Source organism: Dendropsophus ebraccatus, chromosome 7 (genome assembly GCF_027789765.1).
Source record: "Dendropsophus ebraccatus isolate aDenEbr1 chromosome 7, aDenEbr1.pat, whole genome shotgun sequence".
Taxonomy (NCBI): domain Eukaryota; kingdom Metazoa; phylum Chordata; class Amphibia; order Anura; family Hylidae; genus Dendropsophus; species Dendropsophus ebraccatus.
In genome coordinates this window covers 70,103,999-70,238,543 of record NC_091460.1, presented here as the reverse complement: position 1 = coordinate 70,238,543, position 134,545 = coordinate 70,103,999, and the positions used below count along the sequence as shown (strand labels likewise).

General features: G+C 43.5%; 3 protein-coding genes across 6 annotated transcripts; 1 reads left to right on the top strand and 2 right to left on the bottom strand.

Annotated features, from left to right (window-relative positions):
• Positions 1–34,357: 34,357 nt before the first annotated feature.
• On the bottom strand, positions 34,358–56,594 carry LOC138797503 (caspase-3-like). Of its 2 annotated transcripts, XM_069977750.1 has the most exons (8): positions 56,173–56,594; positions 46,477–46,622; positions 45,058–45,153; positions 44,411–44,541; positions 43,169–43,297; positions 42,081–42,256; positions 39,781–39,901; positions 34,358–36,670 (listed from the first exon to the last, which is right to left on the bottom strand). In XM_069977750.1, exons 3-8 carry the CDS (start codon positions 45,129–45,131, stop codon positions 36,444–36,446), a joined length of 858 nt encoding a protein of 285 aa, XP_069833851.1. In that variant the 5' UTR covers positions 45,132–45,153; positions 46,477–46,622; positions 56,173–56,594; the 3' UTR covers positions 34,358–36,443. The 2 variants fall into 2 exon arrangements, with proteins under 2 accessions (XP_069833851.1, XP_069833850.1); XM_069977749.1 differs by lacking the exon at positions 46,477–46,622 and having other exon boundaries at positions 56,173–56,593.
• On the top strand, positions 56,269–95,913 carry PRIMPOL (primase and DNA directed polymerase). Of its 3 annotated transcripts, none has more exons than XM_069977747.1 (13): positions 56,269–56,825; positions 57,182–57,366; positions 59,453–59,547; positions 71,925–72,063; positions 73,190–73,337; positions 74,570–74,806; positions 75,257–75,419; positions 79,854–79,948; positions 81,233–81,322; positions 81,395–81,503; positions 81,753–81,835; positions 82,739–82,785; positions 84,930–85,051. In XM_069977747.1, exons 2-13 carry the CDS (start codon positions 57,187–57,189, stop codon positions 84,981–84,983), a joined length of 1,440 nt encoding a protein of 479 aa, XP_069833848.1. In that variant the 5' UTR covers positions 56,269–56,825; positions 57,182–57,186; the 3' UTR covers positions 84,984–85,051. The 3 variants fall into 3 exon arrangements, with proteins under 3 accessions (XP_069833848.1, XP_069833847.1, XP_069833846.1); XM_069977746.1 differs by lacking the exon at positions 84,930–85,051 and adding an exon at positions 95,397–95,913 and having other exon boundaries at positions 56,271–56,982; XM_069977745.1 differs by lacking the exon at positions 84,930–85,051 and adding an exon at positions 95,397–95,913 and having other exon boundaries at positions 56,272–56,825.
• Positions 95,914–106,244: 10,331 nt separating this feature from the next.
• On the bottom strand, positions 106,245–120,173 carry LOC138796852 (caspase-3-like). Its single transcript, XM_069976562.1, has 6 exons — positions 119,950–120,173; positions 118,733–118,853; positions 115,293–115,421; positions 113,724–113,899; positions 110,398–110,518; positions 106,245–106,795 (listed from the first exon to the last, which is right to left on the bottom strand). The coding sequence occupies exons 2-6, from the start codon at positions 118,824–118,826 to the stop codon at positions 106,590–106,592; spliced, it is 726 nt and encodes a 241-aa protein (XP_069832663.1). The 5' UTR covers positions 118,827–118,853; positions 119,950–120,173; the 3' UTR covers positions 106,245–106,589.
• Positions 120,174–134,545: the final 14,372 nt, after the last annotated feature.

Genomic DNA, 134,545 nt, shown 5'->3' with positions numbered 1-134,545 from the left:
GAAGATGGAAAGAGGCTTTCCGAACCGCGTCTAGCACAGTTTGGTGGACAACTACTCCCATCATACACTCCACAAGCTAATTCTTACTGGGATCCTGCTACGTCTCTGCTGGGAGTTCTCATACGTCTGAGAGTGGCCAATCACCTGTACACGGCGGACATCACGTGTTGTGGCCACGGCTTGGGACTTGGAAGTTCACACGCTGATTACCATCCAGCATCGGCTGAACAGTTTGCCTGCTCCATTCTCAGGAATTATACTTGTGACTAGCAATCACCTATCCGGCCGGATAGTATAACGAACAGTGAGTAATACCATCGACCAGTAAGCAATTACAATAATACATTTGGGACACTTATGCTATTTTGGACACTTGATTTTTAGCAGACTTTTGTTACTATTGCCATGTATTTTATTGTATTTTATTTTTAATCATATAAATTGTCTGAAATCACAATTCAGCTTTTATTTTACCAGAGCTTATTAGCATTTGAAAGCTGAGCTGTGATTGGTTGTTAGGGACAACAAATAACATAGGTATTATTAAGTGAACTTAAGAAAAGTGTCCACGTGGACTTGGCGAGTGTCCCAAAGACTTGGCGAGTTCGCTCAACACTACTCATAGGCAAGCACTTCCTGTGCCCTATTAAACATCTGGCCTGAAGGTGAAAATGATATATTCATTACTAGCAGTACTAGTGCTGGCCAGCAGAGGTCAGCCCAGCTCTCCTGCACAATTATGGTGGATGCGGTGGCTCCTCTGTGACAGTATTTATTTGGTAAAATTTTGGCATTATGGGGGATTTATCATCTGTGGCATTTCTCACGCTAGTTCTGTTTTATTTACGCAGTTTTTTCCTGTCAAGTTGCACGTTAAATGTCATGAAGTGTCATGGAGCTTCATAACTAAGGTGCAAATCTTCATGCTAGGTGTAGTGTAGTCTTTTGCAGGAGGGGGGGGGGTATGGTGTTAAATGTGACTATTCTCTACCAATCTACCAATCCTGTGGTGAGAATTACTTCAGACAACATGCAGACTGCTCTAATCATTAATTTAATGTGGAAATTTGTTTGTTTTAAGGAGTTAAAAAACATGAAAAACGCGATTCAGACAATGGGGGAGAATTATCAAACTGGTGTAAAGTAGAAATGTCTTAGTTGCCCCTAGCAACCAATCAGATTCCACTTTTCATTTTCCAAAGAATCTGTAAGGAATGAAAAGTGGAATCTGATTGGTTGCTAGGGGCAACTGAGACAATTCTACTTTACACCAGTTTGATAAATCTCCCCCAATGTTTCTACATGTAGAGAAATGTATGTGGCCAAAACCACTCTCCCCCACGCTCCCCAAGATGGGGCGTCTTCAGGTTCAGTGCCTAGGGCAGCAGGAGCTGTTAATACGGCCCTGGTGATATAGTGGAGTACTAGAAAATGTACCCGGCGCTGCCCGGTTATAAAGTGTCAGTGTGTTAATTAGATTTGTTCTAAGGTGCCCAGGAGGCCAATCTAAAGGTATTGTTTCATCAGTGGAATAAGTGTATACCTGTAGTGCATAGTTGGAGGGGTTCTGTATACCTACAGTGTATACTTTTTAGGGGTCCCGCATACCTGTAGTTCATAGTTGGGTGGGGGGGCTGTATAACTATAGTGCATAGTTGGGGGAGTCCTGTATACCTGTAGTGTGTAGTTGGGGGGGCTGTATACCTGTAGTGTATAGTTGAGGGAGGTCCTGTATACCAGTAGTGTATAGTTGGGGGGGCTGTATACCTGTACTGTATAGTTTAGGAAGTCCTGTATACCTGCAGTGTATAGTTGGTGAAGGTCCTGTATACCTGTACTGTATAGTTCGCGGGTCCTGTATACCTGTAGTAAATAGTTGGTGCTGTATACCTGTAATGTATAGTTGGCGGAGGTTTTGTATACCTGTAGTTTATAGTTTGAGAGTCCTGGATACCTGTAGTGTATAGTTGGTGGAGGTCTTGTATACCTGTAGTATATAGTTCGGGGGTCCTGTATACCTGTAGTGTATAGTTTGAGGGTCCTGTATACCTGTAGTATGTAGTTGGTGGAGGTCCTGTATACCTGTAGTGTAAAGTTTAGGGGTCCTGTTTACCTGTAGTACAGAGTTGGTAAAGTTGCTGGATACTTGTAGTATAGAGTTGGTGGAGGTCCTGTATACCTGTAGTGTAAAGTTTGGGGTCCTATATACCTGTAGTATATAGTTGGTGGAGTTCCAGTATACCTGTAGTGTATAGTTTTGGGGTCCTGTATACCTGTAGTGTATAGTTTGGGGTCCTGTATACCTGTAGTATAGAGTTGGTGGGGGGTGCTGTATACCTGTATTATAGAGTTGGTGAAGGTCCTGTATACCTGTAGTGTATAGTTTGGAGTTTCTGTAAACCCATAGTGTAAAGTTTGGGGGTCCTGTATACCTATAGTATAGAGTTGGTGAAGGTGCTGTATACCTGTAGTATAAAGTTGGTGGAGGTCCTGTATACCTGTAGTGTATAGTTTTGGGGTCCTGTATACCTGTAGTGTATAGTTTGGGGTCCTGTATACTTGTAGTATATAGTTGGTGGAGGTCCTGTATACCTGAAGTATATAGTTGGTGGAGGTCCTGTATACCTGTAGTGTATAGTTTTGGGGTCCTGTATAACTGTAGTGTAAAGTTTGGGGTCCTGTATACCTGTAGTATATAGTTGGTGAAGGTCCCGTGCACCTGTAGTGTATAGTTTTGGGGTCCTGTATACCTGTAGTGTCCTGTACACCTGCAGGGTCGTATTTACCATTAGGCACCCATGGTCTGGTGCCTAGGGTAGCACCTTGCAGAGGGGCAGTACCCTCCTGTTCAGAAAATCTGGTGTCTTTTCGAGGGAGGGTATAGCAGTATTGGTAAGGTCTGGTATAGCGGTGTTATCCAGTCACAGTATGGTGATATTGGTCAGGTCTGGTATGGCAGTGTTATTCAGTCACAGTGTGTCGGTATTGGTCAGGTCTGGTATAGTGGTGTTATCCAGTCACAGTATGGCGGGATAGGTCAGGTCTGGTACAGCGGTGTTATGCAGTCACAGTATGGCATGTGTTATTCAGTCACAGTCTGTCGGTATTGGTCAGGTCTGGTATAGTGGTGTTATCCAGTCACAGTATGGCGGTATTGGTCAGGTCTGGTATAGTGGTGTTAATCAGTCACAGTATGGCGGTATTGGTCAGGTCTGGTGTGGCGGTGTTATCCAGTCACAGTATAGCGGTATTGGTCAGGTCTGGTGTGGAGGTGTTATCCAGTTACAGTAAGGTGGTATTGGGCAGGTGTGGTATGGCAGTGTTATCCAGTCACAGTATGGCGGTATTGGTCAGGTCTGGTATAGCGGTGTTATCCAGTCACAGTATGGCGGTATTGGTCAGGTCTGGTGTGGCAGTGTTATCCAGTCACAGTATGGCGGTATTGGTCAGGTCTGGTATGACAGTGTTATCCAGTTACAGTATGGCGGTATTGGTCAGGTCTGGTATGGCAGTGTTATCCAGTCACAGTAAGGCGGTATTGGTCAGGTCTGGTGTGGCGGTGTTAAATGTGACGTCTGGAGCTATTACCTACCTATCCTGATGCTAATTGGTGAGTGAGGATGGGGCATCTTCAGGTTTAGTGCTTAGGGCAGCAGCAGCTGGTAATACTGCCCTGTATAGAAGGAGTAGGAGGTCCTGTATACATGTACTGTATAGATGGAGTAGGGGGTCCTGTATACATGTACTGTATATATGGAGTAGGGGGTCCTGTTTACCTGTACTGTATAGCTGGAGTAGGGGGTCCTGTATACCTGTAGTGCCCTGTATACATGTACTGTATAAATGGAGTAGGGGGTACTGTATACATGTACTGTATAGATGGCGTAGGGGGTCTACCAGTTATTTCTGTGGATCTGTTGTGAGGCAGCTGGCCCTAGCAACCATTCACATTCCAGCTCCCTGTGAAAGTAGTAATCCTATTGGTTGCTAAGGCTCCCAACTGCCAACTGCTGGGCAGCTAATTATATCACCTGTGTTTCCAGTGAGGAGATTTTCCCATTCATTTCTATGGGGCGACGCTCTTCCCCCTCCCCCTCCTCTCCTGTACATCTGGCGGGGACGGGACCTTCGCAATAACCTTCCCGGACACCCTATGTATCTGTGTGCCAAATTTGGGGTCAAACGTTTCAGGTGCTTGGAAGTCTATTTGGGACAGACAGACAGACTTTCATTTTTATGATATAAACTAGAAAATGTACCTGGCGCTGCCTGGGTATAAAGTGTCAGTGTGTTAATTAGATTTGTTCTAAGGTGCCCAGGAGGCCAAGCTAAAGGTATTGTTTCATCTGAGTTAATCAGTGGAATTAGTGTATACCTGTAGTGCATAGTTGGAGGGGTTCTGTATAACCACAATGTATAGTTTTTAGGGGTCTTGCATATCTGTAGTGCATAGTTGGGGGGGGGCTATATACCTATAGTGTACAGTTGGGGGGGTCCTGTATACCTGTAGTGTGTAGTTGGGGGGGCTGTATACCTGTAGTGTATAGTTGAGCGAGGTCCTGTATACCTGCAGTGTACAGTTGGTGAAGGTCCTGTATACCTGTACTGTATAGTTCGGGGGTCCTGTATACCTGTAGTATATAGTTGGTGCTGTATACCTGTAATGTATAGTTGGTGGAGGTCTTGTATACCTGTAGTTTATAGTTTGAGGATCCTGTATACCTGTAGTGTATAATTGGTGGAGGTCTTGTATACCTGTAGTATATAGTTCGGGGGTCCTGTATACCTGTAGTGTATAGTTTAAGGGTCCTGTATACCTGTAGTATAGAGTTGGTGGAGGTCCTGTATACCTGTAGTGTATAGTTTGGGGTCCTATATACCTGTAGTATATAGTTGGTGGAGTTCCAGTATACCTGTAGTATATAGCTTTGGGGTCCTGTATACCTGTAGTATACAGTTGGTGTAGGTCCTGTATACCTGTAGTGTATAGTTTTGAGGTCCTGTATACCTGTATGTTATAGTTTGGGGTCCTATATACCTGTAGTATATAGTTGGTGGAGTTCCTGTATACCTGTAGGGTATAGTTTTGGGGTCCTGTATACCTGTAGTGTATAGTTTGGGGTCCTGTATACCTGTAGTGTATAGTTTGGGGTCCTATATACCTGAAGTATATAGTTGGTGGAGATTCTGAATACCTGTAGTGTAAAGTTTTAGGGTCCTGTATACCTGTAGTATATAGTTGGTGGAAGTCCCGTGCACCTGTAGTGTATAGTTTTGGGGTCCTGTATACCTGTAGTGTCCTGTATACCTGCAGGGTCGTATTTACCATTAGGCACCCATGGTCTGGTGCGTAGGGTAGCACCTTGCAGAGGGGCAGTACCCTCCCGTTTAGACTTGCCAGAAAATCTGGTGTCTTTTCGAGGGGGGTATGGCGGTATTGGTCAGGTCTGGTATAGTGGTGTTATCCAGTCACAGTATGTCGGTATTGGTCAGGTCTGGTATGGCAGTGTTATTCAGTCACAGTGAGTCGGTATTGGTCATGTCTGGTATGGCGGTGTTATCCAGTCACAGTATGGCGGTATTGGTCAGGTCTGGTGTGGCGGTGTTATCCAGCATAGTATGGCGGTATTGGTCAGGTCTGGTGTGGCGGTGTTACCCAGTCACAGTTTGGCGGTATTGGTCAGGTGTGGTATGGCAGTGTTATCCAGTCACAGTGTGGCGGTATAGGTCAGGTCTGGTATGACAGTGTTATCCAGCATAGTTTGGCGGTATTGGTCAGGTCTGGTGTGGCAGTGTTACCCAGTCACAGTTTGGTATACCTGTAGGGCCCTGTATATACATGTACTGTATAGATGGAGTAGGGGGTCCTTTATATACATGTACTGTATAGTTGGAGTAGGGGGTCTACCAGTTATTACTGTGGATGTTGTAAGGCAGCTGCCCTAGCAACCATTGCTCCCTGTGAAAATGAGAGCAGTAATCCTATTGGTTGCTAAGGCTCCAACTGCCGTTTCCTCTGGGCAAAGCTGCAGCTAATTATATCACCTGTGTTTGCAGTGTGGAGATTTTCCCATTCATCTCTATGGGGCGCTCTTTCCCCTCCCCTCCTGTACATCTGGCGGGGACTGGACCTTCGCTTAAACCTTCCCGGGCACGCAATGCATCTGTAGGCCAAATTTGGGGTCAAATGGTTCAGGCGTTTGGAAGTCTATTTGGGACAGACAGACAGACAGACTTTAATTTTTATGATATAGATATTAGGTGAGGTATAGTGTATGAGACAAGGTGTGATGTATGAGGTGAGGTATAGTGTATGAGTTATCTATATCATAAAAATCAAAGTCTGTCTGTCTGTCCTTCTGTCTGTCTGTCTGTCCTCTATAGACTTCCAAACGCCTGAAGCGTTTGACCCCAAATTTGGCACACAGATACACTGGGTGCCCGGGAAGGTTTTTGCGAAGGTCCCGTCCCCGCCAGATGTACAGGAGAGGAGGGGGAGGGGGAAGAGCGCCCCATAGAGATGAATGGGAAAATCTCCTCACTGCAAACACAGGTGATATAATTAGCTGCAGCAGACACGGCAGCTGGAGCCTTAGCAACCAATAGGATTACTGCTCTCATTTTTTCAGGGAGCAATGGTTGCTAGGGAAGCTGCCTCACAACATCCACAGTAATAACTGGTAGACCCCCTACTCCATCTATACAGGACATATATATACAGGGCCCCCTACTCCATCTATACAGCACATGTATATACAGGACCCCCTACTCCATCTATACAGTACATGTATATACAGGCCCCCCTACTCCATCTATACAGTACATGTATATACAGGACCCCCTACTCCATCTATACAGTACATGTATATACAGGACCCCCTACTCCATCTATACAGTACATGTATATACAGGACCCCCTACTCCATTTATACAGTACATGTATATACAGGGCCCCCTACTCCATCTATACAGTACATGTATATACAGGGCCCCCTACTCCATCTGTACAGTACATGTATATACAGGGCCCCCTACTCCATCTGTACAGTACATGTATATACAGGAGCCCCTACTCCATCTATACAGTACATGTATATACAGGAGCCCCTTCTCCATCTATTCAGTACATGTATATACAGGAGCCCCTACTCCATCTATACAGTACATGTATATACAGGGCACTACAGGTATACCAAACTGTGCTGGATAACACCGTCATACCAGACCTGACCAATACCACCATACTGTGACTGGATAACACCATCATACCAGACCTGCCCAATACCGCCATACTGTGACTGGATAACACTGCCACACCAGACCTGACCAATACCGGCAAACTGTGACTGGGTAACATAGCCACACCAGACCTGACCAATACCGCCATACTGTGACTGGATAACACCATCATATCAGACCTGACCAATACTGCCATACTGTGACTGGATAACACTGCCATAACAGACCTGACCAATACCACCATACCGTGACTGGATACCACCATACCGTGACTGGATCACACCGCCACACCAGACCTGACCAATACCGCCATACCGTGACTGGATAACACCGCCACACCAGACCTTACCAATACCGCCGTACTGTGACTGGATAACACCGCCACACCAGACCTGACCAATACCGACACACTGTGACTGAATGACACTGCCATATGGGTAAATACAACCCTGCATGTATACAGGACACTACAGGTATACAGAACCCCAAAACTATACACTACAGGTATACAGGACCTCCACCAACTATATACTTCAGGTATACAGGACCTCCCTCAACTATACACTACAGGTATACAGCCCCCCCAACTACACACTACAGGTATACAGGACCCCCCCACCTATACACTATAGGTATACAGCCCCCCAACTATGCACTACAGATATGCGAGACCCCTAAAAACTATACATTGTGGGTATACAGAACCCCTCCAACTATGCACTACAGGTATACACTTATTCCACTGATTAACTCAGATGAAACAATACCTTTAGCTTGGCCTCCTTGGCACCTTAGAACAAATCTAATTAACACACTGACACTTTATACCCGGGCAGCGCCGGGTACATTTTCTAGTCTATATAATAAAAATGAAAGTCTGTCTGTCCTCTATAGACTTCCAAACGCCTGAACCGTTTGACCCCAAATTTGGCACACAGATACATTGGGTGCCCGGGAAGGTTATTGCGAAGGTCCAGTCCCCGCAAGATGTACAGGAGGGGAGGGGGAGGGGGAAGAGCGGCGCCCCATAGAGATGAATGGGAAAATCTCCTCACTGCAAACACAGGTGATATAATTAGCTGCAGCAGACACGGCAGTTGGAGCCTTAGCAACCAATAGGATTGTTGCTTTCATTTTCACAGGGAGCAATGGTTGCTAGGGAAGCTGCCTCACAACATCCACAGTAATAACTGGTAGACCCCCTACTCCATCTATACAGTACATGTATACAGGACCCCCTACTCCATCTATACAGTACATGTATATACAGGACCCCCTACTCCATCTTTACAGTACATGTATACAGGACCCCCTACCCCATCTATACAGTACATGTATACAGGACCCCCTAATCCATCTATACAGTACAGGTATACAGGACCCCCTACTCAATCTATACAGTACATGTATACAGGACCCCCTACTCCATCTATACAGGACATGTATATACAGGGCCCCCTACTCCATCTATACAGTACATGTATATACAGGGCACTACAGGTATACAGGACCCCCTACTCCATCTATACAGGACATGTATATACAGGGCCCCCTACTCCATCTATACAGTACATGTATACAGGAACCCCTACTCCATCTATACAGTACATGTATATACAGAGCCCCCTACTCCATCTATACAGTACATGTATACAGGACCCCATACTCCATCTATACAGTACATGTATATACAGGGCACTACAGTTATACCAAACTGTGACTGGGTAACACTGCCACACCAGACCTGACAAATACCACCATACTGTGTCTGGATAACACCGCCATACCAGACCTGACCAATACCGCCACACTGTGTCTGGATAACACCGCCATACCAGACCTGACCAATACCACCACACTGTGATTGGATAACACTACCATACCAGACCTGACCAATACCACCACACTGTGACTGGATAACACCGCCATACAAGACCTGACCAATACCACCATACTGTGACTGGATAACACTGCCATACCTGACCAATACCATCATACTGTGACTGGATAACACCGCTATACCAGACCTGGCCAATACCACCATACCATGACTGGAAAACACCGCCATACCAGACCTGACCAATGCTGCCATACTGTGACTGGATAACACTGCCATACCACACCTGACCAATACCGCCATACTGTGACTAGATAACACCACTATACCAGACCTGACCAATACCACCACATTGTGACTGGAGAACACCGCCACACCAGATCTGACCAATACCACCATACTGTGACTGGATAACACCGCCATACCAGACATGACCAATACCGACACACTGTGACTAAATAACACTGCCATACCAGACCTGCCCAATACCACCATACTGTGACTGGATAACACCGCTATACCAGACCTATTGTAACAATCTTGCCATCGCCCGTGACGGCGCCACCTTCGCCTGACATATCAGTGCTGCTTCCCCGGGCTGCGACGGTAGTGGGCATAGGGAAACGCTGGTCCATTTATCCACATGCTGTGCAGCGTGTGAACGCTGTCAGGATACTGAGGTGCAGGGTCAGTCAAATCCGCTGACAGTCTTCCAGATCTCCTTGATCTGTTCTCCCTTAGAAGCTCTATATAAGGCTTCAGCTGCTAATGGGAGTTGCCTGTGAATTGGTTTGAAAGCCTCACTAGCATTAATCTACCTGCTGATACCTGTTGTTCTACTGACCTCTGCCTGTACCTTGGATTTCCCTTTGTCTCTGTGATTTGGTTTTTGACGTGCTTCTCCTGGACTCTCTGACCTTGGCTTGGTATCTGACTTTGTCTCTGTTTTGTGATTTTGTTCCAGACGTGTTCTCCTGGTTTGACCTGGCTAGTCTGACTTTGTTAGTTCTGTCCTTTTCCCTATCCCTCACAATATCTTAGGAAGGGACTGCCGCCCAGTTGGGGGCCACTGTTTAGGGTGGTCGTCAAGTAGGCAGGGACAGCTGGGGGGGTTTGTTCCAGGGCTGCACTCACCCTCTACCCCTCTGGACATTACAGCTATGGCTGGATATCTTACACATCCATCACACTGAGGTCTGAGCCCCTATTGGCTGTCTGTAGAGCTAATTTTCCACTCGCCCTAATGCTCAACCAATGGGGATTCAGGAATCAGGGCAGCAGGTGAGATCAGTGTAGTGCATGACTGAATAAGACAGGATATATAAGTTAGGCTAGGTTCACACTGCGTTTTTGCAATCCGTTTTTTTCATCTGTTTTTTGAAAAAAACGGATGCATTTGTGTGCATCCGTTTTGATCTGTTTTTCCATTGACTTTTATTGTAAAAAAACGGATCCGTTTTTTTTTGACGGACTCAAAAACGTAGCTGACGTTTTGATCCTTTTTTTTTACAATGGAAGTCAAAAAACGGATTGCAAAAACAGATTGCAAAAACCCAGTGTTAACCTAGCCTAATAGTGGTTTAGCGCCATGACAGATTCTTTACTGTGTTGTGTGAATATACCCTAAGCCATCTACAGACAGTGATAGATCATCTATTACAGACATGTAAAACTCAGTGCCATTATTTTTGCCCCACTATGTAATTCACAGTTTGAATTACATCTGGCCCGCCGACATTGCATTAGATTATAATATGGGTGGCCGTTTGGACCGCCACCAGGGCCGGATTAAGGTTGGTGGAGGCCCCGGGCAACAATTTTGTCGCCCCCCCCCCCCCCCCCCCAAAAAAAAAACAAAAAAAACAAAAACTATTTAGTGAACTATACAGATGGCTGCTTACTGTTGGGGACTTAGCATGTACCCCTCCTCGCTCTTGGATGTATGGCTCAACATCCTCCTTTGTTGTGCATGTGGTGGTCGCTTGAGGAAGATGCCAGGCCTAGAGACAAGAGTGGGGAGGGGTGAGTGTCAAGGTGTGTTTTCACATTGTTATTGTGTTAATAATGCAATGTGAGAATCTGCTCTTATCCACTACAGCTAGCATATGCAGTTGTGAATCACGGGCAGAATCAGGACTTGGTCCCATCTACAGTTCCCAATCACATACACTAGCTGAAGCGGTAAAGAGCACCCACAAAGTACTAAAAGACTGTGGAAATCCATCCGTGCAGGCCCTGCTTAACGATTATGGAGCCGTGTAAAAGGATCTAGCAGATCAGCACTCATTTACATTATTGATTGGGCCATCATTGGCCCATCTAATAGGACCCTTACTCAGCCTGTGCATCCAGGGGGGGGGGATTTGGTTGGAAGAAGCAGTGTCTGAATTATGGCTGAGAGCAGTATTGCCCAACCTTTTTTTTTTTTTACCTCGGGGGCACCCCTACCAAATAAAGCTCTACAAAATACAAAAAAAACTCATACATTGACTCACAGATGACATCTTCCTAGATCAGAGGCGTTTACCTTCCTTTTCCTCTCCATCTGTCCTGGATCACCATGATGATTTCTTGCAGCTACAATTTATCTTTTCAGAACCTGCCAGACAAACATCTTAGGCTACAGAATTTATCAGCAACTTCCTTCCCCTTTTCCCCACCATAAGGTTCCAAACAGTAGTAATTCCGCTTTTTGGTGTCATGTCTAGTAAAGTCAGTAGGTATGTGGGCTGTCCCTTGTATGTAGGGTCCCCTGCTGTGTCGCCAAATAATAATAATAATAATAATAATAATAATAATAATAATAATAATATTGGTGCTGTGCCCCGTATAGTAATAATGTTCCCTGCTGTGCCCCCATATAGTAATGATGTCTCCTGCTGTGCCCTCCATATAGTAATATTAGCCACTGCTGTAACTCCATATATTAATAAAGCCCCCATTCTGTTCCTCATATAATAATGTCTCTTAATGTGCCCTTTATATAGTAATAATGCCTCCAGCTATGCCCCCATATAGCAATAATGCCTCCGGTTATGTCCCCATATAGTAATAATGCCCCCCTGCTGTGCCTTCATATAGTAATAATGCCTCCTGCTGTGCCCCCATATAGTAATAATGTACCCTGCTGTGCCCCTTATAGTAATAATGCCTCCTGCTGTGCCATCCATATAGTAATAATGTCTCCTGCTGTGCCCCCATATAGTAATAATGTCTCCTGCTGTGCTCCATATAGTAATAATGTCTCCTGCTGTGCCTCTATATAGTAATAATGTTCCCTGCTGTGCCCTCCATATAGTAATAATGCCGACTACTGTGCCCTCCATATAGTAATAATGTCCCCTGTTGTGCTTTCTATATAGTAAAAATGCCCCCTGCTGTGCCTTCCATATAGTAATAGGGTCCCCTGCTGTGCTCCCATATAGTAATAATGTCCACTGCTGTGCCTCCATATAGTAATAATGTCTCCTGCTGTGCCCCCATATAGTAATAATGTCTCCTGCTGTGCCCTCCAGATACTAATAATGTCTCCTGCTGTGTCCTCCATATAGTAATAATATCCCCTCCTGTGTCCTCCATATAGTAATAATGTCCCCTGCTGTGTCCTCCATATAGTAATAATGTCTCCTGCTTTGCCCCATATAGTAGTAAAGCCCCTTGTTGTGCCCCCAAATAGTAATACTGACTCCTGCTTTGCCCCCCGTATTGTAATAATGTCCCCTGCTGTGTCCTCCATATAGTAATAATGTCTCCTGCTTTGCCCCATATAGTAATAAAGTCCCTTGTTGTGCCCCCATATAGTAATACTGACTCCTGCTTTGCCCCCGTTTTGTAATAATGTCCCCTGCTGTGTCCTCCATATAGTAATAATGTCTCCTGCTTTGCCCCATATAGTAATAAAGTCCCTTGTTGTGCCCCCATATAGTAATACTGACTCCTGCTTTGCCCCCGTATTGTAATAATGTCCGCTGCTGTGTCCTCCATATAGTAATAATGTCTCCTGCTATGCCCCCATATAGTAAAAATAACTGTTGTAGTTAAAGGGGTAGTGCGGCGGTAAAGAATTATTCACAGAATTACACACATTACAAAGTTATACAACTTTGTAATGTATGTTATGTCTGTGAATGGCCCCCTTCCCCGTGTCCCACCATCCCCACCCGTGTACCCGGAAGTGTGGTGCGCTATACATACCCGTCACGTGCCGACTCGTCTCCGATCTTCAGTCAGTGAAGTCATCTTCAGACGGCTGGGCCGAATCCCTCCGACCGTCCTGAGTGCCGGCCGCCCTCTGCCGCGTCATCAGCTGCTCAGCCGCGATTGGCTGAGCATAACTTTAAGCACCTAGTATTGTAGCTAACCCCTTCACTGCCAGGATGCCCCTAGTTCTGTAGTTAACCCCTCTACTGCCAAAATAATCCTGCAAGGGTTAATTCTAGCAGAAGGCATGCCAACTACAATACTAGGGGGCATTCTGGCAGTGGAGGGGTTAACTACAATACTAGGGGCATCCTGGGGAGGTATCCCACTCCACTGTCAGGATGCCCCTAGTATTGTAGTTATCCAGCCCCCCACCCCCAACCCCCCAGGATGTCCCTAATATGGTAGTTATCCCCCCCCCAGGATGCCACAAGTATGGTAGTTATCCCCCTTCCCCCCCCCCCCCCCCCACACACACACCCAGGATGCCCCTAGTATGGTAGTTATCCCCTAACCAGGATGCCCCTAGTATGGTAGATGGTAGTTATCCCCTCCCCCCGGATGCCGCTAGTATGGTAATTATCCCCCCTCCCCAGGATGCCCCTAGTATGGTAGTTATCCCCCCATGCTACTAGTACGGTAGTTATTCCCCCCCAGGATGCCCCTAGTATGGTAGTTATCCCCCCCCCCCCCCCCCCGATGCCCTTAGTATGGTTGTTATCCCTTATCCCCCCCATGCCCCTAGTATGGTAGTTATCGCACCTCTTACCTGTCCTCAGTTCCAACGCTGCAATATCTCTTCATCTTTTAGCAGTCCCTGGCGGAGCGTGCAGATCTTCTTCTGCAGGCTGCGCGCAATGAAATGACGTCATCACAAGGCCCGCAGGAGAAGATGTGTGCCGCTCTGCCACACAGGAGAGCCCCAGAGATCAGAGCTCTCTCACCTGCTTCTCCTGGATGTGGCTGAACCCGTCCCCCTCCAGAAGACACCTGCTCTAAGGCTTCTGAAGGGGGACGTGTTCAGCCACATCCAGGAGAAGCAGGTGAGAGAGCTCTGATCTCTGGGGCTCTCCTGTGTGGCAGAGCGGCGCACATCTTCTCCTGCGGGCCGTGCGATTACGTAATTTCATCCGGCACAGCCTGCAGAAGATCTGCACACTCTGCCGGGGACACGGATGCAGGGCACTAATTTTCTCACCCGACCCCCACCAGCTGGTTGGGCTCCGCTGGGGGTTGCTGTAGATCACTACAGATCAACCAGCATGAACTTGGAACCCTGCTTCCGGGTTCAGGCTGGTGCCCTTTAATCTGGCCCTGCTGCCCATATTATAATGCTGCAGGCCACAGGAAGTTTTTAGCCTGCGGCCTAAAAGTATTTGAGCAGTGCCCCGACATCGGCAGCGTAGTGACGTCATCGCACGTGTCCTGTACCCGTCGCCTCCCACGGGCTCTGGGGCTGCAGAAAAAGCTATTGGGACAACCTGTCACCCCTGGACAGTCTCCCCAGAACCCACCCTCTTCCATGATACATATACAGTACATGTATATATAGGGCACTACAGGTATACAGGACCCCCTATTCCATCTATACAGTACATGTATACAGGGCCATATTACCAGCTGCTGCTGCCCTAAGCACTACACCTGAGGACGCCCCATCCTCACTCACCAATTAGCATCATGATAGATTGGTAGGTAATAGCTCCAGAGGTCACATTTAACACCGCCATATCAGACCTGACCTATGCCGCCATACCAGACCTGATCAATACCGCCATACCAGACCTGAACAATACCACCATACTGTGACTGGATAACACTGCCATACCAGGCCTGACCAATACCACCATACTGTGACTGGATAACACCACAATACCAGACCTGACCAATACCACCACACTGTGACTGGATAACATTGTCATACCAGACCTGACCAGTACCACCATACTGTGACTGGATAACACCGCCATACCAGACCTGACCAATACCGCCACACTGTGACTGGATAACACTGCCATACCAGACCTGACCAATACCACCACACTGTGACTGGATAACACTGCCATACCAGACCTGACCAATACCACTATACTGTGACTGGATAACACGCCATACCAGACCTGACCAATACCACCATACTATGACTGGATAACACCGCTATACCAGACCTGACCTATACGGCCACACTGTGACTGGATAACACTGCCAGACCTGACCAATACCGACACACTGTGACTGGATAACACCACCATACCAGATCTGACCAATACCACCACACTGTGACTGAATAACACCGCCATACCAGACCTGACTCCATCTATACAGTACATGTATATACAGGGCCCTACAGGTATACCAAACTGTGACTGGGTAACACTGCCACACCAGACCTGACCAATACCGCCAAACTATGCTGGATAACACTGTCATACCAGACCTGACCCATACCGCCACACTGTGACTGGATAACACTGCCATACCACACCTGACCAATACCGCCAAACTGTGACTGGGTAACACCGCCACACCAGACCTGACCAATACCGCCATACTATGCTGGATAACACCGCCACACCAGACCTGACCAATACCGCCATACTGTGAATGGATAACACTGCCATACTAGACCTGACCAATACTGCCATACTGTGACTGGATAACACCGCCATACCACACCTGACCAATACCACCATCCCGTGACTGGATAACAGTGCCACACCAGACCTGACCAATACTACCATACCCCCTTCGAAAAGACTAGATTTTCTGGCAAGTCTGAACAGGAGGTGGAAGACTAGAAAAAAAAAAAGTTGTTTACTTCCCTCTGCTCCCTGGTACTGCGCCCATGCAAGGTGCTTCTCTAGGCAGACCACGAGTGCCTAATGGTAAATACGACACTGCAGGTATACAGGACACTACAGGTATACAGGACCCCAAAACTATACACTACAGGTGCACGGGACCTCCACCAACTATATACGACAGGTATACAGGACCCCAAACTATACACTACAGGTATACAGGACCTCTACCAACTCTATACTACAGGTATACAGGACCTCCACCGACTATATACTACAGGTATACAGGACCCCAAACTATACACTAAGGTATACAGAACCTCCACCAACTATACACTACAGGTATACAGCACCCCCACCAACTTTATACTACAGGTATACAGGACCCAAAACTATACACTACAGGTATACAGGAACTTCACCAACTATATACGACAGGTATACAGGACCCCAAACTATACACTACAGGTATACAGCACCTCCACCAACTCTATTCTACAGGTATACAGGACCCTCAAACTATACACTACAGGTATACAGGACCCCCAAACTATATTCTACAGAACACTACAGGTATACAGGACCCCAAAACTATACACTACAGGTATACAGGACCTCCACCAACTATACACTACAGGTTTACAGGACCCCAAAAGTATACACTACAGGTATACAGGACCTCCATCAACTATATACTACAGGTATACAGGACCCCAAACTATACACTACAAGTATACAGGAACCCAAAACTATACACTACAGGTATACAGGAACTCCACCAACTATATACTACAGGTATACAGGAACTCCACCAACTCTATACTACAGGTATACAGGACCCCCACCAACTCTATACTACAGGTTAAAAGGACCCCAAACTATGCACTACAGGTATACAACCCCCCCCCCAATTACACACTACAGGTATACAGGACCCCCTCAACTATACACTACAGATATACAGCCCCCCACCCCCCACCTGTAAACTACAGGTATACAGGATGAATGTTTGAAGTTTTTAGTTTATTTTTAATGTGTATAAGCTACAATTTACATAAACAGTGCAGAATTGTCGGGTATATAGGGGCATATAGGACTACTGGCGATTTCCCCTTAAACAAAAGAAAAACAAGGACATAGATTGGCCTCCTGGGCACCTTAGAATAAATCTAAACACACTGAAACTTTATACCCGGGCAGCGCCGGGTACATTTTCTAGTAGGAAATAATCATCAACTCCTCTCAACTGATTTCCCTCAGGGGAATAATCTCATCCCTGATTGGCTGAACACACACTGGAAGGACCTAATACTGTGCAGGGATTGGCCAGATCGCCTGAGGCACCTAGCTCAGGGTTTGGACAGTAACTGTCACCTCATAAACAACTGCCAGTTGGTCAGTTAACCCCTTCCTCACAGCTATGCGTACAATTTACCTGAAACAGTGACATCTAGTGGAAATAAATAAATAGTCCAGGCAGAAGTATAAAAATACAGTTACAAATAGGGAATATGTTTTCAGAGTGTAGAGGCCATTCCCGCTCTTGGACACTGCACATATAATATAATTTCTGTAGGCTATGGTTAAAACAAATTACTGTGTAGTATGTGGAAGTATTATATTCAGAGGGTGCAGTGTGAAGTAGTATTATATTCATAAGTTTTCTTAGTTTACAAGATGATTTGCTGCAAAATGAGGAGCTGAAGATGTCTAACTATGAAACTCTGCAGAGATGAGATCTAGATGGAAGTAGCCATGCTGATCTAGCTGCAAAGGGGGGAAAAAGGAAGAACTCTAGAGAAGATGTCACCTGTGAGTCACTGATATCATTTTAAAGAAGTGTTAAGCCAGACCAGCACCTCCTCAGCCCTATGAAGTTTAAAGAAGCTACTGCCATCTTTCTCCATGTCTTTTGCTGAAATTATACCATTTAAACCAGTGCTTCTCAAACTGTGAGGCGGGCCTCAGCAGTGAGGCGCCCCCTAGTTGTTGGTGAGGCCCAGCTGGGGAGCCAGTTTTCACAAAAGTAAATATGATCTGCACCGTCCTTTTGCTGTTTGCAAAAATATCCATTTTAGCAACATTATTTATATATTTTGTCCGAATTTATTAGTATGCAGAGCTTGGGAGACGGGTAAAAGGTAGCACTAGCATTATTTTAAGCTTTTAAATGGACTTTTACCACAGATGGTGAGGCCCAGGTGCCCTCTTGGTCAGTCTGGTGAGGCCCCGGCATTGCCTTGGTTTGTTGGGTGAGGCTCAAATAGAAAAAGTTTGAGAAGCACTGATTTAAATAACAAAACAGGATTGTGAGGGTGTATTTTCTTCCTAATCTCAGATCTAGTGCAAAGACATGCAGCTGCATGTACAGCTCTTGGCAGGATAACCTAGCTACGCCTCTATCTTAAATACCGTATTATATGTATGTCTATATAAGAACATTTGTCTGGTGCATTGTTGTATGGACAAGTGTTAACAGCCCAGACATCCGAGGAGCTTTCCTCAATTCTATACTCAGAATTTTTCACATGTACAATGTATATTGGGAGTACTGGGACTTGTAGTACCTCATTGTTTCATTGTGTATGTATTCATTACTAGGTTATGCTGGGTCTTCAAGCACACTATTTCAGTGTGTATTTAACCTTTTCGAGAGTTCCCCAACTGCACCCACTGCATTCACTAACATTATCTTGACATAAAATTCCAGTTGTCATCACAGTGTAAGGAGCATGTTAGATTAATACCTCCTCCATGTTATCATTGTGTGGAAGCAGTAGTCTGAGAATGACAGCAATAGTTGCAGTTGCCACGACTACTGCCTGGGCTGATTCTAGGTCTTCTGCTGTCTGTGGCGAAAACTGAAATAGCCCCCCCCCCCCCCCAAGTTTTTCGAAAATCATAAGGAAGGAAGGCATGTGTGTAGAAAATCTGCTGCATATAACAATAGGTGCAAACACACAATCCAGTTCAACCATAAATCAACGCGTTCAAGCACTACCTTCCATCCTTAGTGAGGACAAGACATAAAGGGGGAGATTTATCAAAGGGTGTAAAATTTAAACTGGTGCAAACTGCCCACAGCAACCAATCACAGCTCAGCTTTCCTTTCAGCACTGCCTAAATCTGAGCTGTGATTGGTTGCTGTGGTTAGTTTGCACCAGTCTAAATTTTACACCCTTTGATAAATCTCCCCCAAAGAGTTTCAACGTTTCTAATTCCACAAGTGTGTATTGTAGGGTATTAGGTAGCAGGACAGATGTCTTATGGGGTAGACAGGCACTCTGCCGCGGCACACATGCAGGAGTCAGTCCACACCAAGGTTTGGTTTAACTGACCGCAGACACTTTTATTTCTCAGGTTGTAGCAAAACAGAAAATAAGACAGCAAAATATGGTGACGCCACTTCTGTGATGGTCGTCTGTACACTACTCGGCCAGTGATGGTACTGTCGTGAAGCCAGTGCTAGTCAAGCACACAGGTGTGATGTTGGTACCTGCTTTAGTGTGGCCGGTCTATAGTGTTTCCCAAATGGTCGGTAGCCTGCAGTGGGTCCCTTGGGCTCTTGTCACGGTAGTACGGAGTGGCAATTGACCCACCCAGACTATCGGTACCACTACCCACAGAAAAGGGGAAAAAAAACAAGGTGTGCGGCTAGTGTGTATAGGTGCTGATGTGGAGGAATGGATGACTGAGTCCCAGTGATATAAAAAAAATAACAGCTTTACTGTGCAGTCTCTTAGTAGTACAAAAAACTTTTGCAGCAATAGATAATCTTTACACAGACTTTAGTGCTTGAACTTGTTTTTGCTTGAGTAGATGCTTGAAGGAGTAGAGTAGAATAGAGGTGGTTGTAGCAGTGCTTGAAGAGTTGAGAGTAGAGTAGAGTAGCGTAGAGGAGAAGAGTTGGTCAAGGGAGTCCTAACCCAATTTAGCAATGTAACTTTTGGTCTGACAACCTTGTGCCCTACAATGTCGAGTGACTCATCCTCCTAGTGTGATACAAGCCCCAGTCATGGTTTCCTGGGTGAAGCTAAGCTCCCGGGGTTGTCCCAGTTACCTGCACTGCGAGATAGGATGTGGAGACCTTGTTGGTAGCTTTGTCCTATCCAGGCTAGTTCTTCTTTTGTATCAGGATACTGCCCTGCACTTTTTAGACTGGTTCTCGGCGTGGGCTAGGATGTTCCTAGACTCTTCTCCCTTTGTAGTGTTTAGCACTGCATAGTAGAAGGAATACTGAAAGATCTGGTTGTCACCAGCTGCTCTTGTCCCAGACGAGGGTCCTGGCAGAAGCCAGTCGCTAGCTTGGTTTGCTCTGTGTGTCCTTCCCCAACGAGCATCTTTGTAAGACTGAAGCTACTCCTCCTCCCACCAAGTAACTACTTCCTACAGGGCTAAGTAATCTACCCTGTGAATGGTGGAAAGGAGTTTGTGCAAAAGAAAAAGGAAAATAGATAGGCTAGAAGCAGAAAGACCCTCCTATAGGTCAAAAAAGCACATGGTACTGTTTTATGGTACACATAAAACAGAAACCCATTACCTTCCTCAGCTGTGCAATACATAGTAATACATAATACTGAAATCTAGTGGTGAAACCTTATAGTGCACTTCATCACAAGCTTTTTTGAGAGGTGCTTGGAGAGACACAAAACACCCATGGTGGGACACAACACCAGACCTATTGCACACATTCTGATAAAACTCGGGGAAATATAGACTCCATCTACAACCTCTCCACATTGTCTGTTACAGTATACAATTCTTTAATCTATTGCTTCTACAAATTAAAAAAAAAAAGCACCTGAAATATAGAATAGTAGATGTGTTTTGACTATTCATGCTGATCTTACTTATGGTCATACTACCATTACACCTGGTGCTCCATTTAAAATGGCAGTGATCACTTTTTCTGTCTGAAGCATAACAATACCTGCAAAGTGTTTGCAGTCCTGATTGCCTTGCATTCTGCATCTGTGTCCAGCTATTGTTTGCAGGTCATGTGGCCAATGAAGTCAGTGGTGTGTAGCAGTATAATTTATGGCCACCACATGCCCCGGGCCACCTGAGCAGTAAACTCATTCGGCCTTTGCCCATTGAACAGGGCTCAATGCTGAGCAGACACCTGCTTACACTGTCTTCAGTAAACCCTGCTCCTCTTTTTACCCATGGTGGTATTTTTTGGCAATAGTGGCCACTATGAATATGCCCTTATACATGTGTTAACGGCCATCCTTACTGTGCAATCCTACTTCTTTCTTTGTGTCCTTTATAAAATATGTGTACTGTAAATGAATATTGTACTGCACAGACGAATTCAGAAGCTCAATATTATTTTGATATCTAAGGTTTTCATGGTTTTCAAGGTGTGGCCCTGAAAGTGTAGATTAGGTGTGAATCTGGCAGCTGGTGTACAGACTAGGTGTTAATATAACAGCACACATGTACACTGGGTGTTGATCTAACAGTATTTATTGTTTTTTTTCCCGTGAAATTGATGTGTTTTCCTTTATAAAGTAGGTCAGGAAAAAGTATAGACAAAATAGGGGTTGCTGTAGCAAAGAAGCTGTTACTTTTTCCAAAAGCTTTAACCTTTTATTTACATCTGCAGTCATAAAAAAGTCTATTGACATAATGTTATTATGACTAAGTACAGAATGAAAGGATTAGACCCAGTTTTTTGTTTTTTGTTAGCAGTGACTCCTGTCAGATCAGTCTATCTACATGTGAGCATCCAAATTAGGTTTTCAGGCTTGTTTAAAAAATATACAATATTGCAAAGTGCAACCTTATGGAGGAAATTTATTAAGGTCTGTACCTACCAAAAATATTGTGACTATTCCCCTATAATGCTACTGAGAGAAGCCATCTCAGGAGGATCTGGATACCGTGGTGTCCTGCTTGAAGGGCTATTCTGGATAGATACGATTAAGATCTGTATAGATCGAAACGCGTCAGCTACTGCCAAGCTACCTTCAGTTTTTATTGTTTTATACGGATGTCACAATAAAGAATTTGATATGGACTTTCCTGGTGCTGGAATTCTCCTTTTTGCTATTCTGGATAGATAAGATTTATAACCTTTAGGCTATGTTCACACAATGTGAATTTTCAAATTATCACAGCCATTGTTGCAAATTGCAACAGCGGCCGTGATTAATTGAAAATTTACATTGCACTGAAGTCAATGGAATCCTGGCCAGAGTGTATACACATAGTATACACTCCGTCCAGGATTCCAAGCGGCCGCAGCAAAAAACCTCCCCCAAAGTTACATAGTAGTGCAGGTTGTGTCAGTGTTTAAACTTTCTACACTGCAAAATAGCTACAAACATCTTAAAAGTTTACAGTGAAGCAACTAAAAGATGTTTAATTAAATTATAAAAGAAAACTTATTTCAAAACTAGGACAGTAAAAACAAATATTACATTTTACTAGAAAGCTGGACAGCTCAATTTCATAGCAATTTTAGGAACTCAAAGTCTAAGTTTTTTTTTTTTCTCCTGCTGCTGCTGCCGCATGGGGAAGGGTGGGGGGTGGGAAATGTGGAAGGGTTTATGTATGTCGACTATTTGATTTTGTTATTAGTGTTGCATGTTAAGTGATTGTGAACTATAATTATGAAGGTTTACACTTATTTCATGTATATATGTATTAAATTAAATAAAAAAAAATTTAAAAGTTAAAAAAAAAAGTAAGTGAGAAAAAGAAGAAAAAAAACACATGCCAGCTTTTTTAATTTCCTAATAATGTTCCAACTTAGTTAAATTGCAACATAACTAAATATGATTCCCAGTCAACCACATTATATCGTGCACAATCCAGAAATACCACAACTGCAGTGAGACGCGGGACCAGTGTTTCTTAAAAACCAAAAAAGCAACAGCAGTCTTTTCCTGTACACATCACACTACAAAACGATTTCCTCCTTAAGACCTGGGTAGCATGCTGTTTCCTGTGGAGTAAACAGCACATTCTGTTCTTTTTAGGCTTCACAAGCATGAAGCTTTTCTGACAGTTTTATAAAGAGCAGAAACAACACTGGAAAAAAAATCTAGTATTCATTTCTCATATACTCAGATGGAGCACTACTAAAGCTGAATGTATAGTAAAATAGTACAACATTTTCAACACTAAGGGGGACATTAATTAAGACCGGCGTACTATGGAACTTTCCGCCACATGATATTGTCATGGCTGATTTATTAAAGGGGAACTCCAGGTACAGGTTAAAAAAAATGAAACTTCTGCAGAAGCATAAAGCATTACTTACCTATCTATTCCAGTTTCGAAACTACCAAAAATCCATTTGTTTTGGGAGGTTTTGTTCTGTTTTGTGTTTCTGCACTTCCTGGTTTATCAGTTGTACACAGTACTACAGGTTCCAGAATGCAATGCTTTCTCTCAGCTGTTCATCACAGTTCCTGCCTATTCCCCGCCCAAAGCTGTTGCAGAACATCTAGGCTGTGTTCACACATTGCAGTTTCATTGTGTTACTGAATTATTTGCAGTACTTTATCATTTCATTGTTGTCCCACCCACACAGCACGCTGTACTCTCTACCTGAAACACCACACAGCACACTGTATTCTCTACCTGTAACACCACACAGCACACTGTATTCTCTACCTGTAACACCACACAGCATGCTGTATTCCCTACCTGTAACACCACACAGCACACTGTATCCTCTACCTGTAACACCACACAGCACACTGTACTCTCTACCTGTAACACCACACAGCACGCTGTACTCTCTACCTGTAACACCACACAGCACGCTGTACTCTCTACCTGTAACACCACACAGCACACTGTATTCTCTACCTGTAACACCACACAGCATGCTGTATCCTCTACCTGTAACACCACACAGCACACTGTATCCTCTACCTGTAACACCACACAGCACACTGTATTCTCTACCTGTAACACCACACAGCACGCTGTACTCTCTACCTGTAACACCACACAGCACGCTGTATCCTCTACCTGTAACACCACACAGCACGCTATATTCTCTACCTGTAACACCACACAGCATGCTGTATTCTCTACCTGTAACACCACACAGCACGCTGTATTCTCTACCTGTAACACCACACAGCATGCTGTATTCTCTACCTGTAACACCACACAGCATGCTGTATTCTCTAACACCACACAGCATGCTGTATTCTCTACCTGTAACACCACACAACGCTGTACCCTCTACCTGTAACACCACACAGCACACTGTATTATCTACCTGTAACACCACACAGCGCACTGTATTCTCTACCTGTAACACCACACAGCGCACTGTATTCTCTACCTGTAACACCACACAGTGCTGTATTCTCTACCTGTAACACCACACAGCATGCTGTGTTCTCTACCTGTAACACCACACAGCACACTGTATCCTCTACCTGTAACACCACATAGCACGCTGTATTCTCTAACTGTAACACCACACAGCACTCTGTATTCTCTACCTGTAACACCACACAGCACACTGTATTCTCTACCTATAACACCACACGGCATGCTGTATTCTCTACCTGTAACACCACACAGCACACTGTATTCTCTACCTGTAACACCACACAGCATGCTGTATTCTCTACCTGTAACACCACACAGCACACTGTATCCTCTACCTGTAACACCACACAGCATGCTGTATTCTCTACCTGTAACACCACACAGCACACTGTATTCTCTACCTGTAACACCACACAGCACGCTGTATTCTCTACCTGTAACACCACACAGCATGCTGTATTCTCTACCTGTAACACCACACAGCACGCTGTATCCTCTACCTGTAACACCACACAGCATGCTGTATTCTCTACCTGTAACACCACACAGCACACTGTATTCTCTAACTGTAACACCACACAGCACACTGTATTCTCTACCTGTAACACCACACAGCATGCTGTATTCTCTACCTGTAACACCACTCAGCACTGTATTCTCTACCTGTAACACCACACAGCACGCTGTATTCTCTACCTGTAACACCACACAGCATGCTGTATTCTCTACCTGTAACACCACACAGCACACTGTATCCTCTACCTGTAACACCACACAGCACACTGTATTCTCTACCTGTAACACCGCACAGCATGCTGTATTCTCTACCTGTAACACCACACAGCATGCTGTATTCTCTACCTGTAACACCACACAGCGCGCTGTATTCTCTACCTGTAACACCACACAGCACACTGTATTCTCTAACTGTAACACCACACAGCACGCTGTATTCTCTACCTGTAATGCTGATATTGGAATAAAGTAAAGAACTTTTTGATTTTTTTTTCTTTTCATTTCCACGCACATATTATGATCAAGCATCTTTTATCTTTGAGCTCCACAATAAGGTTCTGATCCTCTCTGCCGTTTAGCATCATTTACTTGTGTTACTGCATCATTTTTGTGAACACGCTGCAGTACTGCAATGACACTCCAACATGTGTGAACACAGCCCTAATTTCACTGCACACTTCTGCACAATTAGAGAAATCAGTGCAACACCTGCTTCTGGCTGCTCAGAGATGGTGAATCACTCAGGGCATTGGGATATCCAGCCAAGCCTCCTGGGAGATCACACCCTGCCCCTGTCTGCATCATCAGCCTGATCTCAGCAAACACACAAAATGTGAGACAGAGGCATGGAATATTTGTCTCCTAAGGGGGATAGCAGAAGGAGCAGGAGACAATGTGGATTGGCACAGGGGCCATTTTTTTTCCATTTCCTGGATTTCTATCAGCTACCAGTGTGGCAGAACCGTACAGACACGGTAATACATTATATAGACACATCTATAACTTTTAATGTACTTTTAATAGAAAACAAGTTTTTTTTATCCGGAGTTCTTCTTTAAATAAGCTCAAGAGAGGCTTGGATGCTTTTGTCCATGAATATAATATAACAAGTTATGGGCACTAGATTACATGTGATGAAACATTGATCCAGGAATTTATTCTGATTGCCATTTTGAAGTCAGGAAGGACTTATTGACTATGTTACTATGTACTCTTTTGCCGATCTTACATTAGGCCCTGCCCCCAATTACCCCGCCAGATTCACTAAGAGGTGCACTCATGTTAGAATGATACTTGGCACAGGTGCATTGGCCTGACAGGTGCAGAGGCTTGTTACATTATACCAGTGGTTCCCAACCAGAATGCAGCAGCACACTGAGGTGCCATGAGAACCCATCAGAGGTGCTACGGCATTCCAGGGGCTATGATGGCCCCTGTGGTTTAGTACAGCCACAGGAGTCCTTGTGCGTCCTCTGATCTCTTTTAGGCTGCAGGCAGCATTATGCCTGCTGCCACTAGAGGCTGGTGGGGTATCCTCCTCCAGGACATGCACATTAGTGATTCATCATGCACATACATCACAGAGGTGGAGATACTCCCAGCTTCTACATCAGAATACTGGGGGAAACCACCTACAGGGTGTAGGAGCACCTACCCAATGAGGAAAACTACCTGCTGGAGCAATCTAACAAATGGAGGGGACCCAACCTACTCCAACCGAACTCTCTCTATACACCAACCAATATTGCTGTGCATGACACCAAACATTGGAACTGTTTGGGGTCATATAGGTGGTAAAAAAGGAAGAAAGTTGCTGGTAAAGGGTGGATGTTTGTCTGGCAGGTTCTGCAGATAAAAATTGTGACTGAAAGAAGCTTTCATGGTGGTCTGGGCAGATAGGGAAGTGATCAAAGACGTCACCTGATATGACAGCAACGTAATCTACATAGCTAATATATAGGTATTGTGCATTGCATCTTCTTAACCATTTTATGTACTTTGTAGAACATTATTCGGTAGGGGTGCCCTGGTGTAAAACATTTTCTTTTTCAGGGGGTGCCCCAAGGTTTAAAAGGTTGGGAAGAAACTGTGGTCAAGTAATGATGCTCCAGCAATCTGGGAATTTAGGCAGTTGTGGGAGTTATAATAAATTGATGTAGCATGCATACACATGTACCATATTATTGTGCATTTCAGGGTACATAATCTGCAAGGGGCTGGTCTTGTATTGTACTTTTTCTACTTTTGTACTGTTTTTTTTTTTTTTTTTTTCTAATAAGAAGACACGGTACACAACTTTGTAATGTATGTTATGTATGTGAATCGCCCCCTTCCCCGTGTTTCCCCCCACCCACACCAGACCCGGAAGTGTAGTGTACCATACATACCTGACGCACGTCGTCCCCGTCCCCGATCTTCTGTCAACGGCGTAATCTTCGGGAGGCCGGCCGAATCGCTGCAACCGTCCCTGTTGCCGGCCCCCCTCTGCCGCGTCATCGGCTGCTCAGCCGGGATTGGCTGAGCATAACAGAAGATCGGGGACGAGGACGACGCGCGTCAGGTATGTATGGTACACTACACTTCCGGGCCCAAGTGCGGGGGTGGGGGAACACGGGGAAGGGGGCGATTCACATACATAACATACATTACAAAGTTGTATAACTTTGTAATGTGTGTTATTTTGTGAATAACTTCTTAGCGCCGCACTACCCCTTTAAACTCTCATTCATATTTTTCATGCATTATAGGTAAGGGTTTTCCGCCATCCCTATTGCTTCTATGTAACCAGCATGTATCACCGTCATTGCATGAGGTGTGAGTCATGAATTACTTGGTAACACTAATGTATAGTTATAATTTCAGACACTGCCCTTTAGCCACATATATAATTCTAATTCTTTCTGTTTCATTTCACCCGTATTCTCCTCAGCAGCAGTAATGTGATTCATTTCTTTTACTTTCACTTTCCTCCACAGTATTAAAAACCACAAGAGTAAATGTGAATGTGATTAAGGGAAATGTGTGAGATCCCGCATCTGAAGTATATAAAAAAAAAGTTTCCTTGGTCCTATTGATGTAAGGTGTATATAAATCAATTTCAACCTCATTTAAGGATAAGAATATTTGTTATACCAGTATACGTAGGTCAGTTATATTGTACTGTTATTCACAGGACTGGATTTTGTATAGAAAATGTATAATGTCTCTATAGATAATGTTTATGGTAACAACAAGAGATTAGAGAATAGTGAAATATTTGATAATTCGATTTAAATAGCTCCCAATATTCGTATAGTCGAACAAATATCGAATCCCATTATAGTCTATGGGAAAAAAAAAATAGTTGGGACCTGGAAATCAATATTCGACCACTAGGAGGTCACCAAGTGCACAATGACACTTCAGGAAATGATGCCAACACCTCTGGATGCATATAGGACAGCAGGGGAAGCACGTCTGGGTGCATCTAACACTAGTGATGAGCCAACATCCAATTTTCCCAAGTGTACGCGAAGATTCACAAACAAATTATGTACGTAAAGTAGAAGCGTACGTTTCGGTCTAGCAGTACGCACTTGCATCAGGTCAGGTGCAGTGTAAAATACGGAATAATGAAAATTAACGATAACCACAAATCAGTAGTAGCAAGATAACAGGTATTATCCCACACTCACAGTATACAGCCGTATACAGGATAAATAATTGTTTTCACAACAATATAATTAAAGGGCTGGTTAATGCCTTTAGAGGCACTCACAGTATACAGCCGTATACACTATCAGTAGATGTCTGAACACACTGCCTGTATCACAACAGCTTCAAAATATATGGGGGGAGATTTATCAAACATGGTGTAAAGTGAAACTGGCTCAGTTGCCCCTAGCAACCAATCAGATTCCACCTTTCATTTTCCAAAGAGTCTGTGAGGCATGAAAGGCGGGATCTGATTGGTTGCTAGGGGCAACTGAGCCAGTTTTACTTTACACCATGCTTGATAAATCTCCCCCATGGTTTTTAAACTTTTAGCCTTAACAAGGGCCTTTGAGGGTCCCTTCCTACCTAAGTTCACCTAAAAGCTTTCTCTCCCTGGTGAACAGTCTGTCCCTCTCTAGCTCCAACCAGCAAGTGACACAGATCTGAAATAACTATTCTTATATTCAGGAGGTGACGTAGTTTAGCCAGCCATTCACAGTTAGAGGTTTTTTAAGTCCTGCCTATTCCTAGTGCCTGTCCCTCCCCCCTGCATGTTCATTGGCTTGATAAAAGTTCCATGGGGGGTGGGAGGGCAAATCGAATTCTTACTGCTTTTTCGTTCGAATATTCGAACGCAATCGAATAGCAGGAATAGCGTACTATTCGATCGAATACTATTCACTCATCACTAGTAACAACAGCACTGAATGAACATTACCCTCACTCCTTGGCAGAGCTCACATTCTTATATAGTCATCTCTAATGGTCCGTTTACACAGAGCGATAATTCACTGAAACGATTTTGTTTTTATAACGGTTAGCGTTTAGACGAAGAGATAAATCATTAGAAAAATCGTTCCCTAAAGTCAGGAATGCGATAATTTTGTACTTTGGGCGATTAAGCATGCGTCGATGCCAAATATGTTTATTTTTTAATTTATAAAATGGGAAAAGGGGGGGGGTGATTCAGACTTTTATTAGGGGAGGGGATTTTTTTTATTAATAAAAAACATTTTATTTTATTTTTTTACACACTAACTAGAGGTCCCCCTAGTATTACTACTCTGATCTCTCATTGAGATCTATGCAGTATAGATATACTGCATAGATCAAAGAGATCTGTGATCTATTGGTCTCGGCTGCTCCTCTTTCATTTTACCAGAGCTGACAGAGCTGTGATTGGTTGCTGTGGGCAGTTTACACCAGTCTATATTTTACACCCTTTGATAAACCCTAACCCCCCCCCCCCCCCTAGTGTTTTATATTTTACTACTGACTCCCAGCTAATAGGTGTGCACAGTGTTTGTTATTGTTCTTATTTTTCATTAAAAAAAAAACACCCATGTAACAGCCATGTCAGTTCAGTAGTGTAGCTCTCCAATTTAGGCATTCACTGCATCATAATGACTTATCATAAAGGGAGTCCCATAAGGGGTGAAGTGTTCAGTCCGTAATATATATGCAGCACACGGGCCATATGTTACCAGTATTTGGAGAGAGATTATATACACATACAGTATTTTCCTGCATATAAGACTACTTTTTAACCCAGGAATATTTTCTCAAAAGTCAGGGGTCGTCTTATACGCTGGGTGTCGTCTTATAGGGCAGGTGCTGAAAAACTTTGTGACTGGACTGGAGAACATGTGGTCGCCGCGTAGGGTGGAAGGAGCTAAAAATAAAAAGTCAGCATCTCGCCATATCCAACAACCGTATGAAGTGCAGAGCAAGGTGCCCTTGTATCCTACCAGTATTACTGTACCTCCTTCTCTGGCTCTCAGATGTCACTGCTGTCTAATGTTTTTTATTAGGTGTACGTTGGAAGAGGGGTAGTCTTATACGGCGAGGATATCCCAAACTCTATATTTTAACTGGAAAAGTTGGCAGTCGTCTTATATGCCGGAAAAGACGGTGTGTGTGTGTGTAATATATATATATACACACACACACACACACTTTATTTAGCTACATACACAGTGCCTTTCAAGAGCATTTATGCTAGGCCTCATTTCTGCTCAGTATACCCTTGCAGTATAATTTTTCCCTTCACTGTAAAAATTTAAAGGGAACCTGTCGCCCTGGTACAGAACCCACCAGTAGAATCCCCAATACTTACCCCCTTCCTGCCACAAAGAAATTGCCACCCACTTGTCTGCACACGCAGTATGCAAATGAGAAGAGATGAGTCCGATGTCGATGGGAAATCCCTGGGGGCTCTATCGGGGGGTTGGGTGATTTGTGCCCCGGTTGCCAGGTTCCCTTTAGAGCTCCATTATTTCAAGAACATGTCCTGAGGCCCCATACACTTTGATGGATACATTCCAATCCAACATAACACGCTGACCCCATGGTGGATTTACTGAGTGGCGCACACCTCTCAGTAAATTGGAGGAATCTGAGGCTTTAGCAGATCACTAGCTCTGAGCTGGTTTACATTTTCACCATGATTTACACCTGCTATGTTTCTAATCTAAGACACTTTAGGGGATTAAAAACAATAAGAAATAAACTAAGTGTGGTCAGCTCACCTCTGTGATAAAATAGGTCACAGTACATTAAGGTGTGTGCATGAGCCAAGCAGTAGTCAACCACAAGCGTGTCCTCTCCCGATCAGTATGGGTCTGAGCACTGAGACCCAGACCAATCAAAACTTTTGACATAGCACTATATGTCAAAAGTCTTTACAAATGACAGGTACACTTTAACACTTTCCACCATTGGAGATATATATGGAATTTGGACCACCATCTGATGTCTGCACGTCTTTTGCATTTGATTTTTCTTGCCTTAAGTTATCATGTTGAGAAATCTTTATCAACTATCTTTAAATGAAATCTTGATTTAATTTGATTTGTATTCACATTTAATACACAGTAAACATAGCGAAATCCAAAAATAAAGATTTGCATTTAATATTTTAGGTATTGCAGCATGCCCAAAAACAATGGCAGAAGTTACCTTTACGAATTACAAAAAGTATTGCCTAATGTAAAAAACATGGTCAATACTGGCACCCAGAGGCCATGGTCTGTGTAGCAGCCTGTTTTTAAATAAATGCATTGTACTATATGCTCTTTCCAGAGCAGACCTTACAAAGTATAGGCATTAGGGGGCCAAGTAGAAATGGCAGCTAAGCGGTGTCCTAGGTGTCGGAGGGATGAAGGGGGGCTCTTGCATATGTTTTGGCGATGTCCTAAATTGACTAGATACTGGCAAGACGTTGCCTCTACCATTCAGAAAGTATTCACTATTCAGATAGAGCAATCCCCCTTAGTCTGCATCTTGGGCTATGTCGAAGACATTACCCTTACAGCCCCTGAGAAGTTGGCCGTGGCCCGTATACTTTATATGGCCAGGAAATTAATAGCCCAGTCCTGGCTGGATCAGACTCCCCCAACTTCTTCCTCATTTATAGCTAAGGTAAACTGGCTTATAGCCAATGAGAAATATGCTTATGAAAAAAAAGAGAGGCTCTGAGGAAATTTGATAAAATCTGGGCATGATGGCTTGACACGTCAGGACTGGCGCCCGCATCGCTTACTAGGGGCAGGACCCCCCCTTCGCCCTCGCCTCCGGATGGAGTGCCATCGGGCAGGTGAACTACTTCTGTTGATTGCTGGATAGCTGGGCATTAATTTAATTTGCATTCACAGTTATGGGACTCCATTCCGACCACCTTCTCTCATTGTGATGCTTCATCTTTATATTCCTCAAGACAGACTTTATGATGCATTGTATGGGACTTTGCCAGAAGATTATTTGCTTTTGTTTCTTTGAGTGTGTTGTTTCTTCCAGGGGTGGACTCTGTGTCTGTTTTCCACACCTGTTGCTGTTGTCTGTCTAAAAATGACAAAACCTTAATAAAATAAAATTCTTCTTGATTAAAAAAGAAAGGTAGCTGATGGACTCATTGGCGCTCAATTTTACAAACAGTTATGGTAAACATCTACCTTGAGGCTGGGTTCACATGCTGTAAAATAAACAAAAAAGACCTATAACATTGGGATAAAGGAGGAGCACAAAAGGGCATTTTTACCCAATAATGTATTCTATTAAAGGCTATGGAAAGACAGCCATTAGTGCACACACTGTATTACGGAGCACACAATTCCAACGTTCCCTATTTTACAGATCATTTTTTTCCTCTCTTTTCAATGTACAGTCTGAACCCAGAGTCAGACTATGAAGAGCTTTAACCACTTTGTACTCTGTTGGCAGCTTTTAGAACTTGGCTTTTATGTTATCCAGAAAGAACTCAAAATGTATCTGTCAGCTGCAATTCATGTTCCAAACTGCTGTGCTACAGTAACATTGAAATGAAATATGCTTTTATTCTTTGTCACAAAGTGTCAGAGGTATTCCTAAGCTCCTGAAGTACTGAGGGCTGTAAAGTCTCCTCCCCTCCCATCTCCTTCCCTCCTTAGGACTGTCAATATAGCAGGAATAGGGATGGAAGGGGGAGAAAGGAAGCCTTCCAGTTAACAGCACTTCAGGGGCAGATCAACTTTCCCATAGGTCCTGGGCTGTTCACCTAACTTGGGCCCACACCACACTAACTACGGCAGCACTCAAGTGGTGTTCACAGTATGGAATAATTAATGTCATAGTTATAGTTTACCTGTAATGTTTTATGAAAAAAAAAAAAAAAAAAAAAAGACCAGGCAGCACTGTGCTTAATCCCTGTACCCCCTGCCTTCCTTTCCACCCCAGACTGGTCACCCTGTACCTCGGACCCCCCACACACACACTCCAGACCGGTCACACTTTGGTCTGAGACTACATATTGGCCTGCCTACCGAGGCAATGTTAGCCAGACAGAACATTGGGCTGCCTAAGGAATCTTGGCCCACCTACGGGCAGAATACTGGCCTGCCTATAGACAGAATGTTGTTGTCAGACTGTCTACTGACGTAATGTTTACAAACCTAATGATGAAATGTTGGCTTGGAATGGAGGGCCCGATGGACTGTTGGCCCGCCCACAGACAGCTATTGGTCACTTCATCTGGGTGTGGTTTCAAATCCCCCAATTCAATCTGTTTTAATTTTGTGGAGACGCAGGGGGATAAAATTAAAGGACGTGGGGGGAAATGTTGAATTTGCAGAATAGGACAGCAGGGAACATACAGGGGGGGGGGGGGGGGTGCGGCACAGAGCAAGTCACATATTGAAAGGAGAACATAAAGATGAAGTTGGTGTACTGGAGGCTGATCGTGCAGCGAGGGAGCATCTGCTGAGTTGTGCACACTGGACGGCTTCTTGCCTTACCAGGATCGGCTGAGAGCCTGTATTCTGTTGTCAGCTGCTGATCTCTCAATCTACTGGGTCCTGTCTGAATGACAGCCCAATTCTAGGGACCACACTGCCCTGCTAAGCGATATATAGGGGGAGGGCACTACTACTTCCTGTAAAACAGCCCCTTACACACAGGTGCCTGCATGTCAGCAACAGCAGGGGGGTCAGGAAGTGCAGTGAATTTTGCCAATTCACAGAGGCAGAACAGCCCAGTGTGAAAGAAGACAGTGTGGTACACCGGGAATCTGCCATGAGTCAGAGTGCCAGTCTGGGCCTGCCTATATGGTAGGTGCACATCACTGAAGCATAATGTTTGGCAGAGTGCTCGAGTATGGAACAAACCTAACTTTAGATCCAGTTTCACCCAAGATAGTGGACACCGTGATATGAAAAAAACATTTTATGTGTCATGTTGCTAAAAATGTGAACATCCATAGACATACATTAAAACAAAGTTATACCAGCACATGAAATGTCAATAAGATTGTATTTATTCGTAAACTGATCACACAAGCTTCCATCACAAGAGTGAAATGTACATGCAGAAACTTTATATTTACTTTTTGTAAAATCTGGACCTGTATATATTTTAGAAATTGGCAAAGAAAGTCTAACAATCTATTTACATTGAAGTGCATCACTCATACAATTTTATAACTAAGCTTCCAATTTTACAAAGTGTCTATTGCAGTGTATTTTTTTTGTGTTGAAGTTAATCGCAGAGTAAACATCTCTGTAGGTGGGTGGATGATTACCTGCACAGTTTGCTCATATTTTTTTCTTGTTCTTTTTGCTAGTCTCTTCATCAGTACTTCAAAGGGGTTTTATGGGCACACAAAAGGTTTTACACTGGAGTGGGGTTGCTTTCAAAACAGTACTGCCCTGATTTCCTACAACTGCCACTCTCCTGTGCTCATGTTCAATTTACTTGCAGCCCCACCAGAGAGGCACTCAGTCTGTGTAATGTCCATACCTAGATAGCCAGCTCTTGGCTGAATATTTAGGGGGACATGTATGAAAAGGCGTAAATGCCTTTTTCAGGCGCAGATGGGGCAAATCGGTGTAAAAATATTTGCAAACAGTATTTTTGCAAATATTTTTTTTCACATCTGCGCCACCTTTATCAGTGGGGCACACAGGGGGCATTACGGGGTGGGGGTGGGGTGCAGCCTCTGTTTGACGCATTTATCATTTTTGCCATGGAAAAATGGTACTGAAACCTACACCAGCTCTGAGCTGGCGTAGGTTTCAACATTTTCGCACAGACAAGCTTCGTGCGATTGAGAGTTATGTAGAGGCAAAACGCCTCTACATACATCCCGAGCTCCGGAGCTGCGGGGACATTTATAAGCCCGGCATAAAAAAAAACACTGGACTATATTTAGAGATGTGTGGTGTGTCAGGAACCAGAATCTTACTAAATCTAATGGGATTTGTTAGGCATGGGGTTGTGAAGTACAAGGGTATGTTCACAAATAGTATTTTCTTCGGTATTTTTTCTACCAAAACCAGGAGTGGAACTGACAGGGCAAAATTATAATGGAAAGATTTGAACAGTTTCTGTCTTTTAAACTCACTCCTGGTTTTGGCTGAAAAAAGATTGACCAAAATACTGACTGATATACTATGTGTGAGCATAGCCTAAAGCTCCATAAAATATGCCCTGTGCTTATCTATGGCCACACCTTAGGGTGCCGTTACACAGAGATGTATCTGACAGATTTTTGAAACCAAAGCCAGGAATGGATTTGGAAAGAGGAAAAATCTCAGTCTTTTCCTTTATGACCTGTTCTCTGTTTATAGTCTGTTCCTGGGTTGGGGTTAGGGGATAAATCTCTCTGTGTAAAGGCACTTTTAGGAGTTACAATTTGTCACTGGAAACATTAACATAATTCAAGTACACACCTGTATATACACAGCAGAGTTTGGAGTGAGAAGCCCTTGTGTGTGGTAATGTAATAGTTATACATTCACACAGATCATAAGCGGAGGTATCAAGTACATTTCTGTTTCACACACAATGGTAAAACATGTATGTGCCACCTTGTATTTACAATGGTATCAATTCTTAAAATGAATATACCAGGGCTATAGCCAGAAGTTGTGCATCTGCTCCAACACAGCTCAAAGTATCAGAAATTCAAGTTTGACAGAGATCAAGTATTGTTTGATGCTACAAATAGCTAACTTTCCCTGATACTACAACAAAGCAATTATTTTTTTGGGGTACAAAACACAGGCAATATTCACTGCAGAATAAAAAACCACAAATATTTTAGTTGTATATAAAGTGAACAAACACTACAAAAGCCACATGCACCTGTAACAAAATGCATCATACACAATGTATACTACGTCAATGCAGTGTTTTTTTTTCCAATACATTCCCTTTTTAAATCAACTTAAAACCTGTTTGTGAATGGTTGCCCTCAGGCCTTATAGCATGATCCCACCCTACACATTTGGCTTGTAAACGTTTGCTCATGCTTCTCTGTATGGAATGAAGAGACATTATGTTCTGAGGTTACAGCATGCCAGTAACAGCAGAGTCTTCTTGCCTTATGGAAAGAACAGTGCCTTTGTAAGCATTGACACCACACATGGGATCTGTTTCTTTGCATGAAAATCTATTTGATTTGAGCAAGATTCAAATTCCAGTGCTACCATATGGTTAACACAAGTGAGGATCTGTACAAGTTCAAGGGTCTTGCCATGCAACTTCAGCATTTCACATAAAGACTGAATGAACCAGGAGCCATTCACTGTATTTCTCCAGGAATAATACCCTAGGAAGGAAGAAAGAAAAAATATGACAAGTGCTTAAAAATGAATTGTGCATCACTTAAGTACACATTGCGTTTTCAACCACCATTTAATGTAAACCAGGTAAAGTTCCTGTATACATTAAGGGAATCTGTCACACTGAAAATGCAATCCTATCTGCAGTCAGCATGTTATAGTACAGGAGGAGCTGAGCAGACTAATATATATACTTTTGTGGAAAAAGTAACTTGTAATTTATTCATGTAAACCTCTTATTATTCTGGGCTAAGTCAATTGGTGGGTCCTACTTAGCTCTTCAAAAGCACACTTGTATAAAGATACAGTTCCGTCACGATACAGAGTAGGACCTCCGACTTGACTGAATGAGCACAAATTTACACGAACAACTTTCCCACAAAACTATATAAATCATTCAACTGCATTTTCAATTGTCAGGTTCCTAAACCTCTAAGACTAGGTTCACATCAGAGGCTCTGTTTGGGGCCTCTGTCACATTCCTTTGAGTGAAGAAAAATTGGTCTGGATGGTTTGTTGTGCTTCGGACATTAACTGGTTCCAATTGATCACATTTATTTTAATGAGGTCCGCCTGGCTTCCATTTATTTTTTTTTGTCAGATAAAATCTATATTATATATAGATATTTAGATATGCCTTGGTCAGATTCTGCTAAATAGAAGGTATCTGCAATGAAGTCACCTCAACAAAATTCCAGTACAGATGTAAACCTAGGGGGAGATTTATCAAACATGGTGTAAAGTAGAATTGTCTCAGTTGCCCCTAGCAACCAATCAGATTCCACCTTTCATTTTTCTAAGAATCTGTGAGGAATAAAAGGTGGAATCTGATTGGTTGCTACGGGCAACTAAGACAATTCTACTTTACACCAGAGGTGCAATCTCATACATACTAGGGGGGACAAGTAAGTTTAAATTGGAAAACCTCTTTATGGTACGTTCACACTTGCAGCGGACCGGATCCACAGCTGATTCTCCGCTGCAAATCCACAGCAGATTTCATTTAAATCAGTGATTTTCAACCTTTGAGCCGCGGCACACTTTTTATACTTAAAAAATCCCGGGGCACACCACCAACCAAAATGGCACAAAATGACACTAAAACAGTACATATTATACATATAGTTAATAATATAGATTCTAAATGTATTTATACTCACTCAGTGTGAAACCTGGGCCTGTTTTCTTCTCCACCCTGCTTCTCTCCACCATGCTTCTCTCCCCTGCTTATCTCCACCATACTTCTCCCTCTGCTTCTCTCCTGTTCTTCTCTCCCCCATGCTTCTCTCCTGTGCTTCTCTCCCCCCTGCTTCTCTCCTGTGCTTCTCTCCCCCCTGCTTCTCCCCCCTGCTTCTCTCTTGTGCTTCTCTTCACCATACGTCTCCCCCCTGCTTCTCTCTTGTGCTTCTCTCCACCATACTTCTCCCCCCTGCTTCTCTCTACCATACTTCTCCCCCCTGCTTCTCTCCTGTGCTTCTCTCCACCATACTTCTCCCCCCAGCTTCTCTCCACCAAACTTCTCTCCCCCCCCCTGCTTCTCTCCGCTGTTTCTCTCCCCCATCCCCAGGTTTCTCTCCCCCCCCTTCCTCAGAGATGGTCGCCGCTGCTGTCCGCCTCACCTACTGGCCGCCCGTAGGGCCCGGACGTGCTCCTCCAATCAGCGGAGACCAGGAGCGTGGTGCGCTGCGGCGGGCCGTAGCACACGCGTTGATTGGATGCGTGCATCACGGCCCACCGCAGCGCACCACGCAACCGCCCACATTATAATCCGCAACTGATCGCTGCGCATTGCCGGGGAACGAAACACAGGGGCACCATAGTTTTGGGAACTTTCCCCGCGGCACACCCGACCATGTGTCACGGCACACTGGTTGAAAATCACTGATTTAAATAACTGAACACAGCATCAAATCTGCACCATCAAATCTGCTACGGATCTGCTGCGGATCCTGTAGGTGTTAATGCAAGGAGAGTAGAGAGTAATGTGTGTTTAGAACATACTGCCTGCTGTCTGCAGTGAAATGAGATGTATTCTGGGACTTGTAGTACTGAGCACCTGCTCAACCAGCCCTCTTCCCCCTAAACAAATGAATTTTTGGTAGTTTTAGAACTGGGACAGACAAGTAAGCAATGCTATATGCTTCTGAATCATGTCCTTTTTTTCTCCCTCCATCTGATGTCTGAGTTAAGAGTATTATCCAAAATTAGGAAAACATTGCAACTTTCTTCCAAAACCAGCAACACGCCTCTCCTTAGGTTGTGTGCGGTATTACAACTAGATTTACTTCAATGGAACTAAGCTGCAATACCACACACAAACTAAGGAGAAGAATGGTGCTTTTTCTAGAAGAAAGCATCTATGCTTTTGGGGCTAAAAGGGTAAACAGCCACATCTGCAATGTAGTAGAAAATGTTGTTGTATCTGTGTATCTAGAGGCCAAGAATCTAACCAAAACCTTGCTTTACTAGAATAACTAACTTTACTCCATTACCACTTTAGTTATTTTGGAATTTGTATACATGTTGCTAGGCTCTGTCCTTTTCTATTAACAGAGATGTCAAAGCAGACTGCAGGAGGTGGGGGTAGAATCACAGGCTCACTGCAGTGTACAGGAGTATGGCATGTTTCCTATTATTTCAGATAAATCACCAGAACACAGCCTGAATGTCCTTGCAGCATTTTACTGCAACAGAGATCATTTTTCCGCAAGAACAGAGAAAGACAGCTGTCAGTGACAGCAAGAAGCTAGAGATGATGTATTTCCCAGTTATATAAGGGGTGAAAAATGTAGTGTAAAAAACATCTCCCCAAAAGGTCTTATATGAGTACATGTAAATAATTGCACAAGAAACAACACTGAGATAGAAAAATCACATAAAAACAAAATATTATTCAAATGAGAACCAGCTTCACATTTTTTCTAAACAAATAAAAATCATGTCTGGTCAGGAAGGGGTCTAACAGGCTTGATGTGAATCCAGTTAAATGTTAAATGGTCTAGACTGACTTAAAGCTCACACTACCTTACCAAAATATTGTGAGATAACTACATATTTTTTATTAGGTGCACACCAAGAACAGTATTATGACAGATACCTGGCACTGTTGAATAGGCGTAAAGGAAATCAGCTTCAACTGGGATTCTGTAGGTTTCTTCAGATGGTCCACTGCCACTATCTGTTTCTACTCCTGGGTCCAGGTCAGTACCTCTGCAGGCCTGTAGGATAATAAAATTTTTAGGGATTCTGCAAAATAGCTTGAAACTTTCAAAGACATTATACTGTGGAGTATTAACACAATCACCCACAGTACATATGTGTTAGCAGTTGTGTATAAAGACAGTGTGTATGTAGCTAAACCTACCCCATACAGAGGTCTCTCTGCCACTGATGACTGACATCAATGATCCGGCTGATGCCAGTCATTCAGCCATTGAAATGCCACAATTAACAGCGATGGCAGCACATGACTCAGTTACTTTTGGAGCTCGAGGCTCCCCCCCCCCCCAAAGTGAGGACTGATCTAACTAATTTATGTAATGGCACAGCATTGCATGGATCTGCAGATTGCTGCACACAAAAAATATACAAACAAGAATAACTTTATTGAAAAGCAGCTTCCAAAAAAACTAAAATTAAAAACACATGTCTGGCAACACCCTAGAATGAAGGTGTGCACCCCCACTAAATCAGGATACAAAATACATTCAAAGCGTAACACAAGTGACAGAGCCTATAAATATATAAACAGTAAATGTTCAAGAAATAAGTAAAATACAAACATGGTACTACCTTTACTGTATTTTACTTATTTATTTGTTTTAATTTTTTTGTTTTTGGGAGCTGTTTTTCAATAAAGTTATTCTTGTTTGTATTTTTTTGGTGTGCAGAGTGTTTGTCGCTTTCTTTCCCTTTTTTCTTTTCATATGCTCCCTGGCGCTGAGGCGCGAAACAGTTGTCTGCTAAACCGCTACCACCGTTCCCTCCCTGTTATGTGCCAATACATCCACCGAAGATCTACGAGCTGGGTGAGTGCTTGGAATTATTTTCTCTTTTTTGATACATTGTAGCACCCTATGTTATTCATATTTGTAGTATTATTGTAGCGGTGCCCATCACACTCTAGTCTTTTGTGTGCAGAATTGTCTGAATTGTTAAAATATAATGTTGATAATCTGGCAAGATAAACTGTGTATAACAAAATATTTGAATTCCAGACATGACTTTATCCTCACCTGCTAAAATTGTATTGTAATTTGTATTATAACGTATTATATTTTTGTATTATGTGTAAATGTATTATAATTTATGGTCATGTTGGCGTATACTGTATATTGGTGTACATAGGATTATATTGTTTAGAATGGATACATACTGTTTTCGATAACTTGCTCTTTTTTAACCATGTGTTTTGTATGATTTTAATTAACTGATCATGTGACTGTTTGTATCGTCCTATAAATCCACGGGGTTGTGGGGCATTTTGTTATACTCTGTTGGGAACAAGGTGTTACACGGCGAAACATGATTTTGTAATAAAGACGTTCTGATATATATTACTCCCGTTCTAGGTGCGGGATCTTCTCTTAAAATACAAATTATGGCACAAATGCAACGATCACCTATCTGACTGCCGAGAGGAAGGTAAGAGACCTCTGGCAGTCAGATACAACGACTGATGCCACTGATGTAAGTGCCACGATTGCAGAACTCCAGGGGTTAACGGTGTGCGGCCGTGCATATAGCAGCCGGTCCCCACGTGCTTTAAAATGAGCTCAGCTCCTGAGCTCACTTCAAAGCACCAGCAGACTCCATGACGTACGGGTACGGCATGGGTCCTTAACCCCTTGACGCATGACGGGTATACCAGTCATGCGGCTGTTAAGGAGGATCAGAGAGGGCTCCCGGCGTGAGCCCTCTCTGCAGCCCACGGTCCCCGGTTGCTATGTGCAGCCAGGGACCGAAGGTCTTAGGCGCCACAGCCGGCTAATTAACTATTTAAATGCAGCTGTCAAAAGCTGACAGCTGCATTTGAATAGTGACTGTGCCCCCTGTCCCTGGTGTCTAGTGGGGCATGAGAATTGGTGCTGATATGCATATAGACATGGTGCGGGAGGGGGGGATTGACCAGACGTCATGCAAGCAAAACTGCCAAAGGAGCAAGAACACACCATAATGGCCTGAAAAAAAAAAAAAAACACCACCATGAAGGTATGGCAGTTCCTTATTGGCTCTCAGCTAATATCTGGTTGTAGCGTTATTGAATTTTTTTTTTTTTTTTATGTGACAGCACCCTTATGGGTTTTAGAAGCAAAGATGAACCGAAAAAGTGAAAGTAGACAAGGCCTTGAACGGGTTAAATAATCATCAAGTAAAGTATATACAGTAGGAAGTTACCTGAATGAAGAATAATTTTGGCTTGCCCGCTAAGGTCTTGCATCTATCACCACGGAAAAGACTTGTCAGGCTTTTAATAGGCAGAGAATTATCCACACCGTACAGCAAACCATCCTCTCCATGGCTCAATAGTGCGCACACAAACGAACTTCTGTTGCTGTGGTCATCCTCAGATACTGTACACAAAATATTAATATACCATTATCTAATGAAATAATACAAATATGGCCACACAATTGTATAATTCATATGAGGATCAAATTTAGGATCAAAGGAGGATCAAAGTGAGATTAGCAGAGGTCTGACTCCTAGTACTTCTTCTGATCAGCTGTCTGCTGAGGCTGTAGTGCTCCAGTGACTTTAGTGTCCCCTTCCACAGGCACAGCTTCATACTTTTAGTAACTACATTGCCAAGTATTAGATTGCACTACCGGCCGTTCTAGAAGAAAGGCCAGTGATTTATAAAGGCTAAACTGTATTCAGTCTTCTACTGCAATCTCATATAAGGTTTTAGGCACAGAAAAGGACTACCTAGACAATGGGACTGCCCGATACCTAAACTAACAACACTTAATTTGACACTGCTAAAAAAAAAAGCAATAAAATAAAAACAGTGATAAATTAAAACTTAAAGCATAACTATCATTAAAACAAATTTCTGGCATGTCAGAAGTTTGTATCGATGGGGGTCCGGCTACGGAGACCCCATTAATCGGTAGAATGAATGGTCAGAATCGCTTTGTAGCACGCGCTCTGCCTCTTAATCTCTGCTCTCACTGCTAAAGCAGCAGTAGATAGAATTCTAACGGGAGCCTAAGGAAGTTCTGGTAGATGCAATTACTGGAAGTTCCATAGGGCTCCATTATAATTCCATCCACCCCTATTTTAGTAGTGAGAACAGAGATGAAGGGGCAGAGCTTGCTTTGAAAAGCTCTCCTACCCCTTTACTCTAGCAATCAGTGAAGGTCTAAGCAGGCGGACCCCCATCGATACAAACGTCTTCTGACATGTCGCTATGACATGTCAGAAGTTTGATGTAATAACAGGTACGCTTTTAATGAAAATAAAATATATTGTTCATGTCTTGCCTTTCTTAAGACGCTTATAAATATCATCACACTTTTGATCATTGTAAACTTCAACCTTGTAGCCAAAAGATTTGAAGGTGTTCATTAGTCTGGTGGCATCCAAGTCAGTTCCATTCCGCATTCCCATTCCTGTGGACAAAAAGTTTAAAAAAAAGTCTTACAGCAGCAGGAATGAGGATTATAAAAACAAAAACATTTAATAAAATTTCTAACAGATTATGTATAATTATGTGCAAAGAACCTTTTCCCAATAAAAGCTCCTTTGCCTTACACACGGATGGATTAACCCAAAGGAAGCTGTAACTGGCCACACATTCTTGTACAATGATTGACTGTTTTTTTTTTTAAGGACATTTTTATCTGCATTATGGAGACAATGAAGATTTTGCCAGGGAATAAGCACAGTTTCCTCAAAAAACAACAAAACACACACCCAATTTTTGACATGTAAAGTGGGGTCTAAGAGGTGATCTCCTTAAAGCACTTAGATACATGGGAATTTATCAAAATGTTTCAAATGGAAAGTGACCTATATCTATAAGGGCTTTGCCTTTAGAGCACTTTTTTTCCCCATGCCAAATATATCAAAATGACACAGGCAGTCATAAATTTGAAACGGATGAGCGGCTGGCCATTTGAACCATTGGCATCTTTGCATTTGTGCTAGTTTAAGACATAATTTGCACCATTTGTAAGTGTAAATTTGCTACTTTTTTACCTGAAAAGATATGTAAAATTATAATAATACATTTCCCTCACAGTAAATAAGGCTGTAAAAAAGAAAAGAAAAAAAACACTGGCCCAATCAAGTCTAGCCTATAACCCTGATGTATTGATTCAGAGAGAGGCCAACCAAAAAAAATAAATAAATAAATAAAAGCACTCTCAATGTCAGGGTGAATGCCAGTCAACCCTATAAAAACTACCAAAAAAAATAAATAAATAAAAAATCTTTCCTGACTCCAAATATGGCAGTCAAAGTAAGTTCCTGTTTTAACATTCCATCTCTAGTAATCTAGTACCTGTAACTAGTATGACAGGCATCCAGGAATCAACATAACAGCCCTGTGCGGCAGAGAGTTTCATTGTCTTCTACAGTGAAGAATCCCTGTTTTCAAGTTTAGGTGCACTTCATTGCACTGCACACATACCACAGGCACAACATTCAGGTCCAACAAAATATAAAGTACTTCATGCTTAGTGTAAGGATAAGGTCTACTGTATGGCTTTTCTTTAGCTTACTTGTGGATGGATGAAAGTTCTTGTTGTTGATAATAACACACAATCCCATTTCTGGATAGTCCATCTTATAGACAAATCGATGAGTAAATTTTGATTCCTTGTCTTTTACTGAACCACCTTTTATGTTAACACTGAAAAATAAAGAATAAGTGTATATATCGTAATTTATATTTACAAATACATGAGGGATAAGGAAAGTCCAGATAAAATACAATTTCTGTGAATAGCCAAGACTGTGAAAGACAGGGCATTAGTAATGCTGGACCTCTTCTCTCTCTGGCCTCAGGCCATGACCCGCTATAGAAAAAAGCCATTAGCTGTGACTAACAGGAGAATATCCGAAAACCCATCTATGATCAACATATGACCGGAAAATCCCTTAAATACATGAAAAATAATAATAATATATATGAATCAGATGAGTTTCTAAAAGTTGCAGCAAATAAAAACTTTAGATTTCCATGGGTTAATGTGACCCAAATGGCCCACATGGCAGGGAAATGAACAGGATTTGGACATGTATCCAAACAAACGCTATTCAACAAGGCTTTGTTTTTATCATTATATTATTGTGCAGTATGGTGAACTGAGACATATAATTCTAATTAAGGTATAAGGAAATAGTGAGTATATGATCCAACACTTACTGGTGGCTAGATACATATGATCCGGCATCAGTATTGTCTTCATCTCTGTGGGTGCCATTCTGGGTGTCTGCCATTCTGCCTTTACTTTTTTTAGACCTAAAAAAAATAGTAACATTACTGTTTATTAAATAATTGTTTGTAGTTAATGTGTTTTACTGTGATATTCTTACACAGCAATAAATAAACATGTCATAATATATACAGATATAGTTAGATATCTCTGTGTGACATATGTATTTCCATCAGTGGGAGGCGGTTTCCCCTAAATTATGTATATCTTGGCTGGGTTCACACTACGTATATTTCAGTCAGTATTGTGGTCCTCATATTGCAACCAAAACAGGAGTGGATTGAAAACACAGAAAGGATCTGCTCACACAATGTTGAAATTGAGTGGATGGCCGCCATATAACGGTAAATAACTGCCATTATTTCAACACAACAGCCGTTGTTCTAAAATAACAGCAAATATTTGCCATTAAATGACAGCCATCCACTCAATTTCAACATTGTGTGAACAGATCCTTTCTGTGTTTTCAATCCACTCCTGTTTTGGTTGCAATATGAGGACCACAATACTGGGGGGCTGGCCAGGGTCACGTCACTGCTATCCCTACACCAGCACTGACTGGCTCATGTGTGAACAGATAAAAAAAATTTGTAAAGACAATGGTAATCAATTCCAGCTGATATTCTATACACTGCATGCAATTTCTTATTGACATAAATAGAGCACATTATTATATTAAAAACAAAGATATGGGGGGGGGTCAAGAGTCAAAAACGCCTGACTTCTGATGCAAAATTGGTTGAAGTTTACAATAATATTTTTTCTTTCTGGGGATTCCTCAATGTTAAAAAAATAAATAAGTAAAAAGCCTGTACACTAATTAAGACAATGAGGCGGCCCAGGAGTGAATCTAGAAGAGTGACACTTTAGATGCTGCCTCTATATAATTGATAATAGGTTCCCCATTAAAGCACCAAACAAAATAAGCTGCAGCCCTGAATTATTGATTTCAGATAACACAGCAAAGCCTGCAGTCCAGGATGACTTCATTGTTATGAGGTAATGTGCCACTACACTCCTCCTCTACCTCCAGAGACAGTGAGCTCACTGGATTATATATAAACGCTCCACCTCAGCTTTGAGGGCAATGAAATTCCCCCAGCACCTCAGTAACATACTGATATTTTAAAGGATTGTGCAAGTGCATCAATGTATTCAGATACACACCATGAAATGAAGAGGAAAAAAATTATAAATATATATATACACACACACACTTTAATCTGATCTGAGAGTGTTTTGCAAGACTATTTCAAAAACCTGTAACTCAGTAACCTAGCAGGAGCCCCCTTATGTCCCCATCCTGATACTTTACTGGGCAGAAAGCCCTCATTTTCACCTACTGCTACCTGATCAACTCTACAGGTGATTGGGCGCCTTCCGGCTCTCCTCCGATGCCCGTCTGTCACTGCCGCTTCCCTCTGAATGACCCCCTTCACCGATAGCTGCTCCATGCAGCCGGCACTAGTTACAGTACTAGCAGGTTTGCAGCCACCTGGGGAATTGTACGTGCAGGGGAGTTAGCTGATTAATCCCTTCTTTACTGATACAGTCTTCTTTATTGATACAGAACATCTTACCTACCTTATTTTTGGGGGGTGGAATGAATCATCTGCATTTCAAATATATCTTATGGGAAAAGTTGCTTTGATATACGAGTGATTTGGATTACAAGTATGTTCTCGTAATCTAAAGTTGTACTGTATATATTTTCATGAAAAATATTTTGACATAAAATAATGATAATCTGATTTAAAGAAGCAGTTCACTTTTTATTTTTTTCGCCCCCCCGGGTAGCCGCTGTCAAGTATACTTACAGAAGATGATCGGTGTCCCGTTCCAGTCGGTCAGTTCCGTCCCGCGGTGCCGTTCACATCGGGCGCGCGCTCACTTCCGCCGGCTGCTGCGAGTCCTCTTCTCTGCCCAGTGATTATACGCCGGAAGTCACTCGCTTCCATGCATTCTCTATGGAAGCGCGTGACTTCCGGCGTTCAAATGACAAGGGAGAGAAGAGGAGTCACAGCGCCGGCGGAAGTGAGCGCGCGCCCGATGTGAACGGCACCGCGGGACGGAACTGACCGACGGGAACGGGACATCGATCATCTTTTGTAAGTATACTTGACAGCGGCTACCCGGGGGGGCGAAAAAAATAGAAAGTGAACTGCTTCTTTAAGCTTAATTGCCAATTATACATTCACATTTTTAAAATTGTATACTAGTATACATTTATAACACCAATAGCAATTATTATCAAAAAGAAAAGCAAGAGGGCTTGGAATTTTTTCAACTTTAAGGATCAATACACTAAAGCGATAATATATTGGAGAGTAAAGTGTACAAGCTCTAGGCTCTAAGTCAAGCTAAATGATGACATAGGAAGTAACATCACCCTGCTGTAGCTGAAGCATTGTACTCCTTCTGCTGTAAGAGGACACGTGGCTGTAACACTGTAGGGAGGCTGTAATAGTTCTGTCGTATGTTACCTAGGTTGCAGTCATCATGTATTTAGTCCCATCTATGACTCATGGGCTTCTGAGGCAGATTAGAATGAACATACTTCCATCTGATATGTTGACAGAATATTGAACTACAGGATGCATTACTCCTGTCTTCTGATGTGACTGTATTAAAATGGATAGCTTTGTACCAAATGCCATGTATATGAAGATACCCTATCACAATGTGCAACAAAAGGAGGCCTGCTGCCTGTGCACTCTCCCTGCAACCAGAGACATCTATTACTGCCCTGCACTATGATTTACAGAAGACCTGACCTGTCTGATTTATTAAACTAATCTATTCCCCATGAAATAGAGAATTGTCATTTTCTGCTAATCCCTTGTGACACCATAATGAAGAATGCTTTTCTCATCTGTGGGGGCAGGATACAGGAGAGGCTAATAGTGCGTTTACACAGACAGATTTATTTGACAGATCTTTGAAGCCCAAACCAGGAACAGACTATAAACAGGGATCAGGTCATAAAGGAAAGACTGGGATCTATCCTCTTTACAAATCCATTCCTGGCTTTGGCTTCCAAAATCTGTCAGATAAATCGGTCTGTGTAAACGCATCCTAAATGGAACCAATCAGAAAAAATGGGTATCCAGCTAAACTAACATCCAAATCATCATAACAGATACAGGGGGAAATATTAGTGATGTCATGAAGGATTAGTGGAGAATGAATTGACGGTAAGAATAATTCTTTATTTTTACTTTATCCTCCTTCAGAACACCATGGATTGGAGGTCCTAGGGTGGGACAATGACCTGCAGGGTTGTGTCTGAATGTACAGTCCTCACTCTCCATACACCTGATCGCTCAGCAATGCAGTTATTTATCCCGACTGCTGCCCGTCTTCCCCCCTACACAGGAGTGTTCAGCATGGCTGAACGTTGCCATCAGGGGCATAGCTAAAGGCTCATGTGCCCTGGTGCAACATTTTAGCTTGGACATGTCCAGTGAATCTCTGGGTGCTTTGAATGGGATCAGTTTAAAGATCCATTGCCCTCCGGCGCTTTGCTACTGCACCCGGGGGGAAACATAGCCGGATCGCTGAATAAATGTAAATCTGCCCTTAGATAACTCCGTCAAGCTTTTGATCTTCCCTATAATCAAATAAAGACAGAGAATTCTAAATGTATATTCACAGGTTAAATATTAATCAGACAAATATTTCTGTGACAAAATCTAATGTTAACCCATGGAATTAGGCCATAGATTTAGGTTTTCCATGGTAAATAAAGTTGAAATCTGTGCAAAACATTTCCACTGCATATGAACGAAGTTGCAAAAACTTAAAGAGGACGTACCACCAGGTACATCCTCTTAACCTGAACCCACTGATCGAACGGCGCCGGCACGGGGAAGCTGGTGCCGTGGTCCGTTTTTCAGACCGAGGCCCGGTTCCCGTGCACGGCGCAGTTCTACGCACCAGAACCGGACGATGCTCAAGCACTGGAGGCCGGCCGGAACGCCCCCAGTGGCAGGGAATTCCCTCCCCTGTATGGCGCGGCTTTATTCATTCTAAGGGAGCCGTGTCATACAGGGGAGGGAATTCCCTGCCACTGGGGGCGTTCCGGCCAGCCTCCAGTGTTTGAGCACCGGCGCCGTGCCTCAGTCCGAAAAACGGACCGCGGCACCAGCTTCCCCGTGCCGGCGCCGTTCGATCAGTGGGTTCAGGTTAAAGAGGATGTACCTGGTGGTACATCCTCTTTAAAGTGACTGTACCACCAGGCCCAGGCAGAAGCACTGGAGGCGGGCCGACCAACCCTTGGTAGGGTTCCATTGATTCTAATGGAGTCACGTCATGGAGGGGCTGGAGTTTCTTTCCACTAAGGGTGGGTCGGCCGCCTCCAGTGCTTCAGCCTGGGCCTGGTGGTACAATCACTTTAATTCACTTGCATTGATGAGGATCTGTCAATAGATATGATGTGGATTTTGGCACAGTAATCTAGGTCAAATCTATTCTATGCTTACATAATAACCTATGCATATATCTTGCCTAGCCAGCACCTCTTCCTGGACGGAGTCATCACAGTGTGTATAAACAACCACACACCCTAAAAGTGGAGGTCCTAAAGATCTGGTCTCTGTGACCCACTCACAAACTATTACACAAGCAGAACAATATACAGTAGTGCAGGCAAGCAACATGAGACCACTGAAGCAACAGTCACTCTTTCTGTATACATAATCTAGGTGTTAAAAGACTTGAGGCTGGGAAAAGACTGGAAAAACAAGTCCAACAAACACGACCACATTCATCTGTACATGTACTTTATCTATATGAGCCGCCACATTCAGGGAACTGAGAGGAGAACACCATTGTAGGTTAAAGAGTCACTGTCGTATTTTTTTTTTTTGCAGAAATCAATATTCCAGGCGATTTTAAGAAACTTTGTAATTGGGTTTATTAGCCAAATCTGCCATTATCTGCATGTAAAAAGCCTTTTCCCAGGTCCCCCCCTCCTTCCTCTTTTTCATCCACTCTGAAAAATCTGAAAATTGTGACTTGTTGCAGGAGACGTACCCTGTCTGTTCTAGGGAGAGGGGAGGGGGGAGGAGGAAGGAGGGAGTTAGCCGGCAGCAGAAAGCAGATAACAGAGGATTACAGGCACGGAGCTGGGTGACAGCTGTAATCTGAGCTCAGACAGGTCACTGGTGATGGTCAGAACAGATAAGGGGTGAAGGATTTGTAGATTAACTCTTTGTTGTCCTGTTTTGGTCTTTTCTTTAGCTCTCTCCATAGGAGAACAATGAAGACAGGGGGGAGAGCTTCAAACTGCTTTTTCATGATAAAAATGCATTTTTCGGATAATAAACCCAATTACAAAGTTTCTTAAAATCGCCTGGACTATTGATTTCTGCAAAAAAAAAATTCACGACAGTGACACTTTAACAATGTCACTGTATATAAGAGTGTGTTTGTACATAATAATATGCATAACTGTGATATAAAACAAGGGAACGCTGAAGTTACTGAAAGTGGAATAAAAATACAGCAAAAGCACTGAAAGCAAAATAAACAACTATACAGCCACCATGCAGAAAAAGATAACTGCAGCCGATACACTGCATTTCACATAATTTCTGCTGAAAAGCAAAGTCCAAGCTGTAAAGCACATACTGCATGCTCTATGTGTAGGCGTGCCAGCTGTAGATCTCAAGCAACTACATGACAAGAAGGCAATTGCCCTCTAAAAATACATTCCATGCATTTGGCATAGACAGTAAATCACACCCTATGAGAAGTTTATAACCCTGTCCCGAAGGCATGTTTAACCAATGCATTTACACGCTAGTATTCCTAAGGGTGGGTTCATACTGAGGAATTCTCGCGGATAATGTCCGTGGAATTCCGCAGTATGTCCGTGCGCCTTTCCGCCGGCTCCATAGACACCATTCTATGGGCCGTCGTATTCCGCTATCGGCCGAAAGTAGTGACATGTCACTTCTTTCAGCGGATAGCGGAATACACCGGCCCATAGAATGGTGTCTATGGAGCCGGCGGAAAGGCGCACAGCCGTGCGTGCGGACATACTGCATAGAATTCCTCAGTATGAACCCACCCTAAGGCACTTTTACTGAACAGTCCCCAGATAATGCGCTGATCACCATCATCTGTAGTTGAATCCAGGAGGAGGTGTATAATTCCCCTGCAGCGCCCCCACATGGGAAAGCAGTATTACATATTCAAGTTAATTGTCTTTGATAGGCTGCTTTTACATGGGCGTAATATGGCTGCACTTTTTGTCCATATTACATCCACAAGATTTGGCCTGGGTCTGATCTGAACTGACAGATGAGGCTCCTGAGCTCCTAGAATGGTTCTAAAAACACTGACAGTCTATTTTAAGGGTAGCTTCACACGTAGTGTATCGCAGCAGATTTCACCCTGCAAGTTCCGCAGCATAATCCGCAGCTCACCAATTGAGGCTCCTGGCTCCCGTAGGTCCCGCTCAGCCAGTTGCAACCGGAGTACGGACCAGGTAAAGTATGCTCCGGGCAGTGGCTAGTTTAGGGGGCCGGCTTTTACATACTGTATGTATGTATGCGAGTATGTAAGCCCATTCAAACTCACAGTACACTTGCAGCGTAATATCCCTTGCGATTCGCAATGTGTGAAGCTACCCTAAAGGTACAAAAACACACAGCGTATACGCAGCAGATACGCAGCAGATTTGATGCTGTGTTCAGTTATTTAGATCTAATCTGCTGTGTATTTGCTGCCTATCGCAGCAGTAAATACGCAGCGTATATGCCGTGTGTGTTTGTACCCTAAGTGTTAGTGTCATCAAAAAAATAAAAACATATCTAAGACATCTCAAAAAATTTGATCAGTTTGATCTGGGTTCTAAGACCCCCACAGATCACTAAAACTTAGAAGTGCTCTGCTGAGTACTGTTTTCTCGTTGCAGGAGCCCTTCTCCTACAACAAGAAGATTGCAGGAAGAAAAAGTGTTCAGCTGAGCACTTCTCTTCGTTTCAGGGCATTCTTAGGGCCCTTTTACATGGAAAGATTATCTGACAGATTATCTGCCAAAGATTTGAAGCCAAAGCCAGGAATGGACTATAAACAGAGATCAGGTAATAAAGGAAAGCCTGAGATTTCTCCTTTTTTTCAAATCCATTCCTGGTTTTGGCTTGAAATCTTTGGCAGATAATCTGTCAAATAATCTTTCCGTGTAAAAGGGCCCTTAGGGCCCTATTAGGGTCCATTTACACAGAAAGATTATCTGACAGGTTATATGCCAAGGATTTGAAGCCAAAGCCAGGAGTGGATTGAAAAAGGGGAGAAACCTCAGGCTTTCCTTTATGACCTGATCTCTGTTTATAGTCTGTTTCTGGCTTTGGCTTCAAATCTTTGGCAGATAATCTGTCAGATAATATATCTGTGTAAATGGACCCTTACACAGAGCGATAATCGATTATCGCTCTGTGTAATAAAGACAACAATCAGCCAAAGACAACGATCATCAGCTGATAATGCCTTTAGGTCAGGACCTAAAATCATTGGCCGCCAGGAGTATATTGCTACATGTAATAATGACGTGCGGCTGTCGATTGTAATATAAATCAATAAAGCATTAAAGTATTTTACCACGTTCCCCGGTGTCCCAAGGCTCTGCAACTACAGCACTGCCTTCTGTTCCGGTCTCTGCACTGACAGGCCGCTCAGCCAATCACTGGCCAAGACAGGACCAGGGCCAGTGATTGGCTAAAGGCCTGTTGGTGTAGAGACAGGAACTGAAGGCAGAGCTGCAGCTCCAGAGACCGTGGAAGGTCCAAGGAGACCAGGGAATGTGGTAAGGTAAATAAACACTTTATTTTACACTAAAGGCAAAGGCTGCACGGCTGCCAACGACGTCCATGCAGCCCTTACTGCCCTATAATCGGCCCATGTAATTGCTTAGTAAACGAGTGCCGATCTAGCAGATCGACGCTTGTTTACACTTTGTGATAAGGCCGTATAATAGGACAGTTACACACGGCAGTACTGACCTGTAGCTGCTGCCCATGTTCCTTGATTGCATATGGCAGCTGGTCTTGCAGGTTTAAGCTGTGACAAGTTAAAAGCAGTAAAAACTGCTGGGAGTATATTGGGCGTTTTTTTTTCCCTTTTAAACAAAAAAAATAAAAATAAATACAGGCGGAATATGACCATTTTCGTGTCTTTCCTATTGCTGCAAGTTCAGGCCTGACAACAGGTCTGATTACCCAAAGTGACAGCTGTCAGACCAGATCATCAGACCAGCAGTCAATGCAGTCGTAGTAAACAATATGGCATATGGTAGCTACTATGTCTAAATACTGAATATATTATGGGTTTCCATAAAAACTGAATGTAAAGAACTCCCCATTACAGTGGTAGTGCGGCGTTTTTCTTTTCCTGCTTAATTTACACATATTACAAAGTTATATAACCCCTTTAACTTTTTTTTTTATATATTGCTGCTGGGGCATATGAAACAATTAACATGTTATCCTTACCTATCCGTGTTCCTTCAGTGTCCTCCTCTGGTGTTACTGGTGTCCCCCTTTTCCCTGACAAACTCGTCTCAGGAGTGACAGCACACTCAGCCAATCAATAGCCCCGGGGCTGTCTCATCTCAACCAGAGATTGGCTGAGCAGCCTGTTACTTCAGAGACCAGCTTTGCAGTTCTCACGGTGGCTGTGGGAACGGGTTGAAGCCAGGAATATACCGGAGAGCGCGGACAGGTATTTATGAACTTTATTATTTTACACTAAACACAAGGGCTGCACAGACATCACTAAAGATATATATATATATATATATATATATATATATATATATATATATATATATATATATATACAGCCCTTGATGCTTTAGGGTCAGTTCACACAGCGTAAAAGCGGCTGAACTCTCCGCTGTGGAATCCCGTCTGCTGTCTGTTTCAATGGGACGGCTTGCGCGCCTCCGCTTCAGTCGCTCTCTGCTCAAAGAATTGACATGTCAATTCTTTAAGCAGAGAGCTGTGGAAGCAGAGGCGCGCAAGCTGTCCCATTTAAACAGACAGCAGATGGGATTCCGCAGCGGAGAGTTCCGCAGTTTTTACTCTGTACGAACAGACCCTTAGGTTGTGTTCACAGTCTGACATTGTGTACATTAGGGTACAAACACACACACCATATATGATGCAGATCTGCAGCAGACTTGGTGGTTCAGATTTGATGCTGTGTTCAGTTATTTAGATCTAATCTGCTGCGTATCTGCTGCGTATCGCAGCAGTAAATAAGCTGCGTATACGGTGTGTGTGTTTGTACCCTTAGGCATAATGACAATGCAGATCATCTGATGGAAGGACAATACCTGATACAACAGAACCAGAAGACTGCTCTGGAGGTCCTGAGACTGGTTTCTGCAGCTCCAAAACCAAAACGTTAGGGAACTTCTAACAACAGTTATAGCCAAGAAGAAAGTTGAGTCAGAAACCCCCTTTAACTATAGCTGCAGTTCTCAGGATTGTTAGAAAGAATTAATAAGGGTACAATATAGCCCGCGCCTAGAACTAAAAGAAGTGATTTGAAACTTGAGGAAAAAAAACTGTTCAAAGATTAACCTATTTTTCAAATTCATGGCCATTTCTGCCTATGGTGCCTGGGTCCCCACCACTACCTGTGCCCTCAGAGGAGGACGTGTAGTTCACCGCCATAAGGTTAAATGAATGATTTCTGCGGTCACAGGGGAAGTACAACGCATCAAATCGTACAGCCAGCACAGGAAATAGCGGGGTCTGAATGTCAACCAAGATTTTAAAAGAAACTTTAAGTGCTGCTTGAACAAATCTGTTAACAGGTAATGGGCACAGTCTGGGGACGCCTACAGAACCCAATGACAAAGAAACTGATCTTCCCTAAAGCTATAACAACACTTAGCAGCAGCTGCAGCCCCGTCATCTGCATGAGGACATAATGGAGATGCCTTTCTGTACCATCAGCCATCCAGTAAGTGCTGAGAGAAGCTTTCCTGTACAAGCGTGAGGAGGCAGTATACTCTGCACTAGTCATGGTGAATCATCCACAGTGTAAACAGCGGACTGGGAACACGAGATGGCGCAGACACAAAGACACTGATGCAAAACAACATTCACATGAGAACAGAACACCCCCCCCTCCAGGATCACTGCATTGTCTTCTAATAATAAGTGTATATAGATCAGCTGCTCCCTGCACCCAGGACACAGACCTGTCACAGCAACTTACTCCCCCATCACCTCATTTACCCCCAAGCGGCTCCTCCAGTGACAAACAAGTCCCATAGAGGGCTGAGGGGCCAGCCCTGGGCAGGACAGTCAGTAAGAAGCTAGCCTATGGTTTGACCCCATGTCCCAAGTACACGCCGCCACGTTTCCTCTGTCGCTGTAGAGTATACACAAGCTGTCACCTCCCTGCTACAAGGTGGCCAGGCATAGGTCAGACTACTCCCTTAGAGAAGCACCCCATATATAGTGGGTGATGGGAAGACTGATACAACTAGTTCTAAAACAGCTAGAGAACTACAAGGCTCAGGATGACCCAGATAAAAATATCTGTCGCCTATCCAGCTGTAGTGGTTTCCAACTACACAGTTGGCTCGGTATATGGTGGGAGCCGCCAACTACGTAATAGACTGCTTCCTAAGAAGCCAGGTCATGTAACCAGATACCGAGGGCTCCATTACTGCTGGAGGACTACAAGTCCACAGCTCCCCAGTGTTACTGGGACTACAACTCCCAGCATGGCAGGACAGTACAACTTATACTGTGACCACAGCCTGGGGAGCTCATCTTCTTGGTGACTCTCGCCAGCTGCTGCACAACTACAACCTGCATCATGCAGTAATGGGATGATGGGAGTTGTTCTGCACCAGCTGGAGGAGAGAGAACACTGACTGAAGGAGACATGGTGTCCCCAACACAACTGTGAGTTCAATAACGTGCTGAGAGTAAGTGTCCTACAAGAGCTGGAGGACTACAAGCCCCAGCATGCTGTGCAGGCTACATATAAGGCTGCTAGTTATACAGTGGCTCTCTTACCTCCGCCGCTCTGCTCACTCACTCTTCTCTTTTTGTCTCACTCCGGCTGCACACTGAGGTGTAGTCAATAGTGTGGGCGGGGCTTCTTCCCCAGCACGCCTCCTATTGGCTGGGAAGTCACATAACAACAACTCTCCCTGCTCTCCGGGTTCGGCTGCGTGTCGTGCGCTGCGGGAACGGCTGCTTTCACTCGTTCGTGTACGACTCGGCAACGGGTGACGTCATGAGCCCTCAGCCAATGCCTGACGCTAAACAACAGAACGCCTTGTTTCTAAGGCAGCGCTTCAACTTCTAGTATCACGTGAGGGGATAACGGACACTATTGTTGGGCCTCTGAACGTCTATGTATACTTCTAACGGACGAAGTGCTAAGCAAGTGATAAGTGACCCCGTGTACCGTCCACTTTATTGACGCTAAACAGGTGTCCGCGACTTGTAATCGGCATAAAATGACGACGCCCCTCATGTTCTCACGGTCAGAATGTGATTGGCTACGGAGCTCGAGAGGCTGACGTCACTGACCAATGGAGTAAGCGGCCAGTGGCGGGAACTTGAAGCGGCTGCTGGGCAGATGTGATCCTGCGCTGTGTCCTATGCGGCTGGTGATGACGTCATGGTATTAGTGCCGAGAGGTGACGTAGTTCATAGAGCCTGTGAGTACTTGTGGACATTTTTTGTGTGGATTGATTGTAGTGGATAGGGATTGCAGCGCCCCCTGGTGTTGTCTCCCAGATTCTGGAATCCAGGAAGCAGTGTGACACCCCCAGGTCTGTCTGAGAAAGCCGAGGAAGCTGCAGGGAAACTGGGAAGGTGAGTATCACTTAGTTTCTAATTTTACTGTGCCCTTAACATAATATAAAAATAACAGGATACCTGAATACCCCTTTCAAAAAATATTTTTTTTATTAATTTTGTTTCAATATTTTTTAAGGATATTTGCTGCCATTTGCCAATGATTTCCAGCTCTCACCTGCTATGGCACATTCCTATTTGTGATATATTTTCCCAGAGACAATGAAGAGAAAATGGCTGGAACAACTGAAGAAGGTTGAGGAGCTGGCATCTCAGTATGAACGCCATCCACTCAGTTCAGCTTACAAACCCAGATTATCTAGGCCATGGCAGCCGTCTTCAGTCTGGAAGTTATTTCCTCGCCAGGCTGCAGCCTTTCAGTTTGCCAAAACCTGCAAGGAGGTAAGTTCATTAGGTGGTGTATTAGGATGGTGAATAGCACAAGGTCTTTAGGGCCCTGTTACATGGAGTGATAATCGTCCGATTTGGCCTATTATTGCTCTGTATAATAGAGACAATGATCACCGGCTGATCATGTCTTTTGGTTCTGACCTAAAATCATCATCCGCCGACCACGTACCACTACATGTAATAGTGATGCACAGCCAACGGCTGGCGATTGTGTGAAAAAAATAAAATAAACTGTATACATAACTCTCCATGGTCCTGGTGTTCTTCTGCGCTCTTCCCACTTCCTAGAGCTGTCACTGTAGCTCCAGAGTGGGTGTCTGAACCGCTCAGCCAATCACTGGCTGTGGCTGTCCTAGCTAGTAATTGGCTGAGTGGCCTGTCAGATCAGATACCCACTCTGAAGCCACAGCGGCGGTTCCTGAAAGCGAGCAAGGAGCAGACAACCAGGACCATGGAGAGGTGTGTATGCAGTTAAAGGGCAGGTTTTGCATGGACATTGCTAACCATGGGACAGTGGATAGGCCCATTAAACCAGTGCGCAGATTGGCGCTCGCTTACAGGAAGCATTGGGCCATTTAATAGATGTGTCAACTAAACAAACCATGTATAATTGTCCAAACTATTAACCCCCTTATGAGCAAAGGTTAGTGATTCATTGATGTCTAGATCACAATGATGCAGCACTTTCCTCCTCACCTTCTAAGAGCTATAACTTATTTTTTTCACCCACAGGGCTGGTTGGGGCCTCATTTTTGCGCAATGTTCTATAGTTTTTATTGGTGGATGTGGGTGAAACAGGGAGTTTTTGATCACTTCTTATTAACTTTTTTTTCCTGATATATAATCCTGGTAGTTTTTTTTTTTTTTTTTTTTTTTGTTTATTTCATTTATACGGCTCACCGTGTGGGAACACTATTGTTATATTTTAATAAATCTGACAATTCTGCACACTACAATGTAGATTTTTCTTTTTTACATATTTTTATTTGTAAAATAGGAAAGGCGGTTTAAACTTATATCGGGACAGAGGTTTTGCCATATTTTCAAGTACTAAACACATTTTATATTCTGTATGAAAAGATCTCTGGTCCGAAAGGACGGAGGTTAGTATTATACCTTCTCCTATGAGGGAAAGTGATTAGGACCTCTGCAGTGTGACTTGACCTGTCATTGGCTTCTTCTTTAAGTGCCACAGTTGCTATAGATCACGGAGTGATTGTAGCTTCCTGTCATTATGTCCTGCTCCTTGGACACTGTGTGTGGGAGGCTCACAATAATGCAGTTCCACACACATTAAAACCCTTTCACAGTCAGGAACGTATATACACGTTCCTACTGCAAGGGGCATCGGCAGTAGGAATGTTTATATACATATTGTGGACATAAAGGGGTTAAAATATAATTGACACTGCAGCAGCATAAATTGGGGGGGGGGGGGCTTAATAAAACATTACTTTTCAGTCCAACAAAGATGGACAAGATATGATCGGAGAATGACTAGTAGATAGTTGCTAGCCGACTATGCTCAGACGACTGACATTTATGGGGCCTGTGCTGAATGGAAGGGCTCGCATGCCTTTCTGCTCAAAGAATTGACATGTCTGTTCTATAAACAGAGAGGCTCGCTAGCCATCCCATTCAAACAGACTTAAGACCGGATTCCGCATGGAATCTCTGCACAGATTCTGTAGTGTGAACGGGGCCTTAGAGGGACAAATCGTGTGAACGCCTAACAGCTTGTGGAGATTGTGAAATAGTGATGAACTGATACTCGATGAAGAATTATATCATAATTTTACACCTGCTTTCAGTAGGGTGTTATTGTTATACATGGGCTTCTTTGTTTTAACGCACAGGGATCCAGTAGGCACAATTTTAGAGTTTTCGAAAAAGAATAAATAAAGCAGAGTTATGCAACATTGTATGTGACTATAAAGAGCAAACTTTATGTTGTAGGTGTAATCTATTGCTTGTCTGCTCCTTGTGTGATGCTTTTTATGGTTCACTAAAGGGCAAAAGTGACTTCTAACTCATTTTAGTGTTTGATCTTCAATTAAAATGTTTTTATTTTTTTAAGGATGTTCATGTCTTTGCTTTGGAGACTATCCTTGATGATACAGAGAGACGGCTTTACCTGGTGACCACCTATGCAGAGTTTTGGTTTTATTACAGGTAAGTATATTGCATGTTTTACTCCGAGATGGTATAGTATAGTATACCAATAGCTTAACTTTTACTGTAAATTCTAAAAATATTTGCAGTCATGGAGGCACTTTCCAAGTTCCTATCATGGACCTCGCAGGCACAGTAACTTCTATAATAAAAAATAAATACGCGTTTTCCACACTAGGATCTGCAGCAGCAGACATGTCAGCTCAGTGCAAGCCATACTGTACCCTACAAGGTGCTAACTGCAATTAATATATTGCTGTCCACGGTGAATAACTTGGCTAAATGAGGATGAACTGCATTTACCGTATGTCCCCAATAAGACAAGTCATAGGAGATGTTTAAAGCGTATTAAAGGGGTTGTCCAGTGAAAAATTTTTTTTTTATTTTTTTTTTAAATCAACTGGTGTCAAAGTTTATATAGCTTTGTAATTTACTTTTATTTAAAAATCTCATGCCTTCCCATACTTATAAGCTACTATATGTCCTGCAGGAAGTTGTTTTATTTACATTCTGACACCGCGCTCTGCTGACATCTCTGGCCGAGACAGGAACTGTCTTGAGCAGGAGAGATTTTCTATGGGAATTTGCTCCTGCTCTGGACAGTTCCTGACATGGACAGAGGTGGCAGCAGAGAGCACTGTTTGTGAATATAAATAAAACATTTCCTGCAGGATATATAGTAGCGGAAACTATGGAAAGATTTGAGCTTTTTAAATAGAAGCAAATTACAAATCTATATACCTTTCTGACACCAGTTGATTTGTAAGAAAAAAACTTCCTTTAAGTAGGTTAAAAAACATTTCCTAATTTCCTTATTGTTCGAATTATTATTTAAAATATTGTGTATATAGTGTTTTTTTTTTTTTTCTTTAAATCTATTATGCTATTGTTGAATAAGGTTATTTGCATGAAGAGTGTCATTAAAGGGGAACTATGAGCAGATTAGACAGATCTAACCTGCTGATAGCCCCCTATAGCACCTGGAACGCTGAGTAGGAAGGTATGTGTCTTACCGTCCTCCTCTGCACTGGTCCGGTGCTGTAATGCTGCGTTTACACGAGACGATAATTGGCCTGATCGTACGATTAACGATGTCTGAGTAACGTTTTCTCTCCTCACCTTCACGACGGCACCATAGGAGGATGGGTTGTACCCTAGGGACAGGAAAAAGCATGAGAGGTTAAAAGCCCCTCCCCTTCCCTCCAGCACCAGTGCTTTTTCCTGTCCTGCTAGGGCAGACACGAGAGGGGGGGATCCGCGTGAAGATGAGGAGAGATCCCCCAAGAAGAAAGAGTTAGGGGCGAGGGGTCGATCGGGGCCTACGGTCTCCTTCCTCCTCTGTCCTTTACCTGAGGGTCCGGCGTCTTCAGAGACCTGCGCACCATTCGGCAGTGCGAGGGGTCCGGCGGGCTGCTCTCCTACTGCTACGAAGGTCCGGCGACTTCCGGATGTAGGCCGCAATCTCGGCCTTCAAACCGGAAATACGTCAGCCGGACCACATTCTGCGCGCACACCGGAAGCGCGTCACCGCACTTCCGGTCCGGCGCCATCTTTAAAAAGACAGCGCGAGCGGATCGAATCGTCCGCATGAAGATGGATTCCTCCGCTTCAGAGAAGACTACCTCGGCGGTAACCGTGAGTAACTATCATTCAGTCACGCTTCCGTGTGCCGATCTCATAATCCAGTGCGCTTCCAATGCCAACTCTGCATATGGGGCCTACTCGGATTCCGGTATACACCACACCTGGTTCACTTTTGTGACACATAGTCACCAGGGGATAACGTTAGGCACTTATGCACGTATATCTGGGTGTATAGAGATTCAAGCTATCATACTCATATAGATTCTTGGCTCTCATATTTATTTTAGGAGTCTAAAGAATCTACTGCAACTACTTCTGCAGGGAAAAAGGAAAAAATAAAAAGTAAAACACCTGCAAAGTTATGTGTATCCTGCAACTGCAGGATCCCATCAAATTACAAAAAGAACATCTGCGCAGGATGTATTGGGGACATAATTAAAAAAGATAGATCTTCCTTCCTGGAAGACATCAGAAAAATGATGAAGGACGAAATAGCTGCGTCCTTGGCCAAATAGCCATCTATACCTGCTCAGGAGATACCTTCTACTGCACCTCAGCCCATTGCTCCTCCTGCATCTCTGCCGGTGGAACCTGTTATCAGGGATACCTCCCCTGCTATTCCCCAGCCCAGGGAATCTGAGTCCCTAGCACCAGCTTCCATTGAAACAGAGTCAGCTATGTCGGTGGCTTTCTCTTCTAAAAGGAAAAGACACTCTTCAGACTCATCTTGTGAATCTGGCCAGATCCCTGAGTCCCTGGATCTGATGTCAGATGAGACAGAGTATAAAGAGGAGCATAAAAAATATGTTTTCCTCTGATCATACCCTGCCACTTCTTAGAGCAGTTAGGAGTGCCCTTGGATTCGAAGAAATTCAAGAGGAGATACCGGCAAAAGACCAAATGTTTCAGGGGCTTAGACCAAAGAAAAAATTGGTCTTCCCTGTACATGACACACTCCAGGCCCTAATTATGGACGAATGGTCTGACCCAGAGAAAAGGTTACAGATCCCGGGGCGAGATCAAAAGACGTCTCCCATTTAGTGAGGAAGATACAGATAGTTGGGGAGAAATTCCGTTAATTGATGCCCAAATGGCCAAGGTGACAAAAAAGACCCTTCTGGCATTTGAGGACTCTTCACAGCTTAAAGACCCGATGGATCGTAAAGCTGAGTTTGCTCAGGAGATCTTGGGAGACAGCTGCATACTCTATTAAAACCAATATCGCATCCACCTGTGTAGCAAGAGCCCTGCACCTATGGATAGGGCAACTAGAGGAACACCTAAACAGTGATTGTTCTAGGGAGAGAATCATTAACTCTCTACCTCTATTAAAAGACGCAACAGCTTTCCTTTCAGACGCCACTGCAGAATCGGTAAGATTCGCTGCAAAAGACGGGGCCTTGACCAACGCTGCACGTAGAGCCCTCTGGCTAAAAAACTTGACGGGTGACTCCACATCATAAGCTAAACTCTGTGGAATCCCCTTTAAAGGAAAATATGTGTTTGGTTCTGCCTTAGATACAATTATTGAGAAAAGCGCAGATAAAAAGAAGGCCATTCCAGAGAGTAAGACTCCTCAGAAAAAAGAGCAATTTAAAAAACCCAGATACCAAGACTCCTATAGGGGCAAAGGTAAAGGGGGCAAAGGAAAAAATATTTTTTACAGCCCCAAGGCCTCCCAGGATAAGCAATGACGCTTGTCCTGTAGGGGGGAGACTGTCGGAATATTCAGAAGCCTGGAACAGTATCACAGACAACAGCTGGATCTTAAATATTGTCAAAGAAGGGTATCAAATAGAACTAACTTACCCCCCTCCAGAAAGATTTGTCATCTCCCTACAATCTCCAGGCCCCCTACAAACAGAGATGGTGGCGAGTGTACTCAATCTCCACCGCATGAATGTTGTTTCCCCTGTTCCCCGAGAAGAAAGGGGATCAGGCCATTACTCAAGCCTTTTTCTAGTAAAAAAAAGCCAAACGGAACATACCGGTTGATAATAAATCTGAAACCGCTAAACAAATATGTAAAATATATAAAGTTCAAAATGGAGTCGATAAAATCTACTACTCCCCTCATAGCCAAGAACGCCTGGATGATCTCTCTGGATCTCCAAGACGCATATTATCATGTGCCGATTCACCCACAATCTCAGAAGCTTCTGAGATTCGCACTGACAATAAACACAAAGGTATGCCACTTTCAATTCAGGGCCCTTCCCTTCGGGATATCATCGGCGCCCAGGATTTTCAGCAACATCATGACAGAGGTAGTGTCACACCTACACATACAAGGCATAAACATGGTGGCATATCTAGTATCTAATCTATCTATCTAATAATAGCAGAGTCGCAAGGGAAGATCCTACAGGATTTGGAGACCACCCGAAACCTACTCCAGTCTCTAGGGTGGATTATAAATATAAAAAAGTCGGATTTAATACCATCCCCCAGAAAAGTTTTTTTGGGGATCCTCTTGGACTCCGACCTCCAAATGTCGTTTCTCCCGGAAGAAAAGATAGTAAAATTAAGGGAAAAAATTCGGAAATTCAAAACAAGGTCACTTCCTTCTGTCAGGGAAGCAATGTCTGTACTGGGGTCTATGACAGCTTGCATCCTGGCAGTCCCCTGGAGTCAAGCTCACTCCAGATCCCTACAGGCTCAAATACTAAAAACATGGGACAAGAAACCCACGGGCCTCGAAAGGACCTTTGCTCTTACTCCCCAGGTCAGGTCTTCACTGGGCTGGTGGCTTACAAGACGAAACCTGGAGAAGGGAACAGAGTGGAACCCCCAAACGAAGCAAGTAATGAAGACAGACACAAGTCAGGCGGGTTGGGGTGCCCAGGTAGGGACGAAGATCTTTCAGGGTGTATGGGATCAGGAAACCCTGAAACAATCTTCAAATTTGAAGGAACTAAAAGCAGTTCAGATATCCTTGATATCGGCTCTAAATATCTTAAAGGGGACTCACGTGCACATCCTTTCAGACAACATTACAACGGTAGCCCACCTTCGACATCAAGGCAGCGCAAAAAACAACAGGTTATGGAAAATCTGTCAACAAATATTCTCCTGGGCCGAGATTCATCTGTTATCTCTTTCAGCAACACACCTGAGAGGAATAGAGAACATACATGCAGATTTTCTCAGCAGGAACAAAATCCACCCGGGCGAATGGTGCTTAAAGAACCAACTTTTCCTTCAACTAGTGGAACGCTGGGGCAAACCACAGATAGATCTGTTTGCCACCAGGCAGAATCGCAAAGTAGAAAAATTCTTTTCTCTAAATCCTGCAGATCACCCTACCGGAGTAGACGCACTAACACAGAGATGGTGCTTCAAGATGGCATATGGGTTTCCACCAATCCCATTAATACCCAGGGTGCTCCAGAAGATACGGGAAGAAAACCTAAAAATAATACTGATTGTCCCGTATTGGCCCAGGAGAGGTTGGTTTGGCCTTCTAAAGTCTCTAGCCTTGGAAGAACCGATACTTCTCCCTCAGTCTCCAGACTTGCTGTTCCAGGGCCCAATAGTACACCCGGAACCCCAGAAATTCCATCTATCTGCCTGGATCCTGAAGAGTCAATGTTAAGGAGCAGAGGATTATCAGAGACCGTAATCTCTACTCTGATGAAAAGCAGGAAAAGGGTAACAGCAGCTATCTACCTTAAGGTATGGAAAGTCTTTTCCTCCTGGTGTCAAACTCCTCCTCCTTTTCCAGCAGAGCCCAATATTTCCCAAATACTAGACTTTTTGCAATCAGGGCTATCAAAGGGTCTCAAACCCGCCACACTAAAAGTCCAGGTTTCTGCACTCTCAGCGATCTACGATATAGATTTAGCGAATCACCGCTGGATAAAAAGATTTATTCGCGCTGCCTCGAGAATAAATCCAACAGTCCAAAACATACATCCACCCTGGGATCTAAATGTTGTACTGGAAGGACTTACAGGAACTCCATTTGAACCCCTAGATGAGACAAATCTGAAGTTCCTCTCCTACAAAACCATCTTCCTGGTGGCTATCTGTTCAGCTAGAAGAATAGGCAAAATACAGGCTTTAACTATACGACAACCCTATTGTACGATCTCAGAGGATCGTATAGTTTTGAAGACTAATCCCTCATTCCTACCCAAAGTGGTTTCCAACTTCCACAAGTCTCAGGACGTCATACTCCCCTCTTTTTGTCCAAACCCCAAAAATCACTTAGAGAGGAAATTTCAAACATTAGATGTCAGAAGAATAGTCCTGAAATATATTGAGACAACCGCCCCATGGCGGATAGACGAAAATCTCTTCCTACAATTTCAGGGGAGAAATAAAGGGAAGAAGTCATCTAAAAGTACTATTGCAAGATGGATAAGGAACGCCATTATACAGGCATACCAATCACAGAATCTTCCATCTCCTATTAATATACGAGCCCATTCTAAAAGATCAGTATCAACCACCTGGGCTGAAAGAGCATCTGTTTCTATAGAACAGATCTGCAGAGCAGCCACATGGTCGTCTCCCCACACATTTATGAGACACTACCGGCTACAACTACAAAGTAACGAAGACCTGTCCTTCGGACGCAGGGTTCTTCAGGCTGTAGTCCCTCCCTAAGGTAATTGTTGGTATTACTCCTATGGTGCCGTCGTGAAGGTGAGGAGAGAAAATAGGATTAGTCCTTACCGGTAAGCCGGTTTCTTCGAACCTTCACGACGGCACCAGTTACCCTCCCTAGTATTATTTTTATATATATATATATATATATATATATATATATATATATATATATATATATATATGTGTATGATAATCACGTGGTGCTAAGGTACTGTTACAAAGACACTGGTGCTGAAGGGAAGGGGAGGGGCTTTTAACCTCTCGTGCTTTTTCCTGTCCCTAGGGTACAACCCATCCTCCTATGGTGCCGTCGCGAAGGTTAATATATATATATATATAATATATATATATATATATATATAATTTTTTTTTATTTTTTTATTTTTTTTCATAACTATCAGCGTTTAGATGGAAAAATACATCGTATGGAAAATTCGTTTTGCGATCGCTTAAGCCTATCTCACACATTGGTTAAATCAGCAAACAACTGTTTACACGGAACAATCTGAATTTTTTGGCGAACGACGATTTGAGACCATGTTGTGAGATCAAAATGAACGATTTCTCGTTCATCGTTTGATCGTTCGCTGCGTTTACACATAGGATTATTGTTCGAATTCGATCGTTATCGTAATCGTTACGTGTAAACGCACCATTAGTCTGCGTAATTTTCGGCTGTGAGCAATCAATGTTAGGAGTAGTACGCGATCCCCACTGCTTCATCTGGCCCGTCCACTCCATTGATTATCAGATGATTGTAGGGTTTTGACGTGTTTAAAAATCCTCCATAATTTCCTATACATCACCCTGCTTAATAAGGGACCTGTGGTCAACTAATTATGGCATTATAGGCGGCATGAACAGTCCAGCAGCAGTTTGTATGGCCCTGCCTGCATTATTACCTAGTCATGGAGGAGCTCAAAAATTCCATATCTGTCTTATGGTGCGTTTACACAGGCAGATTTATCTGACAAATTTTGGAAGCCAAAGTCAGGAACGGACTTGAAAAGACAGGGAATCTCAGTCTTTCCTTTATGACCTGCACCCTGTTTATAGTCTGTTCTGGCTTAGGCTTCAAAAATGTCAGATAAATCTCTGTGTAAACGCACCATTAAATAGGCTCTATAAATGCTGATCTAGTTAATCGGCACACATTGGGCAGAAATTGCTTGCTAATATTATCTAATATCTGTGTCTAATTACACAGCCTCTCCTAACTTATGCTTTTCTCAAGGCTGGCCCCCCTTCATAGTCCCCAGCAAACTCCCCAGAATAATGCCTGTCTTATTCCCAAGTCCTGTTTAATATGATTTGGTTGCAGCACATGCTCAGTAGGAAGCGTGCAGACAGTGTTTCTGCTTTCCCCTGGTCTCTACATGAAGATGTTTACATATCCAAAATATTTTCCATGACACGGCTACCAAAATTCTGTGCCGGTTTCTTCAGTACAATTAAGGTTGTTTACATGAATAAAAACACAAGAACCTCATTTCCTCCTTCAGAAGTTGGAAATATCTGCATCGTTCTTTAGTTGCAAAACAAAACATGCAAAACCCTAGCTTCTAGTAACTCCACCACTGACAGTGGAATCTTTTTTTTTTTTTTTTTTTTTTTTTTTTTTTCCCCCACTGCAAGAAGTGTGCATGATGGTTAAATATAGATGTAACACAAGTTAGAGCCCAACCCTTGTATAAGCAGCTGTCAATTCCTTTGCAGTCTCAAAACATGGGGAAAGATTTATCAAACATGGTGTGAAGTGAAACTGGCTCAGTTTCCCCTAACAACCAATCAGATTCTACCTTTCATTTTCCAAAGAGTCTGTGGAATGAAAAGTGGAATCTGATTGATTTCTACCCTGTTTGATAAATCTCCCCCACGTTGTATTTTTTCCCTTATATTCTTTTCAAAACTAAATGTACCTGCCTGTGTAGTGCCAAGTATGTGTAATGGTTATCACAAGACTCCTGCAAGGCAGCAAGTTATATTGTAAATGTCACTATAACCAGCATCATACTACACTGACCTTTTGTCAGTGTAGTTTGTGTAATCTTTTTCCTCCTTTTTCCATGGTTTTAAACATTGGTGCCACTCTGACAGTCTAAAAGAAAAACAAGGGACAGCACTGCATGGCGCGGATCAGCTGGACTAAAAGGGGTGAAGGGATAGAATATGGTAATCCTCACCTGATAGTTGCATAAAGTATAAACCTGCGAACCGCAGCCACTCCCGAACTCCACCAAGGGAATAATGAGGAAAAACTCCACCAAACTCCAACAACGGGGAGCGCAGGTCCGAATAATGGTGACCAGATGAATAATGTAAAACTATAATAAAAGTTTATTAAAAATACCCAGCGTGTTTCGGAACCGTACCAGTTCCTTTTTCAAGAGTCGTAAAACATTACAGGAGAGACGCACAACACAACTTATACCAAAAAGAAATAGTGATGTCAATAAGATAGGTGGAGCTACTCCACCCATCAGGGTTAACTCCTAAAGAGCTGACACAAAACATACAATTTATTAGTACTACAGCTTTAACGAAGTACTAGAGATGAGCGAACCAAGTTCGAGTCGATCCGAACCCGAACGTTCGGTATTTGATTAGCGGGGGCTGCTGGACTTGGATAAAGCTTTAAGGTTGTCTGGAATACATGGATACAGCCAATGACTTTACCCATGTTTTCCACATAGCCTTAGGGCTTTATCCAACTTCAGCAGCCACCACTAATCAAATGCCGAAAGTTCGGATCGACTCGAGCATGCTCATCTCTACTAAGTACATAAAAAAACATGCAAATAGCATAAAGACATGTACAATTGGTTAGTACTGCGGCTACATACAAAACAGCGTGCAAAATATAAAAAATTTCCTTAAATTTTTTAGGATTCCCTATTTATGAGCTGTTTAAACCTACTGGGTGTGTACAACACAATAGGTAAGGAGGAAATAAATGGTTGTCTCACCAGTTAGTAGATTCATTCGGTCCGGTATGAACCTGTATGTTCTGAGACTCCAGAACACAAAATACTCACAATTGTCTTCTTGACGTATATTCTATTTATTTTCCATGTTCACATTACATCTTAAAGCTCACAGCTGATGTATCCATCAGACACGGACGCCCAGGTACGTCCTCACCGTGGAAGTTTCGGAGGACATAGACTCCTCCTTCCCCATGCGCAGGGACGCAAGGGGCTGGACAACGTTATATGGATACTGAAGTTAACTCTTTCGTAACATGCATTAGACATATTAACATATGATATATACAACACATACAATCCAAAAAACATGTAAACTCCAAGGTGTGGGACGCTGGACGCTGGATACAAAAGTAACAAATGATTACAGAAATGCTCGAAAGCTACAGACCTCATTGAGTCCATTCGGACTCAATGTTTCTAACCTTGAAATCCAAAAGGTCTCACAACGGAGTAATCGCTTGCGATTCTCCTCCTTGTCGGCACAGACTTCTTTCTACCTGCTCCACAACTTGCCACCTCAGATCACAAACATTATGACGAAATTCATAGAAATGCCTGGCTACTGTAGTCTCTCCGAACGTTTTACCATCACGTCTTGCAGTCTTCTCTATCCCCTGATTCACACTGAATTTGCGGATAGCGGCTTTGTGCTCGTTCAGACGCAGCTTAATGGAACGGCTGGTCTGTCCCACATAGCCGTAACCACAGGGACACTTGAGGAGGTAGACCAGATTTTTGTCATTACAGGTAAAAAACCCTTTTACGGGGTACTTGGTACCTTTACTGGGATGACTAACAGAGTCACCCTTTATAATCGCACTGCAGTGCTGACATGTCATGCACCCAAAGGTGCCTTTCCGGCGACTAGCCAAAAAGTCTGCCTGCTCATTTTCTTCTTAGCTATGTCACCCCTTACAAGTTTGTTTCCAATAGATTTGTTCTTTTTATAGCAAAATAAAGGTCTCTCTGAATATCCTACCATATTTTGGATCACATTGTAGCAACTTCCAATGCTTCAGAACACCTCTTTTCACAATCTGAGAATGTCTATCATAAGTGCTGCTAAACAGCAATCTATCACATGTTTTGTCCACTTTTTCTTTTTTCTTTCTCACTTCTCCCCTGTCTAATCTGCTGACCGCCTTCTCTGTGGAATTCACTGTTTAAACCTACTGGGTACATCTTCTCCAATCTGTTCTAAAACAGTTAACTTTAAACTGCTAAAATCAGAGTTGTGTTTCAGAGAAGTGTCTAGAAACACTGCAACAAAAAAACGTTTTTAATATTTGCTCTATGCTTATTCATGCGGCACCGCACCGTCTGAACGGTGCGGCCCACACACTGCAATTTACAGGGACATTCAAGGAGGTATATAACATACTGTGTAGAACAGCAAAAAACCCCTGCATATAATAGGAATAAAAATATTACACAAAGTATTTTGGATAAGAAAGCAAAGCGAACAGAGGAAACCTGCAGGGAAGAATAATTATGGGTTGTCTTTAATTACGGAATACAATACACTTTCACCAGGTGGCCTTAATGAAGTGTTAAAAAAAACACTAAGGTTTAAATCACTTTTATGTTTGTTCTAACATTTTTTTTGTCCGCTGTGTTGTTGTTGGGGGAAATTATTTATTTATTTTATTTTTTTTTACCCCTTTAAGGACTGGGCCAATTTCGATTTTTGCACTACCATTTTTTTCCTCCTTGTGCTTAGAAGGCCATATCAGTTGCATTTTTTTCACCTAGAAACCCACATGAGCCCTTTATTTTTTGCGCCACTAATTGTACTTTGCAGTGACAGGCTGAATTTTTTCATAAAGTACACTGTGAAACCAGAAAAAAATGTAATGTGTGGTGAAATTGGAAGAAAAAAAATAACGCATTCTGTTTATTTGGGGGGTATTTGTTTTCACGCCGTTCACCCTGGTGTAAATTAGCGGGCACTGTGATTTGACTGTGCCTGCTAATAGCCACAGTCCCGGGCTACATGCGGCAGCCGGAACCGCAGCGGTTCAGAGCGGGGTCGCCTCGCGGCCCTGCTCTGAACTCCCCGAGGCAGCTGCAGGGCGTAAATATACGCCCGCGGTCATTAAGGGGTTAAGTAAAAAAAAAATTATTTTTTTTTGCTTTTTTTTTATATATATTTTTGCACACTGTTTTGAATGTAGCCACAGTACTAACCAATTGTACATGTCTTTATGCTATTTGCATGTTTATGTAGTTACAGCTGTAGTACTAATTGTATATGTTTTGTGTCAGCTCTTTAGGAGTTAACACTGATGGGTGGAGCTACTCCACCTATCTTATTGACATTACTATTTCTTTTTGGTATAAGTTGTGTTGTGTGTGTCTCTCCTGTAATGTTATACGACTGTTAAAAAAAGGAACCAGTTTAATAAACTTTTTATAGTTTTACATTATTCTTCTGGTCACCATTAGTCTGACCTGCGCCTGGATCCCCATTGTTGGAGTTTGGTGGTGTTTCTACTCGGATGACAGTGTCACTGAGGCAATGATTCTCTGCTCTTAAGTCCCCTCTTCCCGCCTCTGTCCATTGCTGTTGTCCATTGCTGTTATCCATGCCCTATCTGTGACATTGCGTGGGGGGTAACGGGTCAGCCCCATCCTACTCAAACTAGCGCTGAACTAAGGGGTCTTCTAGTGGCAACAATGTTTAAATCCATTTTTCTGCAAAGAGACGGTCCAAACTACACTAACAAAGGTAACTGTGCAATTATTGATGTGTGTATGGGAACAGGGACAGCAGGGCACACATGGAAAATGTGCTTCTTGCTAACCTGTGCCCCCATAGTAGGTAAATAATTAATTTAATAAAGTAAAATATAAAAATAAATTAATAAAATGAGTTTTCCGGCTATTTGAATCTGGCGCCGCAATGAGCAGAGGGTGCGCAAGCTGAGAAGGTTACACTAGGGGGCAGCATACAGAGAACATTGCCGGCGCTCAGCTAGCCCGTTTTCTGCACAATACCTTATGTTAAGCTGAGTAATAATGCAGCTTAACTTTTTGCCTGGAATATCGTTAGTAGTGTCAATATTTTGATGCATCGTGCATCCCTACTATGCACAGGAGAACAAGAACCTCCAAGGTGCCTTTTGTTTGATAGATCTGAAGCTACTATAATCTAAAATGCTGATAGTTTTAATGTTTTTCATAACCTTTTAGGAATCTGCCCCATTCCCTGGCTCACTGTTATGAAGTCATTCCGGCTGACACTGTTTGTAAACTATATTTTGATTTGGAGTACTATAAGCTAGCAAATCCAGGAGCAGATGGCAAAAAAATGGTTGCTCTAATTATTGAGGTAAGAGCAGTAAATTATGTTTCAACTAAAGGACTTCTGTTCTTTCAGAAACAGGGCTCCGTAGGTGTTAAATGGGTATTCCCATTTGAATAAGCTGTCCCACTATCCACTTTTCATTCTCCTCCATTCATTCTTTATGGGGCCCCACCAATGCTGAGCACTGCGTAACACTCATTGTGGGGACAATTATGTTTCTGTTCTCAGGATTTGTGAGTGTCCTAACGGATAAACCCCCTACCAATGTGCTTCTTATCACCTATACTGTGCATAGTTAATAACTTATTGAGATGTGAATTCACCTTTAAATTCAGTATGGCGTCCACCATATTTATGAATCTTTTGGCCAGTTCTTATCGAAGAGGTTATCGGGGACTTAAATTTTTTTATATATGTTGCTTCCTTCACGTAGAACATAGAAACCTATGTTGCAGCTGTCAGTAAACTAGTGCGAACTTTGAAACTGTTTAGGAGCTCTGCACATCATACGCACGTGTGAATGACCCCTAAGGCCGATAATCATTTGGTGTAATAGGGCCTTTACACTTGTTGAATGGTAAATTCTTGCAACTTTTAAAAAGACAACACCCACAGGAATTTCAGCTCTGGTTTACTTCTATTCCTCTGGTTAGACAAATAATTCTTCCACCGAAGATTATAATGGAAACATACAAAGGGAAAAAAAAGTGGAAGAGAGATCTATTTCACTGATTGTAAGAATATTAAACAAATTAGGAGAATATGAAGTGTCCTCTGTAGTTGCATAACGGAGGGGAGCCACGCCCCGGCTCTCCCCCCCCCCCCCCCCCCCCGAGCCAGGAAAATGTGTATCAGTGCGTATTCCACTGTAGATTGAGTGGATGTCTCCAGGCTGACAGCAGGTTCTGCATCAGCAGCGGGACGATATTTGATGTTCCTTTGCCGATGTATTTGGTAATTATACTGGACCCTCACTTGATGGATAAAACAATTCATTCACAGATCCAACGCTTATTGGAGCTACATTGCCCGTTTTTCTGGGACAAGGGGCAATGTAGCCCAATACATGTTGGATCCTATATACACTCTATCATCACTCCAGAAACAAGTAAAAGAAAAAAAAATTACCCTGTTTTCCATTTATCTTCAGTTTTTCAGTAAAAAGCTTGAAGATTGCTTCGGTGTTAAGTGCTCATCAGATTATGTTTTAAACCTGGATTCCAGCACTGATGAAAAGTTTAGTCGTCACTTAATATTTTTATTACCTAATGCAGCCTTCAAGGATAATATACATGTTGGTAAGTGAGTTTGCACTAATCTAATTTTATCAAATGACGTACTATGTTTAAAAGAGTTACCTCGCAACAACTATAAATATCGACAAATCATGTCACTGAAATAATTTGCTATAATACTTTCATGTATTTCCATGTCATGACAACCCCTTAACACTATGGCCACCTTTCTAACTAGTCTGCAGCAGACATGCAGTTCCTCTTCTTGTGTCTCCTACTATTCAGTGTTAGGGTATGTGCACACTACAAAATTTGCTTGAATAACTTCCAGCAGACTTTGGGCACACGGCGGAATCTGCCTGAGCATAGAATGGAGCCTATGGGACGGACAGAGAGTGAAACAGGAGTGGGCGGGGACAAGCGGTGGAATCCACTGGAAGTTATCCAAGCGGATTACATAGTGTGCACATACCTTTTTACAGTGATATCGTGGGATCCTTCTTCTGTGATGCAGTTTCCTATATATTCCTAAAGGGGCTGTATCACCTAAATTTTCTTTTATCGATTAAAGTCAAATGCTAAAACTTGTTCCTTTATTCCAATCTGTTTCTAAATTCTGACTAAGTTTATTTCATTTTAGACATTGTTTTTGCTGCTGCCATCTTGCCTGAACCATTTTAACTGCATTTAGTGAAATGCTTTACAGTAAACCTCATTGACATAGATGACAATAGTTAGACTGTGTCCCCGATGAATTTTAAAGACTACCGAGTGTGCTCTGTGACCTTTTGGAAGAGTTCATTCCATAGGGAGCTGCTATTGTCTTCTCTGTATACTGGTGTCACATGCCACTGCAATGCTGTACAGATCACTTTAGAGCAGCCTCCTCTTATCAGACACATCAGGAAGTCTCAGCTTAGTTTTAGCCCCAGTGGTGAGAATGAAAACTGCAAGATCTCACAATTATTTTATGTCATCATCAAAATTCTTAAAAAAAAAAAAAAAAAAATTAAGAAAAAGTATTATTAAACAAAGTCATTTTCTAATGCCACATTCCATTTAAGCTGCTACACTTGTTAGATGCCACACTTGTTATATGCCACATAGACAATGTTGTGCACTGTGACTAGTACTTAACATTTATTCATATTGTAAATTATTCTGTTTAATTGTGTGCCCAACACAGAGGCATTTGTATGCATGTAGCCTTATCTGGTGCTGCAGCTTAGCTCTTACATTTAAATGAAGACCCTTTCCATTCTGTGATGGTACTTTGTGCCCTGTTGTTTTCCTAGGTAACTTTATCAAGTCTGCTTTACAACCTGTATTGTCTCTAAATGGATGCATCCTGCCTCCCAAAGCCTTTTCGAGTGAACAATTTGTCAATGATTTTGATGAAGATATTGCAGGTGCAAATAATACTAAGCAAGCATCCACAAAGCCTCCTTCTACTCACAACCAGGAAATCTATGATCTGTCCTCTTTCTTTGTGCAAAATAAAAATGGTGGAATCCAGCTTTTTATTGATCTAGGTGAGCATATGTTTTCCGACAGGTCCCTGAGGCTGAATTTCCACCAACACTGGTGGCCTATCCTAATAATAGGTATTCAGTGTTTGCACAGTGGGAAATCTCAATGCAGATGTAATGACCAGGGCTGGGTTCACATTGTTATGTGTATGTTTAGTATATATGTTTAATACTCCTGAAAAGGAAACATATATATGTTAACAGATGCTAAAACTAATTCTGCTGAATACCATATATTAGAATCCTGTTTCCTTGCATTATTAAAAAACATTGCAACTTATACTTTTTTTTTCTCTGTATACAATAGTGTACTCAAAACACGCAAAACACAGTATAAACCCAGCCTAATATGAAGATTACATATTTCCAAAAGTCACTTGACTATTACCACAATTGTTGGTAAATCATATATCCATTGTGTATTGTTTGTTGTCTTCTCTAATTTCCCTCCAGGTGTTTACACTAAAAACAGAAATTTTCGATTATACAAATCCTCAAAACTGGGGAAAAATGTCACTTTTGAGGTGGCTGAAGACAACAGATTTGCAGAGAAGCCTTCAAAATATGTCTCAAAAGAAGAGCAGCTATTTCTCTGCTCCCTAATTAGCAATGTGAGGTATGTTAACATCTTGTTTTTCTCACATGTAATGTATTAATTGTGTTGGTTAATTACTTTAAAGGGTTATTCTCAGCTGCCTAGAAATAATCCAAGAACCTCTGCATCTCCCCCTAACTTGATGGTTCACCACACAAAGCTGGGGGGCTTGCATCAGGGGCTGATGAGGACAGGACAGTACCTAGCGGTGCTGAGCTGAATCTGCTGGGCACTGCTGTGTCTTCCACTGAGGCCCCTGGAACAATCCACCAGCCTTAGGGCCCTATTCCACCGGCCGATTATCGTTCAGATTATCGTTAAATCGTTCGAATCTGAACGATAATCGTTCGGTTGAAATGCAGTTAACGATTAACGACCGAACGAGAAATCGTTGATCGCTTTATAAGACCTGGACCTATTTTTATCGTTGCTCGTTCGCAAATCGTTCGCATTGAATAAGACATCGTTCGGTCGTTCGCAATAGATACGAACGCAATAGCGAATAAATAGCGAAGAGAAACGATCGCAATTACGATCATAAGTAACGATTATCGTTCCATGGAAATGACCGAACGTTTTCAGGTCTTTCGCAATAGCGGTCGTTTGAGATCGTTAATCGTTAACGATTATGCAAACGATAATCGTCCGGTGGAATAGGGCCCTTAGTCACTTGGGATCTGAGTGGGAGACATTAAAAGCTGTGGATTACTCACCAGTGGTCCCCCAGGTCTCAGCAAGCGATGTCACAGCCTGACTACCGCTTTCAGAGCAGAGGGTGGTGGTCAGGAACCCAGGCAACGAGCTGTCAACAGTACAGAAGGAGAAGATGGCCACAATGGTAAAAATTAAAAAACGTTGGCAAAATTGCATAGTTTTGCATTATCCATCATTATATGAAATATTTAACAGATGAAAATAGTCTGTAAGCTCATGCATGCGAGCAGGGCCCTCACTCCTCATGTATGGATAACTATATGTAGATCTCTGTAATGTCTGATATTTGTCTATGTATGTACCCCCAGAATTGTAAAGTGCTGCAGAATCTGTTGGCGCCATATAAATAATAATACCCTTTTAGGGAATATTGTAAATGGATGCAATAGCTGATGGTTAAAATGGATGCTGGATTGACTGAGGGTGGGTTCGCAGTATGTCCGCGCGCACGGCCGGGCGCCTTTCCGCATGTCACTTTTTTTTTTTTTTCGGCGGATAGCGGAATACACCGGCCCATAAAATGGTGTCTATAGAGCCGGTGAGAAAGGCGCGCGGCCATGTGCGCAGACATACTGTGGAATTCCGCGGACATTGTCCGCGAAAATTCCGTAGTATGAACCCACCCTCAAATTGTAAAGAACAGATTGAAGCAGATCCATTACAGTGGTACCTTGGTTTAGGAGTAACTTGGTTTAAGAGCGTTTTGGTTTAAGAGCTCACAGTTTTTCAAAATTGTGACTTGGTTTAAGAGCATTGCTTTGGTTTAAGAGCTCCCAGGACTGGGTGGGAACGCGAGTGGAGGAGGGGCATGGTCTGTATAGCGGGATCTACAGCACTGTACTCTGTCCCAGGAAGTCTCCCTCACCTTCCAAATCATAGCAGATCCACTTCAGGCTAAGGCTTGCATCAGGGGACAGGACTGTGGGTGTAATCTCTTCATAGCTGTAACCCCTCTCTCCTTGTACAGAGAGTGCTGCATGTATGTGCCCACATCTGCCCTGCTCATTCCTTCATGCTCCCTGCAGTCTCTGTCAGTCCTTATGTTTCCCATCCTCTCCATTACTGTACAGTAACTTATAATATCACACATTCTGCTGTTTCTGAATGTTTGTTTCATCTGTTTTACATGTTGTTCAGAATAATAAATCATTATTTTTGGGATGTGGAACCAATTGTCTGCATTTCTATGATTTCTTATGGGAAAATTTGCTTTGGTTTAAGAGTGGATTTGGATTACAAGCACGGTCCCGGAGCGAATTATGATCGTAATCCAAGGCACCACTGTATTTTATTTTATTTTGAAACTAACCTTACGTAGCCCATCAATATTGTAGTTCTGGAAAGAGATTAAAAAAAAAAAAAAAGTTGATATGTTTTTTTGCTCTAGAAAGGGTTATACATCAGTGTATACATGGGGAAACTGTCAGATAAACAGGTGTAATATCACTAGTGATCAGCGATAAATGAGAGAACACTTATGGTCCTTTTACACGGAGCGATAATTTGCCCAATTGATCGTTTAACGATTTTGAAGTAACAGTGTTTATAGCAATCAGCGTTTAGACAGAACGATAGATCGTTTAAAAAAATCGTTATTGTAATCGTTTTAAGATCGCTTAAGCCCATCTCACACACAGTGTAAATCGTTGAAAGACTGTTTACACGAAGCGATCTGCAAATTTTTTGCCAACGACTATTTGAGAACTTAAAAGATTAAAAGATCAAAATGAACGATTTCTCGCTCCTCGTTTGACCGTTTGCTGTGTTTACATGAGCCGATTAACGCTCAAATGCGATCATTATCGCGAAAATTCAAACGATAATCGTTCCGTGTAAAAGCACCATAATTTGCTGGCTGGGCCATTTTGACCATCTAAAAATACAGCTGTCAGGAGCACGTCTTCCCCTTGGCTGACGGCTGATTGTAGGAAAGGGTCATACAATTTAAAATTCATTTCGGAAGGCCCTGTAAATGATTTGCGCTTGTTTACAGATGGGCTAAGGCCAAAAGACAAAGCAGTCAAAAGAAGAACCCTTTAAAGGGTACCTATCATTTGGAGTGGGCGGCAGCATACACCGCAAAAAAAAAATTCCGGCATGCTGTCTGTTCGGTCACATGTAGGAGACAGAGTTCTTCCGGCTTGGTCTTTGGCTGCATACACTTACAATGCAGGCAAATGCTGAGCCTGAAGAAATCCATCTCCAGTGCGCATCTGACGGCACAGCGCGCCGGCAGGATTTTTGCAGTGTATTCAGCCACCTGCTCCAAATGATAGGTACCCTTTAAATAACATGCAGTAGGCCCCATTTATATTTACTATAGTAAAGAAAAGTATTCCACAGGAACATCCAGATTATATTGGGACGGTACAATTAAGTTGAATAACTTGATTCTAAAAGGAAAGACCTGTTCACAGCAGTTCAGCTTGTATGTTGCCGATTTGTAGTAAATGTATTGTAGGCTTCTGTGGTTACATCCGATTGCTTTCACTTCCTTGTCCTAGTCCTTGTGTTTTATAACATGTGGTTATATGCAGCTCCCTTATACATTCCATAGTTTTACCACTGAGGAACTACATTTAATTTCTTTGGCTGACTGCATGTAACTTCTCCCCCTTACTGAATTTATGTCCATCTGTTTATTGTTTTACTCTACTCTTGTAGTCTATGACAGAGGGTTGCATATCAGTGTCCAGGCATATTTGCATGTTTCCATTGCATGAAGCAGGAGACAATTCTTTGTTATTCAGCAGTACTGGCTGAAGCTTGTTGGTGAATCCCTTAAAGTACTCTGTCAAACAACAGTCCTTTCCACCAACCTTAAAAGGTGTTGTCAAGTGTGGGGGCACTTTTTTGGGGGGACCGGGGAGGAGGTGGCTGAAATAAAAGATGTCCACTCACCTCCCCGATTCCTGTGGCGGCTCACTCATCGCGGCGCCCCGGTACCCGGCCGCTTCCGGGTGTCTGACGCCGCCCGAGACGCTGCGTCTCAGGGCCGCTCAGCCACTCAGTGAAGGAGGCGGGATTTGTGTGAAGTCCACTCGGATCCCGCCTCCTTCACTGAGTGGCTGAGCGGCCCTGAGACGTAGCGTCTCGGGCGGCATCAGACACCCGGAAGTGGCCGGGGACCGGAGCGCCACAATGAGTGAGCCGCCGCTGGAACCGAGGAGGTGAGTGGACGTCTTTTATTTCAGCCACCTCCTCCCCGGTCCCCCCAAAAAAGTGCCCCCACACTGGGTAACCCCTTTAAGAGGTTTTACCATTTTTAATTTTTGCCGTTTTGTTTTTAAGCTTTAAAATTTTATTTAGGTTCATTTTTTTAATCAGCATTTTTTGGGTGCTACTTCTGCTTTCTGCATTTTTCTAGTAAACCCTATTTTCTAGTAAACCCTATGATGCCCTATCTTTATCTGCGCTCGTTGGCAGCGCCTTCAGAAGGCATGATTAGTTGAGCTGCATAAGTGATCCCTGCATTATTTGTGCAGCCACTTAAATATGTGCGGTCCATAGTGATCTATTTTAGCGCAGCCCAAAAGAGGCAATTAGCCGAGGATCAGGCGTTTTCCCGCTGATCACTGACAATTGTACCAATCAGCCAAAGGAGCGATTCTAGTAACGATCCTTGCCAATAATCCGCCCCTTAGCATTGAACCTGTGAGGGTCATTACTAAACAGCGCTAATGTAAAAAAGGAATATGTATTTGACACAAAACTGATATTTATTTACTGTTGACTTTAAAGATTTACAGATTCTTTGAAAGTTTTAACATGTTTAAGTCCAGAAAATGAGCAGAATGGAGTATCACGCCCCAGTGCTGCAGCTCCAGTTCTCACAGGTATTTTTCTTTATAGTTCTTATTTATAATTCTTTATAATTACTTCATTTCTGTTTTAAAAGTTTGTGTGTGTGTGTGTGTATATATATATATGAAAATATATTTTTATAAATACTTTCATGATTGGACTGTGTATTTTTGTACTCCTGGCCAAACTGTGAATACATTTATGATTGGGCTGAGTCTTCGTGAATCACGGACAACACAGACAGTGAATGCCTGTCCTGGACTGTTTCTCTGCACAGCATGTAACAATATCTTGCCAAGAGCGGGGACACGGTTTGAATCTCTGCGGCACTGTAATAACAGAGCCGCACGACTGTGTCATTACAGAGCCACAGAGATATTCATACATCATGCCGTGCGGGAAAACAGTCCAGGACAGGCATTCACAGTCTGTGTTGTCTGCGATTTACAGAGCAAGCACGGAACGTGTGAATGCAGCCTAAGGCTATGTTCACACTGCGTATGAGTCCGGCCGCATTTCGTACGCCGCCGTACATGTGCGGCTGAAACTACGGGCGTGGGAAAAATCGACATGCCCCGCAGTACAGTTATGCTTCCCTAGCTTGTTTCGTAGCGATCTGAAGCAGGTCATTTACTTGGAAATCTTCGCCCAGCCCAATAAACCACACAGAACCATTTGGATCAAAAAATCAAGTTAAATTTGGCTGAAATAAGTACCTCGTATGGGACCGCACTGAAATCCACGGCCGTGAGTTGGAACATTTCCGTCCTCAAACAATGGTCGTGTTCATTTTTCACGGCGCCGCATACGATCCGGCCGTAAGCTCATACGTAGTGTGCATTGTGCGGGCGTATATCGTATACTTTCAAGCGAACGCATCAATGTCAAAACTACGTGCGGTTATTCGCGGTATATTCGCGGTTCGCACTACGTCCAGAAAGATACGCAGTGTGAACATAGCCTTACATTTTAAGCATACCTGCAAAGTTATGAAAAAATTACTATAGTGCAGCCCTGTCAATCTACATTCTGGTTGTATTATATGTTATGTTATTGCACTAAAACAGAGGTGTCAAACCCGTGGCCCACTAGCTGTTGCAAAACTACAACTCCTATCATGCCTGGACAGCATACTGGAGGGCCCTGAGTTTGACACACTTGCACATAGGACTTTGTTATATATCAGAATCCATTCTACACAGTGGGAAGTGTTTTGTTTTGGACATTGTTTCTTATCTAAATGATTCAGCAACATTTCTTCTTCTTGTTACATATGCATATGAAACTTCTGAAGTGTTGTCTCATCCTCGTTTCAGGCAACACAATGAACAGATATGAAATGTCACCATATCCAGAAATTGATCATTTCATACTGTCTCTGGTGACAAGAGAAGGCTTTCATGGAGGTATAGTCTTAGATTTTTTTTTCCGTTTACTGCTTTTCATGTTTCATGCTAAATATCACTTTTTTTAACTAGGTATTCGACAATGGAACTATTTTTCCACTGAGGAATTGCTGGTTTATGATACTGTAAATTATCGCTGGTGTGAAAACATCGGCCGAGCCCACAGAAGTAACAATGTCATGTAAGCATCCACTTCTCATCATCTTGGTGATTTTCAGTATTATCAAATTAATCCACAGTGCCTCGGGAGGTGGGGTGTATTTGCCCAGGACATTGTTTTTGCTGACCAAAAGCACATTCCGTATGCCTAAAAGGGTATATGAAATGGAGTTCTGATGTTCTGCACCTGTACATACATTTAAAACTTGCTTTTTAAACCTGTGTATTAATGTTGGATTTGTTTCTATTTCTGTTTCCTTTCTATTTTAAGGTTACTAGTAGATTTGAAAAGAGAAATGTGGTATCAAAAATGCTATGACCCAGTGTGCAGAGCACAGAACTTTAAGTCTAAGTGTAAGTACCATGGGTTTCTGACAGTGCTCCGTGCTCTGACAGAATGCATATTAAACATAATGTAACCTGTAGGATATAACCTTATTTTATTAAAACAGAACATGCATAGATCACATTTATGTCAGAAACTAGGCTACGACATTAAACTATTACCGTTCTGAAGTTAACAAGTGCAATCCACGGCATATACATTTAATTTTTATTAAACTTGGTGTGACAAGATCCCCATCCTTCACAATTAAAAGTGTACCTGTCATTATAAAAACTTTGACACTTGGACATGCCAATAATTTTAGTAGGTCAAGGTGAGTGTTCAGACACACATCTCTAGGTCTGGGAGAAATGTGTGGCTGGGTGCTTCTCTCATCTCACTGCATAAGATGAGCTTCATTATCAGTCCATTATCACAAGATTGCCTCATGCAGCAAGATGGCTCAGCCACATACTTCTCCTGACTATATTCACAGAACAGTGGGGGTCTGAACGCCCCACTGATCAAAACTTTTGATATTAAAACTAAATAATAAAATTTCAGTATCATCACGTTGTGGTTGTTCGTGTGTGTGTGTGTGTGTGTGTGTTTGTTTGATCAATCCAGTCTGTCTGCCAGCACCATATAGTAGGTTGTGAACACTTTCAGTGAGGATCAGTTAAAAGTGATCCACACCAGTTCAGTCATATCCTTCAGGGCTCCTGTAATAAACACAACTATAATGTTTTTATAATGAAAACCTTACCAGTGTTTTTGTCATCTTTTGTTGGTACGTCACTATGTCCCCAAAATCAAATTAATTAAATCTAGACCTAACTGAGTATCTTGCTAAATATTTCCTTTATGTATGCAGATATTGAAATATGGTTTCTTTTTATTGTGTATACTTTTTGTTTGTTTGTTTTTTTTAGTTTATCCTCTGCCTCCAGAAGTTTGTCTTCCATCTATATTTAAAGAGGTTAGTTTGATATTCTAGTTTATTATTTTTTCATCCCTGACCATGAACTGTATCCTGTCTTAGGTCTGCAGTGATCTCGTGTTATCCTGAATTCAGAGTACTCAGATAACTCATAGGAGAAGGAAAACCGAATCTCTTCAGCTCTAAAACAATCAAATTCTTTCTTATATTCCCATTAAAACGCTGACTCGAAGGTTCTTAAGCATAGTTTCTGCATGACAAACATAGATATACAGTATATGGCTATGTTCACACTACGTAAGTTTCTGGCCGTAGCGCATTCCGTGAATAAGCGGCCGGAGATTTACGTAGTTTGCGTACAATGGAAAGTATACGATCTACGGCTGCACAGTTCACACTACGTAAGAACTTACGCCCGGATCGTATGCTGCGCCGTAAAAAATGAACCAGACCATTGTTTCAGGACGGAAATGCTGTAACTTACGCCCGTAGTGTAACATGCGATCCCGTACGGAGTGGTGATTTCTTTATTTTTGCACTTTGATTTGCCGATCCAAAAGGTTCTGTGGGGTGTCCAGGGCTAGCCAAAGATATCCAAGTAAAATACCGCTGTCAGATCGCTATGTAGAGTGCTCGGGAAGCGTAAGTAGACTACGGGCGTAACTTGGCGGACCGTACGTAGCCGGCCGCAACTTACATATTTCCCCGGCCGGAGTTTCACACGTATATGTCCGGCCGCGTAAAATATGCGGCCGGAAATATACGTAGTGTGAACATAGCCTATAAGTGTTACTTACAAAGAATACAGCACAATATGTAATGTGCTCCTTATATCCTCATAAAATATGCTTTTAGCTATTCTCAAGCCATACAAGTATCTTGATGGAGGGCATATCCAGGAATGAGCCATTTGTAAAAATAATTTTCATTGTTAAAAATTAATTGTTTTAAATTAAAGACCATTCTAACAGGTGTCTAGTAATATATTTTTCATTGCGTTCCCATGACATGTAGTTGTTGGGGTTATTGTTTCCCTTTTTTTTTTATGTTTTTTGTTCTACTGTTCTGCTAATGTTTTCCAATGTATATTAAGCCGACGTATTCACCTTGCAGGAACAGAATTGTCAGAAGTATACACGTGGACAAAAATTGTTGGTACCCCTTGTTTATTGAAAGAAAAATCCCAAAATGGGCACAGAAATAAGTTTAATCTGACAAAAGTAAAAATAAATTAAAATGTTTATGAAAATTATCAAACGGAAGCCAGGCATTGCTTTTCAACCATGCTTCAACAGAATTAAACAAATAAATAAAATAAAACTCATGAAATAGGCCTGGACAGAAATGATGGTACCCTTAAATTTATATTTTGTTGCACAACCTTTTTAGGCAATCAAAAGATTCCTGTAACTGTCAATGAGGCTTCTGCATCTCTTGACAGGTATTTTGACTCGCTCTGCAAGAGCAAACTGGTCTGGTTGTCTGGTGTGTAAAGGGTGCTTTTCCCAGACTGCAGGTTTCAGCTCCTTTCAAAGATGCCTAATAGGATTTAGGTCAGGGCTCATTGAAGGCAACTTCAGAATAGTCCAATGTTTGGGTCATTATCTTGTTGCAAGACCCATGACCTGCAATTGAGACCAAGCTTTCTGACACTGGACAGCACATTTCTCTCTAGAATCCCTTGATACATTTATGAATAACATGTGCAACTATAGTCACAGGAACATCATGCTACTTGGAGATGGTCTTATAACCTTTACCTGCTTGTCTATAATTTTCTTTCTAATCTGCAACTACTCTTTGATTCCTCTGGTCCATGCGGATTGTGGTACACACTGTACTTTTTTTTTATTCTGTTGACTCATGGTTTTCTTTCATTAAACGAGGGGTACCAACAAATTTGTCCACGTGTGTATGTGATTTATGATTCATGTGATGTGTGAAAAAAATGTACGAATCAGACACATGTTAATACATGAAACAAAATGTATCTTTGTTTTGTTTGTTTTTTTGCTGTATTTTTTTTCTTTGTAAAATGTGTATAAAAAAAGTTAATTAAAAAAATTTGATTAAAAAAATAAGGTGCTGTAGCCCTCGCCAGCTGACTCACTGTAGAGCACCTTCTTTATGAATACTGATAACTGTCCTGAGTAGTGACTTTACTCTGTTACCATTCACTGCAGGACGCCATTATGAATATTATGAATATTCATAAGGAGGTATGCTGCAGGAGTTGATGAGCAGGTGCTTTGTGGACTACCCCCAATGCACTGAACCACCTAATTTACATGTTCAGAAAAAGTAAGATCTATTAATGGCACAGCAGTCCTTCTAAATAAAGGTATGGCTACGTGCCACATCCCCTGCCCTATTCTAAACTGCTAATAGATTCTGTCTAATCGACAGCTAGATTCACTTATAAAGTTTTAAATTCCAGCTGACGGCATTAAAATGTACAGTGAGCTACTCTATGCAATTTTGTGTTAAATCCATCAGATTGCTCCCTGACACCAGTCTGTAGTGTGTGTCTGTTTTTCTTTCTCTCTCTCCATCTTGTCTCCTGAATACTAATGTAAGCTCTAAAATTAAATCAGATCAAAGGATACAAAGTAAACTCAATTTATATCAGATTAACATTCAGAAAATGGCTGCAGACTGAGGCAATAGGCAGCCTTAAAGAGTCACTGTTGTGTGTTTTTTTTTTTTGTTTTGTTTGTTTTTCCCGAAATCAATAGTCCAGGCGATTTTTAAGAAACTTTGTAGTTGGGTTTATTAGGCAAATATGCATTCAAAAAGACTTTTCCCAGGTCCCCCCTCCCTCCTCTTTTCTATCCACTGCAAATTATCAGGAAATTGGGTCCTTGTTGCATCAGACATGCCCCTGTCTGTTCTAGGGAGAGGGGAGGGGGGAGGAGAGAGCAGAGAACAAAGGATTACACAGCTCAGAGCTTTGTCAGAGGTCAGAGACATCAGTGCTGACTGTCAGAGGAGATAGCAGGTGATGTAGCTGTAAATTAACTTTGTTGTCCTGTTTTGGTGCCTCATCTCCCTCCACCCATCCCCTCTCCATAGAGAACAATGAAGACAGGAGGGAGAGCTTCAAACTGCTTTTTCATGATAAAAAAAGCATTTTTCAGCTAATAAACCCAATTACAAAGTTCCTTAACCCCTTCGTGCTGCAGCTAGTTTGGGCCTTAATGACCAGGCTAATTTTTGAAAATCTGACCTGTCTCACTTTATGCTCTTATAGCTCAGTGATGCTTTAACGTATGCTAGCGATTCTGAGATTGTTTTTCGTCACATATGGCACTTTATGTTAGTGGCAAAATTTGGTCACTACTTTGTGTGATTTTTGTGAAAAACCTCAAAATATCATGAAAAATTAAAAAAATTGCATTTTATGAACTTTGAAATTCTCTGCTTCTAAAAAAAGAACGTCGTAGCACATAAATTAGTTACTAAGTCACATTACCAATATGTCTTCTTTATTCTGGCATAATTTGGTAAACATATTTTACTTTTTTAGGGTGTTATGGGGCTTAGAAATTTATCAGCAAATTATCACATTTTCGTGAAAGTTTCCAAAACTGATTTTTTTTTAGGGACCAGTTCTTTTTTTTTTTAAATGGATTTAGAAGTCTGGTATCCTGAAAACCCCCATAAGTGACCCCATTTTGGAAACTACACACCTTAAAGAATTAATCTAGGGGTATAATGAGCATTTTAACCCTACAGGGGCTGGAGGAAAGTATTCACAATTAGGCAGCAAAAAAATTGAAAATTTAAATTTTCCAATAATATATACGTTTAGATTAAAGTTTTTCATTTTCAAAAGGAATATGAGAGAAAAAGCACCCCAAAATTTGTAATGCAGGTTCTCTTTGAGTACAACGGTACCCCATATGTGGGCGTAAACCACTGTATGGGCACACAGCGGGGCTCAGAAGGGAAGGAGCGCCAATTAGCTTTTCCAATGCAAATTTTGCTGAAGAAGTTTCTGAGCGCCAGGTGCGTTTGCAGCGCCCCTGTAGTGTCAGCAGAGAGAACCCCCCCCCCATAAGTCACCCCATTTTGGAAAGTGCACCCCTCAAAGAATTCATCTTGGTGTGTGGTGACCATTTTGACCCCACAGGTATTACAGGAAAGTATTCAAAAGAGGACAGTAAAAATGAAAAACTCGAATTCTTCCAGTAATATTTTCGTTTAGTTTGAAATTTCTCAATTTCACGAGGAACAAGAGGAAAAAAGTACCCCAAAATTTGTAACGCAGGTCCTCCTGAGTACAATGGTACCCCATATGTGGGCGTAAACCACTGTATGGGCACACAGGAGGGCTCAGAAGGAAAAGCGCCAATTAGCTTTTTCAATGCAGATTTTGCTGAAGAAGTTTCCGAGCGCCAGGTGCGTTTGTAGTGTCCGCAGAGTAAAATCTCCCAATAAGTCACTCCATTTTGGAAAGTGCACCCCTCAAAGAATTCATTTTGGGGTGTGGTGAGCATTTTGACCCCACAGGTATTAGAGGAAAGTATTCAAAAGTAGACAGTAAAAATGAAAAACTCGAATTTTTTCAATAATATGTTAGTTTAGTTTGAAATTTCTCAATTCGACGAGGAACAGGAGAGAAAACGTACCCAAAAATCTGTAACACAGGTTCTCCTGAGTAGAACAGTACCCCATATGTGGGCATAAACCACTGTATGGGCACACAGCAGGGCTCGGAAGGGAAGGAGCGCCAATTTACAGGAGCAAAACCGCAGCTAGTAATGGTTATTAGAATAGCGCAGTTACTAAAATAAAATAAAATAAAAAAAATGAGATTACAGGTAATGTGGGGTGGTTACGGACAGCCTGGGGTGGTTATGGGCAACCTGAGGTGGTTACAGGTAATCTGGGGTGGTTACGGACAACATGGGGTGGTTACGGCAACCTGCTGTGGTTACGGCAACGTGGGGTGGTTACGGGCAACCTGCTGTGGTTACGGGCAACCTGCTGTGGTTACGGGCAACGTGGGCTGGTTACGGGCAACGTGGGCTTGTTACGGGCAACGTGGGCTGGTTACAGGCAACCTGCTGTGCTTACAGACAATCTGGGATGGTTATGGGAAACGTGGGGTGGTTACGAGCAACCTGCAGTGCTTACAGACAATCTGGGGTGGATACGGGCAACGTGGGGTGGTTACGGGCAACCTGCAGTGCTTACAGACAATCTGGGGTGGTTACGGGCAACGTGGGGTGGTTACGGATAAACTGAAGTTCTTATAGGCAATCTGGGGTGTGTACCTGTAATCTGACATGGGCACCGCAATCTGGAGGGGGTCATTGGCAATTTGGGGTGGTCAGAGGCGCCGTGGCGTGGTCAGAGGCGACGTGTGGTGGTCAGAGGCAACGTGCGGTGGTCAGAGGCATCGTGGCATGGTCAGAGGCAACGTGCGGTGGTTACGTGCAATCTGGGGGGTTACATGTAATCTGGCATGATTACGGGGAACCTGGGGGGGTTATGTGCAACCTGGAAGGGTTACAGACAATCTGGGATTGTTACTGATAAACTGAAGTGCTTTGGGGTGGTTACGGGCAATCTGGAGGGGGTCACTGGCAATTTGGGGTGGTTACGGGCAACGTGCGGTGGTTACGGGTAATCTGGGGAGGGGTTAGGGGTAATTTGGGAGTAAACTGCAATTATTACTATAATAAAAAGTGTTTGTTTTATTTTTTGTATGTTTGTCACTTTTTGTACTTTACACATTCATTTTCACTGTATTACTATGATTACTGTGATATTTTCTATCACAGTAATCATAGTTCAGTGACAGAGACCAAATTGGTCTCTGTCACTTTAAATTTTCAGAGTTGGCTGGTTGTGAAGCGCATGCGCACTTCATAACCAGCCAGGACGCCGAAGAGGAAGGAGCTCCAGAATCAGGTAACGTATAAGGGGTAGGGGAGGTGACTGGGGGACGGGGGTGACAGGGGGGGTGGGGGGCGACTTGGGGGGTGGGGGGACATCACTTTTTATCCCCTGTCACCAATCATTCATGGTGACAGGGGATAAAAGGTGCCGGGAGCACCACAGTGGGGTCCCCGATCACTGCCCCATGCTCTCCGGTGGCGGAGAGCATGGGGCTTTCATTCATTTTAACTTTTCCATCACTGTGAACAGACATTAGTCGGTTCACAGCGATGGCGGCGGCCATCTTGGAAATGATGGCCGCCGGGGGAGGGGGGTTAGTGATCGCCCTACTAGGGGGGGCTGATCTGAGGTCTGGGGGACACTTATTTCATCTCCCCCCACCGTAGATTCACGGCGGGGGGAGATGAAAGGTGGCGGCGGCATCGGTAATCCCCATTACCGACGGCCGCCGCTATAACTTGAATAGCGGCGATCGTCGGTTGGGGGGGGGGGGGCAGGACGGACGCCACACACTGCCCCAATCCCTCAGCTACCTCCGGTAGCTGGGGGGACGGGGTGGGGGGCGTCCCGGCCCCGCAGCCTTATTCTCTGCCATCGCCGTAAAAAGCTGATGGCAGCAGAATAAGGACCCTTAGTGACCGCCGTAAAAAGCCGTATCGGCGGTCACTAAGGGGTTAAAATCGCCTGTACTATTGATTTCTGCAAAAAAATAAAATAAACGACAGTGACACTTTAACCTCTTAACCCCTTAGTGACGGCCGTGCTGCCTTTTCACGGTGGCCACTAATGGGCTTTATTCCGATGCGTACGCCTTTTAACTGCGGACGCATCCGAATAAATTACCGCCCGGCGGAGGCAGCAGCGGTCAGTGTGCTGTCCCCCCCCCCCCCCCCCCCCCTGTAACTGGATTCTCTGCTCCGGACAGTTCAACCCGTTAAATGCTGCTGTCAAAGCATGACAGCGGCATCTAACGGGTTCCGGTGTGTACCGGACGGCGCCGCAGGTCCACTTGCGCGATCGGAGGTCCTGCGGCGCCGTCCGGTCCCCCCGACGTCTCCATGGTAATTCCTAATGAAGGCCCCCGGGCTTACCATGGATAAGCCATCCTGCTGACAGGTGGCTGTGCTACTGCCTGTCAGCAGGATGGTCCCATAATACAATACACTGTACTGCAGAAGCAGTGTATTGTATTAGTGATGAAAGTGTTACGCTAGTGTACAGTAATATACACTAGTGTAAAAAAAAGTGCACCAAACACAATCCCCCCCCCAGCCCCCCCCATAATAAAAATGCATTACATTCCCCATATACAATAAAACATTACATAAAAGTGATCAAAAACACAAATCCTATACATATTTGGTATCGCTACGTCCGTAACGACCCAATCTATAAAACAATATCAATAATTATATCGCACGACACACGCTGTAAAAAAATAAATAAAAAAACAGTACCAGAATAGCAGTATTTTATCAATCTGCTTTAGGAAAATACGTCATAAAAGAGATCAAAAAGTCACATACATATAAAACTTGGTATCAATAGAAACTACAGATCTTCCCGCATAAAATAAGCCCAAAACCAGCTCTGTCGCGCAAAAGATAAGAACGCTATGGATCTTGCAATATGGCGACAGTTTTTGTGGGTTTTTGCTAGGAAGATAGTTTCTATTGCGCCAAAGCGGTAATTGTAAAAAAAAAACCTATACAAATGTGGTATCGCCGTAACCGTAGTGACCCAGAGAATACATGTATTATGTTATTAGTGACCGCCGATATGAATTTTTACGGCGATCACTAATGGGCTCTATACTGCTGCCATCAGCTCTTTATGGCGATGGTGCAGAATAGTGCAGCGGCGCCGGTAATACCCGCAGCCCCCTCCTCTCAGCTACCGGAGGTCGCTGAGAAGTTGGGGCAGAGTGTGGGCTCAGTCCCGGCCAGTCCCTGCACCGACGATCGCTGTTATTACCAGTATAACAGCGGCCACCGGTAACGGGAATTGCATGCTTTCATGTCCTCTCAACAGTGAGAGGAGATGAATACATGTCCCCCCCGGAATAACCTTAGTGTTCACAGTGATTAATTCCTTAGGGTACAAACACACTTGCCGCATCGACAGCGAGTTTCTCGCTGTGTATTCGCAGCGAGACTCGCTGAGGATCTAGGCCCTGTGTACTCAATGGCAGACAAACTCGCAACAGGGATGTACATCCCTGCTGCGAGTTTGTCCAAAGGCCGACCCGTTAACCCCCCGGCCGCCGGAGACTATACATCACCTGGTCCCAACTATACATCATCTGGTCCTTCGCTGATTCCCGGCACGTCCCGCTCAGCCAATCAGTGCGCTGCCCCACCACAGCACTGATTGGCTAAACGGGCCGTGAAGACGTCGGGAGCCCTGTAGCCGGGATTAGCTGGTGTATAGTCTCCGGCGGCCAGGGTGTTAACTGGGCGAGCTGCGGACAAACTCTGAGCAGGGATGTAAATCCCTGCTGCGAGTTTGTCTGCCATTGAGTACACATGGCCGGGATCCTCAGTGAGTCTCACTGCAAATATGCAGCCAGAAATTCGCTGCGGATACAGCAAGTGTGTTTGTACCCTTTAAAAAAAGATCAAACTCTCATTCTCTCCACTACCAGAGGTGGCGGAGAGCATGGGGCAATGATCAGGGACTAGCCGATGTGGTCCTGGTACAAGTGATCAGCGGTATATACTATATACCACTAATCACTTGTTCCAAATGCTGCCGGCACTTTTTGTCCCCTGTCACCAAAAATCATTGGCGACGGGATAAAAAGTCAAGTGCCCCGGATTACCTGTAACCACCCCAGATTACCTGTAACCACTCTGCATTACCTGTAACCACTCCAGATTATTCATAACCACTCCGCATTACCTGTAACCACCCCAGATTATTCATAACCACTCCAGTTTACCTGTAAACGCTCAGATTACCCGTAACCACCCCAGATTGCCACAGGCTGCCCATACCCACCCCAGTTTGCCTGTGACACCCCCAGATTGTCCGTTACCACCCCATATAGGCAGTAAACACCCCTAGATTGCCAGTAAACGCCCCCAGATTGCCCGTAACCACCCCAGATAGCCAGTAAACACCCCCAGATTGCCACAGACTGCTCGTACCACCCCAAATTGCCCGTCACTACCCCAGATAGCGAGTAAACACTCCCCAGGTTTCCCGTCACCACCCCAGATTACCTGTAATCTCATTTAATAAAAAATTTTTAAGCAACTGCACTATTCTAATAACCGATACTAGCTGCGGTTTTGCACCAGCGAAATGACGCTCCTTCCCTTCTGAGCCCTGCTGTGTGCCCATACAGTGGTTTATGCCCACATATGGGGTACCTTTTTACTCGGAAGAACCTGCGTTACAGATTTTGGGGTGCCTTTTCTCTCCTGTTCCTTGTGAAATTGAGAAATTTCAAACTAAACATACATATTATTGGAAAAATTCTAGTTTTTCATTTTTACTGTCTTATTTTGAATACTTTCCTCTAATACCTGTGGGGTCAAAATGCTCACTGCACCCAAAGACCTATTCTTTGAGGTTTTAACGTTCCAAAATGGGGTGACTTATGGGGGGGTTTCACTCTGCTGGCACTACAGGGGCACTGCAAACGCACCTGGCGCCTGAAAACTTGTACAGCAAAATCTGCACTGAAAATGCTAATTGGCGCTCCTTCCCTTCTGAGCCCCGCTGTGTGCCCATACAGTGGTTTACGCCCCCATATGGGGTACCATTGTACTCAGGAGGATCTGCGTTACAAATTTTGGGGTGCTTTTTCTCTCCTGTTGCTTGTGAAAATGAGATACTTTAATCTGAACGAACATATTATTTGAAAATTTCTATTTTCCATTTTTTTCCGGCCTAATTGTGAATACTTTTCTCCAGCCCCTGTAGGGTTAAAATGCTCATTGTACCCCTAGATTAATACCTTAGGGTGTTTAGTTTCCAAAATGGGGTCATTTATGGGGGTTTCAAGTATACAAGCCTCCTAAACACACTTAAAAAAAAGAACTGGTCCCTAAAAAAATTAATTTTGGAAATTTCATGAAAAATTGATAATTTGCTGATACATTTCTAAGCCCCGTAACACCCAAGAAAAGTAAAATGTTTACGAAATTATGCCAGAATAAAGAGGACATATTGGTTATGTGACCTAGTAACTAATTTATGTGATACAACGTTCTTTTTTTAGAAGCAGAGAATTTCAAAGTTTGTAAAGTGCAAATTTTTTAATTTTTTCATGATATTTTCGTTTTTCACAAAAAACACAACAGATAGTGACCAAATTTTGCCACTAATATAAAGTACCATATGTTACAAAAAAAAACAATCTCAGAATCGCTAGCATATGTTAAAGCATCACTGAGCTATAAGACAGGTCAGATTTTGAAAAATGAGCCTGGTCATTAAGGCTCAAATAGGCTTGGTCCCTAAGGGGTTAAGGACGCATGACTTACCGGTACGTCATGAGTCCGCAAGAGGTGTTAACCACGGTGCCGCGTGTAGCCCGGGACCGCAGCTATTAGCGGGCACGGTCCGATCGCCGTGCCAGCTAATTCGGTAATCTGATGCAGCTGTCAGTTGACAGCTGCATCCGATTACTGTATGCAGCACTTCCCTGGTGTCTAGTGGGGTGGATCACTCACATCCTTTACCTGCCGGGGTCTTTGCCAAAATGGCGCTGATCCCGGCTCGGCACTGGGATGCTTTTGGCTGCAGTAGCCGAAAGCAAACGAGTGCTGATCTCATTGATCTTTGCTGTATAAGTATACAGCAAAGATCTCTATGAGAGATCAGTGCAGATCTCAATGAGAGATCAGTGCACTTATACTAGAAGTCCCCCCGGGGGGCTTCTAGTATAAGTGTCAAAAAAAAAAAAAAACAAGTAGTAAAAAGCCCCCTCTCCTAATAAAGTTTGAATCACCCCCCCTTTTCCCATGTTTTAAAAGTAAATAATTAAAACATGTTTGGTATAGCCACGTGCATAATCGCCCAAACTATTAATTAATCACATTACTGTTCTCGCACGGCAAAAGCGGTAAGGGCAAAAAAAGCGGGGTTGTTTTTACGCCGTTCGCCCTGGGGTAAAACTGACTTGTTATACATTTTCCTCAAGTTAAGATTACAACGATCTGTAACTTGTATAACTTTTTTTAAAAGGTTTTCATTTTTTAGAAGCCATCAAATAAAAAATTCAAACCATTGTTAACATAAATATGTTCCTTAAAATCGCTCCATTCCCAGGCTTATAGCGCTTTTATCCTTTGGTCTATGGGGCAGTGTGAGGTGTCATTTGTTGCGCCATGATGTGTTCTTTCTATCGGTACCTTCATTGCGCATATGCGACTTTTTGATCGCTTTTTATTACAATTTTTCAAAATTTGATGTGACCAAAAATGCGCAATTTTGCACTTAGGAATTTTTTGACGCTTACGCCGTTTACTGTGCGAGATCGGGAATGTGAATTAGTTCAGGCGATTATGCACAAGGCGATACCAAACCTGTTTGTTTATTTTTATTTAAAAAATGGGGAAAGGGGGGTGATTCTGACTTTTATTAGGGGAGGGGATTTTGTATTAATAAAAAGCTTGTCTATGCTGCTCCTGGCCCTGGATTAAAACTTTTACAAATGATTTTTAAATCAGAAAAAGAGATAAAACACCTGTCTCCTTTCCCCTGTACTGTTAAGGAAGCTGTCACTATTCTATTGTTTCTACTGCCCCCTGGCCAGCTGCTCACTCATTGGTGTGATGTCAGTGGTGGGTGGGGTTACACATGAGGCATTACATCTTACTTCCTTGGCAACAGAAGAGAGATTGTTGGACCTGGGTCTCAGAAGGGAGGGGGAGGACAGAGGAGTGGAGACAGATTGGACCAGAAAGTGAGGATTTTCTTTAGCTTTGGCTGTAAGTCAGGATGTACTGCAGACAAATGGCCCCATTAATGTAATAGGAACCTATTACAAACAAGCTTAGATTATGGGTGGGGATTTAACAGGGTTGTATCTTGGAGGGGTTAAGTACCCCTATAAGTGTGCAAAATAGATGTAAACTACCTATGGCAACAAATCACAGCTCAGGTTCATTTTACCAAAGCTGAAAGCTAAACTGTGATTGGTTGCTATTGGCAGTTTCCATTTTACAGACTTTCATTGCCTTTAAGGGCCAGTTCACACGGAGTAAAACTGGCGGAATTCCGTGGCAGAATCCTCTGCCAGCCTCCATGTTATACTGGCAGTCTATGGGAGGCTCATGCGCCTCCTCTCTCTGTGCAGAAGAATGGACATGTCCACGTGTGTGTGTGTGTGTGTGTGTGTGTGTGTCTTGTGTTTTTTCCCATTCCTAATTAAAAAAAAACATTGTGGTGAATATTCTAGTGGGTTTGTTTCATGGTGACTAACATAAGCTAACAAAAAAAAGACAAAACCACTCAATACCATAAAGTACATACATACACGAGGATGATACCAACCACAAGGGCCCCATGCCCAACATATGTTTCACACTTTTGTCACCAGGGGATCCTCTGTCTTGTAGATGTAGATAGATACTCTACATATATACACACACATACACACATTATCTATGTATGTATGTGTGTAAAATATATATATATGTGTTTGTGCAGTTAATTTGTTATACAGATGTTATATAAAACAAAGAAACCAAATAATTGCCGTATAATGTTAAAACTGTCATATATTATAGGAAGATGAAGAATGCTCTCTTACTATGGATGAAAATGGTACCATAAGTGACATCAAACAAAATGTCCTGCTTACTGAAGATCTGCTTGTAGGCAAATCCATGGAACCGGAGGAAAGCATTACAATTTTTGATTCGGCCTGGGATTCTTGCCTTGATGATGCCTTAATTGTAGAAGCTGCTGAAGATGCAGAACTAGTGGATGCTGCAAATCTAAGTGTGGAAACCTGGAGTTTTGAGGACACCGATATTCCAGATGAACTTTTATTACAGGCAGTCAATGGACATTACACATCCAAGGAAACATGATCCAACAGTCTTTTGGGGGGGGGGGGATTTTATGCAAAATGTGAATCAAAAAGCTTTAACAGCCTGGAAAATGTTACATTTGTGAAAACTTTTATTACAGAGATCAAGTGAGTGCAGCAACACTTGATATCCAAAGTATCAAGTTGTATTTTGAGGCTTAAAGCAACTCTGTACCCACAATCTGACCCCTCAAACCACTTGTACCTTCGGATAGCTGCTTTTAATCCAAGATCTGTCCTGTGGTCCGTTCGGCAGGTGATGCAGACATTGTCCTAAAAAAATACTTTTCAACTTGCAGCCCGTGCCAAACTGGAGTATGTGTGCCCTAACTTTGCACAATCTCTCTGTCCCTCCTCCCCACCCTCTTCATCATTGGGATTACTCCAGGCAGATTGCCTCCTATTCCCCACCTGTGGCAGCCCGGCACATGGGCTGGATCGTTAAGGACCTGTGCAATGTTCGGCATGGAGAAAATGTTTCAGTGGCATTTCTAATGATGAAGAGGGTGGGGAGGAGGGACAGAGGGGTGGTGCAAAGTTAGGGCACAGATACTCCCGTTTGGCATGGGGCTTCAAGTTTAATAGTATTTTTTTTAGGACAATAACTGCATCACCTGCCGAACGGACCCCAGGACAGATCTTGGATTACAAGCAGCTATCCGAAGGTACAAGGGGTTTGGAGAGGGTCAGATTGTGGGTACAGAGTTGCTTTAAATATATGCTTGTATTTACAAGCAAAGTGAGCCTGAAATGTTTTGACACTTTTAGTAAGTTTTATGGTTCTACCATGACTTTTTAATTATCAAGAAGGGCAATGTAGCTTTTACCAGTATATGATTTAGTACATTTTCTTCTTCTTCTGGAATACAATTTTACTGTGTAATTTTTTTTTTTATCATGCTAATATTTATTTAGTGAGGTTTGGATTATACATAGCTGTGAAGTGCAAATATTAATTTAAGGTTTACCAGTGAAATAATTCATATTAGTTCCCAAGTGTAAAATTTGTTTCCTGTCATTGCGGTTTGCAGTAAAAAAAAAGAGAAAAATTCGGACAAAATTAAAATTTTGTCAATTGTTACTAGAATTGTTGGTACGGTACACTACAGTGCATTGGGTCACTTCTGGTTCCTTAACCCCTTCGGGACCAGGCTAATTTTCGTTTTTGCATTTTCGTTTTTTCCTCCTTGTGCTTAAAAGGCCATAGCACTTGCATTTTTCCACCTAGAGACCCACATGAGCCCTTATTTTTTGCGTCACTAATTGTACTTTGCAATGACAGGCAGAATTTTTGCATAAAGTACACTGTGAAACCAGAAAAAAATTCAAAGTGTGGTGAAATTGAAGAAAAAAAAAACCATTTCTTTTATTTGGGGAAATGTGTTTTTACGCCATTCGCCCTGGGGTAAAACTGACTTGTTATGCATGTTCCTCAAGTCGTTACGATTAAAACGATATATAACATGTATAACTTATATTGTATCTGATGGCCGGTAAAAAATTCAAACCATTGTTAACAAATATATGTTTCTTAAAATCGCTCTATTCCCAGGCTTATAACGCTTTTATCCTTTGGTCTATGGGGCTGTGTGAGGTGTCATTTTTTGCGCCATGATGTGTTCTTTCTATCGTTACCGTGATTGCGCATATACGACTTTTTGATCGCTTTTTATTAATTTTTTTCTGGATTTGATGCAACCAAAAATGTGCAGATTTTCACTTTGGGATTTTTTTGCGCTGACCCTGTTTACCGTGCAAGATCAGGAATGTGATAAATTAATAGATCGGGCGATTACGCACGCGGCAATAGCAAACTTGTTTATTTATTTACTTTTATTTATAACCTGGGAAAAGGGGGGTGATTCTGACTTTTATTAGGGGAGGGGGAGGGGACAACAGCACTTCTTCTTCTTCTTCTTTTTTTTTTTTAACTTTTACACTTATACTAGAGGCCCCCCTAGGGGGGGCTTCTAGTATAAGTGCACTGATCTCTTATAGAGATCTCTGCAGCAGAGATCCATGAGATAGGCACTCGTTTACTTCCGGCTGCTGCAGCCGGAAGTAAACTAGTGCCAAGCCGGGGATGGCGCCATCTTGGAGCGGTCCCTGGCCGGCAGCACACACTGAGATCGCTCCTCCGGCATAACGACCCGGGGGAGCGATCACCGCCACTAGACACCAGGGATAAGCTGAATCAGGTAATCAGATGCAGCTGTCATGTTTGACAGCTGCATCTGATTACTGTATTAGCAGGCACGGCGATCGGACCGTGCCCGCTAATACCGGCGGTCCCGGGCTACAAGCGGCACCCGGGTCCGCCGCGGTTCAGAGCGGGGTCGCTGCACGGCCCCGCTCTGAACACCCGCACGAGGACGTACAGTTACGTCCTCGTGTGGGAAAGGGTTAAGGCAGTGTAAGGTTATTTTGCCATGGGTCACGTCTGCTTCAGGGCCGGTTTTTAGGCATGTAATTTTATGTTGCAGTCCTTTGTGGATTTCTACAGAAAATAAAGATCTACTGTAACTACATTTAAACCTGCCTTGGATAAACTTATATTGTAGCTATCCTAAGATAAAAATAAAGGGTGGACTAGTTGAATTAGGTCTTTTTCTGTTGACAATCTTTCATGTTTGTAATTCCACACCTATATTTGAGCTGGTAAATATGACTTTTTGCTGCAAATTTAGGCTAGATTCACACATAACTGATCCACAGCACATTTGATGCTGTGAATTCGCAGTGAAATCTGCTGCTGATCCATTCCCTGTAATTTTCTGTGAGAGTATGTAAATTAACCCCCCGCCAGCGGAAGCATACTGTACCTGCTCCACACTCCAGCTTGCTTCGGGGGTTCCAAGCATCTGGACACTTCGCTCAGCTGCTGTGTAGCTGTGGCGCACTGATTGGCTGAGTGGGACGTCTAGCTGGGAACCCCCAAAGCAAGCTTGAGCACAGAGCTGGTACAGTATACTTTGGCCGGCGGGGCTTAACTTACATACTCACAGTGGAATGTCAATCCTGCTGCGAGTATGTATTCTCCTATAAAATAACAGGCAATGGATCTGTTATGTGTGAAGCTACCCTTAGGCAGGTAGCTTCAGTGTTTATGGTTGATTAGGCTAGGTTCACACTGCGTTTTCAGCATCCGTTTAACGCATCCGTTTTTTGCAAAAAACGCATGAAAAACGGATTGCAAAAAACGGATTCATTTGTGTGCATCCGTTTTTCCATTGACTTCCATTATAAAAAAAAACGGATCCGTTTTTTTTGGCGGACCAAAACGGACCAAAAAACGTTGCTGACCCTATTTTTCTGGACGTTAAAAAAAACGGATCCGTTAAACGGATGCTGAAAACGCAGTGTGAACCTAGCCTAAGTCTAGGAACTGATCTGTCTAAAATTTTGAATGTGGTAAATGCAGGCAGACCGAATTTTATTATTATTATATTCTCCTGTTTTAAATAATGGCATGATTCTGCTTGGAGAAAGAATTTTGAGATGGGGAGCAATCATGTGAAGAAGCAGTACCTTATTCTAAGAATCCTAATCCTAATTACATATTTAAAGGCTGAGGCTGCACCGCAATTTTGGCCACAACAAATTGGTTACTGAATTGGTTTGTATTTCAGCCCACAAGTGGCCCTTCCACCCAACATCACCAATAAATAAATTTTGGATGGATTTTTTGTGACGGCTGGGTCGCTGTCCACAATGGCTACTTGTGCTTTGCAATGCTCCCCAATTCATTTTTTTTTTTTTTTTTTTTTTTTTTTTTTTTTTTTTTAATTCTTTATTTGTATTTTCAAGAAGACACATCAGGGAGCGGCAACAGCGCCAACAGCACGGAGAGATCAAGAAGATAGGAACATCATAAGAAGGAGTAAAGCAAACATATTGCTGAGGCCCGAAAGCCTTAACACTTAATAGTAGAACCAGAACAAGGGAAGTGTCCCTTAATATCAGTACATAAATGAGCACTAGCCTAGGCGTCGGGGGATGTCACCAGTCCCTTGGGCCCCTGAGGTATAAGGAACAAAAAAAAACCGAGCTGCTGCTCGGATTACATGAAAGAGGACAGACATAACACATTTAACAATACGAACAGACACTAACGAGACAATAGTACAAAACATAATCTCAAGTGGTGAACAAGAGAGGGGAGGGGAGGTTATAAAATGGAGAGAAGAAAGAGAATTAGGTAAAGAAAGGAACAGAGAGTAAGGGGAATAGGGGCGACCAGGGTGAGGCAACCAAAAGGCACATCGCAAATCCCCCATTCAACTCAACACTCAAGTTGTGGGGGAGTTACGCAGTAAGTCTTTATACATATCAGTTTCCTGGAACTGCATCCACACAAACCAAGTGCGGGTAAAACGAGTAGTAGAATCGAGGATACTAGCTGTCAGGTCCTCCATGTGCATGAGGTCATTGACCTTGGAGATCCAGAGCGAGATCGGAGGGGGGTCTTGTTTCTTCCAATAAAGGGGAACACATGCTCTGGCGGCCATTACCAAGAAACGAAGCAAGGAACGTTTGTATACTGACACCGATAAGTCGCAGTGATGAAGGAGAAATAGGGCAGGGTCCATAGGAAACGTCAGGTCAGTAACCTGTCGTATCACTCGCGTAACTTCGGACCAAAAAGTCTGAAGGTGAGGGCAGTCCCAAAAAATATGAAGGAACGTACCTTCCTCGATGCCACACCTCCAGCAAGTGGGGTCAACCTCAGGGATGAGGGCATGTAGTCGGGAGGGAACTCGGTACCATCTGGAGAGAATTTTGTATCCTGTTTCCTGAAAGCGGGAGCTAACAGAGGACTTATGCGTGAGGGTGAAAATCCTTAATCTTTGTTCCTCTGTAAGGGAGAAATTGAGGTCTTCTTCCCACTTTATCAGGAACTCAGGAGGGGGCTCCTCCGGGGGAGTCAGCAAGAATTGGTAAGCCAAGGAAAGGCTATGTCGCAAGGGTTCCTTTTCTGAGCAAAGGGCCTCGAAGGGGGTGATGGACGCGGTAAGCGTAGAAGGGCTGGGAAGGGAAATGAGGAAATGGCGCAACTGTGCTGCTCTCCAGAAGCCCAGGCCACGCGGTTCAGTGCGTTCCAGCAGGTCAGAGGTGGATAACCATGAGGAGTTGGAGATGAAATCTCCAGCGCGGAAAAACCCTGCTGCAATCCATTCCCTGAAGACCGGGTCCTCCAGTCCAGGTGGAAATTTGGGGTGGCCCAGTACAGGGGAAAGTTTAGAGTTCAAAGGAAGGAGAAATTGCCGGACCGCCTTTTCCGAGCACGCCCCGATCACTGGGCCAATAGTGGGGTGAGACTTCAAGGTAGAGAGCAGAGTACCAGGCAGCCATGGGAGACCTTGTAAGGGAACCGTCGTGAAAGATTGTTCCACCACGATCCATTGTTTCTTCTGGCTATTACGACACCAGTCTAAGACGTGTGACAATTGGGCAGCCAGATAATACTTTTTAATATCAGGGAGCCCAAACCCTCCACGGTCTTTGGGTCGAGATAGGAGGCTACGGCGCACTCTCACGAGTTTATCGCCCCATACAAATTTTGACTGGGAGGAAAGCAGAGATCTAAAAAAAGCAGCGGGTAAGCGGATGGGGAGGCACTGGAAGTAGTACAGAATCCGCGGCAGAATGTTCATCTTATATATAGAACAGCGGCCAAACCATGTGAACATCCCCTTCGACCATTTAGCACAGTCGGCAATGATAGTGTTCAAAAGTGGGAGGTAGTTATGTTGATAGAGCTTGCTCAGATCCGCAGTCAGGCGGATGCCCAAGTACTTAAGGGACTCCGTCGCCCAGCCAAATCCAAAGGCCGTTTTGAGGCCGGCAACCACAGTCTCTGGAACCGTAAGGTTGAGAGCCTCCGACTTAGAAAAATTTATTTTAAAGTTAGAAAGGCGAGCGTATACCTCAAATTCCTGCATAAGGTTCGGTAGAGAAACCAGAGGGGAGGTAACAAAAAACAGAAGGTCATCGGCGTAGGCCGCGATCTTATTAGACAGTGTACCAACTGTCAGACCCGATATGTTCTGGTTAGCCCGTACCCTACACAGGAATGGTTCCAAAGTTAGGATGAAGATAAGAGGAGACAGAGGGCACCCCTGCCGTGTCCCATTCGCTATGGGAAATTCTGAGGAAAGAATGCCGTTCACCCGGACGCGCGCCGATGGGGAAGCATATAGGGCAAGAACCCAGGAGAGAAAATTGGTACCCATGCCTAAGAACTTCAAAGTTTCGGTCATGAAGGTCCAATTAACCCGATCGAAGGCCTTCTCGGCGTCAGTGGAGAGAAGCATCATCGGGATGTTACGTAGAGAGGCCTTGTGGATCAGGTTAATTGCCCTCAGGGTATTGTCTCGGGCTTCTCGACCAGGCATGAAACCGGCCTGGTCCGGGTGAACGGTACTGCTGAGGAAAGGGGCCAATCGGGACGCTAGTATTTTAGAGAACAGTTTTAAATCCACGTTCAATAGCGAAATAGGTCGGAAGTTGGAGCATTGGGTGCTATCTTTCCCTGGCTTGGGGATCACGGCTATGTGGGCTCTCGTGGCATCTCGTGGCAGAGGGGTGCCCCCCGAGAGAGAATTAAAGGCAGCCACAAAGTGGGGAGACAGAATATCTAAGAAGGTCTTATGATATATTAGGCCAAAGCCATCTGGGCCTGGAGCTTTACCCAACTGCGTGTCTTTGATCGCCACCTTTAATTCGGCCGCCGATATTGGTTCCTCCAGTGCCTCCACATCCGCCTGGGAAAGAGAGCGCATTCCCGACTGCCTAATATATGCAGAGATTTTATCTCTAAACGAGGGGTCTAGTGTAGCCGGGTTATTACCATCCGACGTGTAAAGGTTCGCGTAGAAGTCTTTGAACACCTCCGCAATTTCTTTCGGGGCGTTCACTTTCGTCTGTGTAGAGGAGAAAACACTAGGGACATATGATTGCTGGCGTTGCGCTCTAAGAGCACAAGCGAGGGATTTACCGCTTTTATTTCCATGCTCATAATAATGGCGTCTGCATTTAGCCAGTTGTGCCTTAGCCTTACACATGAGCAGCGTCCGCAATTGGTCCCTCGCCTGCAACAGAGAGACTCTAGTGTCTTCGGAGGGAGAATGTTTGTGGGTTTGTTCCAGCGATGTGATTTGGTCTAGCAGTTTCAGAGTCTTAGCCGCCCTCTCTTTTTTGAATTGGGAACCAAATTTTATGAGGATCCCTCGGATCACGCATTTATGTGCTTCCCAGCATATGCCAGGAGAGGTGTCATTTTCAGTGTTCGTAGCAAAGTAGTCAGTCAAGGCACGCTTCAGTTCACTTTGCACAACCACATCTTTTAGTAGCGAAGCGTTAAGTCGCCATTGCCATTGAGTTGGGTAGGGATTAGTCAGAGAAATCCTAACAGTGACTAGTGCGTGGTCGGAAAAGGCGATACAGTCAATGTGCGCATCTAGGGCGAGATGGAGTTCCCTATGCTTCACAAAGAAATAGTCCAAGCGGGAATACATATCCCGAGCTGGCGAATAGAACGAAAAGTCCTTGTCCTGAGGGTGTAGAATCCTCCATACATCAACCAGCTGGTGGTCTCTGAGAGCAGCACTGAAGCATCTGACAGTAGTTGCGGGAAGGTGAGAAACCCCTTTGGAAGTATCCACCCTGGGGTCCATAGCAACATTAAAATCACCCCCCAGGATCAGTGTGCCCTCAGCAAAGTCCTCTATTAGCTCCAAGTAAGAGTTCAGGGATTTGTCCTGTTCCGAGTTAGGTAAATAAATGGAAGCTAAAGTGTACGGCACCGAGGAGATACGTCCCTTTACCATGAGAAAACGACCATCGTCATCACTGCGACTTTCTATCAGTTCCCATGGTAGGGTACCAGAAATGAGAATACTCACACCTCTAGCTTTGGAGTCACTAGAGTAGCTATGGTAGGCATGAGGAAACCAGCGGTTGGATAGTCTAAAGGCGCATTGCGCCGTAAGGTGCGTCTCTTGAAGAAAGGCCACCTGGAGATGTTTACCCTTCAAAAGATTAAGCAAAATTGATCTCTTACCCGGGTCATGTAGCCCTTTCACATTGAGGGTACCTAAGAGGACGTCTCGCTGTGTCTGGGAAGGCATCCTGAAGGCAGATGGAGGAAATCACAGGCAGGATTAGTCGATGGACGCCCCTCGGAAAAGGTTCAGGCTAACAAAGAGAACACAGAATAGTGATTTTCACACGAGAACCTTTGGGCGCGGCACCCCAGGCACCCCAAGAAAGATAGGGTGTAGAAAAGAACAAAAAGAGAAAAAAGAAGAAAAAGAAGGGGGGGAGATACAAGAGGAACGAGTGGGGAAAGGACAGCAGAGAAGACAAGAAGGGTCAAGCTGACGCAAAAGGACAAATGAACTCAGTAACACAGAACAAATCACAGAGACACAAAACAAAACGGAGACAAAAACAGAGCACTAACGTGCAGGTGAGGCAACTGTCTCACTAAAGAACAGTGGGATGAAGAAAACCATGAGCTATGAGCCCGTGGCAGCGACATCTATCAATGAAATATAATATAAACACCCCGCAAGGGGATCCTATGAAATGTTATCCTGAAAAATTGCACACCAAAATAGGTAAGGATCACTAGGAATTCCATCCTGGGGCACAGAACAACGCAGATAGGACCCAAAACACCTCACTATGGAGACTGTCTCTGCAAAGAAGAGGACAGTCTGAAAGAGAGATGCGTTAGGTCGAATGGAAGGACAAATTAAGCATTAGGAGTCATCTAAAACAACAGAGCAACCAGCATTTGTGCCCCTCCCCAACCCCTACCACAGTGTACCCCCCCCTGTCAACGGACCGTACCCACAGATCCCCATGGCAGACTTAATAACATGTAACTGCAGCAGGCACGGTAACAGCTAGAAGGCAACCGGACAACATAAAACCGGAAACAGTGTGTAGTAGGAGAAATGGTGCCGTGCCAGTAAACGAACATAGAAACTGGGGACGTAGCAAATGAGCGTAGGGGTTTGGCAGCATTCTAGAAACGTTGCTAGATGGGGTAGGGGGTGTAAGGCACCGGAGGCAACAAGGAGGAGCTGTCACATAGTTCGCTCTGAGGCCCCTGTCAATGACCACAGTCAGGCTTCGTTCGGCATAGCCGCAGAAAGGTCCATGGAGGAAACGGCCGGGTTATCTCTCTCAGCGGTCGGTCGGGAAGATCGTGTGCGGCGGCGCCTTTGAGAATTCACAGGAGCATCAGGTCGTCCCATCATCAGCCAGTTCGGTAGAGAGAAGGGTGGGATATTCAAGAAATGAAAAAGGGCATCAGCCTCCTCCGGGTGGCGTAGTGTGAAGGTAGCAGCCTCCTTACGGATGACAATGTGAAAAGGATGACCCCAACGGTATGATGCTCCCATTTCTCGCAACTCCACTAGAAGCGGTTGCAGCAGACGTCTCATGTAGAGGGTGCGGGAGGACACATCTGGGTAGAGCTGCAGCGTCTGGCCCTCGAAGTCTATTTGGCCGTAGTCACGTGTCGCACGAAGGATCAGTTCTCTATCCGTATAATAATGAAGGCGACACAATACATCACGGGGCTTGCATTTTCCGGTGTAACTGCTCTGGCCACTCTGTGCACCCTATCAATAGTGAACGTGGCTTCCGCAGGCCGACCCGTAATCATATTGAACAAGGCCAGGACTTTCGTTTCAAGATTAGTTGCCGTAACAGACTCAGGCATGCCCCTTATGCGTACATTATTCCTTCTCCCCCTATTCTCCTGATCATCCAATTGTAGAGCTAGAGTCTGCAAATGGCGGCGAGATCTTTCAGCCTCTTGTTCAAGAACTGAGACCCTAGAGTCCAGAGTAGTTGTTATTCGTTCAGACTCACTGGTTCTATGGGTGAGTTGGTCAATGTCGGCTCTCACCGATTCTATAGCCTGCTGCTGGGAGGTCTCTATACGCTGTACAACTGAATCCAGGTCTCTCCTAGTAGGTAGAGCCTGGATCAGTTCTCTCAGGAGGTGCAATTCCTCATGAAGGGAGGGTTGTGACGTAGTGTGGGCTGCTGGGGAGAACCTGGGTGGTATAGGCCCCGTATTCTGTGAGGGCATGATGGTGTCCCAGTCATCGCTGAGAGGAGAGCAGGAGCCCGCAGCCCCCCCCAGGGCTGCCAGCGCCCGAGTCCTGACCTGCCTGTGGCTGCGAGGTTTGCCGTTGTGCAGCGCCCGCCTGCAGTGCGAGCGCCATCTTGGATCCTGTGGCGCGCAGTGTGTCCGGGCTGGGAGAGCGGCGGGACCTCTCGGAAGTCGGCCTCCGGGACACTGAGCGGGTCTGCCGGTGCGGGCTCCTTACAGCAGCTGGTCTCCGGCGTGCGGGCATACCAGGTGTGCGGGAATGAGCTGGGGGAAGTAAGGGAAGATGTCGCTGTACACGGAGCTCTGGTCGCACGCGTCCTCACAGCTCCATGGCTAAGCTCCGCCCCCCTCCCCAATTCATTTACCTTAGCCATATGACAGCGTTTTTGATCACATGTTGTGTGACACCTGTTGTGGCCAAAAACTCAGTGTGGCCCCCAGCTTCAAAGGAATATACATGTATAGAAGGAATTTGGACCAACAAAAATGAGAGCTCCAACCCTCCATGAAGATATGACATTGGAAGAAAATTTTGGATGTAAAGATGAAAGTGTTCAAAGAAGGTGTTAAACTTCTCTACTGTGTTTTATATAAAGAGAAGATCAAATGGAGCCTTATTCACAAACATCTTACAAATATCATATTATATGTAGAAACAATCACAATCTAGTAGTACAGAATAAATGTCTATACAAAGGGAAATGAATAACTTCTGTGAGAATCTATGTAGTAGTCATTTCAAACACAGTGGGGTCATAGATATAATTCTTTTGTTAGCATTGAGACGATGCAAGGGATCTCCTTCCCACCACTGCCAGATTCATACTCTGATGCCACCACATGGTTCACCCGGGTCAGGATCTTTATTAGTTCTAGTTCTTTTCCATGTTTTTGCAGCATCTTACACAGAGACTGGATGAACCAGGAACCATTACCAGAGTTTCTCCATGCAACATATCCTAGAATAAAAATGATAGAAAAGGTTTGATAAGTAAAGCTAGATTTGCATTTCCAGGGAAATACATAGTGCTTGAAAAGAGCGCCCCTTTACCAGTGACTTCCTTTTAAGAGAAACTTTAATCCTGGGTGCCGTCTCTTTAAGAGCAACTTGGCTCCTGTCCCTTTAAGAGTGACATGAGTCCCTTTAGGAGCGACCTGGGTCCCTTCGCTCTTAAAGGATCCCAGGTTGCTCTTAAAGGGACCCAGGTCGCTCTTAAAGAGACCAATTTCGCTCTTAAAGGGACCCATTTAACTCTTAAAGGGACCCAGATCACTCTTATAGAGACCCAGGTCGCACTTAAAGGGATCCAGATCGCTCTTAAATGAACCAAGGTCGCTCTTAAAGGGACCCATTTCGCACTTTAAGGGACCCAAGTTGCTCTTAAAGGGACCCAGGTCGCTCTTAAAAGGACCCACTTTGCTCTTAAAGGGACATATTTCGCACTTAAAGGGCCCCATGTCGGTCTTAAAGGGACATATTTCGCTCTTAAAGGGACATATTTCGCTCTTAAAGGAACCAATTTGGCTCTTAAAGGGACCCATTTCGCTCTTAAAGGGACCCGTGTCGCTCTTAAAGTGACCCAGGTCGCTCTTAAAGGGACCCATTTCATTCTTAAAGGGACCCAGGTCGCTCTTAAAGGGACCCAGGTTGCTCTTAAAGGGACCCATTTCACACTTAAAGGGACCCAGGTCGCTCTTAAAGGACCCATTTTGCTCTTAAAGGGACCAATTTCGCACTTAAGGGGACCCAGGTTGCTCTTAAAGGGACCCAGGTCGCTCTTAAAGGGACATATTTCGCTCTCAGGGACCCAGGTCGCTCTTAAACGGACCCGGGTCGCTCTTAAAGGGACCCATTCAGAGCGACTTGGGTCCCTTTAAGAGTGACTTGGGTACCGTCCCTTTAAGTGCGCCTTGAGTACTGTCCCTGTAAGAGCGACTTATGTAATTCCTCTTACACAGTGGCTTTGGTACCGTCCCTTTAAGAGCTGCTAGGGTACCGCCCCTTTAAGAGCGGCTTGGGTACCTCCCCTTTAAGAGCGGCTTTAGTACCGTCCCTTTAAGAGCGGCTTGGGTACCGTCCCTTTAAGAGCGGCTTGGATACCGTCCCTGCTACATGGTTGCCTCAGCTCTGCTATTTTACTGACTGAACTCTGCTACTTATAATGGTAAAGATCATTGCTCGGTTACCATGACAATCTTACTCATGTCAGTGAGACAAAATCGCTAAGGACCTTCCATATATTACATCTTCTATTGGCCAATAGTGAACATGTGACTGTGGATGGTGTGATACATTGCCTGACAAGACCTTAGAGTTCCTATTGGTTGCTATGTTTCAGCTATTTGCATATGTGCTGTGATTGGCTGTTAGCGGTTAGAGTGTGGCCATTATTTTCTATGGGAAATTCGGGGTCTTTAAACGTAAATTTCTTAAAAACAACAAATCCGATCGAAACGAAAAATAGATAGCACACCACACACCGCCGAGGGCTTCGAAACGCAGTTTGAAAGGAGTCTGCGCAAAGTGGTTCGGGCTGTATTACGCGCAGATAAATAGCTGGAAGAAGAAGAAGAATACGGATTACAATATAGTGGGCGGGGCGCGATAACGCCCTAAATGCTCTTATGCTAGTAAATTGCATAAGAGCATTTATCGATTTAACAAACAATGCGGGGAGGACGGGTTAAAGTAGTGGCTATGTATTATTGACATACACAGCTACTGCGGCATATCAGCAGGTTCTCTGGGAAGAACCTGCTTATAGTGCCGCTTTAAGCCACTACTGGGCATTTTGTGAGTGGGGGGAGTGCTATGTTTTGTGCAAAATCAGCACACAAAAAAGTGTTAAGATGCTGATATAGCAGTTGCATTATGTGCAAAACAGAAAAAGCTTCCAATTACTACACCCCTTTCCCTCACGATCTGGCTGTATGACTGCAAAAAAACTTGGCGGAGTAAAAGTGTTATTGAAAGCCGGTCTCAAAGTCATCTAAAGGATATGCTGGATTTTCAAACTGTTAACACTTTCTCTGCCTAGCCTGGTTACTCACTATTTATTTCAGTTGATTGCAGACAAGTAATATTTGCCTGGCGGTTGTTGCATTTAATGTGGACTGAAGCCACACTATATGCAGTGTCTGTCAGCTGTATGTTACAGCTAACACCTGTCTGCACCTACTGGGAACTAACTCCCGTCCAATCCTAGGAGTTTAACCCTGTGCATGAAGTCGTCAATATTGATAGCAGCATGCACAGTGTAACCTGACAGATGCCAGACCTGTCAGGGGACTGATCGGCACTCCCGCAGCAAAGAAAGGAGGTTCTGATCAGTTGTTGTGGCTGCCAGAGGGTAATACAGCCGCAGTCTCTCTGCACCAATATAACTGATCTATGCTATGCCGAAGCATAGCATTCATCAGTACAAACAATCGAGTGATTGCAAATAGTAGTCCCCTAGGGGGACTTAAAATATGTCAAAATAAAAAAATTTAAAGGTTTAAAAAAAACCTTCCCTATTAAAAGTTTAAATCACTCCCTTTTCCCATTTACAACTAAAATACATAAACCAAAAAAAAGCATGTTTGATATTGCCACATGCGGGATTATCTGAATTAGTACAATAAACCATGATTGATCCTGGACAGTGATCGGCATTAATAAAAAATTATATCAAACACCAGAATTGCTGATTTTTGGTCACATCATCTATCAAATAAAATGGAATAAAAAAACAACTAAAATGTTCCATCCACTCCTATATTGTTGAAAAATACAGATCATATCACAAAATATGTCCCTCTATGTCTCAGACTGAAAAATAAGGAGGTTATAGAAGTCAGAATACGGCGATTCAAACCCATGTGCCTTGGGGAGCAGCACAGTAGATCTAAACTGTGGAGCTGGGAACCATACCAACACAATCATGGTGATTGGTTCCCTATAAGCCATATAAGCCCTCATTTTCACAAGGACACAGAAGCAAAAGCACCCCATAATTTGTTGCAAAATGTATTTTGTGGGATTGCTTTATTTTGTTCAACCGACATTTAAAAAGACATATGTATTCTGAAATGGTACCAATAAAAAGTATAACTTGCCCCATAAAAAATATGCCCTCGTATAGCTGTATCCATGGTGTATTAAAAAAAAAGTTACGCTTGTTTGAAGGTGATCGTGGCAAAACAAAAACATAAAAATCTTGGGCATTGATCGTAGCAAAACAAAAACATAAAAAACTTGGGCATTGAAGTCCAGAAAAGGCTAAAAGTAGTAAAAATAAAACAAACAGCCAGGTTTACTATAAAAACAAAATCCCCAAAAGCTATTTTAAAAAATTCTCTGATTTTATGGTAAAATCAAAGGTTTTATCATAAAGTGCAATCCTGCAAAAAAAAAAACCTCATATCTCTATAGATGAAAAATTGTAAGCAATAAGGGGGAATTAAGGATATGTGTGACTGGAAATATTATTTAAACATTTATATCAGGTTGTATGTTTGCTGGATATTGACCAGAGGTGATTTTGAAGGTAACGTACACTGATGGTATAAAATATCTTACCTGGCGGTGTAGAATATACATGCAACATATCTTTCTCATTTAGAACTTGTGGAGCAGAATTTGCACAGTCAGATGCCCCATCAGTTTCGATTCCATAATCACATTCTTCTCCTCTGCAAGCCTGAGTTATTAAAAAACAAAAATCAGACAAATCTGATGGGATTTCTGTAGTGTTGTAAGATGATAGCATACCAACTAAGGCTAAAGGTAGAAATTGAAATGTGTGTACATTTTGGTTGAAATTACTATGCACTAAACGGCTGTATTCTATACTGTATTGCAGACGCCTAATTTCATGAGGTCTTAAGTTTATTATTATATTAGCTTTTAAAGCACACCTGTCATTATAACTTTTAAAACCTAAATAGGGGATGTGATATAAAGCAAGTTTGCAATTTACTAAAAAAATGTTTTATAGTTATCGTGCTTTAAAACAAAGCTGTACTTACCAGAAATCCAGGACCAATCTCCTGAAGGCAGATTTTTGTTATTGTGCTGGTTGAAAAAAAAGGGACTAAACACATGAGGTCCCGGCCAGTACAGAGAGTCACAGCTCATTGTGTCCGTCAATCACATGACTGCCTTTTCTCTGTATATATTTAGTCCCTTTTTCAACCGGCACAAGACTAAAAAGTTGCCTTCAGGAGACTGGACCTGAATGTAAATTGCTTTATTTCACATCCCCTGTTGAGTTAGATTTTTAGGGTAGCTTTACACGTACCGGATTGCAGCGTATTTTCTGCTACGGACCCGCAGCAGATCTGCAGCAGATTTGACTAAATGAATGAACACAGCATGAAATGTGCACCATCAAATCTGCTGCGGATCAGCAGCGAATGATAGCAGGAATGAGACTTGTCATCTCTCCCCTTTAAAGCCTTAAATGGAACCAATCACCTCCCAGAGGGAGTGTGACTTGGCCCCAGCACCTTACAGCTGTGGGGCACAGCTGTACCATCTTGGTAATTTGCGCTAACAGGAGAGTCCGATGCCCATAGAGAATGACGGAGCATCGGACTCCCCATTCATTCTCTATGGGCATCTGACCGGGCTTCGGGCGCTCATATCTCCGTGACCCGACCGGCTCAGGAAGCTGGACCCGGCGGGATCATGTGAGTATAGGGGGCTGTAACGGGGGTCGGGAGCCTGTCACCCCGGCACGGGGGGTGACAGGTCTCCTTTAAAATTGCCTTAAGCCCCACCCCCACATGGCTCTCTGTGGCCCACCTGGCTCTTACCTGTTCCTCCCTGCTGTCAGCATGTGTAATAGCGCCAGCAGCGGGCAGGGGAACGAGGATCATGCAAGCAGTGACCTGACAGGTCGATGCTTGCTTGCTCTCCGCATCGCCCTGTGTAATAGGGGCTTTACTGTTTCGCTTCATCTTTTCAAACAAAATGGCACAAAAATCCACAAAATGTGGTGTAGATTTGTCATGCATGGATTTGCTGTGAACTATTTTTTTTTTTAGCAGAAAATCCAGTACCCTTACGATCCATATTAGATACTGGCTCCAGAATCTGTACCAAAATCTAGAGCAAAGGCAGGCCTAGGAAAGTAAAAATAGGCTAAATTAAAGGCATTATCCATTGCTAAAACATAGCTGCCTTCCAAGAACAGTGCCACCCCTGTGCTCCAGTTGCATGTGTGTATATTACACAACAGCTTCATTCTCTTCAAAGGAACAGAGCAGCAATACTACATGCAGAGTGTGGACAAAAGTGCTGCTGTTTTCTGAAGAAAACAGCTGTTTCTCTGAGTTGAGCAATTTTTATGTATTTTTGTTAGTTTATTTATTTATTTATTTGGGGGGTCTGCTTTCTTTTTGTTAAAACAATGCACCAAGATGTCTGCAAGAAGTTATTAAAAAGTGTATATATACAAAGCGTTTTTTTCTTGTGGTTTGTGACTTTCTCAAATGCAATTTTTTTCTCTATAAGATGTGAAAGACACCAGAAAAAATGCATTTCATTAAAAAAAAGACAATGAAGGCCTAGCAGCTTTTATTTATAAGTATTAAATAAATGCTGACAAGTGTGATAGGTTTTAATGTCATTAATTGAAATAAAATCAGAAATGAAATGTGAAATAAGGTCTACTACCCGTCCCCTGTTCCTGCTGGAGCCACCTTGGACTTTGACTAAAATAAATTAAAAACTGCATCAATAACTGCAATAGTAGTGGAAAAAAAATTCCTGTGCCTGAAACTGTCCATGGGGTTGGGTTGGTTTTGTTTTGTATCAACGTGTTTAGTTACTTTTAGTTTTCAGTTTCATGGTATTTTCAGGTTCTTTTGGCTGGCTCAGTTTAGCAATTGCTTCTGTTACTTACACAACCATCGCTACTTACTATTAGAGATGAGCAAACTTTTCAAAAGTTCGTTCCGACTGGACTTCCAGATTTTTTTTAAAAGTTCGACCGAATTTCGGATTTCTTCGGATTTCATAGTTTAAATCATCTATATGATACGGGGGTAGTGTATTTGGTTGAATTTAGGGCTCTACATGTCAGTAACATCATTATCTTTTCAACATCTTAAAGTCAATTTTTTTTTTTTTAGACTTCAATATTCACCATTACTGGGTCTTTGCAGGTAAAAGGTCACAAATGCAGTGAAGGAGCAGTCTCTCCACTCTCGCAAGGGTCCAACTATAGTATTTGTATACCTGTATAGCTTTTTTTTTTAGAGTTTTATTCTACACACATGCACAAGGCATATATTTGTGCCTCAGGAAAACACCTATGTCATATACACTCTCGCAAGGGTGAAATTATAGTACTTGGATATCTGTATAACACGTTTTTGTTCTGTGCACCCTTTGCTCTCCTATGCTTAATATATCTACCTATCTATCTTTCGCCCTCTCTATTTTTCTCTCTCAATCACTATATGTTTCTCCTCTCCGCTTTCCTAATAATCTTTTTGTCTTTGCTTTTGTACAATATCTTCTCAGCGTTTTGTCACTGACGAGCTTTATGCACTGCTAACAGTCTCCTTCCTCTCTCTGTTCAGACTGCCTCATGCGATCATGTGACCAATCCTCTTAAAGCAATACCGACGTCACACGGGGTGGGCTAGTGCAACATCCCTGCTGATTGGATGTGTTCCGGGCATCATGGGAAAGCGCTTTTCCCCCCCAGAACACTTCCTGCTTTCTAAAATGGTGGCTTCCATTTTAAAAAGCAAGAAAAAAAATTCAGAGCGGATTTCCAAAAATCCGAATCCGACCGGACTCGGATTTTTGGAAAAATCCAAACCGGATCCCATACCAGCCAAACCGGTTCGCTTATCTCTACTTACTATGCATATTCACAGTTTTTTAGTTACCTGAATAAAAAATAGCTTTGGTTTTTCAGCCAGTGTCTTGCAGTTACGGTTACTGAAAAAGTTAACCAACCAGTTCAGCTCAAAAAGCTTATCGCGAGTAAAAATGCCACATTCATTTCCATGGCTCAGGATAGCGCAAACAAAACAACTTCTTTGACTGTGGTCCTCAGAAGCAACTACAGTATGATCACAGATACAAATTAGAAAACAACATCTATTACATATTGTACATAACATTAGTTCTGATTCACTAACAATGAATAAAGGTGGAATTTTTCCAATTTTCCTGTAATTCTGTGTATATATATATATATATATATATATATATATATATATATATATATACACACATTTAGTATATGTTTGATATTGATTGCACATCTAGGCTTATAAAGTATGGAGTATACACAGACAGACCGTATTCACAAATTCAGATAATATTGTATCGTAGTTTGTTGGAAGGAATATGCTTTTGGTTTACATAATTTTTACAGTAAGGCTGGGTTCACACACAGTATTTTTCAGTCGGTATTTCGGTCCTCATATTACAACCAAAACCAGGAGTGGATTAAAAACACAGAAAGGATCTGTTCACACAATGTTGAAATTGAGTGGATGGCCGCCATTTAATGGCAAATATTTGCTGTTATTTTAAAACAACGGCTGTTATATTGAAATAATGGCCGTTATTTACTGTTATATGGCGGCCATCCACTCAATTTCACCATTGTGTGAACAGAGCCTTTCTGTGTTTTCCATCCACTCCTGGTTGAGGTTGCAATATGGGGACCACAATACTGACTGAAATATACTGTGTGTGAACCCAGCCTGAGGCTGTATTTATACTCCCTTTATAGTCTATATGATATTTTCATTGCCCTTTTGCTAAATCTTCAGTTTAATTAATATGTGTTAGGTAGCTTGGTGCCCTAGGGGTGGGACTACCGCCCTCAGTGTACCAATTCAGCCCGTCCCTCCTCATAAACGTTTATTTGGCACTCCACAGCAATGAGCTCAGAATGGTGTCATTGCAGAGCGCTCAATATTCATGGGCTTGTCCTTGCTGGACAACAAGGTAATCATCGGGAGTCTGACTGCTGGGACCCCCATTGTTCACCATGGAGGCCAAAAAAAGTCTAAACGTCTAAAAAAAAGACTTTAAATGGGTATTCCCATAATTTAAAGTTATCCTCTATCCATATGATAGGGGATAACTAGGTTATTGGTGGGGGTTTGATGACTCAGTCGCTCCATAAAGAATGGAGTGCGGACTGTGTCATATGTGGTCCACTCTTTTCATTGCGGCAAACTTTTCTCCTCCGTTCTTGTGATCGTTGGACATCCCAGTGGTCACATCCCCACGGATAACCTAGTTATCCACTATCATATGGATAGAGGGAAACTTTAAATTGTGGGAATACCCCTTTAAAGTCTTCCCAACATTGTTTTAGTGTTACATTTGCAGAATATATTTGAATAGTGTTACACTGCAGAATATATTTGATATATATTTAGCCAGAAATAGTTATATTAGTTGTGGAAGCATGTTAGTCTGGCAGTGTAACTTACTTTTCTGTAGAACTTTTTCTGTTTCTGTATAGGTTAAATTGTCTTTGGTTCTTACTTCAAACCCTACATTTTTAAAGGTTTCTTTTAGGTTATTTCTGTCTTCATTGGTGCCCTCCCTCCTTGGTAAACCTTTAGAATAAATATAAACAAATAAAATTGCCAGAGAGGGAAGTAAGTGTTTGATAGACAAACATTTTTGCAGGTGTTCCCACTTATACTGTATAGGATGGAGAGGTTCAGCTGTGAGACATAGCATTAAAAATAAAATCCTGAAAATCACATTGTATTTGCATTGCATAATTACTCCATTAAATATGTTTTGATCACCTACCAACCAGCAAGTATTCTGGCTCTCACAGACCTGTTAGTTTTTTTTTATTTGTTTCTTTTTTAGAACCCCTTCTACTTGGCATTCATTGCATACCTGTATTAATTGCACCTGTTTGAACTTGTTACCTGTATTAAAAAAAAAAAACACCTGTCCACACAATTACACTCCAACATCTCCACCATGGCCAAGAGCTGTCTCTGGGGACAAAATTGTACACCTGCACAAGGCTGGGATGGGCTATGGGAGAATAGAGTCTGGGGCTCCATGCAAGATCTCTCCACGTGGAGTAAGAAGAGATAGTGGTAGTATAGTTAGGGATTGGACCCATGGCCTCTCCTGCTATACCTCGTATGACATAGATGGTAATTTAGAAGGTTTGCACTTCCTACTCTATGCTCTAAATGCGCCTCTTGATCAACTTCCTGAGGACACGAAGAAACCCACTGCTCTCCCCATCCATAAAGGCCTGGCAGGCTGTCCATAGGCTCTCAGATCTGCCAGTACACACATCTCTGTTGCTCCCCTTTCTGGGAAATCCTCACTTCCAGGATGGGAAACCAGGGCGTATCTTTTCCGCCTGGCAAATCCTAGACATATTTTCTCCTGCACTATCCTCTGCACAATCCAAATTCGCCCTTTTTCTTATCTGCTTTCTTCCTGTTTTTGCAGACCACTAGTTATGCAAAGTAATGCAAATGGTAAAACTACAGGAACAGGAAGACCTCACAGGTAATCTCCTGATAAAACTTAGAAACACTTTGTACCTCATCTCGCACTTCTATACTTTCCTACATTCCAATCTTGACTACTCTACCTCCCTGCATGGCCTCTCCAAATAGCTACAACATATGCCCCACCTCACCTCCTCTGATCTGGTAGATACTTTGTATAGGGCACACAAATTTCTCACTGCTGCATCCTATTGGAATATGGCGATCAAAATAACACATAGGGCATACATATATCTGCATCGGAAATACATAATGGAACGCATTTAGTCGTCTGTGTTCCCCAGATGTCAGGCTCGACCAGGCTATACCACTGGGGATTGCTCTGAGATCCTGGTCTTCTCGAGACGAATCAAAGATTTTTCCTGTACCAACTTGTTGAACTACAGTATGTACCTTTAATTCCCGAATGGGCCATCTTCAGCCATGTGGATTTAACCGCCCACCCCTGCTCAAAAGAAGACAGATGATACAATATAGATATTGCAGAAATGGCTCTCCCCGACCTCCCCATCCCTAAGCCTTATTCTGCAAAAATTAATGTTTCTTTTTAAAATGGATTGGGTGGAAGCTACCTTACATAAGGAACCCAAGGTCAAAACTTTTTTTTTTTTTTACTTTGGGAGCCCTTTATTCAAATTATGCCCGCTAGTATCCAACAGAAACTACGGAATGCGTTCCAATTCACCACTTAGTACTTGGAACAGTGGATTTCAACTAATTCCCCTATTCGATTTGAGTTGATTGGTGTTTAACTACTCCTATTTGCTGTCCTCCTCTCTTGTTGTCACTCCTTGGAGTGCTTTGCCTGCACTTAATTAGTTTTTATTTGTTTTGTTACTAGTTTAGGCTGTGTTCACACTACGTATATTTCAGTCAGTATTTGTATATTTCAGTCAGTATTGCAACCAAAACCAGGAGTGGATTAAAAACACAGAAAGGATCTGTTCACACAATGTTGAAATTGAGTGGATGGTCGCCATTTAATGGCAAATATTTGCTGTTATTTTAGAACAACGGCTGTTATATTGAAATAATGGCAGTTATTTACTGTTATATGGCGGCCATCCACTCAATTTCAACATTGTGTGAACAGATCCTTTCTGTGTTTTTAATCCACTCCTGGTTTTGGTTGCAATATGAGGACCACAATACTGACTGAAATATACGTACTGTGAACGCAGCCCCACACTGGTTCATGTTTACTTTTCCAGGTGGGGCAGAAAAACTGTCACAGAGGACTAATTCCAAAAATGTCTTGTGTTAACTGTAGTTCTGTTTATTTCTTATAATTTCTAAGAACTGGATCGGGTCTCCCACATTGTACCACTGATAATTAGCAACTAAGCAGTGCGAAACTATGTTGTTGGTTGATGTACCTACTTTTTTGCAATCTTTGCCACACTCCGCTGCCTACACCTCTCCATCTACCCATCTACCCAAGAAGTACTCCAGAAACGAACTTTAATAAAGTGATATCACTTTGTAATGTAACTTTATTAAAAAAAATATGTATTTTTTTTTTCACATACTCCATTTGAGTTAGTGACAGCAATGAAGAGCAACATGGGCCCTCTGCTGCCGCCAACATTTATGTCGGGAACTGCAGGGCTCTAAACCTTGCAGTTTCTGATCCCCTGCTGTGTTTTAGCGCTTCTGAAGCTAGAAGCATAGGGATAGCAATCACTGCTCCCTCTGCAGTGGCTGATGGACACAATGACTGTATCTGGTTGAGCGGTGCTCTGCACTCACACATCCAGCTAAACACGAAGAAGAGGAAAGAATGGCTGCAACACGCTTCCAATCAATCAATGCTTTATTCCATCAACTGGTCAGAGATGCAAACGATAAGGCAACAATTGTTTCATGCCACATGCGCTTCATCATGCCTTGATGGAATAAAACATTGTTGGATTGGAAGCGTGTGTCGCAGTGCTGTATACTTACCTGTCCCGCCGCAGCTGCCGGTTTACGGTCCACCCCACAACACCCAATACTGCGTATGCTGAGTGGCCATTTCCTTTTAGAACAGCACATCAGCGGCAAATGTGAGGAAGAGGAGAGCAGTGGACAGCAGGTGGCCTGGGAACTGGCAGCTGGAGCGGAACGAGTATTTAGCACTTTCATGTACCCTGTAACGCCGGCAGCATCATAGATGAGTAGTTTATGCCAAAATTGCAGCCTATCATTATAAGAATCGGGTCACAGAAGTCAGACCACCGTCAATTAGAAAGCAAGGGCAATATTCAGTGAAATAAAACCCCTTTTAAAAATTATAGATTTAATTCACATTGTGAATCCTCTCATATTGCAAAATATTCTTATTATATCATTCTAATGTCATAAAGCATATTGGTGACTGATGATTCTTTTTATATTACCCTGGATGTCAAAGTATTCCATGTTCAGTATTAAACAAAGGCTCTTTTTAGGGTAGTCCACCTTGTAACAGTTATGACTGCCACCTTTCAGCATTGTTGGTAAGCATAGACTTCATTAAACCTGCCAAAAACATGAGAAAAACAGGGAAGGATATAAAAAAATAGCTTACAGTCTCTAAAAGATTTTATATGTTTTGTTGGCTTGTAGTGAAAACAATTTTAAAGAGGACCTATGACCAACCAAAAAAATGAAATGTCACTGTCATTACACAGCTTTGGTTGCCCTTAGTTTCTTATTTAGCTGTGTGCAGGCCTAACATTGGAGGCATCCCGGTCAGGGCAGATAATTGCACAGGATGGTACTCCCACCCCCAGTGCATCACCTCATTTACACATCTGATAAACTTTAATATTCACAAAAACTGTGCCAGGGACCAAGGTAAGAATCCTCAGTGCCCGTGTCCTATAGGAACATATCAGCAGGTTAGATGCCATCAGGCCTGGGCTGAAGCACTGGAGGCAGACCGACTCACCCCCAGTGGGAGGAATCCCCTGCCCCTCTATAATGCGGCACCATTGATTCTAATGGAGCTGCATCATAGAGGGGTGGGGGTTTCTCCCACTGGGGGTGGGTCGGCCTGCCTCCAGTGCTTCAGCCCAGGCCTGATGGTACATTCACTTTAAGGGGTCAACAGAGTGTATAGTATTAGTATTGTATCTCCCATTTCAGGGCAGTTGGGTGATCTATCTAAGGTAAAAATCTAAATTTTTCATATAGAAAATTTCATGTGGTGTGGCCACTTTAGGTTTCCATAAGAAGTGCTATAAGCAACTACATTATTTTTTGTTTCATTTTCATACACAGCCCTATGTTGCATATGTCTACTATAAACCAGCTCTACATTGTATGATGATGGAATTCACTGCAGTGACTGTTCCGAAAGGATACAGCTCTTACGTGTCAATGAGGATTTATCTGGAAGTTTCTATCTTGTTTCCTGTGCATTAAGTGTGCAAGGAGAAACAATAATATTCTCAGAATATAATGTATAAAGATTGGGCGGCAAAAGTGTTAACTTTTCTATTCATAGACAAATTCTTCTGAATATAGTCAACAGTAGCAGTAGAGTGCACTATCCAGTTTATACCATTTAGGCTTTAACCCATAAACTGACTGGATAACTAGATAATCGATAGTATGTAGAACGATTACTTACCATGAAAAGCTCAGTAAATAGAGATCATAAAGTTCAGATTTCCTCAGATAGTGCTTGCTTGTGTTCTGCACTTTGTCCTTTTTTGAGAAAATAGTTTCATTTTTCTACTGAGCCAGTAAATCCTCTCTGTTCTTATCTTTACGTCATTGGGCTGTACTTAACCCCTTCATGTCACAGACCATTTTAGTTCTAGCACTTTCATTTTTAACTCCTTGTGTTAAAAAAGCCATACTTTTCATTATATATGCTAGGAAAACCAAGAAGAGGGATTTGGCTAGTAAAATTGAACTGTTAGGCTGCATTCACACGTTCAGTGTTTTTCCCGGTCCGTGATTGTGGTCCGGCAGCTACCTCCGTGATCCGTGCAAAACAGTCCGTTTTTCATCCGTTTTGCATCCGTGTCGGTTTTTTTCACGGATCTGTGAAAAACACGGATATCATTGAATTCTATGGGGAATCCTTTCCGTGCATCCGTTCCGAGTAATGACATGTCCTATTTTTTAACGGAACGGATTACAGATCCGTGAAATCACGGAACATCTGAATAGCCCAATAGAAAGCAATGGACTGTAAAATTGTCCGTGCGCACGGATCCGTGAGCACGGACAACTTCCCGGAACGAGTGAATGCAGCCTAACTTTTATTATATTCATTTCATTTTTTTTTAAAGAAATGTGCTTACAATTGCTCTGTTCTGACTCCAATATTATATATATATACACACACACACACATATATATATATATATATACACACACACATACGCTACCATTCAAAAGTTTGGGGTCGAATTGAAATGTCCTTATTCTTGAAGGAAAGGCACTGTACTTTTCAATGAAGATAACTTTAAACTAGTCCTAACTTTAAACAAATACACTCTATACATTGCTAATGTGGTAAATGACTATTCTAGCTGCAAATGTCTGGTTTTTGGTGCAATATCTACACAGGTGTATAGGGGCCCATTTCCAGCAACTATCACTCCAGTGTTCTAATGGTACAATTAGGGATGAGCGAACTGAACCGTTCCGAACCAGATTCGTTACGAACTTTGCAAAAAGTTTTTTACGAAGTTCGTTAAAACCGCAACGGCGTCACAAAACTGTATTGTTTTCACAGAATGGAAGAGGATATAAGGAATTATTACTCCTATAATCCCTTTTATCCTGTTATTATGTGAATATCAAGGTGTGTGACGTCACTACAGGAACAGGAAGTGCCTGAGCGTCCATGCTCTTTCTCATTGTTTGTCTAGACTGCAGAGAGAGAAGAGCTCTGTGCTAGTTAGGGAGGGAAAGCACATAGATAGATAGGCAAACAAGTAGATAGATACAGGGAGGTAGAGAGAGGGAGAGACAGGCAGAGATAGAAAGTAAAAAACTTGTGATATCAAGGCAGAGGTAGGGATATAAATAAAAAGACAGAGAAAAGTGAGAAGAGTCAGAACCAGCTACCGTTCTGTGACTGAGAGGAGACACTAGTTGTTGCTGCTGTGGTGGGTGCCGTCAACCCCCGTATAGCTGCAACCAAAAAACTTCATTAAAATTAAAAAAAAAAAAAGTTTGTTTGTTTGTGATAACCTGTACATTGCTGCTTTGTTGGGTGCTGTCAACCCCGTATAGCTGCAACCCACAAAGTTGTTAAAAAACCCTAAAAAACTTTAAAAAAAGAAGGTTGGTTGTTTGTTCATTTGTGATAACCTGTATATTGCTGCTTTGTTGGGTGCTGTCAACCCCGTATAGCTGCAATAATACTGGCCTTGAATCGATCAACTGCTGCCTCCTCCTGCTCTTCAAGTAGTCTGTTTTTAATTATACTAGCCTGGAATCAATCAACTGCTGCCTCCTCCTACTGCTGCTCAAGTAGTCTGTTTTTAATTATACTGGCCTGGAATCAATAAACTGCTGCCTCCTCCTCAAGTAGCCTCTCCTCCATAATACTGGCCTTGAATCGATCAACTGCTGCCTCCTCCTCAAGTAGCCTCTCCTCCATAATACTGGCCTTGAATTGATCAACTAGTGCCTCCTCCTCAAGTAGCCTCTCCTCCATAATACTGGCCTTGAATTGATCAACTGCTGCCTCCTCCTCAAGTAGCCTTTCCTCGATAATACTGGCCTTAAATCAATCAACTGCTGCCTCATCCTCCTCAAGTAGCCTCTCCTTGATAATACTGGCCTTGAATCGATCAACTGCTGCCTCCTCCTCAAATAGCCTCTCCTCCATAATACTGCCCTTGAATCGATCAACTGCTGCCTCCTCCTCAAGTAGCCTCTCCTCGATAATACTGGCCTGGAATCGATAATCTGCTGCCTCCTCCTCCTCCTCAAGTAGCCTCTCCTCGATAATACTGGCCTTGAATCAATCAACTGCTGCCTCATGCTCCTCAAGTAGCCTCTCCTCGATAATACTGGCCTGGAATCGATCAACTGCTGCCTCCTCCTGCTCTTCAAGTAGTCTGTTTTTAATTATACTGGCCTTGAATCAATCAACTGCTGCCTCATCCTCCTCAAGTAGCCTCTCCTCGATAATACTGGCCTTGAATCGATCAACTGCTGCCTCCTCCTCAAGTAGCCTCTCCTCAATAATACTGGCCTGAAATCGATCAACTGCTGCCTCCTCCTCAAGTAGCCTCTCCTCAATAATACTGACCTGGAATCGATAAACTGCTGCCTCCTCCTCCTCCTCAAGTAGCCTCTCCTCAATAATACTGGCCTTGAATCGATCAACTGCTGCCTCCTCCTCAAGTAGCCTCTCCTCCATAATACTGGCCTTGAATCGATCAACTGCTGCCTCCTCCTTAAGTAGCCTTTCCTCGATAATACTGGCCTGGAATCAATCAACTGCTGCCTCATCCTCCTCTATTAGCCTCTCCTCGATAATACTGGCCTGGAATCGATCAATTGCTGCCTCCTCCTACTGCTGCTCAAGTAGTCTGTTTTTAATTATACTGGCCTGGAATCAATCAACTGCTGCCTCCTCCTCAAGTAGCCTCTCCTCCATAATACTGGCCTTGAATCGATCAACTGCTGCCTTCTCCTCAAGTAGCCTCTCCTCCATAATACTGGCCTTGAATTGATCAACTGGTGCCTCCTCCTCAAGTAGCCTCTCCTCCATAATACTGGCCTTGAATTGATCAACTGCTGCCTCCTCCTCAAGTAGCCTTTCCTCGATAATACTGGCCTTAAATCAATCAACTGCTGCCTCATCCTCCTTAAGTAGCCTCTCCTTGATAATACTGGCCTTGAATCGATCAACTGCTGCCTCCTCCTCAAGTAGCCTCTCCTCCATAATACTGGCCTTGAATCGATCAACTGCTGCCTCCTCCTCAAGTAGCCTCTCCTCGATAATACTGGCCTGGAATCGATAATCTGCTGCCTCCTCCTCAAGTAGCCTCTCCTCGATAATACTGGCCTTGAATCAATCAACTGCTGCCTCATGCTCCTCAAGTAGCCTCTCCTCGATAATACTGGCCTGGAATCGATCAACTGCTGCCTCCTCCTGCTCTTCAAGTAGTCTGTTTTTAATTATACTGGCCTTGAATCAATCAACTGCTGCCTCATCCTCCTCAAGTAGCCTCTCCTCGATAATACTGGCCTTGAATCGATCAACTGCTGCCTCCTCCTCAAGTAGCCTCTCCTCAATAATACTGGCCTGAAATCGATCAACTGCTGCCTCCTTCTCAAGTAGCCTCTCCTCAATAATACTGACCTGGAATCGATAAACTGCTGCCTCCTCCTCCTCCTCAAGTAGCCTCTCCTCAATAATACTGGCCTTGAATCGATCAACTGCTGCCTCCTCCTCAAGTAGCCTCTCCTCCATAATACTGGCCTTGAATCGATCAACTGCTGCCTCCTCCTCAAGTAGCCTTTCCTCGATAATACTGGCCTGGAATCAATCAACTGCTGCCTCATCCTCCTCTATTAGCCTCTCCTCCATAATACTGGCCTGGAATCGATCAATTGCTGCCTCCTCCTACTGCTGCTCAAGTAGTCTGTTTTTAATTATACTGGCCTGGAATCAATCAACTGCTGCCTCCTCCTCAAGTAGCCTCTCCTCCATAATACTGGCCTTGAATCGATCAACTGCTGCCTCCTCCTCAAGTAGCCTCTCCTCCATAATACTGGCCTTGAATTGATCAACTGGTGCCTCCTCCTCAAGTAGCCTTTCCTCGATAATACTGGCCTTAAATCAATCAACTGCTGCCTCATCCTCCTCAAGTAGCCTCTCCTTGATAATACTGGCCTTGAATCGATCAACTGCTGCCTCCTCCTCAAGTAGCCTCTCCTCCATAATACTGGCCTTGAATCGATCAACTGCTGCCTCCTCCTCAAGTAGCCTCTCCTCGATAATACTGGCCTGGAATCGATAATCTGCTGCCTCCTCCTCCTCCTCAAGTAGCCTCTCCTCGATAATACTGGCCTGGAATCGATAATCTGCTGCCTCCTCCTCCTCCTCAAGTAGCCTCTCCTCGATAATACTGGCCTTGAATCAATCAACTGCTGCCTCATGCTCCTTAAGTAGCCTCTCCTCGATAATACTGGCCTGGAATCGATCAACTGCTGCCTCCTCCTGCTCTTCAAGTAGTCTGTTTTTAATTATACTGGCCTTGAATCAATCAACTGCTGCCTCATCCTCCTCAAGTAGCCTCTCCTCGATACTACTGGCCTTGAATCGATCAACTGCTGCCTCCTCCTCAAGTAGCCTCTCCTCAATAATACTGGCCTTGAATCGATCAACTGCTGCCTCCTCCTCAAGTAGCCTTTCCTCGATAATACTGGCCTGGAATCAATCAACTGCTGCCTCATCCTCCTCTATTAGCCTCTCCTCGATAATACTGGCCTGGAATCGATCAATTGCTGCCTCCTCCTGCTCTTCAAGTAGTCTGTTTTTAATTATACTGGCCTGGAATCAATCAACTGCTGCCTCCTCCTCAAGTAGCTTCTCCTCAATAATACTGGCCTGGAATCGATCAACTGCTGCCTCCTCCTCCTTAAGTAGCCTCTCCTCGATAATACTAGCCTGGAATCGATCAACTGCTGCCTCCTCCTCAAGTAGCCTCTCCTCAATAATACTGGACTGGAATCAATCAACTGCTGCCTCCTCCTGCTGATCAACTTGTCTCTTCTCAACAATACTGGCCTGAGAGGCGAGCAATCTACTGCTGTCTCCTCCTGTTCCTCGACTTGTCTCTTCTCAACAATACTGGCCTGAGAGGCGAGCAATCAACCGCTGCCTCCTCCTGCTGCTCAACTTGTCTCTTCTCAACAATACTGGCCTGGGTGCAATTAAGTGCTGCCGCATCCTCCTTGTAAACTTTTTTTTTTCAATATTTTTTGTCACTATTTTGGCACTTTTATTTACTATATTTTATTATTATTTCTATAATAAAAAAAAAATTTCTCATTATTTTTGCACTTTTTTTCCCCCCACTTTTTTCATTGTAATATCAACTGCAACCAAACGAAACTATACCCTATCACACTCCCACTATTGTAGCTGCAATTATTCAGCTGTTAGAGCAAGGTTCATTTTCGGTTCGGTTCGGAACCAATCCGAACTTCACGAAAGTTCGCCGGATCGAACCTAACCAAACTTTTCAAAAGTTTGCTCATCCCTAGGTACAATGTGTTTGCTCATTAGTTCAGAAGGCTAATTGATGATTAGAAAACCCTTGTGCAATCATGTTCACACAACTGAAAACAGTCTAGCTCGTTACAGAAGCTACAAAACTGACCTTCCTTTGAGCAGATTGTGTTTCTGGAGCATCACATTTGTGGGGTCAATTAAACGCTCAAAATGGCCAGAAAAAGAGAACTTTCATCTGAAACTCGACAGTCTATTCTTGTTCTTAGAAATGAAGGCTATTCCATGTGAGAAATTGCTAAGAAATTGAAGATTTCCTACAACAGTGTGTACTACTCCCTTCAGAGGACAGCACAAACAGGCTTTTTCTACCGAGTAGAAAAAGATAAGGGAGGCCGCGTTGCACAACTAAGCAAGAAGATAAGCACATCAGAGTCTCTAGTTTGAGAAACAGACGCCTCACAGGTCCCCAACTGGCATCTTCATTAAATAGTACCCGCAAAACACCAGTGTCAACATCTGCAGTGAAGAGGCGGCTGCAGGATTTTGGGCTTCAGGGCAGAGTGGCAAAGAAAAAGCCATATCTGAGACTGGCCAATTAAAGAAAAAGATTAAGATGGGCAAAAGAACACAGACATTGAACAGAGGAAGACTGGAAAAAAGTGTTGTGGACGGATGAATCCAAGTTTGAGGTGTTTGGATCACAAAGAAGAATGTTTGTGAGACGCAGAACAAATTAAAAGATGCTGGAAGAATGCCTGACGCCATCTGTTAAGTATGGTGGAGGTAATGTGATGGTCTGGGGTTGCTTTGGTGCTGGTAAGGTGGGAGATTTGTACACGGTAAAAGGGATTCTGAATAAGGAAGGCTATCACTCAATTTTGCAACGCCATGCCATACCCAGTGGACAGCGCTTGATTGGAGCCAATTTCATCCTACAACAGGACAATGACCCTAAACACACCTCCAAATTGTGCAAGAACTGTTTACAGCCGAAGCAGGCAGCTGGTATTCTATCGGTAATGGAGTGGCCAGCGCAGTCACCAGATCTGAACCCCATTGAGCTGTTGTGGGAGCAGCTTGACCGTATGGTACGCCAGAAGTGCCCATCCAACCAATCAAACTTGTGGGAGCTGCTTCTAGAAGCGTGGGGTGCAATTTCTCCAGCTTACCTCAACAGATTAATAGCTAGAATGCCAAAGGTGTGCAATGCTGTAATTGCTGCAAAAGGAGGATTCTTTGACGAAAGCAAAGTTTGATGTAAAAACAATGTTGTTTCAAATACAAATCATTTTTTCTAACCTTGTCAGTGTTTTGACCCCAAACTTTTGAACGGTAGTGTGTGTATATATATATATATATATATATATATATATATATATATATATATACACATACATACAGGGGCGTAGCTAAAGGCAGTTGTGCCCTGATGCAAGGTTTTAGCACAAGGCTTTAGCATCGGCTGCACAACTACAACTCCCATCATAAACTGTCAGAAAGGCATGATGGAAGTTGTGGTTCTGCAACCTGAAGAGCCACAGACTGCACCACTACAATTCCCATCATGAACTTTCAGCAAGGCATGATGGGTTTTGTAGTTCTGACACCTGGAGAACCACAGACTGCAAAACTAGAAGTCCCATCATGGACTGTTAACAGGGCATGATGGGGGTTTTAGTTCTAGCGATAATCTCACCTTTCCAGGTTCCTGCTCTTCTTTGGGTCTGTGTATGGGGGCAGAGCCAATTGCTAATTGGTTATCACAAGATTTTCTGTTCATATGTATTACATCTTCCAGCATAACCTTAGGACTGGAGACTGTCAGTAAATGCTGGATGCTGGGAGTTGTAGTGTTTGCAACTGTTGTAGTTGGAGGATTCTAGGTGCATTGTACACCGAATGCTTTGTGAGAGATCAGAACACATAGTTATGCATAGGGTACATATATATATATTAGCATATTATCACCACACCGTACATATCACTAAACCAAGAAAAATATTACCAGTATATAAGAAACAACTATTATCACCTCACTGTGACCACAATCATTACAACCATGTAGTGACTAATACCACCATACCATTACTGAAATCCAGTATACCAAGACCAATAATACCAGTATATAAGAAACAAATATTATTACAACACCTTCAACACCACCATTACAATCACCATACCATTATATAACATCTAATGTACAAATACCAGGATCATCCCCATACACTGACCCATTTACAGGTAGATACCAGCTGTACAAAGGTTCTGCACACTATGCAGTAACATCCAGTGACTCACAGGTGACATCTTCTCTGATCGCAGCTGTTCATTTTTCACTTTCTTCACCATCTGGCCCATGAAGACTTTTCCTGAACACACCTTGACCCCGCAGAATCTGCCAGACAAACATTTTAGGCTTCTTACTCATACAGTATAGGTGTCCTGTGTGCCCCTGTATAACAGACCCTCCTCTGTGCATCCATATAGTGGTTAGACCCTCTCAGTGTAGTAATAAGGTGCCCCGCTGTGCATCCATATAGTAATAAGGTGCCCCGCTGTGCATCCATATAGTAACAAGGTGCCCCGCTGTGCATACATATGGTAGTTAGGTGACCTTTTGAGCATTCATATAGTAGTTGGGCACCCTTCTGTGTATCCATATAGTAGTCAGGTCCCTCTGTGCCCCCATTAAGTAATCAGGTGCTTCTATGCACCCATATAGTAGTCATGCCCTTCTGTGCGTCCTTATAGTAGTCATGCCCTTCTGTGTGTCCATATGGTAGTCATGTCCTTCTGAGTTAGGATTAGGGTGGGTTAGGATACGTCGGACAGACAAGCAGAAATGTTAAAATTAGATTGAACGAACATAAAGCTGCAATTAGGAAATTCAGTAATGGTAAAGAACAGAAAGATAGTACAGAATTTGGAGAGACTTCAGTGGCGCGGCATTTTGCCGAAATGAGACATAACGTTTGTGACCTTAGGTGGCAGGTGCTTGAGCAGGTAGAGGTGTGCACAGACAGTGATGAGAACCGTAAACGTCTGTTACGCAAAGAGACCTTTTGGATAACTAAACTGGGCACACTCAGCCCGCAAGGGCTTAATGAAGTGTGCAGCTTCCGAGCATTTTTGTGATGCGATCATTATATATTGACTAATAGTGGTTCCTTCCCTGTTAGATCATGCGTCTTAGTATTATTATAACATTTAAATAAATTTAGGGTATATGTACTAGGTTTAGTCTCACTGAGGGTTAATCTTATGACGTGCTTTAACCTATAAGACGTTCCTTTCCCTTACGTTCTCCACGCATGAGGAAGGAGGAGTCCCGTCCTCCGAAACGTCCGGCGGGAGGCCATAGTGTTTGGCATGTGTTTATGAAATTACTCAGCCTGTGAGCTATGTTTGCGATATACCTTGCAAAAGAAAAATAAAGCAATGGAAAGTATATACTGTGAGTATGTGTCTTTCTAATTATAGAAGGACAACTCATTCTGAGGAAAACGCTGCAAGAACAAGGTAATATCGCTGGGTAGATTATACTACCTATTATACCACACATTCTCTCTTATGATGAGTCATGTCCTTCTGTGCATTCATACAAGCATCCTCATGTAATTCTTCCTGGTAGTTCCCCAAATAAATAGTATCCCCATGTAGATGACATCCCCCTTAATCTAATCCCCATATAGTAGATATCCCCCAGTAGGTAATCCCATAGTGCCCCCCCCCCCCAAATAGGTAGCCATAGCAATAGGCAGTATGCCCATGTAGATGGCATCCCCCTTAATCTAATCCCCCATTTAGTACATATGCCCCAGCAGGTAATCCTATTGCTGCCCCCCAATAGGTAGCCATTGTAACAGGTAGCATCCCCATGTTTAAAGCCCACACTCCTTTAAAAATAAATATACACATACTTACCCATCTATAGAAGTCCACTATGTGGGTGGAGGGGCGCTTCAGCAGCATCTTTGGTCACTCCCAGCAGTGACAGGAGGCAGAGGAAGAGCAGAGGCAGAGAGAGAGAGCGGAAAGGAGCAGAGAGAATGCAGCTCCCACACTCACTATCCTGCTGCTGTAATCCATCTCTCCTCTCCTCAGTAGTATAAGCCGATGCCAGCAGGGTTGAGGCCCCTCCCCCCAGGCCTGATCACAGCATTGCTGTACAGCAGGCAAGTAAAGATCAGTGAACATTGCTGGCACCGGCTTACATTACTGAGGAGAGGAGAGGTGGATTGCAGCAGCGCGATCCACTATTGTTGCTCTCACGTGCAGCCTGCCGGATGAGGCCCCCCGGTACATGTTGTCATCTGACTAGGTAACAGGCCCAGTCAGATGACAGCATGAACCCTTAGCTATGCCAGCGGTGCTGGACATCAGAGGGTGTGTAAGGGAGGTGTTGGGTGGCAGTCCAAGGGAGAAAGTGGAGAGGGGGGGGCCTGGCGGGCCCCCTAGCATAGAGGCCCGTTCGCCATGGCAACCGCTGCGACCCCTATAGCTACGCCACTATATATATATATATACAGTGTATATATATATATATATATATATATATATAGAGAGAGAGAGAGAGAGAGAGAGAGTGTGGTACTTTGGTTTAAGAGTAACTTGGATTGAGAGCATTTTGCAAGAAGAGCTCAAAGTTTTTAAAAATTGTGACTTGGTTTAAGAGCATTGCTTCGGTTTAAGAGCTCCCTGTACTGGGTGGGAGCGCGAGTGGGGGAGGGATATGGTCTACAGCTCTGTACTCTGACCCAATAAGTCTCCCTCACCTTTAAAATCATAGCAGATCCACTTCAGGCTGGGGCTTGCATCAGGGGACAGGACTGTGGAGGTAATCTCTTCATAGCTGTAACCCCTCTCTCCCCTGACAGAGTGTGCTGTATTTATGTGCCCACATCTGCCCTGCTCATTTCTTCCTGCAGTCTCTGTCAGCTCTTCTGTTTCACATCCTCTCCATTCCTGCTTTAATGTGTGTGCACTTACACTCAGCTATACACACTGCTGCTATAATGTGCCTGCACTCACACTCAGCTATACACACTGCTGCTATAATGTGCCTGCACTCACCCTCAGCTATACACGCTGCCGCTATAATGTGCCTGCACTCACACTCTGCTATACAGACTGCTGCTATAATGTGCCTGCTCTTACACTCAGCTATACACACTGCTGCTATAATGTGCCTGCACTTACACTCAGCTATATATACTGCTGCTATAATGTGCCTGCACTCACACTCAGCTATACACACTGCTGCTATAATGTGCCTGCACTTACACTTAGCCATTCACACTGCTGTATAGGAAAGTTTCTGTCACTATTCTCCTGCACAGTTCTGTGATTCTCAAATCCTGATTGGTCCATTCTGAACACACACCCCTTCCTCATTGTGGTCATGTGACCACACAGACCTCTGACAGCAGCCCTGCTTCTCTATTCTAGCCTGTTGTACTACACTCCTGCATTTTGGTGATCTGCAGTTCCTTCCTGTATCTACACTTAATATACATTATACTCTAAATGCTGATTGCTATACTCTACAGCAGTGCTTCTCAATTCCAGTCCTCAGGCCTCACCAACAGGTCATGTTTTAAGGATTTCCTATACAAAGAACACCTGTGCTAATACCTGATGCACTGAGTATAAATATATCACCTGTGAAATACTAAGGAAATCCTCAAAACATGACCTGTTGGTGAGGCCTGAGGACTGGAATTGAGAAGCACTGCTCTACAGTAACTTGACATATTCAGCTGTTTTAAATGTTTGTTTCATTTGTTTTACATGTTATTTAGAATAAAAAATCATTATTTTGGGGGTGTGGAACCATTAGTCTGCATTTCATTGATTTCTTATGGGAAAATTTGCTTTGGTTTAAGAGTGGATTTTGATTACAAGCACAGTCCCAGGACGAATTATGCTCATAATGCAAAGCACCACTGTATATATATATATTTCAGTCTATAGGATTGTAAAAGGGCTAATTCTTTGCAACATAATCTGTAGTTTTTATCAGTACCACACAGGTTTAACCCCTTCCCCCAATATGACGTCCAGGGACGTCATGAAAAGCAGTGGCAGAATGCATCATGACGTCCCTGGACGTCATGCTTTCCCTGCCTCCCCCCTCTGTCCCTGGGTGAGATCGGGCAGCAGGAGGAGGCTGTGTCACACAGCGTCCTCCTGCTGCCACTGCCCGGAGGGGAGCCGCGCTCCCCCCGGGCAGTTAACCCCATAAACGCCGCGGTCAATGCGACCGCAGCGTCTATGGGGAGATTCAGTGTCCCCCGCCGATCGGGCGGCGGGGGGAGGCTGCAGAACGCTGCCTCCCCCCACCGCCACTCAGTCTGTGTCCCCCGGCCCCCTCCCCTCGTTCTCCGATACCGGCGGATCGCCGCTACTACCTCTTTAGCGGCGATCCGCCGGTACCGGGCATTACCGGCGCCGCCGATAGCTTTCATCTCCCCCCACCGTGAATCCACGGTGGGGGGAGATGAAAAATGTCCCCTCAGACCCCAGATCAGCCCCCCGATCAGACCCCAGATCCCCGTACCCGGGCGGCCATCAGATCCAAGATGGCCGCCCCCATCCCTGCGATGTTTGTTCGCAGGGATGGATATAAAATAATGATCAAAGCCCCATGCTCTCCGCCACCGGAGGTAGCGGAGAGCATGGGGCAGTGATCGGGGACCCCCCCGTGTGGTCCCGGAGCAGGCGATCGGCGGTATATACTATATACCGCTGATCGCCTGTTCCCAGTGCTGCCGGCACTTTTTATCCCCTGTCACCATAAATCATTGGTGACAGGGGATAAAAAGTGTCACCGTGCCCCCCCCCCAAGTCGCCCCCCACCCCCCCCAGTCACCCCCGTCCCCCAGTCACCCCCCCTTCCCCACATACGTTACCTGATCCACGGAGCTCCGTCCTCCTCGACGTCCAGGCTGATTCTGAAGTGCGCATGCGCTCCAGAATCAGTTAGCTCTGAAAATTTAAAGTGACAGAGACCAATTTGGTCTCTGTCACTGAACTATGATTACTGTGATAGAAAATATCACAGTAATCATAGTAATACAGTGATAATTAATGTATAAAGTACAAAAAGTGAAAAACATACAAAAAAATAAAACACACACTTTTTATTATAGTAATAATTGCAGTTTACTCCCAGATTACCCCTAACCCCTCCCCAGATTACCCGTAACCACCGCAGGTTGCCCATATCCGCCCCAGATTGCCCGTAACCACCGCACGTTGCCATTAACCACCGCACGTTGCCCATAACCACCGCACGTTGCCCATAACCACCGCACGTTGCCCATAACCACCGCACGTTGCCACTAACCACCGCACGTTGCCCATAACCACCGCACGTTGCCACTAACCACCGCACGTTGCCCATAACCACCGCACGTTGCCCATAACCACCGCACGTTGCCACTAACCACCGCACATTGCCCATAACCACCGCACGTTGCCCATAACCACCGCACGTTGCCACTAACCACCGCACGTTGCCACTAACCACCGCACGCTGCCCATAACCACCGCACGTTGCCACTAACCACCGCACGTTGCCTATAACCACCGCACGTTGCCACTAACCACCGCACGTTGCCCATAACCACCGCACGTTGCCAATAACCACCGCACGTTGCCCATAACCACCGCACGTTGCCACTAACCACCGCACGTTGCCCATAACCACCGCACGTTGCCACTAACCACCGCACGTTGCCACTAACCACCGCACGTTGCCACTAACCACCGCACGTTGCCTATAACCACCGGACATTGCCTATAACCACCGCATGTTGCCTATAACCACCGCATGTTGCCCGTAACCACCGCACGTTGCCCATAACCACCGCACGTTGCCTGTAACCACCCCAAATTGCCAGTGAGCCCCTCCAGATGGTCCGTAATCAGCCCCGATTGCCCGTAACCCCGCATATTGCACGTAACCACCGCACGTTGCCTCTAACCACTGCACGTTGCCTCTAACTCACACACGTTGCCAGTGACCCCCTCCAGATTGCCGTAACCACCCAAAATTACATGTACCCAACCCTGATTACCTATAAGCACTTCCGTTTATCCGTAACCACCCCAGATTGTCTGTAACCACCCCATGTTGCCCGTAACCACCGCAGATTGTCTGTAACCCCCCCAGGTTGCCCCTAATCACATGTAATTCCCCCCAGATTGCCTCTGACCACCGCACGTTGCCTCCGACCACCGCACGTTGCCCCCGACCACCGCACGTTGCCCCCGACCACCTCACGTTGCCCCCGACCACCGCACGTTGCCCCCGACCACCGCACGTTGCCCCCGACCACCGCACGTTACAGGTTCCCATCCCAGATTACCTATAAGCACTTCAGTTTATCCGTAACCACCCCACGTTGCCCGTTACCACCCCTCGTTGCCCGTAACCACCCCAGATTACCTGTAACCACCTCAGGTTGCCCATAACCACCCCTGGTTGCCCGTAACCACCCCACATTACCTGTAATCTCATTTTTTTTTTGTATTTTAGTAACTGCGCTATTCTAATAACCATTACTAGCTGCGGTTTTGCTCCAGCAAATTGGCGCTCCCTTCCTTCTGAGCCCCGCTGTGTGCCCATACAGTGGTTTATGCCCACATATGGGGTACCGTTGTACTCAGGAGAACCTGCGTTACAGATTTTGGGGTACATTTTTTCTCCCATTCCTCGTGAAATTGAGAAATTTTAAACTAAACGAACATATATTGGAAAAATTCGAGTTTTTCATTTTTACTGTCTTATTTTGAATACTTTCCTCTAATACCTGTGGGGTCAAACCGCTCACTGCACCCCAAGATGAATTCTTTGAGGGGTGTACTTTCCTAAATGGGGTGACTTTTGGGGGGGTTCTCTTCTGCGGACACTACAGGGGCTCAGCAAACGCACCTGGCGCTCAGAAACTTCTTCGGAAAAATCTGCACTGAAAATGCTAATTGGCGCTCCTTCCCTTCTGAGCCC

Coding starts and splice junctions, on each gene's coding strand:
- LOC138797503 (XM_069977750.1), bottom strand. CDS start 45,131: ATGGCAGACACCCAGAATGGCACCCACAGAGATGAAGACAATACTGAT. Junction 44,542..45,057: donor TCATATGTATCTAGCCACCA/GTAAGTGTTGGA, acceptor TTTATTTTTCAG/TGTTAACATAAAAGGTGGTT. Junction 42,257..43,168: donor TTATAAGCGTCTTAAGAAAG/GCAAGACATGAA, acceptor TTTTGTGTACAG/TATCTGAGGATGACCACAGC.
- PRIMPOL (XM_069977746.1), top strand. CDS start 57,187: ATGAAGAGAAAATGGCTGGAACAACTGAAGAAGGTTGAGGAGCTGGCA. Junction 75,420..79,853: donor TCCCTAATTAGCAATGTGAG/GTATGTTAACAT, acceptor TTGACTTTAAAG/ATTTACAGATTCTTTGAAAG. Junction 81,504..81,752: donor CACAGAAGTAACAATGTCAT/GTAAGCATCCAC, acceptor TTCTATTTTAAG/GTTACTAGTAGATTTGAAAA.
- LOC138796852 (XM_069976562.1), bottom strand. CDS start 118,826: ATGCTGAAAGGTGGCAGTCATAACTGTTACAAGGTGGACTACCCTAAA. Junction 113,900..115,292: donor AGAAAAAGTTCTACAGAAAA/GTAAGTTACACT, acceptor ATCATACTGTAG/TTGCTTCTGAGGACCACAGT. Junction 110,519..113,723: donor CAAAGCTATTTTTTATTCAG/GTAACTAAAAAA, acceptor TTAATAACTCAG/GCTTGCAGAGGAGAAGAATG.